The sequence below is a fragment of the Manduca sexta genome, chromosome 1, assembly GCF_014839805.1.
Source record: "Manduca sexta isolate Smith_Timp_Sample1 chromosome 1, JHU_Msex_v1.0, whole genome shotgun sequence".
Classification (NCBI taxonomy): Eukaryota; Metazoa; Arthropoda; class Insecta; order Lepidoptera; family Sphingidae; genus Manduca; species Manduca sexta.
This window is the reverse complement of record NC_051115.1, coordinates 1-125,108: the sequence shown is the minus strand read 5'-3', so window position 1 is coordinate 125,108 and position 125,108 is coordinate 1. Positions and strand designations below refer to the sequence as shown.

Genomic DNA, 125,108 nt, shown 5'->3' with positions numbered 1-125,108 from the left:
ATTATACATAACTAGTATGCTCGCGGAACGATATTAAACGCGAGTATGCTTGTGTGAAACAGTTTTTCCGGGATTAAAAGCCTATGTCCTTCCCAAAGTGTCAAACTATCTCCGGACCAAATTTCATCGAAATTCGTTCAGTATCTCAACCATGAAGCGTAACAGACGGGTAGTTACTTTTGCATTTCATTTCTGCCTAACCGAATTTCGGCATCGACAATCTCAACGGAGATCAGCCACGCAGGAGACATTATAGTGCACGGACAATCTCAACGGAGATCATGCAGATTTGTAGTGCACCAGTTTGTGCAATACACAAGCACTCTCTGTTCCTTCTCATAGTCCGGTGAGACATGACCGTAGAGAGATCAGCAGGAGATATTATAGTGCACGAGTGTGCAATACACAAGCACTCTCTATTCCTTCTCATAGTCCGGTGAGACGGCAATCTTTCAAATACAAAAAACAATCTAAACATATAGACGGACAGCTTTTGGGCACTTTGTTTTATAATATTAGTAGATAAATACATAGATAGATAAAGGAATCCAAGACAGCTCATTCGCGTAGATCGGACCACCAGCAGCTAAAGAGTTGCATAATTGTAAAATGTAGGTAGATATTGTAACTTTGCGGATGACCAACACTTCACCCCCGTGACCACGGCTGCAGTCTTCGAAACGTCGGGAGAAAATTAAATTAAAACCGCGATAAACTCCGAAAAATAGTTTAACACGTGCGTTGCTTTATTGTAATGTAGGGAACACGTTAGTCATTTCTGATATGTTATCCTTATCTGACTGAAACACCTGCCAGATAGGCAACAATGTCATAGATAAAATGCATTAGAGCTTAGCTTTTACCACTTAATTACCATGATCAGGAACCGTGGCGAGACGCCTTGCTATAACGCTTGTAGAAAACAAAAAAATGTGTCAGACAGAGATATATATTTTGGTAGGATATATTTTATATTTGCCCGGATAGCGACCGTACACAAGGTGTCAAACCCGCCATAGTGACCGACGTATGTCGCGTTCCGTGATTAGACTGTGTATATCCAATTCCTACAGGCATAATTGTGTCGACTGACGGGTAATCATCTCTCGTCAGTCGATATTCTAATAGGCCCCACTACATTTACCATCAGTTGCTTTGGGGTAACGTAGAGCGTCCCCAAGGGAGGGCAGGGAGGGGCAGCTGCCCCCCCTAGTTTCTAAAAAAGTTGCCAAATGTAAAGCAACGACTCTTTGACTAGACTTGCTTGATCGATCATTCCCGTACGTTTAAACTGGAATGAATTCACCAATTTCATTTCTAATATTCCGTACGCTCAATTACGTACTCCTGTATGTTATTGTTGAAGCGGGAGAGGGGCAGTGGAGAAGGAACATGTGCTCTCGACTTTACCTACAATTCATACTTTTCTCATTCTCCATATCAACTTGAGTCCCCTCCCCCCTGGACCATCGGCTGGCAACGCTTTTGACTACCTTATTTTAAATGACATTAATAAATGTATGTGAACCTAATAATGTTAAAAATAATGAGCAAAATATAATAATAATATTAAGTATATAAAATTCGAAAAACGTGCAACATTACCTTTATATAAGTACTCGTTAACAATGTCAAAACATTTTTTTAAACTATCAAATTTGGCGGCAAAAATAGACAATTTATGTTTAAAAAAAAACATCTATCATCGGCTATAGGAAATATACTGCTAAACACATAAAAAATATTAGTCACATAAGTAAAATTATTTGTTGTTCAAGTGAATAAATAGGTTATAACAGTGACGTTTTGGTTGCCATTTTAGTTCAGATTTTGAACAAATAGTTTCTATGGACGTTCGATAGAATATACGTCAATGTACAAAATAAGTACTTATGTAATATAGTTTCAAAAAATATGTTAATACGCACATTAAAAACGTGCAAATCACGATATGGAAAATGTATGAAGTATTTTACATTGATGTTTTGCTAGTTCACAGTAGATTGAACCGTCGCATGAGCGCAAAATTATTGTACGACAATCTTCCCAATGTTCGCTCTATATAGGTATACTCTTAAAACTCTGTACTAAAGTATCGACTATGTAGCAGTGCCGAATTTATATTTTTTCTGAGTGTAGGCCACTTTATTTCCGCCGCCCCATATAGATAGGTTTATGCATGTATTTATGTACATATTGTATGTATGTAGGTTTCTAAAATACTTTATAATTTTCCATTTGTTTGTATTATGGAAGGCACTAAAGTTACATAAACGAATCATTAATTAAATCGTGTGAGCGTCCTCTGAAATTTGGCGCCTGTAAGAGGCTGCCGCCCATAGGCCACGGCCTATTTACAAATCCAGGACTGCTATGTATGCACTGATTAACCTGACTAGTTTAATATAAATAAATCCTCATATGCACAAAACTTTTTGCGCGACACATCCTGGTGACGTCATACGTTGGTAAACAAATACACACCGGTTTTTATAACAAGTATGCTAATTTTTGCACGATGCGACGTTTTTAGGGTTCCGCGGCAATTTTTGCATTGTAACAATGTACTAGTTACAACTTACAACACATACCTAAGTACATCGTGTTATCATTGACGTACGTAAGAATTTTCTCTAGCAGTTGGCGGGAAAAAAGTGACAGTTTCTTTATTAACCCTAAAAGGAAATGTAGCTAAAGTAAAAGGCATAAGAATTTGTCCAAACACTACCACGGTACTCAAGGTGTTAAAACCCGCCATAGTGGCCCACGTGTGTCGCGTTCCAGGATCGGCCTGGGTATCCGATACCAACACGCCGGCATAATTGTGTCGACTGCCGAGGATAATCGGACATGACCGGAGAGAGATCAGTAGGAGATATTATAGTGCACGAGTGTGCAATACACAAGCACTCTCTGTTCCTTCTCATAGTCCCGTGAGACATGACCGGAGAGAGATCAGCAGGACCAACGGCTTTACGTGCGCGAGGCACGGAAGTATCACCTCTAACTTCTTGACTCAGCTGCGACTTAGAAGCCGTTCAAGTATTACTTAACGCAATTTTTGAAGATTTTTAAAATACCTTTATTACTGTTTTAAAATAAAAAATCCAATGTTACATAACGCTTTGTATGAGACTCCCTCCCGCCCCTGTAACGCATCGTAACGTTTTACAAGAACCCCCTCCCGCCAAAATTGCGTTACGTAATACTTGAACGGCCCCTTAGTCATTTTTAGGTTGGAAAGACCCAGTCACAATAATTGTGACTAATAATAACATAATTATTATGTTGGCCCGACCCAGGATTCTACAGGACCTCAGCGCGGTAGAAATCGTACCGCGTATGCGCCAACTACGCCACAAAGGCAATAAAATTTTTCAACATACCATATGTGGAAATTCGCCCACAGACGCCTCCTCACCGCCGACAATGAGCCCTGTACCCTGGTAGTCACATTTGATACCTCTACGTGTAACTGAGAAAAAGAGTCTTGACAGACAGACGGACAACAAAGTAATCCTAGGATTCATGATTTTTTTTTGCTTTGAATGACGAGACGAGCTTGCCGTTCGCCTGATGGTATGACCGATAAACAGTAGAAACACCAACACCTATACAAAGTATTGTTTGGTATTCCACTGAGCTCACCATCCCCAGTTAAGTTTTATTATGTCCAGTAGTTACACTGGCTACAATGTTCAAACCGGAACACAACAGTGACTACACACTGCGTGACAGAAACTCAGTGCGGTAGTATCTACCCAGGCGGACTCTCACATATGAGAGACCTACCACCAGTAAACGTGTCAATATGGTGCATTCACGATTATAATTTTTTTTACATAATTATATCAACCCTGTATTATATACTGTCCTGTACAGTAGAGAGGAATTAAGCCTTAGTCCAACACGCTGTAGTGCGGATTAGTAACTTGTTTTATGTTGGATATAAGTGTCGTAATGGCACAGGTGTTCAACAAGCACATAATGATAGACATTTTTATCTTTAATCACTGAATTATGAGAATAATATTATCTGCCTACATTGATAGGTGAAGTCAAGCCAACATTTTAGTTTTTTACTATCAAATCCGATAAATTTTCGTTGACCGCTTACGAATGGGTGTACAAATGTGAACCCCCATTTTTTGGTCACGCCAACGACCCCTGTGGGTCCACCTGAACCACTGAAAATCAATGATCTAAACATTTTCAAAAAGTTTTGTAATAGTAGTAAAGAAGAGTATGAATTTAAAATAACTTTACTGTAAATTTTTTAGAACATGGTAATATTCTTGGTGATGTCCACTGATTTATTTATTAAGCATAAGTTTGACAGTAACAAAATTTCAATCATGAATAATCATTAGTCATCATGTATGACTAAACAAATTAGCTATCTCATCTCTCAGAGTAAACGTGTTTATTATTATAACAAAATTTTGCCCAACACTGCTAACCATTACAGCTTTTGCAACAAAGATCATATTTATACCGTGACATAACATAATAGTCTAACCCCCCTATTCATAAACATTATTTATCTAAGGACGGAACATTGCTGTGATAACAAGTCTGTTTATCTTTTTCTCGTGATGGCGAGAAAAAGATAAACAAACAGACTATAAGGGTTATAGAGCATGCTTTAGAAGGTTTTTTTTAACAAAATCAATTAGTAGTCTAATCGCTTGAGGCAACCTCTTACAGCCATCCAACGAAAGGAATAAAAGAAAGGGCAGTCTAGTTTTATATATAATAATGATATCGGCCCTGTATTATATACTGTCCCACTCCTGCACGGGCCTCCTCTACTGAGAGGGATTAGGTCTTAGTCCACCATACTAGTTTCACTGTTAAAGCAAGTGATAACTCACAAAGAATACACACATATTTTTTTATGAAAAGTCAGATGTGTGTTTGGGTTTGGGTTTTTCTGTGGACTTGTCTCATTAGTGCATTCCACGACCAACTAGGCTAGTCGCTTCATTTCAATTCAATTTCAATAATAAAAATATTCCACAAGAATATTTACACATACAGTATATAATATGTGTATTTATATCCACAAATACATGAATTACATTTATATCATTATAAAGATGTGTAACATAGTTAATATCCAATGATTTTTGTCACACTTTTTTTTATTGAGCAAGGTATTTATAGTTTTTAATAAAACTGGTAGTGAGTTAGTGTATCTTAGCTTACATAGCTTAGAAACTTTTACATAAAACATAGCTTAGTTGTTTTTTATGTTTTGGACCCCAAACTCAACACCAATGAAAACCTGCGAATGAGATATTGGAATCTCTCAGCATAGCGACTACAGGAGCCTGGAGGAAAGTTAGGAGATGATATCTGGGGAATAAAGTGTTGAGGAAAGGGAAGGAACGCTGTTAGGATAGAATAAGAGAAGGCCAGGAAATGTTAGCAAGCCCTCATAAGCATCAATATGTATTGACAACCATGAGATATACACACTTAATTGTGTGCTTAGAGCCGTGGCAAATGTCTCTCCGTGCGGGCGTGATTGAGTGTGGAGATGGAATGCTCAGGGGGGAAGATAGCTTAATTGACATAGTTTGCGACACACATAGATTAAAAAATATTTATGCGAGCTTTAGATCTGCAATTGGCATTATACAGCAGGACCAGGGACCTGGTATACCTTATAGCCTGTATATTATACCTTAAACTGGGTCTGAAAAGAGCAACACCAGTTTTTTATATTTACCTCCTTATTTGTTATGTTCTCAAACATATTTTGAAAATTTGATCCCATTACTTTATGCATCTTTGCATTGATTTCCATATATATACGGCACAAATTAATCTTACGATTTTCATTATGATAAACACATCCTTGGAACATTTTAAATATTTTAACCAGAATTTTAACTTAAACTAACTATACTATAATAATGAACAATACTAAAACGTAGTGATTATATTCTCTTTGAACAATACTAATAATAAAAAAGGCGAAACAAAATAAAACAAAAAAATAGAAGCATAAATGTATAACATAAAATATTTAACCAAAATGTATTTTTTGTTAAAAATGCTGGAAATATCAGCTTATATGTTCTGTAAAATTATTAGCAGTTGACATAATTTTTTTAGACACTTATGATAAAAGAAAGATCACACAGCAAAAAATTGCCTTGTAAATACCTCCATAATATTGCGATTAGGTTAGATTATTTAAACTTAAATATTATATTTATTCATTAAATTAGCTAAGAAAAATATGTCTTTCTTTTGTTATTTTTCGTATTATTGAAAAATTTTATTACTTATGCCATCTAGTAGTAACTATTAAAAATATTACAAATTCTAATTTTATTTGAAAAATGTTTTTATAATTTCTGTTAGATGTCGTTATATGCAAATTTCAATTTTGTTTTATTTATTGTTCGTCGTTTTTACGAATAAAATAGAATTATAAATATGGAATAAGCTACAAAGATTTAAAAAATATTTATAATACTGTTATAATATAAATTATCAGTCTTTAAAAATACATATTTTATAATTTTGCTCTCGTGGTAACCAGGTTCCGTGGTGTAGTGGTTATCACATCTGCTTTACACGCAGAAGGCCGCCAGTTCGATCCTGGCCGGAATCACACACTTTTTAATTTTGATTTTTTTAATCAACCGCAATCTATCTATATTTGTATAAAAATAAATCCCTATTTTCCTTGGTCATGTCATCACGCGTGAACGGCTGAACCGATTTCACTATATTTTTGTTGTGTTTGTTATTCTCAGGAGAAGTTTCTTGTGAAAGAAAAAAAATTTGAATTGCGCGGAAAATTATAAAATTTAAGAAAACTTAACGACAATATTAATTTTACATAACTGTCCGCGATTGACAGAATGCGCGCGTGCATACATAATTAAGACGGGACAACGTCTGTCGGGTCAGCTAGTTTATTAATGTTTATTTCAATAACCATAATTAATATTTATTAAAATCGCTAGTTAAGCTAGGTAAATACATGAACAAATGTACGAAAACAATGTTTAATTTACTTACTCACCGACTCCAAAATAGATAACCAGTATATAGGTAATGTTAAATTACTTTTTGATATTTCGTCGTTTATGAAAGCGGTATAATTTTTTATTATAAGCACAGTGCATTAAATAAATAAATAACCTGTAGAAATGTCCAGAACCATAATAATTTTTAAATTGTACCTAACTCATTAGTTCATGGTATTATTGACTAATCCATTCATTGGAGGCTCACTACACTTGCCTAGACCGGTTGCATCAACCTTTTTTAGCTTTTTTCTCAAGAAAGTCATCGCTAGACCTGCAAAACTGGAATGCACTAGAATCTTGGCGCAAAACCTCGTTCTTAAGCAGAATAGGGAACGGAAACCTTTTAAACAATATTTTATTTTTGTTATATAAATTTCTTGCTATGAATGTGCATAATGGCGTAGCGTATTTGAGGTGGTGGGAGCGGCAATTTTGGCGGGAAGGCAAAATGTCTAAATGATAGGTTTAAAATAAAATATTTTGTTTTTAAATTTTGTCTCTAAGAGAGCAGGGTAAAGTGAAGAACGAGTATATGAAGTACGTGGAGATTTTACAATCCGTTGAAATAGCCTGTTTTAGATCTAAAATAGCGCTGTGAATAATTATTAATTTTGCTCCGTCGTTTTTACTTGTAAATGAAAAGAAAAGAAATTTATTTGCAACAAACACGTCAAGTTACATAAACATAAACAAACAAGCGAAACAGACAAAAAAATCTTAATCTATGTTTGTCACAAAAAAGGGCACCAACTCAGCAATATGTTGACAGTGAAGGCAGCGCTGATCTACCGTTGGGCCGTTGCATAGACTAATATATAATACTGGAAAGGCCGTTGGGTCGTTTTTATAAATGTTTAAGTTTTTATTAAATTTTAATTTTATTCATCTAAAGTACTGCTGTTAGTCTAGTCTCATTATATTTACTCTGTGGTTATTGTGTATACCAAGTGGCACTCATATCAGCCCATTGTCAACACGCGACGTTTTTTTAGATCTAAAGATATGTACATGTTCTTGTAAATAAATATAATTTTATTATTTGCTTTCGTCCGTTTGTTTCGTTTGTGCGGCAAACCCATGCTACACGACTGAAATTGCAATTAAATGTGAATTTATACTGGCTATAAAGTTGCCTAGTACAGTGGCGGTCTTTGAGAGTAAAAGAACAGAGAGTGCTTGTGTATTGCGCTCACTTGTGCACTATAATAACTCCTGCGTGGCTGATCTCCGTTTAGATTAACCGCCGTGGCCGCAATTCGATTAGGAAGGAACAACTAATGCAGGCCTTACAGGTTACAAGACGTTTTACTCGATTTGCGAAGAAGATAACCTAAAGTTTTTTTTTGTGTTCTTGCAAGCGCAAGGACGCACTGAGGAACTAGGCGGTAATGTTGTTCGCCACCTCCTAAACTCACCACAAATTAAGTTAATTCCAATAATTAACAATCTAATTCAGTAATCTATTTAAATAAGATAACCCGTAGTTTATTGTTAAGGATATCAATAAATAGGTATATATTATTGACTCAATCAACAGATAAACATACTTATAATATAAACATAATTTATTTTTCCGCATACTCGTTGCAAAAACTGGTATAATGTAGCTAGTGACGCGAGTTTTCAAAAATATATCGATGTTGGGATTAATTCGTTGCATTGTTATTGAATATTTTTGAAATATCGATAATACAGAAACTAGTGTTAAAATTAATAATATTGTTATTTATATGCAAACATCGATATATAGGTACTACGTACTAGATTTGGCGTTCCGAACATTCACTGTGTTCAACTGAATTGAAGTGTCATCCATTCAAACTGATTTTAATATGGTGTCAATATGATGCTTGTGGTTGTGTACGAAGTGGCGCTCATGATGTAAAAACACGAGTCCAAATGTAAACCTGGATGTGAATAAAAATATTAGTGAAATAAATAAAATAATTTGTTGTTCAAGTGATTTAATAAGATATAACAGTGACGTTTTGGTTGCCATTTTAGTTTATATGGACGTTCGTGTCTATAGAATATACGTCAATGTATGCAAAGAGTTCTAAGATTATATGGAGCGGACATCGATTGTCATACAAAACTATTGCGCTTATGCGATGGTTACTCAATCTACTGTGAAATAGCAAAACATCAATGTAAAATACTCCATATTTTTCCATGTCACGATTTGGACGTTTTTAATTGACATATTAGTATGTCTTCTATAAGTATGTTATTTTTGTATATATTTAGGGACGCTGTGATATGTCACATGGACATTTCAAATAAGACAGCGATTTTTCACCAATTGATAACTAACTTTTGGAGCACAAATTTAGTCCTAATGTTCGGTCTATAACTAACTATAGGTACTGTTTTATGTCTTTGTTCATATGACCGATAGTAAGTTAGAATTCTGCTGCTTACGCGAATGTTAGATTTTAAAATGACACTATTTTTCGAATTTTAACGCAATTTTTTATAGTATTATAATTATCTCCCGTTTCGAAGACTGCAACCTTCATGGGATCAACCTTCATCACATGTTTTGTTCGCACGAAAAATCAAAGTTACTATCTACCATTTTACAATGTTAAAGTTTCATCTTTAAGTTGCTGAGTGATCCTGCTGCTACTGATGGAACTTGGAGTGGGGTGAAATAGAATGTCGACTGACGAGAGATGATTACCTCGGCAGTCGGCACAATTGTGCCGGCCTTTTGGAAACGGATATACACAGGCTGATCCCGGAACGCGACAGTCCGTGGGCCACCATGGCAGGTTTTAACACCTTGTGTAAAGTCGCTATCTGGGCGGATACATCCTACCAGTAACTACTATTTTAGCGGTATTTTTAGTCACTAAAGTAGTCAGATAAGTTCAAAACTTCAAATCCCTTTTTGTGAAGAGAAAATATGTTGGTGAAAAATCATTGTATAGCCGTTTTTAAGTTTTTGAATTAGTTCAGTTACACATATGGACCCGTAGGGTACCTGTACGTATTATACTGTAAAAAGTTAACGAAACCGTTAATTTACAATCACAAAAGTAGCCAACAAATTCAAAACTTCAAATCTATTATTTAATTCATGAAAAAAAAAATCTTAGTGAATTAATAAAATTTGACAGCTAATTTTGAGTTTGTGTATTTGTTTACCTATTTAAATGTGTCAGTAGAGTAAATGTACATAATATTATACTGAAAAATCTTACGAAACCAAATTACACTTCTTGATTAATTGACTGCCTCGGTGGCGTAGTTGTACTGCATGCGCGGTACGGCAGCGCTCTGAAGTCCTGGGTTGGAATCCCGGGTCGGGCAAAGTTATATTTGGGTTTTTCTGCTCAGTGTCAGCCCGGAGTCTGAAATTTGTGCCCGATATGGCGATAGGCTCGTATCACATCATGGGACGGAACACACTTGGCGAAAAGTGGGTGCCATGGTTGCGCCTCTGCATACCCCTTCGGGGATAAAATGCGTGATGTTGTGTGTGTGTGTAATTACACTCCATTTGCAATACGTACGAAAATACCTACATATTTTAATGATGGTCATTATATCGGAGTTATCGATAATTATTTTAATCGATTACAAGCACATCACTTTAAGATGATTATCTTTTGATCGCTTTAGTGGCTCCAGCAGCCAAGCAGTACTGAGTTTACCTTTGGCTCAGTCGTGTGATGATTAAATAAAGTGATTTTATTATCCATATTGGTGAGTTATATATTATTTAATATTAATAAAAAAAAATAGTTTTCTTATACAGGATCATTATGACTTCGCGTACTAAATGAAACCACATACTTATCTACTTGGAAATAACATTTTACAATAAATTACTTGAGCCGTAGATGTATAATAAGAAAGTGTAAGTTTCGAACAAAATAAATATCAATAAAAAGTAATTTTTATTTTACGAGCCCTAATGCCACTACTACTACTCTAAGAGAATTCGCCGCAGCAACATTTTTTATTTATTTTTTATTTTATTTTATTTATTTATTTCCACATACAACTATTTTACAGGTAATACCCAATACAATAGCGTAGTACAATAGTTATTATAATATTTTATTATTACTTACTATTACATAAGCGGCCGATGTGAATTCCGTCAAAGAGCATGAAAATACATCAATCTGGTTGGACAAAGCATTGAGCACACGCAGCGCGCACATCATACTTTCAGTCAGAAATACACCCACGCACAAGCCATATTCGCATTAAACTACAAAAATCTGAAAACTAAAACCAGAACTTTTAGAGAAAATATTAGATATTAATGGATGATTTTTGGCACAATGTCAGCAAAGGTGAAGACGAGTATGTGGTTTCATTTAGTAACGCAATGTAAAAATGACCCTATATAATACTTGCTTAGGATTTGACAATATGTATTGTATTATAATATATGTTTGACATAAATGCTTTGAAAAAATCTTATTATTTCTCTTGAAGAAATTATAATTTTGCATACCATATTTTGGTTAAATACGGTTGCTCTGAAGAATCTCAAGTTTGGTCATCACCTTTACTCTTATTTGCAGAATAAATATATCTTAATCTTTATACATACATACATACATAGTATCACAACTTTATCCCATAGGGGTAGGCAGAGACTATGGATTGCCACATTGCACGGTCCTGGCATACTTCGCGCGCTTCCTCAACCTTCATTAATCCTTTCATGCTTTCCCTCCGGTTCCGGGTACTTTTGACCTGGCCTTTACTGACAATGTCAGATATCTGACATTCGAAAGTTCGATGCGGTCGACCCCTACCGGCTCTTCCATACATATTCGCCTTATAAACCCTTAATTAATCTTTATCTTTTATATAAATATTATCGATGCTCATAACAGTATATAACAAACTAACAATTAACAGTAAATAGAAGCCATGATTTGATTCATTTTAAACGAATTTCGACCACGGCGTCCATCTCAACGGAGATCAGACAGGAGATATTATAGTGCACGAGTGTGCAATACACAAGCATTCTGTTCCTTCTCATAGTCCGGTGAGACGACATGACCGGAGAGAGATCAGCAGGAGATATTATAGTGCACGAGTGTGTGCAGTACACAAGCACTCTGTTCCTTCTCATAGTCCGGTGAGACGACATGACCGGAGAGAGATCAGCAGGAGATATTATAGTGCACGAGTGTGTGCAATACACAAGCACTCTCTGTTCCTTCTCATCGTCCGGTGAGACGACATGACCGGAGAGAGATCAGCAGGAGATATTATAGTGCACGAGTGTGTGCAGTACACAAGCACTCTGTTCCTTCTCATAGTCCGGTGAGACGACATGACCGGAGAGAGATCAGCAGGAGATATTATAGTGCACGAGTGTGTGCAGTACACAAGCACTCTGATCCTTCTCATAGTCCGGTGAGACGACATGACCGGAGAGAGATCAGCAGGAGATATTATAGTGCACGAGTGTGTGCAGTACACAAGCACTCTGTTCCTTCTCATAGTCCGGTGAGACGACATGACCGGAGAGAGATCAGCAGGAGATATTATAGTGCACGAGTGTGTGCAGTACACAAGCACTCTGTTCCTTCTCATAGTCCGGTGAGACGACATGACCGGAGAGAGATCAGCAGGAGATATTATAGTGCACGAGTGTGTGCAATACACAAGCACTCTGTTCCTTCCTCACAGTCCGGGTGAGACGACATGACCGGAGAGAGATCAGCAGCAGATATTATAGTGCACGAGTGTGTGCAATACACAAGCACTCTGTTCCTTCCTCACAGTCCGGTGAGACGACATGACCGGAGAGAGATCAGCAGAAGATATTATAGTGCACGAGTGTGTGCAGTACACAAGCACTCTGTTCCTTCTCATAGTCCGGTGAGACGACATGACCGGAGAGAGATCAGCAGGAGATATTATAGTGCACGAGTGTGTGCAGTACACAAGCACTCTGTTCCTTCTCATAGTCCGGTGAGACGACATGACCGGAGAGAGATCAGCAGGAGATATTATAGTGCACGAGTGTGTGCAATACACAAGCACTCTGTTCCTTCTCATAGTCCGGTGAGACGACATGACCGGAGAGAGATCAGCAGGAGATATTATAGTGCACGAGTGTGTGCAATACACAAGCACTCTGTTCCTTCTCATAGTCCGGTGAGACGACATGACCGGAGAGAGATCAGCAGGAGATATTATAGTGCACGAGTGTGTGCAGTACACAAGCACTCTGTTCCTTCCTCACAGTCCGGTGAGACGACATGACCGGAGAGAGATCAGCAGGAGATATTATAGTGCACGAGTGTGTGCAGTACACAAGCACTCTGTTCCTTCTCATAGTCCGGTGAGACGACATGACCGGAGAGAGATCAGCAGGAGATATTATAGTGCACGAGTGTGTGCAGTACACAAGCACTCTGTTCCTTCCTCACAGTCCGGGTGAGACGACATGACCGGAGAGAGATCAGCAGGAGATATTATAGTGCACGAGTGTGTGCAGTACACAAGCACTCTGTTCCTTCTCATAGTCCGGTGAGACGACATGACCGGAGAGAGATCAGCAGGAGATATTATAGTGCACGAGTGTGTGCAATACACAAGCACTCTCTGTTCCTTCTCATAGTCCGGTGAGACGACATGACCGGAGAGAGATCAGCAGGAGATATTATAGTGCACGAGTGTGTGCAGTACACAAGCACTCTGTTCCTTCTCATAGTCCGGTGAGACGACATGACCGGAGAGAGATCAGCAGGAGATATTATAGTGCACGAGTGTGCAATACACAAGCACTCTGTTCCTTCACTCACAGTCCGGTGAGACGACATGACCGGAGAGAGATCAGCAGGAGATATTATAGTGCACGAGTGTGTGCAATACACAAGCACTCTGTTCCTTCTCATAGTCCGGTGAGACGACATGACCGGAGAGAGATCAGCAGGAGATATTATAGTGCACGAGTGTGTGCAGTACACAAGCACTCTGTTCCTTCTCATAGTCCGGTGAGACGACATGACCGGAGAGAGATCAGCAGGAGATATTATAGTGCACGAGTGTGTGCAGTACACAAGCACTCTGTTCCTTCTCATAGTCCGGTGAGACGACATGACCGGAGAGAGATCAGCAGGAGATATTATAGTGCACGAGTGTGTGCAGTACACAAGCACTCTGTTCCTTCTCATAGTCCGGTGAGACGACATGACCGGAGAGAGATCAGCAGGAGATATTATAGTGCACGAGTGTGTGCAGTACACAAGCACTCTGTTCCTTCTCATAGTCCGGTAAGACGACATGACCGGAGAGAGATCAGCAGGAGATATTATAGTGCACGAGTGTGTGCAGTACACAAGCACTCTGTTCCTTCTCATAGTCCAGTGAGACGACATGACCGGAGAGAGATCAGCAGGAGATATTATAGTGCACGAGTGTGTGCATATCTTGGTAAAACATTTCATTATTTTCAAGGATCATCAAACTGTACGGCTCCTCGCAGCTATCTCAGTGTAGTAAGATACTCCGTGGCCAATCCGTTTCCGCCGTAGGCCACTGCTGGTTTTGGTTGGTATACCGGTGGTAAACAGGGGTTAGGGACTCGGTCCATTGCAGGGGCGGCTGTGGATGTAAACTTAGACATTTCCATCAGAGGAAGCTCGCAGTCCTCCCTAATGCGCCGAAGAGGGCCACCGTGGAGTTTTAGTTGGTATGCCGTGCGTTGTATATAGGTTAGGGACTTGGCCCGGCGGTCGCCTGAAGGCGGCTCAACGCCGGGTCGTAAGGCACGGTGACCCCAACATAACCGCTCAGTCGCCCCCCACGAAGGCTGAGCGGTAGTCATAAGACACTTTCTCCGCGAAAACAAAAAACAAAAAAAAAGGGGGTCATCAAACTGGGAAGTTCCTCGCAGCTATCTTAGTGTAACAAGATGCTTCGTGGCCAATCCGTTTCACCCGTAGGCTACCGCTGGTTTTGGTTGGTACACCAGTGGTACACAGTGGTTAGGAACTCGGTCCAATGCTCGCTCGGATGTTATACTCCCGAGTCGACATTGGGCTGTAAGACCGGTGAAACCAACATAACCATGATTCCCAAGTGTTGGTAGCCATGGGCGCCGTCAAGATATCTTTTAGAGATATCTGCATATACTCACTATAAGTAGGTACAACATAATATGATTTCTTATGTTTACGCGAATGTTAGACATTGAAATTAAACTAATTTTCCGGATTCTATCGCGGTTTTTTGGATTTTATTTTTCAGGTGTCAACACCTCAGGCCCCCCGTGACCATGAAGGCTGCAAAGTCTTCGAAATGTCGAGAGAAAAATAAAATCCAAAAAACCGCGATAGAATCCGGAAAATTAGTTTAATTTCAACAACATAATATTATTAAATATCCTTTTTCTTTTCAAATTGAAATCGCGCGTGTATCTATATGCTAAATCATAATAAAACCTCTGTAGTCGATAGTTCCATTTATCAGTCAGGTATTTTTATTGTGATTTGTGCCGTGGGAGGGTGCACGTGCACCCCCCTTGCACCCCCCTCCCGGCCACCGTGGAAAATGGTCACCAAACTATACCGTGCCTGCATCCTGAAATAAGCTGTAATGTTAAATTATTTAGTGCCATTTGAAAGCGGTTTAATATTTATTAAAATGTTCTTGCTTGCTCGCTTGACCTGTTACCTTGGACCGGTAAGCGGGGTCCGTCCCGAACTGCAAGAACACAACGCCACGGACGAGTGAACACACATATATCGTACAAAACGAGTTACATATATTTTTGGGACTAATTTCAAAATCCGGTTTGGCCAGTGCGTTTTTATAAACAAAAGCATGCCAAGCGTATCTACAAATTATATGTTGCATTAAACTAGCTCACACCCTCAGAGCTCAAAATTGACAATTATTGTATATACAAAATTTACCTGATTTGTCGTAAAATGAACGTTAACAGACTTACTTGATCTTCATCGTCACTTTGTGTTTCCTCAGCGGAATAATAATCCTGCGGCGTAGGGGATTCCGAAGAATACGGTGAGGGGGTCGGGGGTATAAGAGTTCCAATGCTCGCGACTGCCTCAGTGGCGCAATTGTTGAACACGGTACGTGTACGACTACCTCGTTGAGGTCCTGGGTTCGATTCCCAGGTCGGGCAAAAATAATTGTAATTTTCCATCTTAAAAATTACTCAGCCGGAGTTCAGAGTCAGGAAGTTGGTAGTACCCCCGTGCCTCGTGCACGTAAAGCCGTTTGTCCTGATCTCTCCGGTCATGTCGTCTCACCGGACTGTGAGAAGGAACAGAGAGTGCTTGTGTATTGCACACTCGTGCACTATAATATCTCCTGCGTGGCTGATCTCCGTTGAGATTGGCCGCCGTGGCCGAAATTTGGTTAGGAAGGAATCAATGCTCGCTAGTAAATACTTTTTTAATTTATTTATTAACCAATTTTGATATTTTTTTTACTTGAAAGAATATACTTGAGTAGTTTGGTTTTCTAAAATTACTTGGATTAGTATTTTATGTAAGTAAATGAAATGCAAAGCTTTCTTGTGAGTTTTTTAGTTATATTTTGCGTTGAGTCTGGTTTAATCTACTTCTTATATACATATTCATAGTATCACATCTTTCCCCTTATTCTGTGGTAGGCAGACAAATTCGTACCATGTGCGCAATACAAGTAAGCCATCAAGGCTATTTCTTACTAACACAAAAAAGAAAAAAATAAAATACATAAAAAATATATATTATATTGCCTAAAAAGTTTTTTGTATTATTTACCAACAACAACGCGAGTTGAACAAACCGCTTGCCTGATAGAAAGCGTCACTTCTACCCTTTAACTGTAGCAACATCATCCAAACTTTGAATTAAGTATAACGCTAAGAGACTTTCCCGCCCTCACACCCACCACTACAACTCCTGTAAGGATCCGCAGTGGCATTGTATGACGCCGAGCGGTGAAGCTCGCCGAGTCTCAGGGAACACTTGTCATTATCCCGCAACGAAATTAATCAAACAGAAAGAGAGGAATTGGAAATATTAATCGTCCACTTCCATAGCAAAGCGGGAGACAAAATAATGAACTAAGGAGGCGCTTAATCTCAAAGGATACGGACGTTTACAACTAGATAAGCTAGTTATAAAGCAATACAGATAAAATACAACGCTCAGTCCGACACGTGGCGTGTCAAAATTGGCGCTAACAGCATACTTACGAAAATCGCTACCTTAGTGCTAAGCCAGTGCACCGGAACATCCGTGTCCAGTTACTTTTTTAAAATACTATCTTATGAAAATTAATATAACTTATTACCTACAAAAAAATCTTAATCGGGAACCTTTCCGTGCCTAATCCCGGGCCCTTGCATCTGCCAGCCCCGGATCTAGGGGGGGGCAAGCCAGGGCCCGTGCCCCGGGCGGCGAAGTTAGAGGGCGGCAAATTCAAACTTGACACACGAATACACATCTCAGCATTAACGCAACCTTGACTACTGAGACTTCCATTACATTACACACATAAATTATTCCCCCCGAGGCGCGAAATGATGATGATGATGATGACAAAAGTAAAAATATATGTGGTCGGGGGCGGTATTATGCAGATTTTGCCCCGCCTCTAAAAAATTTAAGATCCGGGGCTGGCATCTGCTAAGCGTCTTACACATATCTAGGGCCATTGCTTACCAAGCTACGACACTTAACATATTGACCGTGCAACAGGTAAAACACGACATGTATTTCGCCGCACTGCTAACGTTTATATTAACACGCGACGTGTATTTGCGCATTTGAGTAGATTTTTTCGTCGGTTTACTGCAAGACATTAACTGGCAATACAAAAGTATGAATTAAGCCACGTTTAGTTTTAGTTATATTGTTTTCCTTATATCATCTTTGATATAATCATCACCTTATAATATTAATAATAATATCAGCCCTGTATTATATGCTTGCCCACTGCTGAGCACGGGCCTCCTCTACTACAGAGAGGGATTAGGCCTTAGTCCACCACGCTGGCCTAGTGCGGATTGGTAGACTTCACTCACCTTCGAAATTCCTATAGAGAACTTCTCAGATGTGCAGATTTCCTCACGATGTTTTCCTTCACCGTTAAAGCGAACGATAAATTCACAAAGAATACACACATGATTTTAGAAAAGTCAGAGGTGTGTGCCCTTGGGATTTGAACCTGCGGACATTCGTCTTGGCAGTCCGTTCCACACCCAACTAGGCTATCGCCGCTGTCAACCATCACCATAGATACAATTTTTATTCTTAAAATCAAGTATGTTAAATATTATATTATGTTCAGTTTATAAACTGTACTTTATGATTTTTTTGCAATTAGTGAGTTCTTGCAGTAAACCGATGATATGTATCTTGTAATGCTGTATTGGCGTTTTTTTTTGGGGGAACTGCCGTGTTTATCATCGAGGGTACCCTGCTATTGGTGTACAAGCGATCCCCCGGCTTAGCAACCATGGCAGCCCCATGATGAGTTGGTGGGCCCTACCGCAATCACTGGAGGCGCGACAGCCTGCAGCTAGACGGTCTTAGGACCCGGGAGGCAGAAGAGAGGGAATAGAGGGAAGGAAGAGAAGAGAAAGTAGGAGTTTCTAGAATGGTCGGACGGGAAGGGAAGGGAATTTTTCACGAATCCTTAGATAGACCTCACTGTGAATTTAGCAACCATGAGATATACACACGAGCTGTGTGCCTAGGGACGCGGCAAATGTTTCCCCATGCATGGGCGTGCATTTTGTGTGGAGACCAAGCGCACAAGAATTGCCTGGGTAGGGGGGGGTTCTGCATTGGCGTTGCGCGTATAAAGACACAACACGTGTGGGCAGCGAAATTAATGTTTGCAATATATTATGACTAACAACCACTAACCTTGAGGTCAAATGTATTAAAACCTTTTAATAATTTATATACGTTATTTTGAAAAGCATTAATCATCTTGTCGGTCGTACCTACATCCTTATACAGGGTCATTTGACATTGCGTTTCTAAATGAAACCACATACTCGTCTTCACCTTTGCTGACATTGTGCCAAAAATAATACATTAATAACGAATATTTTCACCAAAAATCCTGGTTTTAGTTGCTGCTGCGAAGAATTGTCTTAGGTAGTAGTAGTGGCATTAGGGCGCATAAAATTTAAGTCACTTTTTATTGATAAGTATTTATTTTGTTTAAAACTTACACTTTTTTATTTTACATTTACAGCTCAAGTAACTTATTGTAAATTGTTATTTCCAAGTAGATAAGTATGTGGTTTCATTTAGTAACGTGATGTCAAAATGACCCTGTATATATTATAAAATAAACTCCCCGCCGTTTTCGGGTAACGGGTTTTCGTTTAACTCAGTTTAGTTGTTTCTGAGTTTAATTCTAACAAACAAACAATTTTAGAAACTTTTGCATTTTTGTAAAAATTTACCGCCATTAAAGCCTGTCGCTCTAGACTCCAGCCTACTCAGCATTCTGGTAAAGAGCTACAGAGTAGAGTATTTGACTTATTTTTGTTTGTAACTTTTATAAAATATGCGCGTTGTATAAATTCTAAAACAGAAGAAATATTTAAATCTGGTAAAACATCCACAAGTTATAAGCCATTGAAATTAGGTAGTAGGGGTGAGTGTCAAAAAACAGAAAAGTAAAATACTTGTATGTGACGTCAGCGGGCATGACGATGCGTGCGAAAGAAAGAGATGGAGCGATATCTTCACTTCACTCATTTTTGATTGCCTCATTCAATTGCCTCATTTCTTATCGAATTTTAATGCTGTTTTCACTGGATTTGTTTTTTGTACTAATTGCTGTTACATATTTAAAATGCAACAAAAAAACATAGTCAGATACCCCTTTTAAGTAACGTTTTAAATAAGAAGTTCGTAAGTTTGGAAAATTGTCTCATTTATGCTAACTCTTATTTCTGCATTTAAATTAAACTATTTTACGAATTTTATTGCGGTTTTAATATTTTATTTTTCTCCCGACGTTTCGAAGACTTTGCAGCCTTCATAGTTACGGGAGGGACTGGGGGCAAAGTCTTCATCAGTCTGAAGGACTAAGGTGTTGTTCATCCGTAAAGTCAAAGCTACAATATCTACCTACATTTTTCAAATATACAACTTTTTAAATTTTAGCTGTTGACGGTCCGATCTACGCAGAATGAGCTCACAGTGTCTTGAGGTCTGGCAGCCGGTCTTTTGGGATCCGATTTAATTAAATGTAGAACAGGTTCCTAGGCTTTTGCAAGCTTCCAACCATCTTCCCTATTGAAATTTGGGTATTTTTTAATTTCAATAGCCTCGCGAATCATCCTAGGCAGGAATCGGTGTTCTTTGGCAAGGATTTGTGGCTTGTCTAATCGCAAATAATGATTGGAGCCTCCTTCAGAATGTTCAGCGACTGCAGACTTCGTAGAGCGTCGTCGTTTCGAAGACTTCGCAGACCATGAAGGCTGCAAAGTCTTCGAAACGTCGGGAGAAAATAATAATATAAAAAACCGCGATAAAATCCGTTAAATAGTTTTTAGTTTTATTTCAATGTCTAACATTCGCGTAAACATAAGAAATCATCATATTTCTGTTTTGGAAATTCCTCTCATTTATGTGTTGGTATTTGTTACAGATCAAGTTATAATAATGATGTACAAATGCGTCATATTATTTTTCCTGTACGTGTTGATTTTACCGGCAAGATGTCAAACTAAAGGTATGTAGAGTGTGAGGGGAAAACCATATAGTAAATGGCATAACTAGAGTTCTAAGATTATATACAGCGGACATTAGGAAGTTTGTCATACAGAAATGATGCGCTTATGTGATGGTTCTATCATGCGATGCTTCCAACGGGTCGACGTGGAAATCCTTGGGGGAGGCCTATGTTCAGCAGTGGACTTCCTGTGGCTGAGATGATGATGATGGTTCTATCTAATGTGAAATAGCAATCAATGTAAAATACTTCATATTGTCTCCATATCATTTGCACGTATTTAATGCGAATATTAGCATATTCTCTGTAAATATTATTTGTTTAATATCTAAGGACGCTGACATCTTGTCACACGGACATTTCAAAAGGTGCTCCCACATTGCCGTTAGAAAATGTTTAGTACTTAGTAAACATTTGTTGGCAAACATTTAATCACAAATGTTAAAAAATGTTTTCATGTTACAAAATGTTTAGTAGCATTATATTTTTCTCTAGCTTTTAGCGTTTGGCGCATCCAATAAGAGCGCTTTTTCTTCTTTTTTAAACAAAAAATGAAAGCTATTCCAATGAGCAAATCCTCTTCCATTTTCGTGTAGACGCTCTCAGAACGCAAACAAACTGCGAGCCAATACCAGATTTAAACGTTATAAAATGTGAGGAAACATTATGTAGGAGCACTTATGACCCGCCCTGTGGATTGGGGGCGTTTGGAGAATTTCACCACGGTATCCCCTGCCTGTCGTAAAAGGCGACTAATAGGGGCCACGATGGGGGTCGTCGGCGGGCAGCAGGGGGTTGTCCGCCCTAGTGCATTTTTGTGCGTCTTTGCACAATTTTCGGCTGACCCCCGGGATGGACGGCAGTGTGCAGTTGGCCTCATGCTGCCGTAGACGCCGAGGGCGTCCTTCGGTGCGTGGGGGCTCCTGAGCCCCTCCCCCCACAGGAGACGGGCCGCACTAGGCGGCACCGCGCTGGGGCGGCTGTGGAAGCAAACTTAGACATTTCCGTCAGAGGAAGCTCGCAGTCGTCCCTAATGCGCCGAAGAGGGCCACCGCGGAGTTTTAGTTGGTATGCCGTGCGTTGTATATAGGTTAGGGACTCGGCCCGGCGGTCGCCTGAAGGTCGACATCAAATCCAGGCGGCGCAATGCCGGGTCGTAAGGCACGGTGACCCCAACATAACCGCTCAGTCGCCCCCCACGAAGGCTGAGCGGTAGTCATAAGATACTTTCTCCGCGAAAACAAAAAAAAAAAAAAAAAGGAGCACTTATGACATGTAACAGTTCGTAACAAAATGTAACAATTGACAACATTTGTGAGTAAATGTTTTTATGTTAGAAAATGTTTACAAACATTTTCTAACGGCAATGTGGGAGCACCAAAATAAGACAGCGACTTATTTCCAATTGGTAATAACTTTCGGAGCAAAAATTTGGCCCTGATGTTCGGTCTATAACTATATAGTTTAATGTTGGTATAAACTGATTAATTCATAATTTGATATTTTATTTCCTCTAATATAAAGGACTTGTGTGTTTTCCTTATGCCAAAGTATAAATAACTCAAGCATTTATAAAAACTTGTATTTGGTAGATTAGTGTTTAATTTTTCATGTGTGCATTCAATGACGTTTTACAAATAGACGCGTCATAGACTAACAAAATTGCACATAAAAACAGCGCAGTATTTACTATACGATACGGCTCGAGTGAGCCCGAATGTGCCCGAGCGTCGACCGCCCCGTCGCCATGACAGTCGAATAAAATGCATTTATTGGTTAATAGTGTGTACTTAATTCCAACGTATGAAATAAAACGTTTTTTTTATTCCCAGTTGGAGTATAATTTGTACATCATCTAAAAACACAGGAAGGCATTTTATTTATAAAAATACAAAAAGTTAGTAAGCCGCGACAGTGGTTGGAGGTTGACTAAGTGAATGTCGGGCAATTGCCGTGCTTTAGACTTGACAGTATTGAGCTCGGACAACGTATCTATGTAATAAAAACATCTTAGATTATACCTAGACTTTTTAATTTTTTTTTAGCTGTTGACGGTCGATATACGCAGAATGAGCTCAGTGTCTTGAAGTCTGCCAGTTTTGTCATAATTGTAAAATGTAGGTAGATATTGTAACTGACTTTTCGGACGACCAACACCTCAGTCCCCATGACCATGAAGGCTGCAGTCTTCGAAAAGTCGAGAAAAAATTATAATATAAATAAGCGCGGTAAAGTAAAATAGTTTTACTTCAGTGATATTTTGTTAGCAGCAATAAACAAATGGCGCGTCATTTCTATATGGTCTAAGGTAATTTGCTTGTTATTGTTGGACATTGAACTAATTATTGTTGTAAAACTACTGACACTTTATTGATTTATAATTCAGATTTAATTACGTGTAAGTAGAAAAAAAATGTAGCGATAGATAAAAATATGTGTGTACCAATTCTTTGAGAATTATCGCTTGCTTTAACGGTGAAGGAAAACATCGTGAGGAAACCTGCATACCTGAGGGTGTGTGAAGTCTACCAATCCGCACAGCGTAGTGGACTATGGCCTAATCCCTCTCAGTAGTAGAGGAGGCCCGTGCCCAACAGTGAGACGGTATATAATACAGAACTGATATTATTATTACTATCTATTATTACGTGTAGGTTACCAATGCGCAGTGGTTTTACTGGTAGGTCTCATATGTGAGAGTCCGCCTGGGTAGGTACCACCGCAATGTCTATTACTGCCAAGCAGTGTGTAGTCACTGTTGTAGGTTTGAAGGACATTGTAGCCAATGTAACTACTGGACATAAGACTTAACATCTCATGTCTCAGGATGGCGAGCGCAGTGGAATACCAAACAATACTTTGTAATTCAAGGTGTTGGTGTTTCTACTGTTTATAGGCGGTCGTATCGCTTACCATCATGCGAACAGCAAGCTCGTCTCGTCATTCAAAGCAACACATCTGTTTTACGCACACTACAACAGATTTTATAAACGTGTGCATAAATATTTTATATTTTGGCAGAAAGAGAAGTTCGTACGAGTCGTGTGGTTTATACACCGTGATTTTATAGTCGTTTAGGAACCGAAAATTTTAAATTCTGTATCAATAGAGTTGAAAATAAATACCAATGTAATAAAATAGCAATTTTTACGAACATGAAATTGAATGTTTACGAATAATAAGTGAGAACTCGTTGTAATGCAACTAAATCTCACGTACTACGAACACTACGATCGATTATTCATCACTACATAGTATTAAACAAAGTAGCTTTCTCTGTCCCTATGTGTGTTTAAATCTTTAAAACTACGCAACGGATTTTGATGCGGTTTTTTTTAATAGAGTGATTCAAGAGGAAGGTTTATATGTATAATAACATCCATTAAATAGTGGAGAAATACTGTTATTTTATTATGTTATACCCGTGCGAAGCCAGAGCGGGCCGCTATGTTTTTATATACAACGTTCACAGTTTTTCTGTAGTGTATTTAGTATCAGCATTGCACCCGTGCGAAGCCGGGGCGGGTCGTTAGTAATGAATAATTTGTCACGACGTTACTATCAAACTCGAACAAGTGAAAAATATTATCACATTTAAATTATCAACAGTACAATGAATTCCCTATTTTTTGACCCCACAAATTCTTCTAAGTAACCACATTTTGATTCCAAACTGACTTAATCACGGAATATACCGACGGTCCCTACGTATAGTATTGAATCTGCAAAATACAGATTCAATACTTTGCGTAGGGAATGTCGATATTTTAACGGTCCTTATGAAAATGAACTGCATTTATTTAAGACAATAAGGATGGTTATTAACACTAAATAAGCGATATTTATTCCACAGTCCCTAAATAAAGTATTGCATGTGCAAAATGCAATTTTGCACATTCGATACTTTACGTAGGCACCGTCGACTTATTGTATAAGCAAATTATTTATCGTTTTGTTTCTTTTAGCGGGTGATCAGTGTGTGGATGATTACACCAAATCGGTTGGAAAATGCAGCCTTATAGAAAACTGTCCTTCAGCGAAGAAAGCATCTGTGTAAGACAAGTTTAGTACAAAAAAACAGTTTGCAATCTCGTGGAACTCAAATCTTCCTAATACTGCCGTGCTAAGCTCAAAAGCGGTATCTCAAAAAAGATCAAAATCTTGATTTTTATATCGTCAATACCCATCCAATGAACTTACCTAAATAACGGTATCTTGTTTAGAACTTGTTAAAAAAACCTTAAAAGAGTTTCTCTATCTCAGTTTTACATACAAAACTTCGATTATCTCGAAATAAGGTTTCCCTGACAACGCTTATGCGCTTAGCACGGCAGTATAGCCAACTTTAATTAACGATTAATAAAAATACATTTTTTTTCGTAAAGTATCGAAAAATCGCAAAAATACCTTTGTTATTGTTTTATAATAATAAATCCAATGTTACATGACGCTTTGTACGAGACCTCCCTCCCGCGCCTGTAACGCATCGTAACGTTTTACAACACCCCCCTCCCCTCCAAATTAAGTTACGTAATACTTGAAAAAGCGGCGGTAGCCTAGTTGGTTGTGGAACGGACTGCCGAGACGAATGTCCGCAGGTTCAAATCCCAAGGGCACACACCTCTGACTCTAAAAAAATCATGTGTGTATTCTTTGTGAATTTATCGTTCGCTTTAACGGTGAAGGAAAACATCGTGAGGAAACCTGCACATCTGAGAAGTTCTCTATAGGAATTTCGAAGGTGTGTGAAGTCTACCAATCCGCACTAGGCCATATTATTACAGGGCTGATATTATTATATTATTTATTATAATACTTGAACGGCCCCTAAGTCGTTGTGCAAGCCAACGTTAAAAGAAAAAAAATATATATTTAAACAAATATTTGTTGCAGGGGTAATGGTATTACGCCTACTTTCTGCGCGTACAGTGCCTTCAGCCCTACACTAGTCTGCTGTCTTGATGAAGGGTCCATACTGCAGACAGCGCCTACGACTCAGGAGTAAGTCTATAGCAATGGTTCCTAACTATTTGATGCTATACTTCTTTTAGCACATTAGGGAAAAACGATGAAACCCCCTTATTCATAAACGTTATTTATCTAAGCTCTATCTTTGCTGTGATAACAAGTCTGTTTCTCGGTGCTGACGGCATGGCAGCCTTCGCAGTTCGTAGACATAGGGCCGTTGTGATTGGCTGATATTGAGATTCAACTTGTATCTGGTTGGCTGTCAGATAAACAAAGCTGAGAAACAAACTTGTTATCACAGCAATGCTCCGTCCTTAGATAAATAACGTTTATGAATAAGGGGTTAATTTTTAAGATGCGCGCGCAGCGTCACGAGTAACTGACACCATGAAATTAGATAGTCATTAGTTAAATTATTACATAATTATTTAATATGTAATAAGTGCACATGTAATTAATAATAGATATAAATAATGATTATTAAAGTCCGATTTTTTTTTATGATATTGAAATAAAATGTATTTAACTAGATAATGCGTTATAATAAAACTTTCTTTCAATGTATTAAATACCTTTTTTCTACTATTAGTGACGTTTTCTCTACAAACAGGATAAAGCGAAGGATAAAATTTTTACAAAGATATTTATAGTTCTCATGATAATTAGATTCTACATTAATTACGAAAAGGAAGCCAGCAGGAATCTAATTTGGAAGTTTAGTCAAAATCAAAGAACAAAATGATTGAAATAATCTTTTCTAACTTTTCTAGGAAACCCCCGGTATGGAGCGATGGAGATAAATCAAAACGAGTCAGCGAAAGAAGTAAGGTATTCTTGTAATAGATATAGGAAGAATTATGTTTAAAGCGTGGCCTGTGCAACAGATTATATAACTGACTTCCGTCTCTTCATAATTGAAAATATATAATTTAGATTATTATTTTATTTATTTAAATATTTGTTAAAACATAAACATTAAAATTAAACTACTTTTTGGATTCTATCACGGTTTTTTAAACTTTAGTTTTCTGGTGAGTCCCCCTCGTGACCATGAAGGCTGCAAACTCTTCGAAACGTCGGGAGAAAACTAAAATATTAAAAACCGTGATAGAATCCGAAAAGTAATTTTATTTTAATGTCTACATTCGCGTAAATATAAGAAATCATTATACAAAACATACAGAGCTTATTCTTCTAATTATAATGCAATCATAAACTCGGTGAGTTTTTCGTTGCATCATATTATCATCGTTAGTAGTTGTATATTTAGGTTTTAACATTTAGTTGTTTAAAAATCAACACTGAGAACTTAAATAATATTTAGTACTTGTAACAAAAAACTTAACTTATTTATAAAAAGACAACAATTTTAATCAAATTAGCTAACAAATAAGCAAAAGAACAAGAACTTAAAAATATAGCTCGCGAAATGCAAAGATTGTGAACGTCCGTCCGATCCTAAGTAAAATACAAACAAAAGTGTATCGCCGACGCAGTGGTCCGCTGGCCAGCCGGTTTAGTTTCGCGCCATTTATCTTTTTTTTTCGCACGACTGACCACGTCACCTTGCTCATTGTAGAGTTGGGTAGGACATGACATGAAAAAGAGTTTGTAAGAGCAGCCTCTTTCTAACATTGAGCCGGTACAATGTCCTACTTCAAATGAGGCAAGGCGTACTGACGCTCGGCGCTTCAATGGGCGCTATATTGTAGAAAAACGTCCTATTGTAATTTGTAACATGCGGTTCTCTACCTCTCTGTCCTCGTCCTATAGTTTACCAGAGACAGAATGAGGAACGCGACTGCCGCGACATGCAATTTGAAGTAGTTACAATATATAATTTTGTGCCACTCTTACATTTTGATGCCATGTACGGGACAAATGTATGGCCTCTTTTATGTCCTACTCAACATTAGCTCATTGTACATTTTTAGGATTGTTGTGTACAGGGTAGATTACAATAATTTACATATGATATTGTGGATCAACTACTGAGCCTGCCGTCGCACTGCGTAACGTAAAAATGTTTACAGTCAGGCGGTAGATATGAATTACAAGTTGAAATACAAGTGTTGATTTTAATAATTAGTATTATAGGTTGATTGTTTAAAAGCGGTATAAAACGCTTAATCAATATCTATACTATTATATTACCGTGCTAAGCGCAAAAGCGGTATGTCAGGGAAACCTTATTTCGAGATAATTGAAATTTTGTATTTATATAGTTTTGTATGTAAAACTGATATAGAGAAACTCTTTTAAGGTATTTTTAACAAGTTCTAAACAAGATACCGTTATTTAGGTAAGTTTATTGGATTGGTATTTCTTGACGATATAAAAATCAAAAATTTGTTTTTTTTTATTTGAGATACCGCTTTCGAGCTTAGGACGGCAGTATATAATGCTGAAGAGTTTGTTTGTTTAAACGCGCTAATCTAACGATCTACTGGTTCGAATTGAAAAATTCTTCCAACATTAGATAGCCCATTTATAGAGGAAAGCTATGTATTATCACGCTATGACCAACAGGAGCGGAGAATCAATGAAATATGTTGCAAAAACGGAGATAATTTATTCCTTTCGAGAATTTGCGTTGCGTGCGTTGCGTAAACGGTTAAAGTTAAGCAAAAAATATGTATAACGGTCTAAAAATATATTATAAAACAAAGTCCCCCGCATCTACCTGCCTGTCTGAACGTGATAAGCTCAAAAACTACCCAACGGATTTCAATGAAGTTTGGTATGGAGATACTTTGAAACTCTGGAAAGAACATAGGCTATTCTATTCCGGGAAAATATATAGCGGGTCTTTTGTCCCCAAAAACTTATTCACGCGGACGAAGTCGCGAGCATAATTTTATAATATAATTTGAATGACTATGCTGTAATAGCGAAGGACTACCTTTGCTGGACTAATATGTTATAATAATGATTATTATACTAATCCTTTGTTGGACATTTATTTTTAATTATCACTACATAGTATAAAACAAAGTCGCTTTGTCTGTCCCTATGTCCCTTTGTATGCTTAAATCTTTAAAACTACGCAACGGATTTTGATGCGTTTTTTTTTTTAATAGATAGAGTGATTCAAGAGGGAGATTTATATGTATACATCTATTAATTAAGAATATAGTAATTTTCTTTGTTTTAATTTTGTTTGTAAAGTAGTACCTATTGAGTCTATTTAAAATTGTGTCAGGAATAAATTAATCTTCCTTTTTGTTGAGGTTTATGTGAGGCACTGGAATTAAATTATGCGGATAATTTATAAATCAATATAATGCATTGTCAGTTTTTGGAAATTAACAAAAAATATATGCCAGAAAAACATTTCAACAAGAAAGAAACAAGAGAAAGTGTAGTTTTTATTATTACAGTTAGAGTTGCCAGTAATTAATTTATTTATTTCTGTTTCCTAATAAAGGCTATTTGAGGAAGTGTCATTTTTTTTATAATTAAATTTAAAGTTGCCAGTAATTATTTTTATTTATTACACTTTCCTAATAAAGGCTGTTTTCTTTCAGAATGCGACGAATACAGTAGGGACGTTATTCACAGGACACATTACGTTGCTTTGCAAGCTTCCGATTCTGGCGTGGTTACAGCGCCCAAGTGTGACTACCAGGGTACAGGACTCATTGTTGGCGGCGAGGAAGCGTCTGTGGGCGAATTCCCACATATGGTAGGTTGGAGCCTGTTGAAATTAAAGTTATTTTTATTGCTTTAAATGACGAGACGAGCTTGCCGTTCGCCTGAATGTAAGCGATACGATTGATAAACAGTAAAAACACCAATCAACACTTTGAAATATTATTGTTTGGTATTCCACTGCGCTCGCCATCCTGAGACATGAGATATTAAGTCTTATATCCAGTAGTTACAGTGACCACAATGTCCTTCAAACCGGAACACAGCGGTGCCTACACACTGCTTGACAGAAATAGACATTGCAGTGGTACCTACCCAGGCGGACTCTCACATGAGAGACCTACCACCAGTTAAACCATAACATACGTGTTTGCTATTTATTCCGCCTAAAACACTCTTTTATTAGGGTTCTGTACCTCGAAAGGAAAAAACGGAGCCCTTATAGGATCACTTTTTTATTATTGGTTCACAAACCAGACAATACAATTTTACTTAATTCTAATTACATTTTCTTTACTTATCTATATAAATGTATGTCCTAAAATAGTGAACGCGGCGTACATAAAACTTAACTTTTATAAATTATCTTATAAATGTGGGCTCAAAATCTTTTAAACTACACATAAAATAAAAGAGAGAAAGAAAAAAAAAAAAGAAGAACATAACAAAAAAGGTGTGATACAATTACCTTTAAGCTAAATTTACAAAAACAATTATAAATTAATTAAGAACATCATATTTTGGGTTAGATTAAGGGTACAAGTTTACGTAATTCGACTGCTAACAGCATTTCTAATTTTAACTTTAGCTGATGATAAGGAGGAGGAGAAAATGTCAAATTGCTGCCTAATGCCATTGTAGCCCGAAACCATGCGATATAATGCGGAATGTTGCCCCAGATTGGTTTTAAAATGTGGTGTCGCCAAGGTTTTGCGATTACAAAGACGACTACCTTGGCGGGGGACCACAATTTGAATCTTCTCCAACAAATTTTCACATTCAATATAGCCGTTCATTAACTTATAAAGAAACAAAATATCCGCAATTTTCCTCCTATGAGACAAAGAATTTAGTTTGTAATATTCTAGTCTAGATTCATATTCATTCACTTTGTAGTCCGTCCATCCGTCAAGACCCTTTTTCTCAGCAACGCGTGGACTTATTAAGCTGAAATATCAAATACTCAGATCTGCTGTCCCTTGGTTTCATGTCTACTGGCCTAGCTATCTTCGACCTTGCATAACTGCTGTGTTCAATAATCGATCCAACAGCTTTTTTCGATCTATTTCCAAAATTGACCAATCAGAACACAGTATTTTTGACACGCTTACGAATGAGTTATTGTGATTGGTGCATTCTCGGAATCGGATCGAATATTGAGATTGGCATAGTTTATTCAATACGACTGTAACTTGGGTTTTTTTAACACATTTGCCATCGGTATGATTGGAATGTTAGCAAAAATAACCTTATTATGTAATAAATAATAAGGTTATATTCCCGTGACACGCGTAATGTCATGTAGCTGTCATGTTAGCCGGCTAACATATCAAGCATTAATTATAGTGCCACAAACTTATCTGGCCCGGTGGCCGAAAGAGGAACTAACGGCGTCATTTTGAAAAATCAATCTGCCTGCCATTCGCTGATATAACAGCGACTTTCTCACCGGGCCAGATAAGTTTTTAGGACTACTTAGTCTGGCCATAAATACTGTTACACTTAATTATAAAAAAATATTACATTTGAATTTCGAATCTGTCATTTTTATACGATTGTTCATTGTGTTTTCTCATTTTGGCGCCAATACATTGTAAAATATTTTGCGATATTAAAATGGTGTGGGGTGATAAAGAGAACCGAATCGCTGTGATAGCATTACACAAAGTAGGTATGGAGCCAAATGCAATTTTTAAAACTCTCCATACACTTGGTATTAGTAAAATGTTTGTGTACCGGGCTATTAATAGGTACAATGAGACCTCCTCTGTTTGTGACAGAAAAGATCTGGCCGTCCACGTAGTGTTCGTACGAAAAAGGTGGTCAAAGCAGTAAGGGAAAGAATTCGAAGAAATCCTGTCCGAAAGCAAAAGATTTTATCTCGGGAAATGAAGATAGCACCTAGAACCATGTCGCGTATTTTAAAAGATGACTTAGGACTTGCAGCCTATAAGAGACGCACTGGCCATTTCTTAACTGATAATTTAAAGAAGAATAGGGTGGTAAAATCGAAACAACTACTGAAGCGGTACGCAAAGGGAGGTCACAGAAAAATTTTGTTTACGGATGAGAAAATTTTTACAATTGAGCAACATTTTAACAAACAAAATGACCGTATTTATGCTCAAAGCTCTAAGGAAGCTTCCCAATTAGTCGACAGAGTGCAACGTGGACATTATCCGACTTCAGTGATGGTTTGGTGGGGTGTTAGCTATGAAGGAGTGACTGAGCCATATTTTTGTGAAAAGGTATCAAAACATCGGCACAAGTGTATCAAGATACCATTCTTGAGAAGGTAGTTAAGCCCCTTAACATCACCATGTTCAATAACCAAGTATGGTCCTTCCAGCAAGACTCGGCGCCGGGTCATAAAGCTCGGTCCACGCAGTCTTGGTTGGAATCGAACGTTTCGGACTTCATCAGAGCTGAAGACTGGCCGTCGTCTAGTCCCGATCTTAATCCGCTGGATTATGATTTGTGGTCAGTTTTAGAGAGTACAGCTTGCTCTAAACGCCATGATAATTTGAGTCCCTAAAACAATCTATACGATTGGCAGTGAAGAATTTTCCCATGGAAAGAGTGCGTGCTTCTATTGATAACTGGCCTCATCGTTTAAAGGACTGTATTGCAGCCAATGGAGACCACTTCGAATAAGCTTTTTATATTTTTAATTGTTTTATATTTATGTATTAAACTGACACACTGTAAAAGTAATAAATGTTATTTGCAGTTAACAATTTTCTTTTTTCTTTATTACAATATTTATGGCAAGACTAGGTATAGTTAATCTTTATTTAAGGAGCTTGTTCGTTATTTCACGAATATGTCGCTCCGTACGTTCGCTTTCACCCGTGCCTACTATCTTTTGATGAAATCAAAATATTTTTGAATTAACCTAGCCTCTTCCGATACAACCGACAGAAAACTATTTATACTAAAACTATTTTCCTGAAATTATTACGTATTCACAATAAATTATAATTTATCGCATTCACCACATGTTATAACATAAGATGTTTTGTCTATTCTTATTATATTTTATGCTTTTTTGTCTGTTTTAAGTTTGTATACTTAAAACAGACTCTATAAAATATTATATCTTAGATACCTTATCTTTAGATATCTAAATAATATTAATAACAAATATAATTCTTTTTGCCGCTGTACCAATATATAAATTTGCATCCTGTGGTCTCCGATAACTGAAGAGGCACGTCGCATTGCTAATTGTAAAAATGCTACATTGTTTTTATTATATGCCGTGCATCCTTCGTTGGAGCTCCTTAAATAAATATACTCTTAACGATGAAAATCTCCAGGCGGCGATAGGCTGGAGGAACGAAACCGGCTACGCCTTCCAGTGCGGAGGCTCCCTCATCAGCCCCAAGTTCATCCTAACAGCAGGACACTGCATCAAGTTTGGTGGCGCCGATCCAGCGATCGCCAGACTTGGAGACCATAATTTAGACCCCACTGTGAACGACAGAGCTGATCATGTTGATGTAAGTATGGAGCTAAGGAGTTGTTTGGTGAAGAGCCAGGCCCGTAGCTAGGGGAGCCATTATGGGACAATGCCTTAAATTACTAATGCCATACCTTAATCACCTAAATAATACATAACTACTAACTATAATATATGGAGCAGCGGATTTTTATTTCACAATTTGGAAGTTGGTTCCATAGTAAGAGTTATTCGTATCGATGGGTGGAATAACCTTTCGAGATTTAAGGGTATTTTGTTACAATCTGCATATTACCCTAACAATTACGTAAGTATTAACCTGACTCATTCATGATCACAATTAAAGAAAGCCAAAAATCGATTGACCAGCTCAGATCTAGTAACATTTTTACTCAACCCTAGCTGTAATCACAGATGCCCTACCTTAAATTCAAGTCTAGCTACGGTCCTGTAAAGAATTCTTGAGTGGAGACCACGGCTCGGCACATGTAGTGTAGTACGCTCTCCAGCTAGGTGGAGTGACTACCTGCGAAAGGTGGCTGGCAAGAACTGAATGCGACCGGCCTAAGACAGAGTAAAATGGTCCATATTGAAGGAGGCCTATGTTCAGCAGTGAACATAGATATAAGCTGAAGATGATGATGATGATGATGACGATGATGACAATGATGATGATCATGATGATTATGATGATGAAGTATGGAGTTGGAGTAAGTCCGGATAAAATAAAATGCTATATTCATCACGTAGGCGAACATAGTTACATAAGTCAAAGTACATGAGAATATTTATTACTTAAATGAAGTTGCTTATAAGGTGTTCTTTTGCATCCCCGCCATATTTACTGAGGTTGGTATACTCCACTTATAGAACACGAATCAATGAAAAAATAAGTACCGAATATTACACTTAACAATATTTATTGGTTAAAAATAAAACCACATGTGTAACGGCAATCATCCATACCCACCCTGTGTGGCATCGACGATTTTTGCGCCATACAACACGCACACACTATTGCAAACAGCATTTGCCGTCCGTGTGTGTGAGCTATTCGCGTTGCTATGGGGTCCTATTCTTACATGTACGGCTCAATTCTCAATCAAATATTCGGGTTCCAGTTTGAGGTAGGAAATTCTATTATTAGATGAATATGTGTACCCATTACAATACTCTTCAAACATGGCGGGGATGCAAAACAAAACCTTGTATAATTAAAGAAATTTCATATTGGTCATAAAATAATTGAACGGCTAAGGTAAAGGAAGCTAGCTCGGGCACGCAGGGAAGAAGATATGAAAGTCACTTCTGCCGTATGTGAATTGCACACACTTTTAATCCGAAACTTGCAGGTACCTATCAGCAAGGTGATCAAACATCCAGATTACAATTCCCCGTTGGTCTACAACGATATAGCATTAATGGAGCTGGCTAATGCCGTGACGTTGAGAACTGCTATCAGACCAGCTTGTCTCTGGACGAAAGGAGGGTTTGGGACGCACACATCAGCTCTGGCCACAGGGTGGGGAGTCACTGATGATCGTAAGTATCTTTTTTTTTGCGAACTGCCGCGTTTTACCACGGGGTTACCCTGGCAACAGTGTACAAGCGATCCCCCGGCTTAGCGACCACGGCAGTCCCTTTGAGGAGTTGGTGGGCCCTACTGCTATCGCTGAGAGTGCTAGAGGACGGTACGCTGGCGACCTGCAGCTATTCGGTCACGGGGCCCGGGAGGAAGAAGGGAGGGGATACAGGGAAGGAAGAGAAGAGGAAGGAGGAGCTTTGCTAGGATAGTTGGAAGGGAGAGGGAGGGGAGATGCTCGCGAACCCTTCTAGGCCGCAATGTGTATTTGGCAACCAAGAGGTATACATTACACTATGTGCCTAGAGTCGCGGGCTAATGTTCCCCCGTACATGGGCGTGCATTTGGTGTGAAGACCAAGCGCACAATAATTGCCTGGCGGGGGGAGGGGGGGGGGGCCATTGTAAGTATTAGGTATGGATTATTAGCCTCATTTAGACGATGCAATTATTGCCAGTAATAATGAAGAAACAGAGAGTGCTGTGTATTGTACATATTGTGCACTATAATATCTCCTGCGTGGCTGATCTCCGTTGAGATTGACGCCGTGGCCAAAATTCAGCTAGGAGGGTTTCATTTTTTTTTGTAGTTTATTGAATGACGAGACGAGTTTGCCGTTCGCCTGATGGTAAGTGATATCATTACATAGTATAAAACAAAGTCGCTTTCTCTGTCCCTATGTCCCTTTGTATGCTTAAATCTTTAAAACTACGCAACGGATTTTGATGCGGTTTTTTTAATAGATAGAGTGATTCAAGAGGAAGGTTTATATGTATAATAACATCCATTTAATAGTGGAGAAATACTGTTATTTTGTTATGTTATACCCGTGCGAAGCCAGAGCGGGCCGCTATGTTTTTATATACAACGTTCACAGTTTTTCTGTAGTGTATTTAGTATCAGCATTGCACCCGTGCGAAGCCGGGGCGGGTCGCTAGTGACTGATAAACAGTAGAAAAACCCAAAACTTTGAATTACAAGTATTGTTTGCTATTCCACTGCGCTCACCATCCTGAGACATGAGATGTTAAGTCTCATTATGTAGTTACACTGGCTACAATATCCTTCAAACCGGAATACAACAGTGACTACACACTGCTGGCGGCAGAAATAGACATTGTGGTGGTATCTACCCAGGCGGAAACTCACATATAAGAGACGTACCAGTTCATTCATTAATTTTTTATTATTTTATCCTGAGAGATTTTGTACTCGTATGAAAATTTTAATATCATTTATTGTGAATGATGAACTGCTCTAAACAACAAAAAAAAAAGTATTCTCTGCAACATTTATTGTAGTTTATACCTTAAACTGATTTCGGGAAAAAGCAACACCAGAGTTTCTTGCCCGGTCTTTGGAGAACTGCTCAAACGGTAGACTTAATATTGCGCAATTTAAATAATGTTTAACAATCTGGTAGAGGTAATATTGACGGAATCTAATAATGTACAATTTACAGGTTCATTAATGATTTAATTTTTATAGGATCCCAAGAGACTTCGAAGGTACTTCGTAAAGTATCTCTCTCATTACTACAGAATGATCATTGCAACCCTCTGATGAAGAATTACCAGACGAAAAGGAAATGGCCAGGGTTTATATCGAGCCAGATGTGTGCTGGAGAGCTCAGAGGAGGGAAAGACACATGCCAGGTATTTTTTCCTCCCTTTTTTTATTACTTTGAATGACGAGAGCTTGCCGTTCGCCTGATGGCAAGCGATACGACCGATACAGTAGAAACACCAACACCTTGAATTACAAAGTATTGTATCGAGCAATAAAGCTTAATTTCAGTCAGTCGTGCACCATGCGAGGACTCTGTAAGCGCGAAGATTTTCTAAGATCATTCCTGACCCCTCCTTTTCTCCATGTAACTGCGCCTATTACTGTGTAGTATTTCCGGATAAAACAAGCCGACATAATAGGGTAGTTGACAACTTTTTTAAAATACATATAGAAAAACTGATTTTTATTCAAAACTAGCTTCCGCTCGCGGCTTCGCCCGCGTGGATTTCGGACTTCAAAAATGGAGCCGGTCGCGAACGTTCGAGAATGTTCGTTTTACGAAGCTACTTGCTAGGTGATTCGCTAGCCTCTAGGTGCCAAGCAAGCCGCCTGCCTGTGCGTTCGCGACCTTATATATATACAAAAATAATCCTTATAGCATGATTCAGTATTCACGCATGATGGCTTATTATTAGCGTATTTCATGTATAACTTTGGTGTTTCTATACCGATTTCTATGATTCTTTTTATGGAATATTTAGTAATGTTAACTTTATTAATTAGGGATGACTAAGAGTGTTATAAACGTAAGAGTAGACAAATATAATGAGAAAGCTTCGAACTGCTAAGCTATCGGGAGTTACACGTGTTATTGTGAGTCAACCATAAAAGATAGACACATGCTGTCGTGGGATATTTTTTACATAATTTTAAGGAGAACATTTTCGTCATACATGATTTCTGTGTAGCTTTAACCATTAAGCTTGCACACGCGACGGAAGCTTAAAAAATGGAGTAACTTCTCCCGTTTTCCCAACATTTCCCTTCACTGCTCTGCTCCTATTAATTGTAGCGTGATGAAAGGTATACTATAACCAGCACAGGAGTATGACAAATAATTGTACCAAGTTTCGTTAAAATCCGTCGAGTAGTTTTTGTTTCTATAACGGTTATACAAACAGACAGACAGACAGACAAAAATTTTACTAATTGCATTTTTGGCATCAGTATCGATCCCTAATCACCCCCTGATAGTTATTATTTTGGAAATATATTTCATGTACAGAATTGACCTCTCTACAGATTTATTATAAGTATAGATAGATAGATGTATCGGAAAAAGAATTTTTCAAGTCCACGCAATGATAAATAACTTATAAAGCTTTGAAATTTGGTGGAAGGGAAACTGTCAAATTACAGTACTATTGAAACGTGACGTCACCCAGTGCCACTGGCCATAACGTTGCGCGAGTGAGAAAAGGACAGCGCGTTATCCCCACCACTATTGCTCTCAACAATATTTCAAATATGCATAACTGCTTTATTCTTCAACAAATTTTAATGCTGATTTCTCAGAAGAATTTCTTTTTCATATTATTTTCTGTTACATCTAAAATGTTGCGACGATAGCCTAGTTGGGTGTGGAACGGACTGCCAAGACGGATGTCCGCAGGTTCAAATCCCAAGGGCACACACCTCTGACTTTTCTAAAATCATGTGTGTATTGTTTACTAAGGAAAACATCGTGAGGAAACCTGCACATCTGAGAAGTTCTCTATAGGAATTTCGAAGGTGTGTGAAGTCTATCAATCCGCACTAGGCTAGCGTGGTGGACTAAGCCCTAATCCCTCTCAGTAGTAGAGGAGGCCCGTGCTCAGCAGTGGGCAAGTATATAATACAGGGCTGATATTATTATTTATTATTATTATACATCTAAAATAATAAACTAAATCAAACATAGGAAACTACTCTATTGTATCGATAGGCGAGGGGATAAACGTCTCTCCGACCCCAGCGCACCTGATGGTCAGTGGAGTGCGGTCCAATAGAATGTCGACTGACGAGAGATGATTACTTCAGTCGACACAATTATGTTGGAACCGGATATACACAGGCTGATCCACAAGCCACCATGGCGGGTTTTAACACCTTGTGTACCTATCTAGATGCTTCTTACCATCTGGTGTAAAGTTCAAATTGCCTTCCCATTTGTTGAAGTCATAATATGATATATTATGCGTTCACCAACTTTGTGAACCTAGTTTTATTCTCTCTCTATATTCCCAAGTCTGTACTCGGTTTTGACTAGTTCAATCTATGGTTATAACAATAATAATAATATCAGCCCGGTATTATATATTGTCACTGCTGTACGAGCCTCCTCTACTACTGAGAGGGATTAGGCCTTAGTCCACCACGCTGTAGTGCGGATTGGAAGACTTCACACACCCTCAAAATTCCTATAGAGAACTTCTCAGGTCTGCAGGTTTCCTCACGATGTTTTCCTTCACCGTTGAAGCAAGCGATAATTCAGAAAGAATACACACATAATTTTCGAAAAGTCAGAGGTGTGTTTAGAGTTTGAACCTGCCGTCATTCCTCTGGGCAGTCCGTTCCACAACTAACTAGGCTTTCGCCTTTTGTATGGTTGTCCCTCTCTAATTGTCTTTGACATACTAACTGCTTTGTAATGCTGTTAACACTAATGTAATGATTAATCCGAGTAAATCAAAATACAAAACATTTAAAATCTCGTTTAATTATAACACCAGTAAAAAAATGACTGCCTCGGTGGCGTAGATGTACTGCTTGCGGTACATCGCTTTGAAGTCCTGGGTTCGAATCCCGGGTCGGGCAGTGATATTTGGGTTTTTCTACTCAGTATCAGCCCGGAGTCTGGAATTTGTACCCGATATGATAGGCTATATCACATCATGGGACGGAACACACATGGCGAAAAGTGGGTGCCCTGGTTGCGCCTCTGCATACCTCTTCGGGGATAAATGCGTGATGTTGTGTATTATTAAAATCCTTTCCAGGGTGACTCCGGCGCCCCACTCCAAGTGGTATCATCGGATAATCAATGCATCTTCCACGTGGTGGGAGTGGTGTCATTCGGGAGATACTGCGCGGTGAAAGGGCATCCAGGAGTTTACACCAGGGTCTCCAGCTACTTGGACTGGATTGAGAAGACTGTATGGCCGGGAGAATAAATATTTTTTGAATATATTGCTTTTTTATTTTTATAGTTGTAAGTTCACCGCCTTCAAATGCCACTAGAACAAAAAAAAATGTATAACTTGCACACACTTAGAAACACAATTGTAGGTAACCATTGACGTGTATTCTATAGACACGAACGTCCATATAAACTATTTGTGCAAAATCTGAACTAAAATGGCAACCAAAACGTCACTGTGATAATCTATTTATTCACTTAACCAACAAATAATTTTACTTATCTATATCTATACTTATAATAAATCTGTAGAGAGGTCAATTCTGTACATGAAATATATTTCCAAAATAATAACTATCAGGGGGTGATTAGGGATCGATACTGATGCCAAAAATGCAATTAGTAAAATTTTTGTCTGTCTGTCTGTCTGTCTGTCTGTATAACCGTTATAGAAACAAAACTACTCGACGGATTTTTAACGAAACTTGGTACAATTATTTGTCATACTCCTGTGCTGGTTATAGTATACTTTTCATCACGCTACAATTAATAGGAGCAGAGCAGTGAAGGGAAATGTTGGGAAAACGGGAGAAGTTACTCCATTTTTTAAGCTTCCGTCGCGTGTGCAACCTTAATGGTTAAAGCTACACAGAAATCATGTATGACGGAAATGTTCTCCTTAAAATTATGTAAAAATATCCCACGACAGCATATGTCTATCTTTTATGGTTGACTCACAATAACACGTGTAACTCTCGATAGCTTAGCAGTTCGAAGCTTTCTCATTATATTTGTCTACTCTTACGTTTATAACACTCTCAGTCATCCCTAATTAAAAAGTTAACATTATTAAATATTCCATAAAAAAGAATCATAGAAATCAGTATAGAAACACCAAAGTCATCCATGAAATACGCTAATAATAAGCCATCATGCGTGAATACTGAATCATGCTATTAGGATTATTTTTGTATATATATAAGGTCGCGAACGCACAGGCAGGCGGCTTGCTTGGCACCTAGAGGCTAGCGAATCACCGAGCGAGTAGCTTCGTAAAACAAACATTCTCGAACGTTCGCGACCGGCTCCATTTTTGAAGTCCGAAATCCACGCGGGCGAACCTGCGAGCGGAAGCTAGTTTAACTAATAATTTGTATTCACGCCGAAGTTTACTTAGACCCAAGTTCTTATATCATGAGCGACTCTTCGTACACAACCACAAGCAATATTGACCATACTATTTACTAAAGTCAGTTTGCATGGATTGCTGTTCAATTTAGTTGAACACGGTGACTGTTCGGAACGCCCAATCTAGTACGTAGTACATAATATACTCGATGTAGGTAACTGTGTTTGTAAAATATAAATATAATGTGGGTTTGTGGACGGAAGAATAAAGTCAGTCTTGAGTACGCCGTGGAAATAAGAAATGAGGAGATCCACAGGAGGACCAAAGTAACCGGCATAGCTTTTAGAGTTGTTAAACTCAAATGGCAGTGGGCAGGGCGCATAGCTCGTAGAACTGATGGCCATTGGGGCGGAAAAGTTCTGAAGTGGCGACCACGAACCGGGAGACGCAGGCAGGCCCCCCACGAGATAGACTGGCCTGGTGAGGGTCGCCGGAGTCCGATGGATGAGGGCGGCCCAGAAACGGTTCCTATGGCGCTCAATGGGGGGCCAATGTTCAGCACTGGACGATTCCCGGCTGAAATAATGATGCGCACGCCGTGGTGTTTGATTAGCGCGTAACCTTTACAACAATGACCCATAATATTTCTTTTTAAAAAGCTTTCATGCAATAACTACAAAATCTGATCTAAAAAAGCAAACAAAACGTCACTGTTATAACCTATTTATTCACTTGAACAACAAATAATTTAATTATTTCACAAATATTTTTTAATCACATCCAAGTTTGCATTTATACTAGCGTTTTTATATTATGAGCGCACTCCGTACACAGCCACACGTATCAATATTGACCATACTAAAATCAGTTTGAATGGATAACATTTCAATTCAGTTGAACACAGTGAATGTTCGGAACGCCAAATCTAGTACATATATATCGATGCTAAGATATATTTACGTTTTACACTTAAAAAAAATATTGAAATAATAAACAACGAAATCATCAAGCATTGATTTAATGACATTGTTGGGCTGTTTTAATATTCCGGAACAGAGGCATAGTTAATAAAAATAATAGACAGATTTGTACGCATCTTCGAATGATATCAATTACAATAATAAATATTAAGTGTACCCGCGGCTTCGTCCGCGTAGAAATTAGTGTGTTACAAAGTTTTCCCGCGTAAAACTACAAGATTTTTTACAACCACGTGACCTCTTCAACAGAAATCGTTATATTTCAGTCAATTTACATAAACCGTAATGTATGAGGGACCTAAGCCTTCCTCAAGTATTTCACTATCTTTTAGTAAAAACCGTCCAAAAATCCATTAAGTAGATTTTGAGAAAATCGATCACATACAGACAGCTTTTGGGGACTTTGTTTTATAATATACAGATAAGTTAATACTCAAAAGATACTCAACTCAATAAAATCATGTCGCATCATTTCAACCGTCTAAGATTTTTTTTTTGGAGGGCTGCCGTATTTGTCACCGGGGGTATCCTGCTAACAGGGTACAGGTGATCCCCCGGCTTAGCAACCACGACAGTCCCTAGGAACATTTAGTGGGCCCGTTATCACCAAGGGTGCCAGCGGACGGTACGCTGGCGACAGGTACCGGTCACAAGGCCTGGGAGAAAGAAGCGAAGGGATAGAGGGAAGGAAGAGAAGAGGAAGGAGAAGGAGCCCTCTCAGGATAGTTGGAAGGGAGAGGGGAAATGTTCGCGAACCCTTATAGGCTTCAATGTGTATTTAGCAACCATGAGGTATACACTGAACTATGTGGTTAGTGTCGCAGCGTCTGTAAGATTAGGTGGTCCGAAACTCCTCGAATTTTTTTACTAACATGTTTAATAATTTAACTAAAAAGTATTTTGAATGACAGACAGTAATATTTGTGTAGATATGGTATTGAATAATTATGTTTACATAACTTGTTTATATGAATACCGGTTATTAGAGATGGGCTTTATAATCGATTGAAAGCAAATGTTAGAATCGTAAAGTTTACTATCGATGGTAAAGCTTCAAATACAAGGTATTAACTGTTGCAGAATAAAGGAATCTAATAATATTATTACAAAACATATTCTTAGATATATAAATAACAAATAAGTAAGTAAAGTATATTTATTACATAATGATGTTTATTTATCTAAATTATATTTACCAGTAATATATTTAGAACCACGCGGAAATTAAACTTTTGGTAATAGGAACAAAACTTTAAAATAAACTATTTTTCGGAATTTATTCGCGGTTTTTATATTTTAATTTCCTTCCGACGTTTCGAATACTTTTCAGCCTTCGTGGTTACGGGGGCTAACAGTCTTCGAAACGTCGGCAGAAAATTATAAATAATTTAATTTTAATGTCTAACATTCGCGTAAACATAAGAAATCATTACAAACAAAACTGTTTTTATACTTAAGTAATTAAAATTTCCGGAAAATTTTACGATTTTTTTTCCAGGACAACAATAAGGTAAATCCCCGATTGCTACTTACAAATCGATACAAAAGTGACCTCGAATCGATTATTTTCCTCAAGACAGAACCAGTTTGCTTGGCTCATCTGTGCGCAACACACGTACGTTTCGCAAAATACTCAGTAAGTTGTTTAATTTGTTGCGGATATCTGGTATTTAGTTCAAGTGCAGTGTTCTTATTTAAATATCATTGTGATTAATAATGTGTAAGTCGGGTAGCTATATGCCGTCTGCTGAAGTATATTCGTCTTGCAATTACGGATGTTTTAGTTAAAGGGCAGCTTTAAAGGTAAATAGACATCGGTATGTACTACGTACTAGATTTGGCGTTCCGAACATTCACTGTGTTCAACTGAATTGAACTGCAATCCATTCAAACTGACTAGTGTGGTCAATATTGACAGCTCGTGGTTTTACGGAGTGGCGCTCATGATATAAGAACTCAAGTCTAAGTGTAAACCTAGATGTAAATAAAAAATATTAGCCAAATAAGTAAAATTATTTGTAGTTCAAGTGAAAAAATAGGTTATAACAGTGATGTTTTGGTTGCCATTTTAGTTTAGATTTTGGACAAATAGTTTATATGGACGTTCGTAGAATATACGTCAATGTAAGTAGAGGATTTTTTGACATTCTTACCTATACCTCTAAGCCTATACCTTTCTATACCTTTGTCTATGCTGTCGTTCGAATAGAATGCCCGTAATACCAAAAAGACGGATTCGCCTCTATAGACGGTATAGGCATCTCTGACCTTACAATATTTATAAATAACTTAGTGCCTATAAGTAAGTATGTTAACAGAATACAGATGATAGTATCAAGAGGTTACTATAACATTTTATCATACTATATTATACTAAAATATAAATGCGAAAGATTCTGAGAATGTATGTATGTTTGTTCCTCTTTCACGAAAAAACTACTGAACGGATTTGGATGAATCTTTACAGTAATATTGGTTATACATCAGAATAACACATAGACTACAATTTATAATGATTCTGTGTAATTTGGTCGTAACATAACGATACATATCAAGTAAGTCGGAGAAATGTTGCTATTATGACGCTGCCTAAAGCGTTGGAGTTAGACAAAGATGATGTACCGTAGGATTGTTTGTCTTAAACAGTTCTAAATAAAAGTTCGCGACAGCATATAACTACCTTTTATGTGGAAGCCACTATGGCCAAAATAGTGAACTATAAATATAATTAAATCGGATACTTTTTTTAGCGCGACTTTAATCCCGGAAAACTTCACGCGGGCGATGCGAAGCGAACAAAAGCTAGTATAATATAAATGCGAAGTTTGTGTAAATAGGGGAAAGGAAGGCAAAACGAACCACTTAACAAAAAACAGGTATAGAAAAGAAACTATTCATTTTATTAAACTTCTTTTAAGTAAAAGTAATGAACATTATTAGCTCTATATTATGTACGAATCAGGCTTTGATAAAATCACAGGCAACAAAGATATTAGACGATTTCTAATACCTTCAATATGTCCGTTTTACCTTCATGGGTTAGACAAAACGGACCACAAATGAAGGCAAAACGGACTTACATAAAATTAATTAGTCAGAACATATTTCACATAGAAATACTGTCTCATCATCCTCATCCGCGACTCCTGCGCAAGCGCAATGTGTCCACAGATGACATTTAGGACATTTTACCCAATCTCCGCTTGATTCTGAGTATAAATGAGAACAATACAGGCACTTAGCGTTATCGTCGTCAGACGAACTATAATTTTTCTTTGTTTTTGTGCTTTTTATATCAGATTTCTTTCTAGCCTTTCCATTTGTGGATTTTTTTTGTGTATTTTCACTTTCCTTCTTCCTGTTTTTCTTTTTTGCTTTTATTTTTTTTTAAGTTTTTGTGAAACTAAGTACTTTTTCAAATCTATCCAGTTTTTTCTCTGTTGCTTTATCAATATTTTGAGTAGACCTATATTTCTCCAAATTTCTCTTCAAAGCTGTCTTTGGTATCAGGACCAGAATAGCAGCCTTATTGAGGCATATTTCTCCAGCAATTACTTTCTCAATTGAATTTTTCATGCTGGACTTATTCCAAGAATTCCGATTGGATTTTCTTTTGTAATTATTTACGATCTAAAATCGAAGCAAAAGTGATTATTATGATATTAAAAACATTATCTTCCCCTAATTTCATTGGAATTACACTAAAATTCTCGTTAGATACTCTATTGAAGGTAAAACGGCACCCCGGTCCATTTTGCCTGGGTCCGTTTTGCCTTTTCGCTATAAACAACAAAAATCTAAAATTTGGAGATTATTAGTTGAGATAAAGTCTGCATACTTGGTTATTAGTTTAATCATATATCATTTCACACACAGTTATCATCAGAACCCATTATTACAAACCAAACAAAAGTGTAGGCTAAATGAAAAATGAAAATTTTAGATCAAAATCTAAAAAAAATAACTTACCTTGCTAAATCAGTGCTCGTGCGGTCGGTAGAATTAAATACACTGACAGAGAGCGGGAACCTAGCGGCCAACATTTTGATTTGACAAAGTCATAGATGCGGTTACTAGTTTAAAAATTATTAAGGTGGACCGTTTTGTCAACAGGGTCCGTTTTACCTTCCTTTCCCCTATTTATGTTTGTTAGAAGTAAAAAGAAACAGAGCTCTACGGATTTTTATGGAATTTGGCACACGCATAGAACATGTCCTGGATTAATAGATATACCGTCCCACTGTTGGACACGGGCCTCCTCTACTACTGAGAAGGATTAGCCCTTAGTCCACCACGCTGGCCTAGTGCGGGTTGGTAGACCTCACACACCCTCGAAAATTACTATAGAGGATTTCTCAGGTTTCCTCACGATGTTTTTCTTCACCGTTAAAGCACGTGATAATTAACAAAGAATACACACATAAATTTTGGTATAGTTAGAGGTGTGTGCCCTTGGGATTTGAACCTGCGGACATTCGTCTCGGCAGTCCGTTCCACAACCAACAAGGCTATCGATAATAATAGATAGGATAATTATAATTTAAATATATGGCGCTGGTGTCTTATAGGTGTTAAAAATCGCTAGGGTTTCGTGTTTTTTGTTTCACCCAATGACGTTTTACAAAGAGACGCGTCATACACTAACAAAATTGCATATAAAAACAGCGCAGTATTTACTATAGCCACATACTTGCACAGCCCTAGCAGCTCGCATTGATACGCGCCGAGTGAGCCCGAGTATGCCCGAATGAGCCCGAGCGTCGACCGCCCGGTCGCCATGACGGTCGAATAAAATGCATTTATTAGTTAAAAAATAAATAAAATAGTGTATACTTATTACTAACGTATGAAATGAAACGATTTTTTTCATTCACAGTTGGAATATAATTTCTACATCGTCTAAAATCACAAGAAGGCATTGTATTTATAAAATACAAAAGTTAGTAAGCCCAATTCCGCGACAGTGGTTGGAGGTTGACTAAGAGAATGTCGGGCAATTACCTTGCTTTCGTCTTGCCAGTATTGAGCTCGGACAACGTATCTATGTAATAAAAACATCTTAGGTTTCACCCTCGTGATTTTTTTTCCCGCTCAAAATCCCTAAAACATAATGCGACACCAGCGCTATTTAAAACAGATTAAAAACTTAAAAAACCAAAACCTTTGAAAAGTTTTAATTAGGCTAAAAAAACATAAACAAGTGCTGATTTTAAATATGTATGAAACTTGTGTCACAAGAACATGTCGCTTAAGTCATTAGCTTTTCAACCATCGATATAATTTTAACAACCACTATTAGGTACAATCTAATAAGGAATATTACTGTAGTTTATATTTTCAAAAAGACCTAAAATTGTCAACGGAGATCAGCAGGAGATATTATAGTGCACGAGTGTTCAATACACAAGCACTCTGTTTCTTCTCATAGTCCGGTGAGACGACATGACCGGAGAGAGATCAGCAGGAGATATTATAGTGCACGAGTGTTCAATACCCAAGCACTCTGTTTCTTCTCATAGTCCGGTGAGACGACATGACCGGAGAGAGATCAGCAGGAGATATTATAGTGCACGAGTGTTCAATACCCAAGCACTCTGTTTCTTCTCATAGTCCGGTGAGACGACATGACCGGAGAGAGATCAGCAGGAGATATTATAGTGCACGAGTGTTCAATACCCAAGCACTCTGTTTCTTCTCATAGTCCGGTGAGACGACATGACCGGAGAGAGATCAGCAGGAGATATTATAGTGCACGAGTGTTCAATACCCAAGCACTCTGTTTCTTCTCATAGTCCGGTGAGACGACATGACCGGAGAGAGATCAGCAGGAGATATTATAGTGCACGTGTGTGCAATACACAAGCACTCTGTTACTTCTCATAGTCCGGTGAGACGACATGACCGGAGAGAGATCAGCAACGGCTTTACGTGCCGAGGCACGGGGATATCACACCGACAACATACTGACTCCGAGCTGCGAAAGTAATTTTTAAAACTCAGTCACATTTATTTTGGGCCCGACCCAGAATTTGAATTAAAACCCTCAGCGCGGTAATTGTAATCGTACTACGTATTACAATAATACCGAGACTTCCCCCCTCCCCTCCCGAGACAATTCTTGTGCGCTCTCCATACAGAATGCACGCCCGCACGGAGCGACGCGACATTATGTCGCGGCTCTAGGCACACAGTTATGTGTATACCTCATCAGGTACAAAATTCACATTGAGGTCTGTAAGGGACCGCTAACATTCCCCTCCGCCCTTCTTAAGATGGTTCCTTATTCTTCCCCACACTTCTTTCCCAACTATCCCTTCCCACTTTCCTTCAAGGCCCTGCAGTTGCTTAGTCTGAGGGAACCAGTATACCGTCCACTGGTTTGCTTGTTGACTGCAGGGTCTACAAAACAAAAAAAGCTACTAAAAAAGGCACTAAAAAGAAACACCGAGACAGTCAAATATCCATAATTATACAAGGTCCTTGATCTTGTCAAGTTTCATAAAAAAAAAGTTAAAATTTATTCTCAAAACGACCTTCAAAGCCCACAAAACATTTGCAAAAAAATATTTTGCCTTGTTTCATTTAATTTGTGTACAAACAGGTTACGATTAACATTCTATAGCGTACCAAAAGCAGTATGTAGGTTATAATATATTTTATGTCCAGTAGTGCTATGTGTTACCCGCGGCTTCGTTCGTTTTTTTCCGTATTATAAAGCGGCGATAGCCTAGTTGGGTGTGGAACAGACTGCCAACACGAATGTCCGCAGGTTGAAATCCCAATTGCACACACCTCTGACTTTTCTAAAATCATGTGTGTATTCTTTGTGAATTTATCGTTCGTTTTAACGGTGAAGGATCATCGTTTGAAGGTGTGTGAAGTCTACCAATCCGCACTAGGCCAGCGTGGTGGACTAAGGCCTAATCCCTCTCAGTAGTAGAGGAGGCCCGTGCCCAGCAGTGGGCAAGTATATAATACAGGGCTGATATTATTGTATTATTATTATTATAAAGTACGTTCCTTACTCAAATCATAATCTATACTAACATATAGCCAAGCTCAGCTCAAAAGCGGTATCTTAAAAAAAAAACTTAATTTTTATGTCGACAGATAGCGAAATACCCATCCATTGAACTTACTTAAATAACGGTATCTTGTTTAGAACTTGTTAAAAAAATTAAAAGGGTTTCTCTATCTTAGTTTTACATACAAAACTATAAAACTATATTTACAAAACTCCGATTATCTCGAAATAAGGTTTCCCTGATATACCGCTTTTGCGCTTGGCCACCAGAATACTATTGGACTTGTACAAAATGTGATTCTGTTGTTTGTAATTGTATTTGTAGTGTATTTATATTGATGGGTGTAATGAATAATTGTTGATGTTGATTTAACAAAATGTACCACCACCATACCATTCATGTCTATGAAATTATTATTTGTAAATTTAGTTATCATTGTTGTTATTAATTTACTTGTGATTGTAATAGTATGCAATCTTTATAAAATCCTCGCCTGTATAGAATAACTACGTTAAGTAGCCCAAAAGCTGTCTGTATGTGATCGATTTTCTCAAAATCTACTGAACGTATTTTTGTACAGTTTTTACTAAAACATAGTGCAATTCTTGACGAAGGTTTAGGTTAATAATACATTACGGTTTTATGTAAATTGACTGAAATATAACGACTACTGTGGAGGAGGTTACGTGGTTATAAAAAAAAATATTGGTTGGGATTTAAGTGGGAATAACTTTGTGATACTAATTTCCACGCGGGCGAAGTCGCTGGCACAGCTATTATTATACAAAGCTGAAGACTTTGTTTCTTTGATCGCGCTAACCTCAGCAACTGCTAAACCTATTTTTTAATTTTTTTTCACTAGTAAGAAGTTAAATTACATCTAAATTGTTACTTTTTATCCTAGGAAAATATTTATCCCAGAAAACCTGTACCACGCGGGCGGAGCCTCATACAAAAGCTAGTTTTAAATAAGAAGAAAATGAATTTAAAGTTTGTTCAAAGCCTCATTTACACTACATTTTCATTTTCTTTTTTACTCGTACGTGAGATTCGTCGTCGTCTAAACGTCTTATAAATTCTAAAACAGAAGAAATCATTGAAATCTGATGAAAAACACACAAGTTATAAGGCATTTGGTAGTTCAAGTGTGTCAAAAAACAGAAAAGAGACGAAATACTTGTATGTGACGTCAGTGGGAATTACGATACGTGCGAAAGAAAGAGATGGAGCGATATCCCCACTGCACGTAGGAATATTTGAAATTGATATTACTGCCTCATTTCTTATCGAATTTTAATACTGTTTTCACAGGATTTATTTTTTATACTAATTACTGGTACATATTAAAAAATAAATAAAATCAAACATAGTAAAATATCCTATTATTGCCCGCATTAACAGGCGAGACTCGCCTCAAGTTGCCGAAGAAATTCGCACCGTCTAACTGAGGCTTTACTCATGAGGTCACCGCCTGAGTATAATAGGGGACCGGCCTATGCTTGATTTTGTACATTTTTCTATATGTAATGGTTAATAATACGAAAAAGAAGCATTCCGGCGAAAATTGCATGAAAATTGGTTAAAAAATGAGCGAGTAATTCATATTTCAAATATTGTAAAGTGCCGAAGTGGGCGCGTTGTGAGTATATCGCTCCATCTCTTTCGTTTGCACGCGTCGTAATTCCCGATGACGTCATATGTGGGTATTTCGTCTCTTTTCTGTTTCTTGTTAACTACCCCCTCTACCGAAATTGAAAGACTTAACTTGTTGATTTTTTACCGGATTTTAATAATTCCTTCTGCGTTATAATTTATATAACGTAAATATTTGATAATGGTAAAGAACAAAAATGAGTCCGGTACCCTATTGTCCATTTTGAAGTTATATCCCCGAAACCATGGTGCCATGAAAAAATAAAAAAATACTAAATTACGTACCTTTTTTGACAATCATCTTGCTGATTTATGAATGTTACATGAGGATAATAAAAAATATATTAAAATACATAAGTACCTTTTTTGACTTGCCGTTCGCCTGATGGTAAGCGATATGACCGTCCATAAACAGTAGAAACACCAACACCTTGAATTACAAAGTGTTTGGTATTCAGCGCTCGCCATCCTGAGACATGAGATGTTAAATCTCATTATGTCCAGTAGTTACAATTTTTTATAATGTAGATATTGTGTCATTAGTTTCACAATAAAACGTCACGTCGATTTCATATACTCCTTTATATTTAAGTCGGTTAAAAAAAACTTACACGCTGAATTGAGAACATCCTCTTTTTTTCTTAAACTCGGTTAACTAAGATGCTATAAAAACAGAACTTGAAGGCAAATCACCTTCGCTCTTCTGGGAATTTACAGATAGCGAGTTAAGTACAAGGAAAATTGGAAATAACAAGTTACTCACTTTGTTGACTGACTCGATCGTAGTATTACCATACTACTGCAGTGCTATGGTCTTGAGTTCAAAATAAAGTCTAATCCCCTTATTCATAAACGTTATTTATCTAAGGACGGAGCATTGCTGTGATAACAAGTCTGTTTCTCAGTGCTGATGGCATGGCAGCCTTCGCAGTGCGTAGACATAGGGCCGTTGTGATTGACTAATATTGAGATACTACTTGAATCTAGTTGGCTGTCAGCTATACAAAGCTGAGAAACAGACTTGTTATCACAGCAATGCTCCGTCCTTAGATAAATAACGTCTATGAATAAGGGGGTAAGAATATAAAAATTATTAGACTGTATTCAAGCGGCGATGTTCCACCTCTGCCTACCCCTTAAAAAGGGTAAGGTGTGATGCTGTGTGATATGAATATGTAAGAAGTAGACTCAACCTAACTCTACGCAAAACTAAAAACGTCACAAGTAACCTAAATTCTCAATTTCTTTTACTAAGACGACGTTAGTTATTCTAGTTATTTGAGTTTTAACACCAAACTACTGAAGCGATTTGGAAAAAAAGAACTCTGTTGGACCAATTTGAAGGTATATTCTTTCAAATAAAAAAAGGATTTTCCAAATCAGTTCATAAATTAGCGAATTCTGAAGTAACAAAAACAATACACGTCCAATTGATAACCGTCTTTTTTTGAAGTTAGTAAAAAATACAACGAAATATGAACAGTTTTACTTTAAAAAAATCGCAATGCTATGCTTAGTTAAGGCGATACCTCAAGGTCCATTTTAAAATTTAATATGACGAAATTTTAAAGGCAGAAATATCCATGATTATTAATTATTTTTACGTTTTTCTTTCAACTGCGAAAACTAATCACTAACTAGACGTGAATTTAAATTCTTTACTTGCCAATACTTGTTTAGTTACCCAGATTAAAGGTGAAACAAAATGTATGAAAATGGACCTTGAGGTATCGCCTTAAAACACAAATTTACTCGATCAGCTGTAAGTCAAAACCCGCCATCTTGCCATTTAATAAGGTTCAAACTAGGAACCGGTGATGTTTTTGACAGCTATTTAAGCAATTCTTAACCACCTCTTAACGCTAAAACAAGTTTATAAGTAAATTGGTAATGGGTGACAAAGCAATTGATTAAAACATAAGATGAAGAATTTATAAGTAAGACTGTAAGGAAACCTCATTTACGGTTTAACCCTTATATCAATAAAGGTTAATTATTGAATATTAATGATGAATCCAAGCCCAAGTAAACCTTTAAAAGGATACCTTTTCGACCCCTGCTGGGACCTCTAAAAATGTATTTAAAATTTCTTTTGTTTCAGGTACAAAAATAAAATTATTATGTTGAAAAATTACTACGTTCTAGTCTTCTTATTTGTATTCATATTGGATGCAGAGAGCCAAAGAAATGGTGAGATATTTGTTTATTTGTAGTCACTTAAAATAATACTATTTCGCAGATTTTGTCGCGGTTTTTAACTAGCTGTGCTCGCGGTTTCACCCACGTAGAAATCAGTGTTTCAAAGTTTTCCCGCGTAAATCCCAACCAATAATATGTATAGTTAGGTTTTCTGTTGATATTTCAAAGAATGCAGCCTTCGTCACGGGGTTTTACAATAAATTTTACAAATGTCATTAAATGTAGGTAGATATTGTAACTTTCACTTTGCTGCTTGCTCGAAGGCTGCAGTCTACGAAACGTCGGAAGAAAATAATAATATAAAAACCGTGATATAATCCGCAAAATAGTTTAATTTCAATGTCTAATATTCGCGTAAACATAAGAAATCATTATGAACCGATTTTTAAAATAAAAAGAGTTATCATTGACGACAAAATACTTTCGAAATGATATCACCTTCAGCCAATAGGCCACTTTCTTTCCGCCACCCCACGTAGGCAGGTTTATATGTATGTATGTAGGTGTCTAAAATACTTAATGATTTTCCATATTTTAGTATTATGGAAGGCACTAAGCTTAAATAAACAAATTATTAATTTAATCAAGGGAGCGTACTCTGAAATCTACTGCCCCAATGAGGCTGCCGCCCATAGACCGCGGCCTATACGGCCTATTTACAAATCCAGGACTACAGAAAATAGAGGCGAGAGTTCTGTTGCAGTGGCGAAGGGTTACATTTTCGAAAGGGAACCCGGTACAACATAATATGGGTACTAACTCAGATGTTTTTATTACATAGATACGTTGTCCGAGCTCAATATAGGCAAGACGAAAGCAAGGTAATGCCCGACAGTGTTGCCAGAAGGTTACATTTCTTACATTTTTCGTTACTTTTGACCCTCTTGCGTAACATGTAAGTAATTTTTATATTTAAGGCAATTTTCGTAACTTTTGAGAACAACGATATTTGTAATACAAAATTTTTATTGTAAACAGTTTACGAACGCATTTCTATTGAACGATTCAACGCATCCAAATTGAACGCACCTAAAACTGGCGGGTCTAAAAAGTATTTCACTCCATATCACACTTAGAGATGGCTCGCCATGACAAAATGAAACGTAGCTTGCATATATTAAAACTTCATTTTGCTTGAGTGTGCGCGCGCACATTTCCTACTTCGCGAGTCCCCGCGGTTTCGGAGCTACAGAAATGCTTGCTCAAAAACAAGTAAATTAAAAAAAATAAAACAATAATGTAACTTTTGCAGCAAAAATGTAACATTTCAGGAAAAGAAACGTAACTTACGACTCAAGGGCCCTGGCAACACTGTTGCCCGACATTCACTTAGTCAAGCTCCAACCACTGTTGCGGCTAGTCGGCTTACTAACTTTCGTATTTTTATAAATAAAATGCCTTCCTGTGTTTTTAGACGATGAACAAATTATACTCCAACTGTAAATGTAAAAACGTTTCATTTCATATGTTAGTAATAAGTATACACTATGTAACTTATTTTTTAACTAATAAATGCATTTTATTCGACTGTCATGGCGACGGGGCGATCGACGCTCGGGCCCACTCGGGCACATTCGGGCTCACTCGGGCCGTATCAATGCGAGCTGCTAGGGCTGTATAAGTATGTAACTAATACTATACTGCGTTGTTTTTATGTGCAATTTTGTTAGTCTATGACGCATCTATTTGTAAAACGTCATTGGGTACTAATATGCATAAATGCGGTTGCGAATTGTTCTAAATTAGATTTTACATAAATTACGAAAGGGAAGATGGCAGGAATCGGATTATATTGACTCGTCGTCACTGTTGTATTGATGTAAATAAGCAATATATTATGTTTATTGCAAAAGATAACCTCATAGAACTTATAGGTTCAATGAAATGAAACAGTAACCATCGCACATTTTATTAAAACCTATACTTAGATATGGTTTATTGCTTCTTTTTAGGGTTCCATAATTCAAAATGAACCCTTATAAGATCACTTTGTTGCCCATCTATCAAAAACTTTTCTAAGGAACGCATAGAGCTACCTAATCTAGATACTAATCTATAAGGTCAGGTGGGGCAAGTGCGCCGACGGGGTAAGTGCACCTGCCCTAAAAAAATCGAGAACTATTGATGTTATACAATTACCGCAATCGTACATCTATGCTACTAACTGAAATACAGTTCCACTAAAAACATAAATGGCTATGTTCATTTTAATACGATTTATTCGCCATTTTATTTTAAGTGTCATTTAGACCTGTAAACCGAGATGACCCCGTGAAAGATAACATCAAATATTTCAAGATATATAACATATTTCTGTAAACCAGTAAGGTGAATACATAGTTTAAACCTTTTATTTTAACTTCCTGCCTGAATTTTATTTATATATACTCAAATAAATGATTTTTAGCAATGCGAAAAAATTTAAATAAAATTGTCCCGTTGGGCAAGTGCGCCACAGTTAATAGTCGTATGGCGCACTTGCCCCTGATCCATATATAACCAACCTTTTTTGAGAATAAGTTTTACTAATATGAATTATTATTATTAAAATGTTATACTTAACAGCAGAATGTTTTGTACTCAAGGTATTTCGTTTTGAGCCGACTTAAATAAAAGGGCGTATTAGTTAATTCGTTTTTACAAAAGAAAAACTGAAATATCTTGGTCTAGAGCAACTTTACGTGAATAGGTTGCTGTTCGATCAGGCACGTTATCTGGATATAATGCAGCTAAAAACATATCAAAATGTCATAAAGGCCAAATTCTAAGTAATTGAGTTATAACGCATTCAAAATTGTTAATTCCTAAATTTTTAATGTTTTTTTAGTTTTAGAAATAAAATGGATTTTATATTAGGGCTAACATTTTTTTATTCCCACATAATATCCGCACACAATCCTCTAACATAGCAAAAAAATATATATCAATAAAAATTCTGAAATGTTTTCAAGCCCTGATTTACATATATATGGCGCACTTACCCCGAATTTGATTTGACAGCCATAGTTTGTTATAGTATTGATTGATTAAAATTATCCAAGAGCAATGCGTGTAAAACTTATTTCTCTATGGACTAAAGTGAGTGTTTTCTTTATAATGTTTCATATTGGCGTTTTTACACAGGCGCACTTACCCCATTTCCGGAGGCAAGTGCGCCTACTACCATTTTTTACTTTGAGCAAAATATTATTAATTTATGGTCCGATTTCCTTGAATGGCTATAGGTTGTTATCACAAAATACCAAATATTCTTAAATTAATAAAATTATATTCTTAAGTCAGCACAAAAAGAAATTATTTTGCATTGAATCCAGCTATGAAAATTTTATGGCGCACTTCCCCCGACTGACCTTATAAATAATAATAAATCACCGAAATGTTTGTACGCGCATAACTTCCAAATGACTGCACCATATTGGATAATTTACGCCTGATGGTAAGCGATACGACCGCCCATAAACAGTAGAAACACAACACATTGAATTACAAAGTATTGTCCGGTATTCCACTGCGCCCGCCATCCCGAGACATGAGATGTTAAGTCTTATTATGTCCAGTAGTTACACTGGCTACAATGTTCAAACCGGAACACAACAGTGACTACACACTGCTTGACAGAAATAGACATTACAGTAGTACCTACCCAGACGGACTCTCACATATGAGAGACCTACAAGCAGGGTTAAGGAACACCGGTTAATCTTTTACCTGTATTAATTAATTTAGAAACTCACTCCTTCCAAACCTGAAGATGTAAGTATCCAATCACATTCCACCATACTTATTCCGTCTCATTTCGTTTTCAGTTGGTGATCCGTGCGCCGATCGATTTACGAACACAGCTGGAGTATGCAGGCCTGTCAACGAATGCCAGTCGGCCAGGATAGCTGCAGAGTAAGTCGATGATTTCTTAGAATATCAGTTTGTAATCTATGAATTAAAAAAAGGAGCTTAGACGTCCTTCCTGTCCCCTGTCTTGTTGCGTCATGTAAACTAATATATACAAAAATAAAACAATAAAGTGAAATAAAACGTTTCATTTGTAGACCAGCCATTAGCCGCATGAACGTTGCAAATATAATAATATATGGAACTGTCGGTGGCATAGTTGTAATTATACATGGTACAAGTACGACTACCGCGCTGAGGTTATGGGTTCGAATCCTGGATCGGGCCAAAATAATAGTGACTGGGTTTTTAAATCTAAAAATTACTCAGGCGCAGCTCGGAGTCAGGAAGTTGGCGGTGTGATACCCCCGTGCCTCGGCAAGTAAAGCCGTTGGTCCTGCGCCTGATCTCTCTCCGGTAATCTCGGCTTGCCGTCTCACCGAACGATGAGAAGGAACAGAGAGTGCTTGTGATGTATTGCACACACTTGTGCACTATAATATCTCCTGCTGATCTCTCTCCGGTCATGTCGTCTCACCGGACTATGAGAAGGAACAGAGAGTGCTTGTGTATTGCACACACTCGTGCACTATAATATCTCCTGCTGATCTCTCCCCGGTCATGTCTCACCGGACTATGAGAAGGAACAGAGAGTGCTTGTGTATTGCACACACTCGTGCACTATAATATCTCTGTGTGGCTGATCTCCGTTGAGATTGGCCGCCGTGTTCGAAATTCGGCTAGGAGGAGGCTATATAGGCAGCAATAATCAGGTTCTGTAATTGATTCAACTTTATATATCTATAATATAAAAATGAATCGCTAAATGTGTTGGTAAGCGCATAACTCAAGAACGCCTGGACCAATTTGGCCAATTCTTTTTTTTTAATATTCGTCAAAACTCAAGGATGGTTTTTATGGCGAGAAAATATCTAATAATTGCCGGAAAAACCCTAAAAACAGTCCTTTTCTTTATCCCATACAAACGTTTTCTAACTAATACATAGAGTCAATTTGAGCTTTATTGCTATAATATAAAGTTCACTGTTGTCTAAGCAATGTAGGTGTGTTCCTAACAAAGCAATGTGCGTTGGAGCACAGAATATAATAATGTAATGTCGCGTTCTGAAACTCAACAAAAGTGATATCGCATTGTGACTAATAAAATAGATAAGAACAAAAAACTGACATATTACAAATGTTTTTGACAGGACGAAGTCTGTCGGGTCCGCTAGTTTATTATAAATTTAATAAATATTGTACGCCGTATACATTCTAAAACAGAGGAAATCATTGAAATCTGTTGAAAAATATACAAGTTATAAGCCATTGAAATTAGGTAGTAGGGGTGAGTGTCAAAAACAGAAAAGAGACAAAATACTTGCGTGTGACGTCATCGGGGATTACGATGCCTTTGAAAGAAAGATATGCAGCGACATCCTCACTCCACACCCACTCCTGCACGTAGCAATATTTAAAATTTGAATTTGCCTCATTTCTTGTCGAATTTTAATGCTGTTTTCTCAGAGGGATTATTTTTTGTACTAACTGCTGTTGCATATTAAAAATGCATAAAATCAAAGATAAAAGATAAAGATAAAGATATATTTATTTGCAAACATGGGTGAAACAGATGATCATACATTAAATTATTTAGAGCAACCATATTTAACCAGTAGTTGGTATGCAAAATTAAATTGTTGAATTTAAATACTATGTCACAATTATTACATAAAAAAAGAATAGAAAAATTAAAAACAAAAAATAGTATAAAATGTCAAGTAACAGTGTGCTAATGGGTCAATATTTAAATTAAGATTTTAAAAGAAAATTATTATATTATCTCATTTTAGGTAATTATATAATATTATTTATGCTCCAGTAAGAACTCTGTTAAATTATAATACACCTATACATAGTCAAATACCCACCGAAATTTTATAGGTATTAATAATAATTTAACAGTAATAGATACCGTATTTACGTGTTTATCCTACTTCAACTTTCAAAGTTTTCTCTGACTCGAGCTTTTTTGCTCGGGTTTATTGACCACCCGCCCTGATACCTTCAGGGAAGAGGTGATTCAGTCTCCCTGTTGTTCCCCGTGTACGTAAAACGTGTCTCCTAACACTCTGCCTAATATAACGGACGTATGGATTGCTGCTTGTTTTTGGAGGATGTTGATATCTATGCCGGAATTTAATGTGTTAATATATCTGGATAAACTTTTGTCACCATACCAGTTGAACCTATTACTATAGGGATGACTTGTGTTTCCGTGTTCCATAAACGCCTAATCTCAGTTTTGAGTAGGTGGTATTTATTAAGTTTTTCTATTTCCTTTGCTCCTATATTATAATCTGAAGGTACCGTGACATCTATGAGGTAGGTGAAATTGTTAACTTTATCTACATATATTAAATCTGGTCTATTATGTATTACAGTGACATCGGTCTGAATTGGAATTTCCCACATTATTTTAACTGTTTCATTTTCTACTACTTTCGGTTGTGTTAAGTTTTCTTTCCACCATAATTTGTTAACCTCTATATTATGTTTTCGAGCAAGACACCAATAGATGTATTGTACAAGATTATTGTGCCTATATATGTAATAATTCCCTGCTAGTTTTTCACACCCAGAGATGATATGCTGCGTTGTTTCGTCTTTAGTAGCACATAGACGACATTTACCATCTATTGGTAACTTGAGGATGTCACGTTGGTGTTGCCGCGTCGTAACTGCCTGATCTTGTATGGCAAATATAGAGGATTCTATTGAGGGAGCTACTTGTTGCTTTTTTATCCATTTGAATGATTGGTCTTTATCTATATTAGCTTGGTCAAGTACTTCCTTGGGAAACTGTCCGTGTAGTGGTTTGTTACGCCATTGCCGATTTTGCTTTTAATGATAGCTTCTTTGATTTCCTTATCTGTATGTTTATTATGATCTAGCTGTAATTCTGTCTCTATTATCTTTGCTTCTTTTATTATTGAATATTTTTCTTTATTTACATCATGTTGTACTATTACTTTTATCAAATGATCCTGCTCTTCTCTTAGGTATTGCTTATATTTGACAATTTGTGCTTTGTACATATTTTCTATATTTATTAACCCTCTTCCCGCTTGTGTTATTGGTAAGTATAATCTTTCTATATCTGCTTTCTGATGATGTGCCTTGCTAATTGAGAGTAACTTTCTTGTTTTTATGTCAATTTTTTAAATCGCTGTTTTTGTAATTTATGACACCGAATGAGTAAAGCAGAACCGGCATAGCGTAAATATTTATGGCTTTTACAATATTTCGTGATTTAAGATGAGTGTTAAGTATTTTTTTGACTCTTTTGAAGTATTCTTTATTAGTTTGTTCCCTAATTATATTATGATCTATCTTGCCTGATTCGTGAACCCCTAAATACTTATATGTATTATTTACTGCTAGTTGATTGAAAGTCTCTCCGCTTAAAAGTACGTGACCTTCTCCGACTGTACTGCTAATGCGACCTGAGATAATATGAATAATATTACACTTGTCCAATCCAAAACTCATTCCTATATCGTTTGTAAACACTTCTACACTATCAAGTAAAGTTTTTAAATTGTGTCTATTGTTGGCATAAACCTTTAAATCATCCATATACAATAAGTGGTTAATCCGGAAACTTTCTTTAAGCTTATACTTATCCTACTAATATTATAAATGCGAAAGTTTGTGAGGATAGATGTATGTATCTTCCTCTTTCACGAAAAAACTACTGAACAGATTTAGATGAAACTTTACAGTAATATTGGTTATACATCGGAATAACACATAGGCAACAATTTAAAATTATTTTGTGTAATTTGGTCATAATATAACGATACATACCGAAATAGTAAAAAAAAAAATTATCCCGGAAAACTATTTCACGCGGGCGAAGCCGCGAGTAATAGCTAGTTTATAATAAAGTTCCCGATTAGAAATTAACACCTTGTATTATATAAGAAATTCTTTTTATGTGAATAAAACAACCAACTCATAATTTGGGCTTCGTGACTCAAGTCTTCGGTAGTATAGTGGTCAGTATCCCCGCCTGTCACGCGGGAGACCGGGGTTCGATTCCCCGCCGGAGAGAATACTTTTTGTAACTTGCTTTTTCTTTTATGATCACTACTATTTAATTTTTATTTATTATAAACAAGAACACGTAACGAATTATTTAAAAAAAAACTTGGTCAGACAAACAGATGTGGTGATGGACTTTGTTTTATGATATATTTTTAGTACTTTTTAAAAGAAACAATTCCGTCATATAGTATTGTTGCGTAACTTTAACTGTTTACTCAGCGAAAGCAAGGAAAGCTCTAAAAAGTAACAAATTTTCTGCGCTTTTGTTACATTTTTTATTGGTGCCCCGCTCCTATTGGTCATAGCGTGATGTTATATAGCCTAAAGCCTTCCTCGATAAATAAGCTATCCAACACTAAAGAAATTTTTCAATTCGAACCAGTAGTTCCTGAGATTAGCGCGTTCAAACAAAAAAACACTTCAGTTTTATATCGATCTATATCATATCATCTATCTATGTGTCCTCTCTTGGCTTGCCGGCGAGCCCGACAGCCACATGACATTACGCGTGACATTACGCGTGTCAGGGAAAAACAACCTTATTTTGTAGTATATAAGGTTATATTCCCGTGACACACGTAAATGTCAATGTCACATTGAGAGGACCCACGAGTATAAAAACGAATCGCTGAATGTGTTGCTAAGCGGAAAACTCGAGAGCAGCTGAACCGTTTTCGCTAATTCTTTTTTTATAATATTCTTTGAAGTACTAGGATGGTTCTTACGGAGAGAAAATTTTTAAAAAATACCTGAAAAAGTCGAAAAACAACACTTCTATATTCCCATACAAAAGATTCTTAAAAGTCAATTTGGATTTTAATACTATACCATAACGTTTAAGTGTTAGTGGAGGGGTTCCGGGAAGGCAAAACAATTGAGTGACGTTAGTATCGTATAAGTAAATATTAATGTCAATATGTGTCGTGAGGAAACCTGCACATCTGAGAAGTTCTCTATAGGAATTTCGAACGTGTGTGAAGTCTACCAATCCGCACTACAGCGTGGTGGACTAAGGCCTAATCCCTCTCAATAGTAGAGGAGGCCCGTGCTCAGCAGTGGGCAAGTATATAATACAGGGCTGATATTATTATTAATGTCAATATGTCGACTGTTAGGCGGTACACGACTTTCCGATAATTATGTAATTTTTTCTATTAATTTCAGGCAAAACGGAATCCAGCCTACATTTTGTGTATACAATAGCTTCGGCACAACTCTAGTATGTTGTTTAGACGGCAGCTCCATACTGCAGCGAGGCTCGCCAAATATAGAGTGAGTATCACACATCCTCGACAAATACCCAATACAGCTGCAGATCTGGATAAGGGCTTTTAGAGCTGTAGCCCAGGGCCCTCAGTCATTAAAGACAGTATAATAATAAATATAATATCAGCCCTGTATTATACAGCGTCATTTTCACATTACTAAATGAAACCTCATACTTATCTTCTTGGAAATAACACTTTACAATATGTTACTTGAGCCGTAGATGTAGAATAAAAAAGTGTAAGTTTCGAACAATATAAATATTAATAAAAAGTAAGTTTAATTGTACGCGCCTTAATGCCACTACTACTATTCTAAGTGAATTCGTCGCAGCGACATCATACTTACAGTCAGAAATACACTCACACACGCCTTATTCGCATTAAACTACGAAATGATCACGAAATCAGAAAACTAAAACCAGGATTTTTGGTGAAATTATTAGTTATTAATGTATGATTTTTGGCACAATGTCAGCAAAGGTGAAGACGAGTATGTGGTTTCATTTAGTAACGCAATGTCAAAATGATCCTATATACTGTCCCACTGCTGGGCACGGGCCACCACTACTAAGCTTAAAGTGTCTGCAACATACTTTTTGACCACAATACACGTAACATACAAAATAGCTTTCGAGGTTTTTTAAAACATTTCATTTGCATACGTTTTTAGAGAAAATGGCAACCTAGCATTATTTCGTTTTTTTTTTCAGCGACCGTCCGATCTGGGGCAGCAGTAGCAGCTCGAAAAGAGTCAGCGAAAGAAGTAAGCTCTATTGATTTTAATTTAGATATAAATAACTCTTTGGCCTCGTAGCAGCTTATATAGAGAAGTAATTTTGTTTTTTTATTCTTCTCAACAAACCTTTTCAATTACCCATATCAAGGGCCTACACAAAAAATACACTCAGTTATGCCGTCCGCCATTTTGGATTTAGAATGACATCCCTACCTTTTTAATTTCGCGGAGAAAGTACCTTTACGACTACCGTCCAGCCGTTGTGGGAGGCGACTGAGCGATTATGTTGAGGTAACCGTGCCTTGCGGCCCGAGATTGAGCCGCCCGGATTTCATGTGGACCTTCAGACGACCGCCCGGCCTAATCCCTAACCATATATCCAAGTAATCTACGCACGGCACCAACTATACGTCGTGTGTATGTATATAACTATGTCGTGTTCACATCTAGAAGGTTACAAATATTTGTTATCTATATATATAAAAATCAATTGCTGTTCGTTAGTCTCGCTAAAACTCGAGAACGGCTGAACCGATTTGGCTAATTTTGGTTTTGAATTATTTGTGGAAGTCCAGGGATGGATTAAACGGTGACGAACATAAATAATAAATAACGGAAAATACTAAAAACGACAATATAAGTTTTCAATACAAAATGTTCCTACCAGTCAAACATTTCATGTCTTTTCTCTGTTTAGAAATAAAGAACTGTAACATATATATAGATGTATTCAGAAATAAGTCTGTTTCATAGTTGTAATATGAGGTCCGATTTCTTTGGTTTATTTTGTTCAAATACAAAACATTTCAGAAATAAATAAAGTGTAAAAGTGTCAGTGGGTTCTTAAAATAGAAAATAAATAAATAAATTTCAAGACTATTATTAAAATCTATCATCAATTTGTCAGTGCGTGAGAACTTTATTTATTGTTATTGTCGCAAAATGCCACGGAGAAGATGACTTAGATAGTCGAAGTTAATCAAATGTACGACGAGCTACTTCACGTGCAAACCGTACTCTCGACTAGCGAGAGACAGATAATGATAACATACGTATTGTATGGCAAAATTGTGTTTCACAATAAATAATAATAATAAATGTATGTAGGTGATACGAAGTTCACCGGGTCATCTAGTAACTATATAAAAATAAGACTGTATGTTAGGAATTTCCAATTGTTTGTAAACAGTTTTGTGAACCTAACAATTAAAAAAAATAAAACTAAACACCGCGGTGACCCTGTTCAGCGCACTAGGGACGGCTATGGGCTTCCTCTGACGGAAGTGAGTCGTCGTCCTCACCCGTCCCTTCGCGGTGCACGGCCCTTCTCCTATGGGGTGAAGGCTCCTCCACCGCGCAACCGAAGGACGCTGTCAGCGTCAACGGCAACATGAGGCCTACCTTCCAATGACATTACCTAACCAAGCATTCTCATCACAACTAAATGTACCTTAGGCAGCAAGGCACGGCGTTTCCATTTCAATTCCTCACTAGGCTATCATACACTCCTTTAACTATAAAGGCTATAAAGGTAGTTTCAAGTATGCGGCTTCTAAGATCTGGAACAACCTTCCTCCACCTCTTCGCAAAAGGATGTCTCTGCATACTCTGAAAGAACATCCTCGGAGGGAATTTTTAAACATTCAAAAATTACCTTGCCCAATGTAGTGACTTAACAGGTTATATGATTCTTTATTAATTGAAAAAAACTGTTTCAATGTCTTGTAAATACGTGTCCTGTATGTGATTATCTATTGTACCCATAATTATTAATGTTGCACTATTCCCAATATATGTATTATCTCTTTGTATGCTGTAGCTGACCGTACACTCAAATGATTTGTTGTGCTATAATAACAGTGGGGTTCAGCTGAAAATCTGTGCTGTTTTGCAGCGTATACTGAGCTGGTATTCCTTCCACCACACATCATGCAAGCAATCAGTTGTGTGCCTGGTATTGTTAACTGTGTGTGTGTGTTTTTTTTTTCTTTTATACTTTTTTGTTGTATTTATGTGTGTGTAGAGAAATAAATGGTTTAAATGGTTTAACTATTTTCTTCCACCAGAATGCGAAGAATACAGCCGTGGAGTTGTCGAAAGGGTAGACTATATCCCTTTACTACCAGACCCTGAGCCCTTCACAATCACGGCCGCCAAGTGCGACTACACTGGCGTGGAGCTGATTGTGGGGGGTGAGAACGCTGTGCAGGGAGAGTTTCCGCATATGGTAAGTACGGGGGGGGATGGAAGAAACTATCCCGCTTTCTCACCAGTCACTGCAACTACTGTAAGCCAAGATCGAGGGTACGCATTTATGACACTGAGCGGTGAAGGTCGCCGAGTCTTTGGTAGTCTCAACTCGCAACGAAATTAGTCACATAGAAAGATAGGAAGGAGTTGGTTTTTTCCACTTCCCTCCATAGCAAGAGGGCGACAAAATTATGAACTACAAAAAGTATTTTAAACTTAATCAAAGAAAAGAAAAGACAGATGTAACGCGTCACGGATAAAATTGAAAGGGTCCTATCGTTTAAGCTGTTTGATTCTATTCTAATATGGTATGGCTAAAATTTTGATAAGCACGAATATTCCATCTAGTCTCCACAAGGTCCATGTATACAACTCCTGATGTTTTTTTTGTTTCTTTACTAATGTTTTACAGACAATTTTATATCACAAAATAATTTATAAATTGTTTTGTTTCTCATTGAATGTGGGGCGGGGGGATTCTCAGGTATGCAGGTTCCCTCTCGATGTTTTCCTTTGCCAAAGCAAGCGATAATTCACAAATACACATGTAACTTTAGAACAGTCAGGGATGTGTGCCCTTCAAAACCTGCGGACATTCGTCTTGGCAGCCCGTTCCACACCCAACTGGGCTATCGCCGCTATAATCACAAAACGTTACATAAAAAAAAAGAAAAAAATTTTTTTTTCTAATGCTGCAATTCATCATAAAAAAAATAAAAAAAAACCTTTAAGGATAATTTTTTTCTCAGGCTGCAATAGGCTGGACTAACTTCGAAGGCGGTTACTCCTTTCCTTGCGGGGGGAGTCTGATCAGCCCTCGGTTCGTGCTCACAGCAGGCCACTGCATCAAGTACGATAATGCCAAAGACCCTGACCCCGTGGTTGTGAGGCTCGGAGACCAGAACATAGACCCCAGTGTGGATGATGGGGCAGATCCTATTGATGTGAGTATCTACCTTATTTTTTTTTATAAATAGGGCAAAGAGAACTATTTTGTTTTTTAATTTTAAAGAATATGTATTGACATGTTTAACTTTTTCTTTTATATTATTGCTGGTATCGTTTATTTATCGGTGATTTTGACAATGTCGAGTAATAATAGCAGATAGAAAACAAAATTAGGCTATAAATAAATAGGGCAAAAAGAACTATTTTGTTTTTTATTTTAAAGAATATGTATTGACATGTTTAACTATTTGATTTATATTATTGCTGGTATCGTTTATTTAGCGGTGATTTTGACAATGTCGAGTAATACAGATACAAAACAAAATGAGACTATAAAATCAGATCGCCATTTCTGTTTACATTTTATATATTAGATTTCTGGTCGATACTTTTAATAACATAAAAATATCTAAATATCAAAATCTGAACAAATATGGAAAACAAACATCAGTCGTAACTTCTCAGATATTAATCTTTATTATTTTTTGTTGTCAAATACAACGGTTTTGAATTTGACTAAGAATGTAGAGTTTTATATAAAGTTCACGATTTTTCCAAATAAAAAAAATACTTTTTTTTATTTAAGGGTGGATAAGACCTGCCACCATTCAGCCAGATTTTTTGAAGTAGAAGATGTAAACTATGTTTTACATTGCCTCAAATACCTTCTCCAAAATGCGTACCGATTCTTACACCATTATCTCCTTTCAGGTACCAATCAGAAAGATTCTAAAACATCCAGAGTACAGACCTCCGAAGGTGTACAACGATATCGCTCTAATGGAGTTGGCGACGAATGTGGAGTTTAAGGCTTCGATAAGACCGGCTTGTTTGTGGACCAGGAGCGATTTCGGCAGCAATACCAAAGCCCTCGCTACTGGCTGGGGAGTTACTGATACGCGTGAGTAATATTTGTTAGTGAAACCCATCCATATATACAAGAGAGTCGCCAGCCGAAGGCCTAGGGGGGAGGGGGGGTTCTAGGTCCACCAGAACCGCGCATGGCACGTATTTGCCCGCAATAGAGTAAATAGCATTAAGTATGAAATATTCAAATAATTATTAAGCGACATCTAGTAGAGAGTGCTGGAACTTCCGTATTACGTGAGACATCCTGAGCTTACCGCTCGGTGTCATAATGTCGATCCTTACAGAGGCCCTATTCTTCATGCCATAAATTCGACAGCAAGAGCGTCGCCAGCCGATGGCACAGGGGTGGTATGTTGATATGGAGAATAAGAATAGTATGAATTGTAGGTAAAGTCGAGAGCACATGTTCCTCTCCCACTCCTCTTCCGCTAACAATAACAGAGCAGAGCGTAGTCGAGCGTACGGAATATTAGGAATGGAATTGGTGAATTCATTCGACTTTCAACATACAGGAATGATCGATCAAGTTATATACTTGGGACTTTGGTTGCTTTACATTTTTTAGAAACTCTAGGGTGACAGCTGCCCCTCTCTGCCCCCCCCCCCTTGGTGACTCCATTGCTCTCACATAATCAATGTAGGAACAGTAAGTACTTATTATCTTTTTCTTTCTTCAGGTACGCAACAGACATCCAAAGAGCTCCAAAAAGTGTCACTCTCTCTGCTAGAGAACAGCCGATGTGATAGATTCTTAGAAATATTCAAGAACAGAAAGTGGAATGGATTTGTTCCGAGTCAAATGTGCGCGGGAGAGCTCAGGGGCGGCAAAGACACTTGTCAGGTAAATCAAATAATAACTAAAAGAAACCACAATTTTCCTGTAAATAATACTACAATAAGTTTATCAAACCATGGAATAAAATTGTGTAAGTTTCGAACAAAATATGAAAAAGTCATTTAAATTGTACGCGCCCTAATGCCACTACTACTACTCTAAGAGAATTAGTTGTAGCGACATCATACTTTCAGTCAGTAATACACTCACATACCACGTCATTTATAAAAAAGATAAAAAATTTCATTGAAAACATTCGTTGTTCTTGGATGATTTTTGGCACGATGCTAGCAAAGGTATCTTTACTTTGTATGTGGTTTCATTTATTAACGCAATGTCAAAATGACGCTGTATAACGCGAGGCCCCGGGCGGTTGACCAATCCGTTCTCCCCACTCCTAAGACAACCACAAGCCGTAAACATATCCAAATCGCCTAATCATTTCTTATTAGGGGCCGTTCAAGTATTACGTAACGCAATTTGGAGGGGGGTCTTGTAAAACGTTACGATGCGTTACAAGCGCGGGAGGGGGGTCTCGTACAAAGCGTCATGTAACATTGTTTTTTTTAAAACTATAACAAAGGTATTTTTGCGACTTTCCGGTATTTTGCGTAAAATCATTGTGAATATTAGAAAAATTGGAACTTTAGAGTTAACTAACTTTTGGAGAGGGGGCGGGGGCGTGGAATGTGGTAAAACCTCTTGTTCTAATATAATTTAAAAATTAAAAACATAAATGTCTTATGTCAACTCATATAAAACAAGTGCTCAATGATAAAAAACATTCTCTGAATTTATCCGTATTTTTCATTTCACATATAAGTATAGTATTTCATTATTTTTACTACAAGGAAAATGTTACGGCGGGTTACATGAAGGAGTGAGGGGATCAAAAATATAAAAAAAAATACGTTATGTAATACCTGAACGGCCCCTTATAAAAACTTTTTGTATTCCAGGGTGATTCCGGATCCCCGCTCCAAGTAGCGTCAAGAGAGAACCAGTGCATCTTCTACATCATAGGCGTGACGTCATTCGGCAGGAATTGCGCTGAGCCAGGACATCCTGCAGTGTACACCAGGGTGTCGAGCTACCTTGATTGGATAGAGAAGACTGTGTGGCCTGGCGAATAAAGTATTTTGAAAAATGTTGTTTTTTTTTATTCTTTCCTAGCTGAATTTTGGCGGCAATCTCAACGGAGATCAGCAACGCAAAAGATATTATAGTGCACAAGTGTGTGCAATACACACAGCTCCTTCATTCTCATAGTCCGGTGATTCGGCAATGCAAAATGATCAGACCTAGGGGCCGCTACGGGCATATGGTTATGATCCAAAAAGTCATTAAGCATATTTCGCTCGGGGCCTCTGAATAGCCAAGGCCGGCCCTGAAGGTAAAGTGCCTCTACAGCACCTATTTTTTTTTTTTGGTTTCGCGGATAAAGTGCCTTATTACTACCGCCCAGCCTTCGTGGGGGGGCGACTGAGCGGTTATGCTGGGGTAACCGTGCCTTACGGCCCGGCGTTGAGCCGCCCGGATTTGATGGTGACCTTCGGGCGACCGCCGGGCCGAGTCCCTAACCCTATATACAGCTTAAGCTATGCACGGCCTACCAGCTAAAACTCCGCGGTGGCCCTCTTCGGCACATTAGGGACGACTGCGGGCTTCCTCAGACGTTGAAGTGTCTAGTCTGCGACCGCAGCCGCCCCTGGCCTTTACAGCACCTGAGGTATCTAGAGGGCGACTGGATGGGCCGTGCAAGCCCCAGACGACCATATTTTTTTGAGAATCTGAGATGTTGAGTATTATTATGTCCAGTAGTTACACTGGCTACAATTTGAATTCAATTATGAAATTTACTAGTACACAACAATATTTTTAAGGTTTAATGTTCAAAAGCAATACTTATAGGATCACTTTACTGACCGTCTGTTTGTCAAGACTCAAGACCCTTTTTCTAAGGAACACGTGAGGTATAAAGTTGAAACTTATATCAAATCCTCGAGTCTACGGTCTTCTTTGCCTATGAAAAATCTTGTAAATCAACGCAATCAAAAATTATAATTAATCAGCAGTTTTTATTGAACGATCCCAATCTCAATCTTCAATCCGATTCTGAGAACGGACCAATCAATATAACTCATTTGTAATGTCAAAAAATACTGCGTTGTGATTGGTCCGTTTTTGAAATAAATCGAAAAAAGCCATCGGCCCGTTTATTGAAAATGGCGGTATATCGCATATTTTTGCATATCTTCACCAAAAACAATATCAATGGCGAAGGGTCCATATCATCCGATTCCTACTGCTTTCCTTTATGTACAATCTAATTATCATTAGAACGATTTCACCTTTCTCCACTGGACAATATAAAAACAAATAAACTTTCACATTTATTCTTCGTTCTCAAAATATTTTATTCTTAAAAATAATTATCACAAATAATCAACATATAAAATACATATAGTTTATATCCAACCAACTCTTTTTCTTGATGGCTACTTATAGCAGGCCAACGATCATTACTTACATATAATCATAATTTCTAAATGTCACTTATAGTCAGACACAAACCCCCTTATTCATAAACGTTATTTATCTAAGGACGGAGCTGTGATAACAAGTCTGTTTCTGTGCTGACGGCATGGCAGCCTTCGAAGTACACGTAGACATACTTAGGGCCCGGCCATTATGATTGGCTAATATTGAGATACAAATTTGATCTAGTTGGCTGTCAGATAAACAAAGCTGAGGAACAGACTTGTTATCACAGCAATACTCCGTCTTTAGATAACTAACGTTTATGAATACGGGCATATCAGTCTTACTTATAAAAATTTCAAGCTATGCTTAGTTAAATCATTTACTCGATCAGCTGTAACTCAAAACCCGCCATTTTGCCTCTTAAGTTTAAACTAGGAACCGGTGATGTTTTTGACAGCTATTTAAGAAATTCTTAACCACCGCACGCTAAAACAAGTTTATAAGTAAGACTGTATATCTAACTCTTAGATTACAAACAATTAAAATGCTTACTTTTGGTGTTTATGCATAAATTAAGTTAGATAAGAATACCTTATCCGTGAAGTTTGGCTATCTATCGATGAATTTGGTTACTATTAAAATATTTTTCGGATTTTATCGCGGCTTTAATATATAATCCAAAAAATAGTTTAATTTTAATGTCTAACTTTCGTGTAAACATAAGAAATCAATATGTTTACCGCCAGTGGGTATGGTCTTTGCAAAAAATGAACATAGTGCTATTAATCATTGTTATAATAATCTATGCAGTATGTGATTTAAATAGCTTTATATAATACCGAACAAGTTACATTAACTATGTGAATTCAAACCATCCTAAAAACAGCTTTAACAGTCATTAAGGTAATAGTTGGTTATTGCCTCTTTTACTTATCACACTCTTAAGGATGCCTTCGTTAAATACAATCTTCCCCAAATATTTGGAAAATGTCCCGGAGTGTTTTGTTGACTCCATTCTACTTGAGAATTCTGCGTCTGCGTTTTGTGTATTTTCTGTGTCTTGCCCATATTCTTCATCCATAGTACTTAATTAAATTGTATAAATCCAACTCTGATCGACAATGGCAATAGCCACTTGCCAGTTACTAGGTACTAAAGTTTTTTTAGCATTATTTTAATAAAATAATGACCTATTTCAAAATTGTTAATTTGTGGCAGTCGGAAAACTAATTTTTGTTCGCTAACTTTTTTTTTAAGTTGCTATAAAATTAAGCTTATTAAAGATAGGTAAAAAATTCAACCTATAGCATGAATAAAAAGGGAAAAATAAAAGGCCGCACACTGAAATCAGTTTTCCGACGACTGCCAAAAAATAACAATTTTGAAATATGTCATTGTTTTGTTAAGAGTGTGCTATATGGCTATCAAAGCTGTACTTTGAAGAAAGCCCATAATCTCAAAAGGACGAAATATATATGATTATACAATAATATTTTCAAACAACAAAATCTTGATACACATGCTTATAAAACCTAAATTTAGTATGTTGGTATACATATGCTAATATATGAGGACATATACCTAATAACGTAATATAAATCAATTTATTTAATGGAGGAGTCGATCCAAGTGGAGGCATCCATATACCTCTTCTATTTGCATCTCTGAGATGATGACTTAACGCAGATACCAGAAGAATTGCACTGAGAGTATATAAGCTTTGTTTTTTTATAACATAGCCGTATAGAGTGAGGATTAAGACTACGATCAGCCAAAATGTTGTGGCATGGAATATGCCCCGTTGTTTTGCATTGGTTATATCCTGTAACAAAAAATATACATTGAAATTAAACTAATTTTCCGGATTCCATTGCGGTTTTTTGGAATTTTTTTTCTCCTGACGTTTCGAAGACTTTACAGCCTTCATGGTCACGGGGGGGACTGAGGTGTTGTTCATCCGTAAACTAAAAGTTACAATACAATATTATACATATAAATGTTACTGATATTATTAATGGAAGTTTGTGATAATGTTTCCTTATAATTTTTTTTATTGTTTGTCTCACTGCCCCTTATGGTAAAAGTGGGGTCCAATAGAATGTCGACTGAGGAGAGATTACCCCACAGCAGTCAACATCCTTGTCAAAACCCTTATCCGAAGCCATTATAGTTATATTTTATTTAATTTATAATTTAGGACAAGAATATAATATTTAGGATACGATGGAGCTGGCATGATGAAATGTCACCAAAAGCCTCTAAAATAAAAAAAGAAATAAAAAAAAAAAACAAAGAACAAAATTGTTCATTACAAGCTCACCTTCCACTGCAAAGACCAAGCGGCGATGACATGATCAATATCGATCAACGAAGACACAACAGTGCAGAATATAATGTAAGTAATATACGAGTGAAAATTCAAACTATTGTCATAATTAAAGAACACCACAGACGATAAGCCGCCCAATATTCCATGAACAAAAGTGTCAGAAAACGCGCGAAACACTTGAGAATTCGAGTATTTAGAGTTAAATACGACATAATCTCCGAATATTGCTGTAGTTATTAACAGTGAAGTGAGAAAGGCGGCACTGGTCTTCATTTTATTGAACTTTTCCGGAACTAAGTAGTGAGGTAAAAACACATTATTTTAATGTTTAATTGTTATGTTTGGTGATAGTGACGGAGTTATGGCTGCGGCATGGTGTATTGTTTTTATTTATTGATATTGTTTATAAATATATACTTGTTGATTTTCCTTGTTTTATGACAGCACATTTGAAGTTTGCTTGTGGGTTGCGTTTTGAAACTTTAGTGACATCACCAACAAGATTTAATTATTATCGAATTACAGTAATATTCCGTCAATATTGTTTTGTTTACACAACTATGAGGTTACTATAGATAATTAAATCAATGAAATAATGTCAAAAGATAAGTATTAACTTAATTTATTTTTATAAACAAAACTATTGTAATATAGTTTCAGAACACAAATATAACAGAGCATTCAGACACACCAACCATCAGACCAACCTTCCCAACTGCTCATCTCAAACCTGTCAAAATTAATTGACTTTTAAATTAAATTTTATTGCAATGCTTGGCTCTGTGTAAGAAAGGCTAAGCTGATATAATATCTATCTACTTACTTCAATTATAAATGGTTGAGCTAAACCCCTATTGTTCGTACATTATCTTTATGTTCCCTTAGATATAAAACAGTTGACAGGTTCGTTCATAATGCGTTTGTGTAGACATAGCTTTCAAAAAGGCGCTAATAATTTAAAACTTTTAAGTTTGACTTTTGAGTATTCGTTCATATGTTGAATAGCTCAATAATACCATGCTTCTACCAAACAAATCGTCAGTTTACTGCAAAAATTCACTAACGGCAAAAAAATCATCAAGTACAGTTTATAACGCTCTGATAAGATATAATGTTTAACATACTCACTTGATTTTAAGAATAAAAATTGTATCTAAGGTGATAATTATATTTAAGATGATATAGGGAAAATAATATAACTAAAACTAAAAGTGGCTTAATTCATACTTTTGTATTTGTTTTAATGAGTTCTTGCAGTAAACCGACGAAATATCAAATTAGCAGTCCGCTCAAATTTGCCCTTGGGCCCTTGGTTACTCAGCGAGTCCACTGCTTTTGAGAACGAGTCGTCGCTTCGGTCAGAGTCTAGGGAGCCTTGGAGGTCTCCATACTCTGCAGCGCCTGGCCCAACGGTAGTGGCGCCCTTGCTCAACAGTTATAAGTAAATAAAAATATCTTAAAATAATACGACGCTATAATTTAATACGTGATAATCAATATACATAAAAATGAATCTCTATTTCCCTTGGTCATCGCATCACGCGTGAGGGTGGAACAATTTCGTTAATTCCTTTTTTGTTGTATTAATTATTGTCAGGAGAAGGTTCTTATGAAAGAAAAAATTAAGGAAGTTGAGCGGAACATTAGAAAATTTAAGAAAAATTACTTAACGAAAATATTAATTTTATATAACTGTCAATTGTTTGAAATAACTGTCAGCGATTGACAGAATGCGCGCTGCAAATTCATAGTTAAGACGGGACAACGTCTGTCGAGTTAGCTAGTACATGATAATACTATTAAATATTACAATTTAATCTTTAAAAACGTAAATGTATCAAAATAATTTGCCTCCCACAAGCTAGACCCATACGTACAGCCAATATGTATCTACAAAATCTGATCACTCCAGCGAAAAAAATATTAATAATACACGAAATACAAATACTTAAATATGTGATAAAACCACACCTTAAGATAAGATGTAACGATGCATATAAACAACAATTGATAACATACGGATTTTATTTTTTTGTTGTATAGGCGTTAGTCAACCCTGCGAATAATATCAGCCCTGTATTATATACTGTCCCACTGTTGGGCACGGGCCTCCTCTACTACTGAGAGGGATTAGGCCTTAGTCCACCATGCTGGCTGATAAGTAGACTTCACACAGCCTCGAAAATTCCTACTAGAGAATCTCTCAGGTATGCAGGTTTCCTCGCGGTGTTTTCCTTTACCGTTAAAGCAAGCTACAATTCACAAAGAATACACACATATTTTTTTGAGAAAAGTCAGAGGTGTTTGCCCTTGGGATTTGAACCTACGGACATTCGTCTCGGCAGTCCGTTCCACACCCAACTAGGCCATCAACCCTGCGAACGGGATATTAGAATCCCTTGGCTCAGCGACTGTAGAAGCCTGTAGGAGAGATGGGAGGTAATTTCGGGGAAAGGATAGAAACCTTTTAGGATAGGCGGAGGGGAGAAAACGAAATGTTCGCGAGCTCTCATAGGCCTCAATGTGTACAACCATGAGGTATACACACTGAACTGTGTGCCTAGAGCGACAAATGTGCCCCCGTTGGCGTGCATTCGCAGTGGAGACAGAGCGCACAAGAATAGGGTACCGGACTCATTTTTGTTCTTTACTATTATCAAATATTTACATAATATAAATTATAACACAGAAGGAATTATTAAAATCCGGTAAAAAATCAACAAGTTATAAGTCTTTGAATTTCGGTGGAAGGGGTAATTAACAAGAAACAGAAAAGAGACGAAATATCCCCATGTGACGTCATCGGGAATTACGACGCGTGCGAAAAATAGAGATGAAGCGATATTCCCACATCGCGCCCACTTCTGCACATTACAACATTTTAAATATGAATTACTCGCTCATTTTTTAACCAATTGTGATGCAGTTTTCGCAAGAGTGCTTCTTTTTCGTATTATTAACCATTACATATAGAATAATGTACAAAATCAAGCATAGGCCGGTCCCCTATTGCCTCAGGGGTGTGACACATAACAACAATAAATAAAGTTGGTCTATGGTCTCTTAATAGACGGCAACACTGTTGCTTCTTCCTGTTACGTTCCTGCCATGTCGCGCTCAAAATAAAAGCGTTCCTGTACTATGCGGTTTCATTAAGTCTCCAACAATAAAATAGGATGTACCGATGCTGTTTATATTGGAACCAACTGAATGATAGAATAAGCTTGGTAAGCGGCTCGACGGCGCACGAAAAAAATCAATTTCATATGCTTAGAAGTGAACAATGAATATCTCCAACTCCTCCCTATCTTACTATTTGATTAATTTCTTTGCGGGATAATGACAAGTGATCCCTGAGATTCGGCGAGCTTCACCGCTCTGTGTCAAGCGTGCCACTGTTGATCCTTACAGGAGTTGTAGTGGGTGTGAGGGCGGGAAAATCTCTATAATGTGCTTAGTATTAACGCGACACGACTCCGTGTTTGTGATTGGTCGAAAAACTAACACGTGACTGATTCATTGGTCTCTCGACCAATCATGACTCTCATTCCGAGTTGCGTTTTTTGAGACATTCTAAGGGACAGAATTTTGAATTACGAAGCCATAAGATTTTACGTTGATAATGTCCTGTAATTACTTATTATATTGATATATATGGACGTACCTAGAGGGTCAGGGAAGAGTAGCTTGCTCCCTTGGATTCAACACAAGTTAATATTACTACATGGAAGAACTTGTGTAATTTCTTTTTCTGCTATTGCTTTAAATGACGAGACGAGCTTGCCGTTCGCCTGATGGTAAGCGATTCGACCGCCCATAAACAAAAGAAACACAAACACCTTGAATTACAGAGTATGTTTCGTATTCCACTGCGCTCGCCATCCTGAGACATGAGATGTTAAGTCTTATTATGTGCAGTAGTTACACTGGCTACAATGTCCTTCAAACCGGAAAACAACAGTGATTACACACTGCTGCTATGTGTGGAATTATTGGGACTATGCCCTCATTACCCTAGGGCAGCTATACTCTAAGTGTGTTCCGCGGAACCCTGGGGTTCCGTGATACCTCTGTCGGGGTTCCGCAAGAATTTAGAAAAAAAAATCAAAACACCTCTCTCTGGTCATTTATTTATTTATTTGTATTTGTAGAAACATGTGTTACAATAGCTGGTACAATATCTCATAAGTTTGGTATCAACAATTTTATACTTGTACAACCCGTTCGCTCTAAGTTTGCCGGTCTGTGGAATGCGCGTACCCTCCCCCACGTGACAACAAAACTTATAATGTGTCATAGTTTTACCCAAATATGTACGTACACAATTTTTATTGTTACAATTAAATAAAAAATATTTTTTTATTATGTTGACGCCGAAGCTGATATGAAACTCCAACTTTCTTCCATCAAACCTGATATCAACCAATTGATGAAAAATAAAAAACAGTTTCATACCTCCCACTAGTTAAATTTTTTCTTTTTTAATGTTTTTTATTATTGTCCTTGCCAAGTGGTGAAGTAAATAATAATTAGTAACTGTTACATTGTACTTTTATTATGTTGATTAATAAAAAATACACTTATAAAAACAATTGTTTTATTGTAGGGTTCCATCAAGTATTTTGCTTCCCAAAAGGGTTCCGCCATTTAAAAAGTTTGAGAACCACTGCCCTAGGGTAATGATCCCGTCAAACGAAATTCTATCTAATTACTATACCACTTATCGTGAGGTGTAATGAAGTTTTAACTAGCCTTTTAAAAAAGCGCCTAATATTAGAGTCATATTCTACAGAAAACAATCAGGCGTGCGGCTTGTCTGTCTCGAAATAAAAAAATCTATTGCCAAACACTCTGATAATTTATTAAACCTTGACGTGGGTCGGCCATGAAGGCCAAAGAAATCAATACTACACGGTCCACTAGATTCGAGCTAGTACAAACATTTAACGACAGATGGCGCTATATCAAGGTTGAAACACGTCATTAATAAAAACATCTTGTCCATACATGCGACAAAATTAATTTTAATTTTGTCTACAGCTCGTGTTTTATAAAAAAAATTCGAGGTATTTTTACGCTGTGGTAATATTTTTCTACAACTGAGTGTAAATAAGTGCATTAGTGAATGTGTATCGTTGGCCACTTTATCGTTATCAGTGCATTATCAAATTTAATGTGAATTGTGATAAGGTGATAAGGATTTGTTACATCACCGTATTCTTACAATTTCAAGTCGAATTTTGTATTGGAGAGGTTAGTTAAAAGTAACCTCATTTTTCGCGGAAAGTGCGTGTTAAACCTCTGTGTGTGAAAATGAGGGAAATTGTCCATGTCCAAGCTGGGCAGTGTGGAAACCAGATCGGCACTAAGGTATGTCCGTAGAAATTAACTAGGGTATCCATTTTTTATAACCAGTTTGAATTAGTACGTTTTTTAGTTAAAACAAAATACTTAACAATATATTCCAATATATTATTATATTTTGAATTTAGAATTCTAAAACCCAACCCAAGTACCTACGTGCAGGCCGAATAATTGCTTACTTTTTTTTCGCTCCAATAAGTAATGTGCAAAGGAATCATGATCCGTACAGCCTGTAGAGTTATAATATTTTTACAATGTGAAAGTAGTTATCACAGTAGCTAATTAAAAATAATTATAATATGTTGCATCAAAGAAGTTGCATCATATTAAATTATGTGTTCACTCTAAAATCTTCAGAAACAGATTTATAAAATTTCCCTTTCCACATATTAAAATAACTTCCAAGCCACTTTTATATACAGATATAAACAGAATGGAAACAGATCAATAGTTTCCGCATTCATTAACCGCGGTCTGCTCATTAAAAGGTATAAAATGACATTCGTAGAGTCAAGTTTCAGATACGCACATACATTCCAAAAGAATAAACTAGTTTATATATAGTATCACGACTTTTATTCCCGAAGGGGTAGGCAGCTTATACTGCCCCAAAATGTGAGGAAGGATCATATAAAAAAAATCATGTCAGTATTTCTCAACCCGGAAAAGATCCGAGAACGAAAATCTTGCGGCATATTTTTTTTATCTACTTAGTCTGGCCATAAATACTGTTACACTTAATTATAAAAAAATATTACATTTGAATTTCGAATCTGTCATTTTTATACGATTGTTCATTGTGTTTTCTCATTTTGGCGCCAATACATTGTAAAATATTTTGCGATATTAAAATGGTGTGGGGTGATAAAGAGAACCGAATCGCTGTGATAGCATTACACAAAGTAGGTATGGAGCCAAATGCAATTTTTAAAACTCTCCATACACTTGGTATTAGTAAAATGTTTGTGTACCGGGCTATTAATAGGTACAATGAGACCTCCTCTGTTTGTGACAGAAAAGATCTGGCCGTCCACGTAGTGTTCGTACGAAAAAGGTGGTCAAAGCAGTAAGGGAAAGAATTCGAAGAAATCCTGTCCGAAAGCAAAAGATTTTATCTCGGGAAATGAAGATAGCACCTAGAACCATGTCGCGTATTTTAAAAGATGACTTAGGACTTGCAGCCTATAAGAGACGCACTGGCCATTTCTTAACTGATAATTTAAAGAAGAATAGGGTGGTAAAATCGAAACAACTACTGAAGCGGTACGCAAAGGGAGGTCACAGAAAAATTTTGTTTACGGATGAGAAAATTTTTACAATTGAGCAACATTTTAACAAACAAAATGACCGTATTTATGCTCAAAGCTCTAAGGAAGCTTCCCAATTAGTCGACAGAGTGCAACGTGGACATTATCCGACTTCAGTGATGGTTTGGTGGGGTGTTAGCTATGAAGGAGTGACTGAGCCATATTTTTGTGAAAAGGTATCAAAACATCGGCACAAGTGTATCAAGATACCATTCTTGAGAAGGTAGTTAAGCCCCTTAACATCACCATGTTCAATAACCAAGTATGGTCCTTCCAGCAAGACTCGGCGCCGGGTCATAAAGCTCGGTCCACGCAGTCTTGGTTGGAATCGAACGTTTCGGACTTCATCAGAGCTGAAGACTGGCCGTCGTCTAGTCCCGATCTTAATCCGCTGGATTATGATTTGTGGTCAGTTTTAGAGAGTACAGCTTGCTCTAAACGCCATGATAATTTGGAGTCCCTAAAACAATCTATACGATTGGCAGTGAAGAATTTTCCCATGGAAAGAGTGCGTGCTTCTATTGATAACTGGCCTCATCGTTTAAAGGACTGTATTGCAGCCAATGGAGACCACTTCGAATAAGCTTTTTATATTTTTAATTGTTTTATATTTATGTATTAAACTGACACACTGTAAAAGTAATAAATGTTATTTGCAGTTAACAATTTTCTTTTTTCTTTATTACAATATTTATGGCAAGACTAGGTATATTTACATTTTATTTATTTTATTGAATGTTACAAATATGTATAATTATCTACCTTTGCCGCTATTATCGAAACAGATAAAAAATCTAAATGGTCGCACGATTCGCGTCTTTACGGAATGTAATTAATTAGATTTTAATTACCAATCAATGTTAATTATAAATAGCTTACATTATGAAATCGTACTGTCAGTGATTTTAATTGGCCTTTTTATTTAATGTGGATGTATTTACAATTTATACTAATGGTATAAACATGACGCTTTTTATTTCTAAAGAGACAGGCAGGCAACTGGTGGTAGGTCTCTCATATGTGAGTCCGTCTGGGATATACCACCGCAATGTCTATTTCTAACAAGGAGTGTGTAGTACTGTTGTGTTCCAGTTTGAAGGACATTGTAGCCAGTGTAACTACTGGACATAATGTTTAACATATCATGTCTCACTATGACGAGCGTAGTGGAATACCAAACAATACTTTATAATTCAAGGTGATGGTGTTTCTACTGTTTATCGGTCGTATCGCGCTATAATGTTACTTATTTGACTAATATTTGTTATTCACATCCAGGTTTACACTTTTCTTATATTAAGATCGCCACTCCGTTCATAACGACACGCTGTCAATGTTAAAATCCTACTAGTCAGGTGTACGGATTGCAGTACAATTGAGTCGAACACAACGAGTGTACGGAACGCCAGATCTAGTACGTAGTACATAAATATCGATGGTCTAGACCCTACTCTACTTAGTATCAGGTGCAGTGGGCCTAACTTGAAATTGGCATAATGTACAATTGCCATAAAAAAAACAAAAAAAAAAAAAGGTGCAGTGGGCATATACATAGCTAGGCGGGAACAAGTGTAGACGACCCCAATATCTTTGCCTATTCTAGAAAAAAAAATCGAGCTTACAGGGACCTTGTCTGTTGCTGTTCGTTAAAATCGGTCTTTTTTTTCTTTCCATCCTCCCCTCCTCCATGGAGAAAATTTCTAGGTGCGAATTGGCATTACTGTTACTGGGCAGTATGGTTATGTTTCCGTGGCGACAAAAAAAAAATATTCGAAATAGACGCCATTGTAAAGTAATGACCTAATTAGTGGGTAATTAGTTATGGTCGACTTTCAAAGTATTTTATCTGCTGATAAAGATAAACACGATCTCGGGTGCGGCCATAATCGCTATAAATAAATAAATAAACCATTAATTCTACTACTTATAATTTTCTTAAAAAAACTTCTTTTATGTTATTCCCTTCATGTAGGTCGCCTCCTCGGCGTAGGCCTCCCCTCCTTATTAACTATATGTTAAAAAGTTGGCAGTGTGATACCCTCGTGCCTCGGCACGTAAAGCCGTTCGTCTAATCTCTCCGGTCATGTCGTCTCACCGGACTATGCGAAGGAACAGAGTGCTTGTGTATTGCACCCACGTGCACTATAATATCTCCTGCTGATCTCTCTCCGGTCATGTCGTCTCACCGGACTATGAGAAGGAACAGAGTGCTTGTGTATTGCACACTCGTGCACTATAATATCTCCTGATGATTTCTCTCCGGTCATGTCGTCTCACCGGACTATGAGAAGGAACAGAGTGCTTGTGTATTGCACACTCGTGCACTATAATATCTCCTGCTGATCTCTCTCCGGTCATATCGTCTCACCGGACTATGAGAAGGAACAGAGTGCCTGTGTATTGTACACACTCGTGCACTATAATATCTCCTTTGTGATCTCTGTTGATTGGCCACAGTGGCTGATAATTGTTTAAGAACGATCATGTTAAATTTTACACTGACTCATTCTATGATTATCATTGTTATTTATTTAAATAAAAAATTACAATGAATGTACACCAAAACGTTTATGTGATAACTAGTTGACCCGACAGACGTTGTCCCGTCTTAACTATGAATTTGCAGCGCGCATTCTGTCAATCGCTGACAGTTATTTCAAACAATTGACAGTTATATAAAATTAATATTTTCGTTAAGTTTTCTTAAATTTTCTAAATTTACGCGCAATTTTTTTAATTTTTCTTTTAAAAACCTTCTCCTGACAATAACAAACACAACAAAAAATAAAAATAGTGAAATCAGTCCAGCCGTTCACGCGTGATTGCGTGACCAAGGGAAATAGGGATTCATTTTTATATACAAAGTGTCCCAAAAAGTAGTGTTAAGCGGAGATCCAGAGATAAAGTAGGTACCCCTTGGGGTATCCGAATCACCCCCAATGTATGTTCCGCGATTTTTTATAGTTTTCGAATTATGAATATTTTTCAGAATGTTTGAGAATTTTCGATTTGAACTATTAAATGTATTCTTCTTAAAAAAAGTAGAAGACTTATTCGAGGTTTTGTTATTGCAACTAAATTAACATTAATTGTCCTTTTTTGCTATCAACAACAGAAGTTTTTTATGATAAAGCATTTTCAAAAACCTGCGCCATTTGTAAGACAAACAATTAATGATATTACGTAGTATAATGCGTTGGTGCTCATGCACCTCCTTAAAACTAATTTTGGCGGCATCCATGAGTAGCATTTAGGAGTAATGTAGCTTTCTATTAGTGAAAGGTCAGTTCGCAAATTTCCCTCCATTTTGAATACAGGGACGCCTATTGAAAAAAGATCAATAAAGATTAAAATTGAGGCGACTAGTTCCAAACCTGGCAATCTAACTTTTTAAATAATATTGGTAAATAAAAAAAAACATCCTATTTTCTTTGTATTATCCTTGTCATTAAACTAGTTTATATAGCATCTTAAATAAGTAATACATCTAGTAAACCCTATTTTAGCATAATTTATTCTGCAAGTCACAAAATCAGTTTTAATTTTACAGATTGCCTACCTTCATACCAAATTTTACGGAGTGCTGTTTTTGGAACTAGTCAACTCAATTATAAGATTTCCCTCCATTTATATTGCAGAAACGCAAATTAAAAAAAAAATAAAATAATAAAACGTATTAAACCTCTTCGTTACAGTTTTGGGAGATCATTTCCGATGAGCATGGTATAGACACAGACGGAATTTTCAAAGGAGAGAGCGACTTGCAGTTTGAGAGGCTCAATGTCTACTACAATGAAGCAAGCAGTGGTAAGAATAGTCAATAAAGAATAGAGCGAATGCGGTTACAAAATATCCCGCTGTCAACCGCCATTACTTCCACTAGGCTCGATATTAAATCAATCTCATCTTTGAGTAATTCAAGTAGACATTTACAGTCTTACTTATAAAAATTCTCAAAGCTATGATTAGTTAAACACAAATTTACCCGATCAGCTGTAAGTCAAAACCCGCCATCTTGCCATTTAATAAGGTTCAAACTAGGAACCGGTGATGTTTTTGACAGCTATTTAAGCAATTCTTAACCACCTCTTAACGCTAAAACAAGTTTATAAGTAAGACTGTTAATGTATTGAACTATTTAATAAACCAAACTTAAACTTTCATTTAAGAGCATGCTCTCAGCTGAGTCGGCGCTGTTATATAAATAAAACACAGTTATCAAAATCCATATTCTCATAAAATGTCATTTTAGGTAATATTAATATGGATTCAAGGGCGTCACCAAAGGGGGCAGGGAGAGGCAACTCCCCCTCTCAGAGATTGTAAAAAACGTGCCAAATGTAAACCAACTAAAGTCCTAAGTCTTTGACTTGACTTGCTTGATCGATCACTCCTGTACGTCGAAACTTGAATGAATTCACCAATTCTATTCCTAATATTCCGTACGCTCAATTACGCTCTGCTCTATGCTAGTTAAAGCGGGAGGGTGGGGGACATGTGCTCTCGACTTTACTTACAATGTATACTTATCTCATTCTTTATATCAACTTGACCCCCCGTGCCCTCGACTGGCGACGCCATTGCTGTCAAATTTACGTATGGCATAAAGAATAGGGCCTCTGTTAGAATCGACATTATGACACCGAGCGGTAAACTCAGAACGCCACACGTAACACGGAAGTTCCAGCACTCCCTACTAGATGTCGCTTAATAATTATTTGAACATTTCATACTTGATACTATTTACTCTGTTGCAGGCAAGTACGTGCCCCGCGCGGTTCTGGTGGACCTCGAACCTGGTACCATGGATTCCGTGAGGTCCGGCCGGTACGGGCAACTGTTCCGCCCTGACAACTTCGTATTTGGACAGAGCGGTGCTGGTAAGTATGTTATAGTTATAAGGAGCCGTTTGAGTATTACGAAACGCAATTTGGAGGGAGGGATCTTGTAAAACGTTACGATGCGTTACAGGGGCGGGAGGGGTTCTCGTACAAAGCGTTATGTAACATTGTAGATTTAATTTTAAAACAATAACGAAGGTATTTTGGCGACTTTCCGGTATTTTGCGTTAAATAATTGTGAATATTACAAAAAATTGTCACTTTAGAGTTACATAACTTTTGGAGAGAGGGTGGGGGGGTCAAAAATCATCAATAATTGCGGTACGTAATACTTGAACGGCTCCTAAGACTCGATGACGTCAATGGCCTTGAGAATTCATGGTGTTGTATTATAACGCTCACTAGATGGCAGCAGGCGTAGCTACAAACAAAAAAGATCTATTATAAAATTAAACTATTTTTCGGATTTTATCGCGGTATTAATATTTTAGTTTTCTCCCGACGTTTCGAAGACTGCAGCCTTCGTGGTCACGGAGGGGACCACAATAAAATCGAAAAAATAGTTTAATTTTAATGTCTAACATTCGCGTGAATATAAAAAAATATTACATGTATAGTTGTTTTTTTTTCGCAATTTCTAAAAATAGTGCTCATTTTAGGTTCATTTTTTTTCTAAGGATTTGTTTCCTTCTTTCCATTATTTCCTTTCTACTCATTTAAGGTATTTTTTTTAAATATTAATTATTTTCCTCTTTTCATTACTTTCTCAGGTAACAATTGGGCCAAGGGACACTACACCGAAGGTGCTGAACTCGTGGACTCCGTGCTGGACGTCATCAGAAAGGAGGCTGAAACCTGCGACTGTCTCCAAGGTACACATACTTTGATTTTACAGTCGTTTGGGAAATTGTGGTTAGAACAATTTGTAGGATCAAAAATGAATTGTACTGTTGATAATTAATAAAAAAAATTAAACCGCCTTCAAAAACTACTCAAAGCCAAAAAATAATTTCACATAACAGGTATGTACTGATTACCAATTTTGGAATCGGTGTCTTTAAAATTGCTAAGTTAAGCTAGATAAATACATTAACAAATGATCTCCATAATGAGACAGTTCTGAAGTAACAAACATAAAAAAAATCACGCCGATATGATAACCTCCTCCTTTTTTGAACTCGGTTAAAAATAGTTTTTGTAAATATTACGTGTGTATTCTTTATGAATTATCGCTTGCTTTAACGGTGAAGGAAAACATCGTGAGGAAACCTGCGCATCTGGGAAGTTCTCTATAGGACTTTTGAGGGTGTGTGAAGTCTGCCCGCACTACAGCGTGGTGGACTATGGTCTAATCCCTCTCAGTAGTAGAGGAGTCCCAGCAATGAGACAGTATATAATACAGGGCTAATATTATTTTGTTCACCCCGTGTCCAGGGTTCCAGCTAGCCCACTCTCTGGGCGGCGGCACCGGGTCGGGACTCGGGACGCTCCTCCTTAGCAAGATCCGGGAGGAATACCCTGACAGGATCATGAATACCTTCAGCGTAGTACCCTCGCCTAAGGTAAGTCGATTTTTCTCTAGAGGCGGGTGGTCCGTGCGACGTGGTATATAGTATACTAGCGGCCCGCTCTGGCTTCGCACGGGTATAACATAACAAAATAACAGTATTTCTCCACTATTTAATGGATGTTATTATACATATAAACCTTCCTCTTGAATCACTATCTATTAAAAAAACCGCATCAAAATCCGTTGCGTAGTTTTAAAGATTTAAGCATACAAAGGGACATAGGGACAGAGAAAGCGACTTTGTTTTATATTATGTAGTGATGACACCACAGGTGTGACCCTTCCTTTATCGTCCTTTTCAAAATTATACTCTATCTATACTATTATATAAAGCTGAAGAGTTTGTTTGTTTGAAAGCTTTCGAACTGAAAAATATTTTTAGTGTTTTGGATAGCCTTTTGTTTGTGGATTGCTATAGGATATACCATCATGCTATGACCAATAGGAGCGGAGCAGTAATGAAAAATGTTGCAAAAACGGGGGAAAATTATTACTTTTGAGAGGTTCCGTAGCGTGCGCTGCGTAAACGGTTAAAGTTATGCAACAATGACGTATGACGAGATTGTTCCTCCTTAAAAGTTATACAAAAATATATTATAAAACATAGTCCCCCGCTGCATCTGTCTGCCTGAACGTGTTAAACTCAAAAACTACCAAACATATTAAGACGAAATTTGGTATGGAGACAGTTTGAGACCCTGGGAAGAACATAGGCTCCCGGGAAAATATATAGCGTGACTTTTATAACGGAAAACTTTAGCCCGAAATACTTTATACGCGGGCGGAGCCGCGGGCAAAAGCTTGTTTATTATATGGACGTTTGAAATGCTAATAAACTTAAGCGACATTTTAGTTTCATCATTTTTAAAATCAGCACTTTTTCTTATGATTTTTTAACGAATTTTTTTTCGAAAAAATGTCGCTTAGGTCATTTAGTATTTTAACCGACGATATGTTTATTTTTTGCTCTACGGTGCCCAATACTCTAAAATAATCTCTGCTCAATTCCGCGAAATGCTAATAAACTTAAGCGACATTTATTTAGTTTCATCATTTTTAAAATAAGCACATTTTTCTATGATTTTTTTAACCGAAGAAAATTTTTCTAAAAAATGTTAGTATTTTAACCGACGATATGTTTATTTTTTTACTCTACGGTACTCAATACTCTACGATAACCTCTGCTCGATTCCGTAGGTGAGTGAGGTAGTCCTCGAGCCGTACAACGCGACCCTGTCGGTCCACCAGCTAGTCGAGAACACAGACATGTCGTTCTGCATCGACAACGAGGCGCTGTACAACATCTGCTTCAGGACCTTGCGCCTCAGCAGCCCGAGTTATGGCGACCTCAACCATCTTATATCCGTGAGTATATATCAGGTTTACTGGTGGTACGTCTCTCATGTGAGAGTCCGTCTGGGTAGGTACCACTGTAATGTCTATTTCTGTCAAGCAGTGTGTAGTCACTGTTGTGTTGTGTGTGTGACGATTACCACAAATTGTCAATTTTGGAGAGTCATTATTTTATTAAGAGTGCGATGTATTATAACTTCGAATAGATAGCTTCTAAGAATATGGTTACTGCGCCGTTTTGATAGATAGCCTTAATACTAAAAGGGTTATTTTTCAAATGATTATACTGACATTCGATTACTATCGAAATTTTGTTTATATCTGTGTTTCTTATTAGCTGAAGGGGGGACGAGGTTCCGCTATTTGATACATAATTCCACTAAAAGGTGGAATACATCTTAATTATCCAAGTTCTCAATTCTAGTTGACCATGTCCGGGGTGACCACGTGCCTACGTTTCCCGGGGCAGTTGAACGCTGATCTGAGGAAGCTGGCGGTCAACATGGTGCCGTTCCCTCGACTTCACTTCTTCATGCCAGGTGAGACTCCTTTACAACAAAATATAGTTCGCCAGAGTTCTCATATCATATAGAGGGGACATTGGGATGTTATGCTAAAATGTCGGGCTCATGCGATGGTTCAAATTATTATGAAATAGTACAGTATCTATTTAATGTCTTCTAATAATAGTATCAGCCCTGTATTATATACTTGCCCACTGCTGAGCACGGGCCTCGTCTACTACTGAGAGGGATTAGGCCTTAGTCCACCACGCTGTAGTGCAAGTAGACTTCACACACCTTCGAAATTCCTATAGAGAACTTCTCAGATGTGCAGGTTTCCTCACGATGTTTTCCTTCACCGTTAAAGCGAACGATAAATTCACAAAGAATACATACATGGTTTTTTATAGAAAAGTCAGAGGTGTGTGCCCTTGGTATTGAACCTGCGGACATTCGTCTCGGTAGACCGTTCCACACCCAACTAAACTATCGTCGCTTTTTTTAGTATAAACACAGATTAATGTTCCTTGATACTTGGCGAGCTTCAGCGCTCTATGTCATATTCGTGCCCTCGATCCTGGCTTAGGAGTTTGTAGTGATGATGATGGGAGAGTCTCTATTTATTTCGATTATTCATAAATAATCCCAACTAGTATAGGTAAATCAAATTCTTAGGTTAGTATTCCATACATAAGGAAATTGTTTGCATGTTTATTCTAAGTAAATGCATTTACTTAGTTTGTGACGTCATCGCCAGATACCCGCGAGCGTGCGAGTGGGATAGTAACATGTCACTACGCGCTCTTTGAACCAACCGTAGCTTCGTATTACAACTAATTTACATGTTGTTTAAACAGTCGTACACTTCCTCAGACAATTTGCAATACCTATGTTAATCATTTAACATTAGATTCCGAATATCTAACAACAAAATCTACTGAATTCGTCCTAGCCGAATTTCGGCCACAGCTGCCAATATCAACAGAGTTCAGTGTGTTACGCCGGAGATATTATAGTGCACAAATGAGTGCAATACACAAGCACTCTGTTCCTTCTCATAGTCCGGTGAGACGACATGACCGGAGAGAGATCAGCAGGAGATATTATAGTGCACGAGTGTGTGCAATACACAAGCACTCTCTGTTCCTTCTCATAGTCCGGTGAGACGACATGACCGGAGAGAGATCAGCAGGAGATATTATAGTGCACGAGTGTGTGCAATACACAAGCACTCTCTGTTCCTTCTCATAGTCCGGTGAGACGACATGACCGGAGAGAGATCAGCAGGAGATATTATAGTGCACGAGTGTGTGCAATACACAAGCACTCTCTGTTCCTTCTCATAGTCCGGTGAGACGACATGACCGGAGAGAGATCAGCAGGAGATATTATAGTGCACGAGTGTGTGCAATACACAAGCACTCTCTGTTCCTTCTCATAGTCCGGTGAGACGACATGACCGGAGAGAGATCAGCAGGAGATATTATAGTGCACAAATGAGTGCAATACACAAGCACTCTGTTCCTTCTCATAGTCCGGTGAGACGACATGACCGGAGAGATCAGGACCAACGGCTTTACATGCTTTCTGAGGCACGAGAGTATCACACCGCCAACTTCCTGCGAGGTGCGATTGAGTATTTTTTTAAGATGGAAAACACAGTTATTATTTTTGGTCCGACCCGCGATCCCAACGCGACCTCAGCGCAATAGTCGTACTCATATCCCGTACGCATTACAACTACGCCAGCGAGCAATATGATACGGTATCTATCTTTGCAGGATTTGCTCCTCTAACCGCCAGGAACTCAGTTAATTACCGACCACAAACTGTTCCCGAGTTGATGAGCCAAGTAAGTATATTACAATTATATACTATAAGTATATATACAAACTTTAAATTCTACTAATAAAAAGTATACAGGACAAAGGAATTTAAGATTATACAGCCGAGAACTATTATTATTTTTATGCGTTTTTTATACTTCTGTATGTATGACTGTAATTACGTTACATGAAGGCTGCAGTCTTTGAAACGTAGAGAAAATAATAATATAAAAATTCACTATAAAATCCAAAAAATAGTTTAATTTCAATTAATAATTATTTAAAACAATAAAAAGGTAAATCACAATCAGTTTCCATCGCCTAAACAATAGATGTCGCTATTCGCAGATGTTCAACGCGGGTAACATGATGACAGCGGCGGACCCGCGGCACGGACGCTACCTCACCGTCGCCACCATGTTCCGCGGTCGCATGTCGATGCGAGAGGTGGATGATCAGGTCTTGGCTGTGCAGAATAAGAACTCCAGGTACGATTTTTAATCTATCTATATACAGGTGTCCCAGAAAATAGTATCAAGTGGAGGTCCAGAGATAGAGCATCGAAAATTCTATATAACTGGAAAAATCGCGGAACATACATGGAGTGATTCGGATACTCTAAGGGATGCTCTATCTCTGGACTTCCGCTTGTCACTATTTTCTGGGACACCCTGTATAGAGTTATTTTGATATTACATTAATAAATAAAATCATATAGATACTAGTCTTTAAATCTGCTAATATGGTGTGAAAATTCGTCCATGAATACCAAATATTTTAGCAAAAATCGATGAACGGACTTCGATGCAATTTGCCTTACAGGTAAACCATGTACTGAATTAGCATAAAGGTTGTTTATTATTCCTAAAAAAAAAAAAAAGACATCGTAAACAAGCCACTTAAAAGAGTTAGTTAGGAGCAAATGCTGTTAAAAATACGAAAACTGAGTTCTTTCAACTTAGTTCGGAGGTGCCGCTATTTCTACAGCTACTTCGTGGAAAATTTCCAAACTATACCCATAGATGTCGCTAACTTCAACCTACTACCTTAAGTATATCCAAATTGTATCGATAGATGTCGCTATCTTCAACCTACTACGTTATGTATATCCAAATTGTACCAATAGATGTCACTATCTTCAACCTACTACGTTATGTATATCCAAATTGTACCAATAGATGTCACTATCTTCAACCTACTACGTTATGTATATCTAAATTGTACCAATAGATGGCGCTACATTCCACCTACTACGTTATGTATATCCAAATTGTACCAATAGATGGCGCTACATTCCACCTACTACGTTATGTATATCTAAATTGTACCAATAGATGGCGCTACATTCCACCTACTACGTTATGTATATCCAAATTGTACCAATAGATGTCACTATCTTCAACCTACTACGTTATGTATATCTAAATTGTACCAATAGATGGCGCTACATTCCACCTACTACGTTATGTATATCCAAATTGTACCAATAGACGTCGCTATCTTCCACCTACTACGTCAAGTTTATCCAAATTGTACCAATAGACGTCGCTATCTTCCACCTACTACGTCAAGTTTATCCAAATTGTACCAATAGATGTCGCTTTTTAGCTACTTCGTGGAATGGATCCCGAACAACCTGAAGGTGGCCGTGTGCGACGTGCCCCCGCGCGGCTTCAAGATGTCCGCCACGTTCATCGGCAACACCACGGCAATACAGGAGATCTTCAAACGTATCTCTGAACAGTTCACAGCCATGTTCAGACGAAGGGTAAGTAGACATAACGATGGCTCCTGAGTAACTATTGTATTTGAAAAAATGATATTTACACTTTTAAAGCGTTTCTTTATCTATGTACTGTAATATGCACCTTTCAGCGTTTTCTATATACTCAGTTCCAACCCACTTAAAAAAGTTAATATATGTTTTTTTAATGGGTTTGGTAATACAGGACATGATAACAAAACGTTAAAAAGTGAAAATCACTATTTTTTAATAACAATAATTTACTTAGGAGCTATCGATATATCAGTATTATTGAAACTTACGCGAAACAAATTAGTCGAAAGCAACGCGGTTTTACTCACATATTTAGTCGATATGTGCTCAAGAGGCCTCCGCGACGCGACGTCCTCTCAACACTCAACCTTGAAGATGACCTACTTCAATTTCAAACTGGTCGGCCATTCCGCCTATACGTGAGGAAAACCGTGTGGCTTTCAACTAATAGAAACAAATTGTAAGTTGAATTGATGAAATAATTTATTTGATCTTGTAAAGTGTTATACATTATCTAGATTCCGTCAATATGAACTACCAGTTCAGCAGTTCTCACTAGAGAAGATCGGACAAGAAACTCAGATGTTACTCTTTTAAAAACCAGAAAACAAACTAATTCTTTATTACATGGGAATACACATGACAAAATTGGATGTGTTACTTGCATCACTGCTTACCCCTAATGGGAAATGTGATGGTGCATATTACCATGTCCACCTGATGTCCACCCGATACCTGATGGCCGATGAGGCAAGAAGGTTCTGGAGTGGAAGCCACGAACTGGCAAGCGCAGCGTCGGACGATCACGAGGACAGGGTGACCTCCTAAAAGTCGTAGGAGATCGCTGGATGCGGGTTTCCAATATGTCGATCTGGAAATCTTTGCAAGGGGCCCATATATAGAGGATATAGGGTTATCTAGATCTTCTAATCTAGATCATCTTCTATGTCGATTTGGAAATCTTTGGGGGAGGCCCAAGTTCAGTAATGGATATCCTGCGGCTGATGATGATGATTTACTGTTTGTTATATGCTGATCTAGATCTTCCTGGCACTAATATAATGACCATCCACACAGGCTGATCTGCAAAACCGATGTTTCTAGGCATTCCGGTCTGTCGACCACATATTATAGACTCTTCTAAGAATAATATAAAACGCAGGACTCGCTTCAGCGACGAGTTTGTACTCTTGTCTGTGAGGAAGGCCCGTAATCAGCAGTGGACATTCTGCTGATGACGTGCAGTTGCTAATTTGCATACGATATTGTCTTGCAGGCGTTCCTCCACTGGTACACAGGGGAGGGCATGGACGAGATGGAATTCACCGAGGCGGCTAGCAACATGACCGACCTCATCTCTGAGTACCAGCAGTACCAGGTGAGCATTAAGCAGCACTGTTTTCATTGATTCCCAAAGCGGCCAAACTCAACAGAGATCGCGCAGGAGATATTATAGTGCACAAGTGCAATACACAAGCACTCACTGTTCTTTCTCATAGTCTGGTGAGGCAATCCATCAAGTCGCCAGCGCTGTATACACAAGAAGCATTTATAAGTTTCTAGTGTATTATATTATGTATGTAATATACATTTTCACCCCTGAGTCCAAAGTTCGATTCCCCGACGCAAGAGTGTCACCAAGGGGGGCAGGGAGGTGCAGCTGCCCCTAAAGATTCTAAAAATGTAAAACAATCAAAGTCATTGTTGTTTTGCTTGATCGGTCATTGCCGTAAGTCGAAACTAGAATGAATTCACAAATGCCATTCCTAATATTCCGTACGCTCCATTCCCTCCTCCCTTCCTAGGTCATCGGCTGGCGACGCCCTGACTACTTTTGGTCCCAAAATATTTCTAGGTATGTACACTACTGCCTACCCATTGGTAATATACTTTCTGTCCAGGAGGCCAATGTGGACGATGACGACGCAGTCTTCGATGAGGAGGAGGAGCTGGCGCACGAGGATTCCATACCGGCTTGACTAGAATAGGTTTAGATATAAGATAAGCTTCTAGTGCCTCGGTAATATTCTTATAGGAATTTGTTAACACCCTACCCAGAGCGAACAGCCTTGAGCATTCGTTGCATATATTTTCGGCGCATAAACTACGGCGGGAATATGTAGATGTACGAATAAATAAAAAATAAATTTTAGTTTTTTTTTTTAAATTACAAACTATCAAAAAAAATATTTAAATTCTCTATTAATAGTGTCGGTTGCAAATAAAAATTATGTGTATTTTAGATAAAAAATAAAAATTTTAATTGCATTTTTATTGTTAAATTAATGACACAATATGCATATTTTAAATAATTTGAAACTACCAAATTTAAAATAACATATCAAGGGTTGAAACGCTAAATGACTTAAGCGACATTTTTATTCGAAATAGGTTAAAAAATATAGAAAAAGTGCTGATTTTAAAAATGTATGAAACTTAGTATCGCATAGGTCTTATATTATGAGCGTCATGCTCACAGCCACACACTGTCAATGTCCAAATCATAGTAAAGTCAGGTGTGCGGATTGCAGTACAGTTAAGTCGAACGCAATGAGTGTAAAGAACGCCAGATCTAGTACATATATATCGATATGTGTAATTTAAAAGGAACCCTAACACAATATTATTAAATATACAGAATATAGCTGATGGTTACGCTAAGAGAGTTTTTAAAAGTCTATTATTCTCCCACATAAATGCATTTCTATAAACTGAACTACATAATTTCTAGCATTTGTAATAAGAATATTTACCGAGTTATAAGTTCTTTATGTATATTGTGATAATTTTTATCTTGACTATTCAGAATATATTAAATACCTTTTTGTTCGGTCATAGCAACCCCACTACACCTGATAGTCTAGCCAAGGAGACGTGTCACAGAAATATAGAGGCAAATTCAAAAAAATCTACGATTTGTAAACCCCTGAAGATTCAAAAGATGTTAACTTACAATTATATTTTTATTAATAATATAAAAAAAAAATATCAGCCCTGTATTATATACTGTCCCATTGTTGGGCCTCCTCTACTACTGAGGGATTAGGCCTTAGTCCACCACGCTGTAATGCGGGTGGACTTCACACACCTTCGAAATTCCTATAGAGAACTTCTCAGATGTGCAGGTTTCCTCGCGATGTTTTCCTTCACCGTTAAAGCGAACGATAATTCACAAAGAATACACACATATTTTTTTTTGGAAAAGTCAGAGGTGTGTGCCCTTCGGATTTGAACCTGCGGACATTCGTCTCGCAGTTCGTTCCACAACCAACTAGGCTATCGCCGCTTTATTAAAAATATATTTTTTATTTTAATGATTTTATATAAAAACATTAGTCACTTAACATTTACCCGCGGTTAAAAGTTATATTTTTTTGAATTTGTCGCTATACTTACAGTGCCACGATTCGTTAGACTAGTAAGTGGAATGGGGTCCTATGTCGACTGACGAGAGATGATAACCCCTCAGTCGACACAATTATGTTGGATATATACTGATCCCGGAACGCGAAACATCGCGATACCTTGCATAATAAATGTATAAATGTAAAAAAATATGTACGTATTGTCAATTTTGTCTATTGTGTTGTGTTTTTGTTTCGGGCACGGCAGTGTCCCAATTGGTGGCAAATGGTATTCAAATACTGACTGACGAGATTATCGCCAGTCGGCACAATTATGCCGGCCTGAATGTGACAGTCGTAATGCTTAATGAGAGTTGTAAGGCTAATATTAACTGGAATTGACTTAATTCACATTATTCAAAATTAAATTCTGCATATTTTGAATCCAGATTAAATAAAATAGTAGATTAACGGCCATTTTGAAAAAGCGATCCCAATTTTAATTTCGATCCGATTCCGAATATAAACCAATCAAAATACGTCATTTGTAAGATGTCATGAAAGCATTGCCCTGATTGGCCAATTTTCACAATGGATTAAAAATGGCGTTTGGGATTATATAGTAACCGTTGGAATGCTAATTGACGTAAGCGACATTTTGTTTTTCGAAAAAAAATTACTAAGTATGTTAAATTAAAAATAGAAAATGTGCTGACTTGAAATATGTATGAAACTTATTATCGCAAAAAACTCGTCGATATTGAAAACGGCGGTTAGTATTTGACTTTCAACTTTCATTAAGGTTATGTCGAAGGGAAAAAACAGGGTTTTAAAATTATATGTTAAGTACATATTCATTTACACTTTATTACAAGGCTGTATACTTTTTTAATATAAATGCGCTGTCAATCTAAATAGTGCCTAATTATAATTTCAATAAGGTAAAAATTACAACACAGTATGCCATAGGTTAAGTTATATTTTGTTATTTTGCGTAGTATTAGCTCGGGACGCATTTCACATATTTATTTTTTTATTAAATACATTGATTTATAAAATGTGTTTTATTTTTAATTAGTGTAAGATTATATAGAGCGGACATTGGGACGATTATTATACAAAAATTTTGCATTTATGCGCTGGTTCAATCTACTGTGAAATGGCAAAACATCAATGTAAAATACTTCATAGTTTTTTCCTGTCATGATTTGCATGTTTTTAATGCGAATATTAGCATAAGTATTCTCTGTAAATATTTTTGTATTAATATCAAAGGACGTTTACATCTTGTCACACGGACATTTCAAACAAGACTACCAATTGGTGATAACTTTTGGAGCAAAAATTTGGCCCTGATGTCACTAACTATATAGTTGTCTTTGTTATCACAGCATTGCTCCTTACAGCTAAGTAAGGTTTGTGAATACCAACCTAAGTGGAACAGAGAACATCAACGCTTGAAAAGGAATAATATCTAAGCGATAAATATACCGAAAATGAATTATATAAATATATTGAATCGCCATTTTTTCTGCGTCATTTGATCTAGGTTTTGTAGGTGTAGGACAATTTTAATAATATTAGACTATATCTTAATAAAATAAAAAGTTTAATTATGAATATTCATGATAAAATCAAAACTTTATAGCTCTCTACTCAAAAATTTACTGATTGTCGCTTAGATATGATTGCCATTCAAGCATCGATATAAAATGATTAATAATAATAATAATATCAGGCCTGTAATATATACTGTCTCACGGTTGGGCACGGGCTTCCTCTACTACTGAGAGGGAATAGGCCTTAGTCCACCACGTTGGCCTAGTGCGGACTGGTAGACTTCACACACCCTCAAAAATTCCTATAGAGAATTTCTCAGGTATGCAGGTTTCCTCACGATGTTTTCCTTCACCGTTAAAGCGAACGATAATTCACAAAGAATACACATATAATTTTTTTAGAAAAGTCAGAGGTGTGTGCCCTTGGGATTTGAACCTGCGGGCATTCGTCTCGGCAGTCCGTTCCACAACCAACTAGGCTATCGCCGCTCAGCACTACTTAATTAGCTGTTGTACACTTCAAATTACTGGTTGTTATATTAGTAACGCTTTTTCTTTAGAAATTGATTTTGCAATAATAATGCTAGCAGGTTTTAAAATGACTATAAAATATGCACTATGTAAGTATTTTTTATAAATTGAATACTTAAATTACTATTTATTTATATACTAGCTTTTTCTCGTGGCTATGCCCGCGTGCAAGTTTTCAGTGATAAAAGTCCCGATATATATTATCCAGGGATAAAAAGCCTATATTCATAAGCTATCTCCATACCAAGTTTCATAAACATCCGTTCAGTAATTTTGAGAAAATCGATAACATACAGACAGGTAGAAAAGGGGACGTTGTTTTACAATATGCATAGATATTATTGTTAATATTTCAAAAGCTGTTCGTCTAGTAACACCAAATATATCCACTAATATTTATTACAGATATGCTTTCATTTTTTTTCCTCATCGGCCATGCTAGAAGACGGTATGGTCAAGGAATCCCTGATGCTTTGTTACCAGGAAGAACCAAACCATTAAAAAACGAAGAGGCTAAAATAAAAAATAAATTATTCTCTATGGTAGGACAATCGAAGAACACCATAGATAAAAAAATGGAAGACATAGACACAGTGCACGAACTTTTTAAAAATAATACGTTATACAAAATAGGTTATATCGTCAGTTATTTAAATAAAACCCATGATGGATTGAAAGGGATATTTAGATATATGGACAAGAAAAGAAATGCCTTGAATGTGTTGAGGATTTTGAGTACTTACGAGAAGGTAAATATGCATCACGCATTCTCCCTTTATAGGGGTAAGCAGAGGTGGAACACGCGGCTACATATCGCCAAAGTTATATCAAATATTATGAGCATTATGAGTCTATTGCCATTTATTTTCATATATCGCACTCTTAATAAAATAATGACCTATTTCAAAATTGTTAATTTGTGGCAGTCGTCGGAAAATTTATTTTTGTTAGCTACCGTTTTTGAAAGTTGCTATAAAATTGAGCTTATTAAAGATAGATAAATAATGAAACCTATAGCATGAAAAAAAAGGGAAAAAACTAAAAGGTCGCAAACAGAAATTGGTTGTTCGACGATTCCCATAAATTGGCAATTTTGGAATGGGTCATTAATTTTGCGAATTATTTAACTAGGCGTTGCTCGCGGCATTGTCCGCCTGAATAGCCTTACCCGCTACAAAAAAGTATATCCAGTTCCAACTGGCCGGCATAGTTGTGTCGACTGCCAGGGGTCATTATCTCTTACCAGTCGACATTCTATTGGACCCACTCCACTTTTCATCAGATGCTGTGGGGTCACTTTGATGTGCATAAATAAAATCTAAAATAATCTATTCACATGCCAAATTATATTTAATTCATTAAGCAATTACCGCGTTTATTTCACACATCCAAACAATCGCATTTATATTAGTAAGAAATAATCAGTCTGACTAATAAAAAACAATCCCATTAATATTAGTAAGCGATAATAAGTCTTACTTATAAAATTTTCGTCAAGCTATGCTTAGTTAAAACACAAAACTCGATCAGCTGTAAGTCAAAACCCGCCATCTTGCCTCTTCAGTTTAAACTAGGAACCGGTGATGTTTTGACAGCTATTTAAGCAATTCTTAACCACCTTTTAACGCTAAAACAAGTTTATAAGTAAGACTGAATATTGTTACATCAGACAGCATAATCTCAAATTCCTTTGCCGATTCCAGATGATAAAAGCTAATGAGTTTCTTTCGGAGATGTTGAAGATACTAAACCACATGGTAATGAGACAGAAGACTTTAAACCACGCGAAAAACGACTCTAAAATGGATACACATGAGCCGAGATTCGGTTGGTCGTATTACGACGAAGAAACTTCGGCTAAATAAATTGTTACTATACAAACCTTCTCAGTAAAGACCCGTACCTAATAGTAGAACACTTGTCGTGTTTTTATGCGCGCAACACGCGCTAGAACTTTAGAAGTTATAAAACTAGCACGCGCCGTGTTGAAATTAGAGCTACAGCATTGCGACAAAACACGCAATTATTATAGTTGATGCATACACGTACGTGTTCGTTGCGCCCATTTTGAGACGGCAGGTGTAATGCCGCGCTGATAAATTCATTATTTCAAATTATCTATTCACATTATAAAACAAAGTCTATTTTTCTGTCTGTATGTTATCGATTTTCCCAAAATCACATTTTCATGAAATTTGGTATGGAGATAGTTTAAGACCCTGGAAAATATATAGCGGGACTATTATCCCGGCAATCTCCTTCACGCGGACGAAGCCGCAAGCAAAAGCTAATTTAAAATAAAACTCAACAATTCATTGTATTTTATATTATGTGTTTATATACAGATGTGTTAAATAAATAATTTACAAATATTCGATACAAAAGCCATCAATATCTTTTGGGCACGCCACAAGCGTTGTACGTAAACCATAATAGCAATTTTATATAATATACAGTCGATTCCAACCACACGTTAACTGCGCGTTACGGGTAACAATACACCAATAAGCCATTTGTAAGCTAACCCAGTAGAATCGCTTGCTCATTCCTTAAAACGTTAACTCTGCCTCGCGAACCAGTCGTGTTTTTTTGAGCGCAACGTGCTTTTATTGCTTTGAACGACGAGACGAGCTTGCCGTTCGCCTGATGGTAACCGATACGACCGACAAACAGTAGAAGCACCAACACCTTGAATTACAAAGTATTGTTTTCACTACGCTCGCCATCCTGAGACATGAGATTTTCATTATTATGTCCAGTAGTTACACTGGCTACAATATTTCAAACCGGAACACAACAGTGACTACACACTGCGTGACAGAAATAGACATTGCAGTGGTACCTACCCAGGCGGACTCTCACATATGAGAGACCTACCACAAGTAAAATCAAAATCGTGTGATGAAATCGGCCGAACCAAAACATGCTTTAAATTAATTGAACTGGTCTTGCTTCTCATTATAATTATTAGCGATATCTTGGTAGTTAATTCCCTTTTGTATTAAATAAAGACTATAGACTTACCCCCTTATTCATAAACGTTATTTATCTAAGGACGGAGTATTGTGATAAAAAGTCTGTTTCTCAGCTTTGTTTATCTGACAGCCAACTAGATTTAAGTTGTATCTCAATATTAGCCAATCACAACGGCCCTATGTCTACGCACTGCGAAGGCTCATGCCTTCAGCACTGCAACAGACTTGTTATCACAGCTTTACTCCGTCCTTAGATAAATAACGTCTATGAATAAGGGGGTCAGACAATGCACAAAGGAAGTGGCTTTTACAATCTCCTTTCTGCCAAAGTATAACAAATGCTCACGTTTATAGAAACTGTCTTAGTGTGCAAAACAAATGCTTATCACTGATTCAAACATACATAGTATCACGCCTCTATCAAATAGGGGCCATACAAGTATTACGTAACGCAATTTGGAGGGGAGAGGAGTTCTTGTAAAACGTTACGATGCGTTACAGGAGCGTGAGAGGTCGTACAACGCGTTATGTAACATTGTTTTTTTTATTTTAAAACAATAACAAAGTAATTTAGCGATTTTCCGATATTTTGCATGAAATAATTGTGAATATTACCAAAAAAATTACACTAGAGTTACATAACTTTTGGAGGGGGCGGGGGAGTACAGGAAAACGTTACGGCGCGTTACATGGGGGGGGGGGGGGTAAAAAATCTTAAAAAATTGCGTTACGTAATACTTGAACGGCGCCGTACCTATATGTTGTGTTAGGTTCGTTTTCGGAAAATGTCTTTTCCGCCACTGGTAACCAATATATAGCTGTTATGTAAAATTATTTTTGGTTTTAGTGGTTTTTTTAACCGACTTCAAAAAAGAAGGTTTTTAATTCGACTGCTTTTTTTTTGTTACCTCGAGACTTGACTGAGTGAACCGATTTCGATGATTCTTTTTTTATTGGAAAGCTGGTGCTTCCCGTGTGGTCACATATAAATTTCATCGTTATTGGACTATTAACTTCGGAGATACATTAGAAAACTCTGAATAATGTCAACGTATGCTGATTTTTACTAACACAAAAAAAGCTAAAAAATACCTTTTTTTTAATTATACCGCCTTCAAAAACCACTAAAAACCAAAAAAAAAACTTTTTTTTAAGTTTAACGATGAAGACATCTCGCATACAGCCAAACGCCAAGCCGCAATAGTGTGGACCCGCTAAATCTTCAACGTATAAAACATAGGCTTGTCGTCTATCAGCATATCGCCCATTTTGGGGTCCAGGGGAGGCCATATCGGCTGTGCTGACTCCATCTCGCTCGTCGGCACCTGTTGCGGTATCATACCCTGAAAAATTGAGAGCACGTTAGAGCACTACATAATTTTTTTTATTATAAATGACGAGACGAGCTATCCTTTCGCCTGATGGTAAGCGATACGACCGATAAACAGTAGAAACAACACCTTGAATTACAAAGTATTTGGTATACCATTGCGCTCGCCATGCTAAGACATATATTGTCTTATTGTATCCAGTAGTTACACTGGCTACAATGTCCTTCAAATCGGAACATAACAGTGATTACACGCTGCTTGGACAGAAATAGACATTGCGGTGGTACCTACCCAGGCGGACTCTCTCATATGAGACCTACCATCAGTAATGTGCACGTTCGTATATAGCAAAGTTTGGAGCGCTCGCCCCCTACCAGCTCTTCCTAGAAATATAGACTACTAGCTTTTGCTCGTGACTTTGCACGCGTGTTGTTTTCCGGGATAAAAGTCCCGCTAAAAAAAGTATCTTATTTAATTATATTTATTGTTCACTATTTTGGTCATAGTGGCTTCTGCATAAAAGGTAGATGTATGCTGTCACAGACTTTTATTGAGAACTATTTAAGACGAACAATGGTACGGTACATCATATTTGTCTAACTCCAACGGTTTAGGCAGCGTACTTCAAGATAGCATTTATTTTTCCAACTTGATATGTATCTTATACTAGCTTTTGCCCGCGGCTCCGCCCGCGTTATAAAGTTTTTCAGGCTAAAGTTTTCCGTTATAAAAGTAGTAGTTTCCCGGGAGCCTATGTTCTTCCCAGGGTCTCAAACTGTCTCCATACCAAATTTCATCTTAATACGTTGGGTAGTTTTTGAGTTTAACACGTTCAGACAGACAGATGCAGCGGGGGATTTTGTTTTATAATATATTTTTTAGAACGTTTAAAGTAGAACAATCCCGTCATACATCATTGTTGCATAACTTTAACCGTTTACGCAGCGCACGCAACGGAAGCTCTCAAAACTTATAATTTTCCCCGTCTTTGCAACATGTTTCATTACTGCTCCGCTCCTATTGGTCATAGCGTGATGATATATAGCCTATAGCACTCCACGAACAAAGGGCTATCCAACACAAAAAGATTTTTTCAGTTCAAACCGGTAGTTCCTGAGATTAGCCATTACTGCTCCGCTCCTATTGGTCATAGCGTGATGATATATGACTTTGAGCACTCCACAAACAAAGGAATATTCAACTCAAAAAGAATTTTTCAGTTTGGTCCTGTAGTTCCTGAGATTAGCCATTACTGCTCCGCTCCTATTGGGTATAGCGTGATGATATATAGCCTATAGCACTCCACGAACAAAGGGCTATCCAACGCAAAAAGATTTTTTCGGTTTGGACTAGTAGTTCCTGAGATTAGCGCGTTCAAACAAACAAACAAACAAACTCTTCAGCTTTATATAATAGTACTAGCTTTTGCTCGCGGCTCCGCCCGCGTTATAAAGTTTTTCAGGCTAAAGTTTTCCGTTATAAAAATAGTAGTTTCCCGGGAGCCTATGTTCTTCCCAGGGTCTCAAACTGTCTCCATACCAAATTTCATCTTAATACGTTAGGTAGTTTTTGAGTTTAACACGTTAAGGCAGACAGATGCAGCGGGGGACTTTGTTATATTATTTAGAACTTTTAAGTGAAACAATCCCGTCATACATCATTGTTGCATAACTTTAACCGTTTACGCAGCGCAGGCAACGGAAGCTCTCAAAACTCATAATTTTCCCCGTTTTTGCAACATGTTTCATTACTGCTCCGCTCCTATTGGTTATAGCATGATGATATATAGCCTATAGCACTCCAGGAACAAAGGGCTATCCAACACAAAAATATTTTTCAGTTCAAACCGGTAGTTCCTGAGATTAGCCATTACTGCCCCGCTCCTATTGGTCATAGCGTGATGATATATAGCTTATAGCGGTCCACAAATAAAAGGGCTATCCAACACAAAACAATTTTTCAGTTGAAACCGGTAGTTCCTGAGATTAGCCATTACTGCTCCGCTCCTATTGGTCATAGCGTGATGATATATAACTTTGAGCACTCCACAAAGGACTATTCAACACAAAAATATTTTTCAGTTCGAATCGGTAGTTCCTGAGATTAGCCATTACTGCTCCGCTCCTATTGAATATAGCGTGATGATATATAGCCTATAGCTCTCCACGAACAAAGAGCTATCCAACGCAAAAAGAATTTTTTGAGTTTGGACCGGTAGTTCCTGAGATTAGCGCGTTCAAACAAACAAACAAACTCTTCAGCTTTATATAATAGTATAGATATAGAAGTATAGATTATAACCAAGTTACACAAAATCATTATAAATTGTAGCCCATGTGTTATTCTGATGTATAACCAATATTACTGTAAAGTGTCATCCAAATCCGTTCAGTAGTTTTTTCGTGAAAGAGGAACAAACATACATCATCACAAACATACATCATCACAAACTTTCGCATTTATAACATTAGTAGGACTTGTTTTTTATTTTTTAGACTTTAATGTTAGAGTGTTAGGGACACGTTTTTCGTACACGGGGAACAACAGGGAGACTGAATTACCTCCTCCCTGAAGGTATCAGGGCGGGTAGTCAATAAACCCGAGCAAAAAAGCTCGAGTCAGAGAAAACTGAAAGTTGAAGTAGAATAGGGAACCGACCTATGTTTGATTTTGTTCATTATTCTATATGTAATGGTTAATAATACGAAAAAGAAGCACTCCTGCGAAAACTGCAGTAAAATTGGTTAAAAAATGGACGAGTAATTCATATTTCAAATATTGTAACGTGCAGAAGTGGGCGCGTTATAGGGATATCGCTTCATCTCTTTCTTTCGCACGCGTCGTAATTCCCGATGACGTTAAATGTGGGTATTTCGTCTCTTTTCTCTTTCTTGTTATTTACCCCTTCCGCCGAAATTCAAATACTTGTAACTTGTTGATTTTTTATCGGATTTTAATAATTCCTTGCGTGTTATAATTTATATAACGTAAATATTTGATAATAGTAAAGAACAAAAATGAGTCTATACCCTATTACCTGTCGACTGTCGCTTCTTCGCTTCCCCCGACTGCGCTTGGGCCAGGGTTTCTTGAGATGCACGTACGTGATGTGAGCGCGCTTCTCGCTCGCGTGCTTGAACCCTTTGCCACACATCTCGCACTTGAACGGCTTGAGGCCCGTGTGGATCTGAAACGGTCCTTCGAGCTGGATACATCGATATATGTACTACGTACTAGGTTTGGCGTTGCAAACACTCACTGTGTTCATCTAAATTGAACTGCAATCCATTCATATTGACTTTAGTATGGTCAATATTGACTGCTTTTTAAAGCGCTTTAGCGCTGCATGTTTTAAAGTTCGGTTAGACGACGTTTGATGTTTTAGCGCTGCAGCGAACTTTAGTTCTAATTCCAGATTTTGAACAAATAGTTCAATGGCTGGATATATGTTTTTATAACTGAATTTGTTTAAAAAAATGTTCAAATACAATCAATGATTAATGGCGGGGTCAGAGTTGTATAATCCTGAAAATTTACCACAAATATAATAATAAATAAATTCCTTACCACAGGCATTGTCAAGATATGCAATGTTTAATTTTTTTTAATAAATTATGATCATGCAACTACCATGGACCACTAATAATAATATTGAGAGGGTAGTAGAAGTCCTCATAGTTCTGTACATGCACCTTGCCTTATCATAAGTGCAACTATGTTCGCCTACGTGATGAATAAAGCATTTTTACATATTACAATCATGAGAACGGTGCTGCAAACCGAACCTAATACAAAACACACTCACGCTCTTAATCATAAGAACGGTGCTGCAAACCGAATCTAATACAAAACATACTCACGTTCTTAATCATAAGAACGGTGCTGCAAACCGAACCTAATACAAAACATACTCACGCTCTTAATCATAAGAACGGTGCTGCGAACCGAACATAGTACAAAACATACATTTTTAATCATAAGAACGGTGCTGCAAACCAAACCTAATACAAAACATACTCACGCTCTTAATCATAAGAACGGTGCTGCAAACCGAACCTAATACAAAACATACTCACGCTCTTAATCATAAGAACGGTGCTGAAAACCGAACCTAATACAAAACATACTCACGCTCTTAATCATAAGAACGGTGCTGCAAACCGAACCTAATACAAAACATACTCACGCTCTTAATCATAAGAACGGTGCTGAAAACCGAACCTAATACAAAACATACTCACGCTCTTAATCATAAGAACGGTGCTGCAAACCGAACCTAATACAAAACATACTCACGTTCTTAATCATAAGAACGGTGCTGCAAACCGAACCTAATACAAAACATACTCACGCTCTTAATCATAAGAACGGTGCTGAAAACCGAACCTAATACAAAACATACTCACGCTCTTAATCATAAGAACGGTGCTGCAAACCGAACCTAATACAAAACATACTCACGCTCTTAATCATAAGAACGGTGCTGAAAACCGAACCTAATACAAAACATACTCACGCTCTTAATCATAAGAACGGTGCTGAAAACCGAACCTAATACAAAACATACTCACGCTCTTAATCATAAGAACGGTGCTGCAAACCGAACCTAATACAAAACATACTCACGCTCTTAATCATAAGAACGGTGCTGAAAACCGAACCTAATACAAAACATACTCACGCTCTTAATCATAAGAACGGTGCTGCGAACCGAACCTAGTACAAAACACACTCACAAACATGTGCCGTTGCCTGTTACTGTGCGTGGAGAAGTTCTTCCCGCAGAGAGTGCACGCGTACGACACCTTCATTTGACTGTGGACCCGTTTGTGGGCGACCAGCCGTTGTTTCATCCTGAAGGACTTGTCGCAGGAGTCGCATTTGAACGGTTTCTCGCCTGTGTGAACCCAGCGGTGGTCCTTGAGGAGGGCGTAGCTCTGAAACGATGGATTTAGATTGTTATTGTTGTAAGTAATTGGTGTATATGTTCTGACTTATTTATAAAATTAAGTAAAAAGATGTGTTATTGACACGAGTATTTATTTCAGAGTAAGTAACACGAGTGTTTATTTCAGAGTGTAAAATACTTAACTAGGCAAACAACGACATTCAAATATTTACAAAAATAGAACACTTAAAAAATATTGGTCACAACAAAGGTTACATTCTACAGTTATGAATTTTCGTATGGAATAAGGTACTTTCCTACGTTTAATTTAGTGATTAATTTTCGAAATAGGGTAGTTTTCTATGTTTAATAATAATAATAATAATATCAGCCCTGTATTATATTGTCCCGATGCACGGGCCTCCTCTACTACTGAGAGGAATTAGGCCTTAGTCCACCACGCTGACCTAGTGCGGGTTGGTAGACTTCACACGCCCTCGAAATTCCTACAGAGAACTTCTCAGGTGTGCAGGTTTCTTCACGATGTTTTCCTTCACCGTTAAAGCGAACGATAAATTCACGAAGAATACACACATATCTTTAGAAAATTTAGAGGTGTATTAGGCTATGAACCTGCGGACATTCGTCTCAGCAGTCCGTTCCACAACCAACTAGGCTATCACCACTTTTGTTAGACATAGAAAAAAACTATTTTTCGAATTTTGTCGCAATTTTTTATCTTAAAAAACAGCTATAACAACCCGTTGTTGGTGCAATAATATTTATATTATGTGTTTATTTTTTTTTAATTTTTGTTCCAACAATAAACTTCTTTCTTTCTTTATATAAAATAAAAAAAACATTTTTTTCAACGGCAAGAGGCTTGAACAAACCTGAAACATCCTCCCGCACACCTCGCACATGCAAGGCGACTTCATCGAGGGGTACATGGTTCGATTCTTGTCCGGGTGCATCCGCCTGAAGTGACCGTGGTATGCTCTCGAGTCTTCTAATTGCACACCACACTGTAACACGGATATCAAATTATTTATATCGGAAAATGCTACATACTTCTACTGGTGGTAGGTCTCTCGTATGTGAGAGTCCGCCTGGGTAGATACCACCGCAATGTCTATTTCTACCAAGCAGTGTGTAGTCACTGTTGTGTTCAGGTTTGAACATTGTAGCCAGTGTAACTACTGGACATAATAAGACTTAACATATGTCTCAGGATGGCGAGCGCAGTGGAATAACAAACTATACTTCATACTTTGTTTGTTTCCACTGTTTGTGGATCGTATCGCTTACCATCTGACGAATGGCAAGCTCGTCTCGTCATTCAAAGAAATAAAAAAAAATGCTGTTAGACATTCTATAGGACCCCACATTTACCATCAAGTGCAAGGATGCAATCAAAATATTTATTGTTAGGTAAACACTCCACCGACCTGCTCGCAAGGTATCGGCCCCTCTGCCTTCCGCATCTGGCTCGGATACACTCTCCTCTTCTCTTCTGGCTCTCTGTTCTTCTCCCGCGCTCTCTTCTCGCGCTCCATCGTCTCTTTCGATTTCCTGCCCACTTTCGGCTTGTTTGCTTCTCGACCTTCAAAAAAATTGGATTTCAAACATTATAATATAAAAAATAAAAACCTACTAATATTATGAATGCGAAAGTTTGTGAAGTTGTATGTATGTTTGTTCCTCTTTCACGAATAAACTACTGAACGGATTTGGATGAAACTTTACAGTAATATTTAGTTATACATCAGAATAACACACAGGCTAGAATTTATAATGATTTTGTGTAATTTGGTCATAATGTAACTATATATATCAAGTAAGTCAGAAAAATAATGCTATCTTGGCATACGCTGCCTAAACCGTTGGAGTTAGACAAAGATGATATACCAAAGAATTGTTTGGCTTAAATAGCTACTTTCTATATCGGGACTTTTATCCCGGAAAACTACCTTCACACAGGCGAAGACGCGAGCAAAACCTAGTTAATAATTTACGAAAAATCGTCTCTCACCTGCACTATGCCTCGCTGACACATTTAGATGCCTTCTGTGAGCCTCTGCAGTCATAAATCGAACATTACACAGCTCGCAAAACGGACCGTCCTCCGGCACCTAAAATGACACGCGACGTGTCAATATTATAGCAAAGTTAAAGGTAGTAAAATAATTTTTTTTATTGCTATGAATGACGAGACGAGCTTGCCGTTCGCCTGATGGTAAGCGATACGATCTATATAGTAGAAACACCAACACCTTGAATTACAAAGTGTTTGGTATTCCACTGCGCTCGTCTGAGACATGAGATGTTAATTATTATTTCCAGTAGTTACACTGGCTACAATGTTCAAATCAGAACACGACAGTGACTACACACTGCTGGACAGAAATAGACATTGCAGTGGTATCTACCCAGGCGGACTCTCACATATGAGAGACCTACCAGAGTGAGTTATAAAAAGTTAAGCACTGATTAAAACTTTAAGAGCAGGTTAATCGAGTAACTAAGCATAGATTTACGAATTTTTTAAAAGTAACACTGTATGTTGAAGGTCAACGAGCGCTATCTAAATGTATAAAAAAAAATCACATCGAATTGATAACCTCCTGCTTTTTTTGAAGTCGGTTAAAATTGAATCCCTATTTCCCTTGGTCACGCCATCACGCGTGAACGGCTGGACCGATTTCAATATTTTTTTTATTGTGTTTGTTATTGTCAGGAGAAGGTTCTTATGAATGAAAAAAATCAAAAAATTGCGCGTAAAATTAAAAAAATTAAGAAAACTTAACGAAAATATTAATTGTGTATAACTGTCAATTGTTTAAAATAACTGTCAGCGATTGACAGAATGCGCGCTGAAGTTAATAGTTAAGACGGGACAACGTCTGTCGGGTCAACTAGTACTTAATAATTAATATTTTTTTACTTACCTTATCACCCTCTAGACTGTGTTTCAACTTCTTGTGCAGTTCTATACCTTTAATACTAACGAACGAGTACCCACACAACTCACACACGAAATCGGAAGGATGTTTTATTCTTATATGGCCCATGTACGTTGTGAATTTACTGCGAAATGAAAATAACATATATCGTTTAGTAAGTTTTCTTGTGAAACTAGGGGTTCTGTGCGTAGAAATGACGTGTATGACATATTTTATTGGGTAGCGAGTGTGTAATGAGTACGGGCGAGTATTTAACGACTTTATAATGAGTGTGTGGTGAATGTGTTACGAGTATGGATTGAGTGTGTGCGAGTATGTAGGAGTATTTAACGACTTAATAATGAGTTTGTGGCGAATATTTAACGAGTATGAAGTAAGAGTGGACGAGTGTGTAGCGAGTATTGACGAGTTTATAATGAGTGTGTGGCGAATACGTATCGAGTAAGAAGTGAGTGTGGGCGAGTGTTTAGCGTGTATTTAACGACTTTATAATAAGTGTGTGGCGAGTATGTAGTGAGTGTGTAGCAAGTATGTATTGGGTGTGTAGCGAGTATGTATTGAGTGTATATCGAGTGTGTACTGAGTGTAGGCGAGTATGCAACCCGCGCCATACTCACACGAACTCGTCCATGCAGTGCGGGCACTGGTACTTGGTGCCCTTGTGCCAGCGCTCGTGCAGCCGCGCGGTCTGCCGGTGCGTCGTCACGTACACGCACTGGTTGCAGCTGAACCGCTGCGTGTGGTGCGCGGTGATGTGTTTGCGTAACGCGTGCGGGTGTTTGAAGTGCGTTTTGCATATGCCGCATTCGTGTTCGCCGCATTGCTGTAATTAAAACCGCGTATATGGAGAACGCGTATATGGAGACCGCGTTTATGAAATATTCGTGTGAGGTTGCGGGTTATTAAATGTCAGATGTACGAATTTATAATTACGTATCCGTTAGGCAACGTCTCGGATAGCTTAAAAACAAATAGCTAGGTTATAAAATGAAATTAGGGAATCGTGAGACCAGTGGTATCGGAAACCGCATATATAAAAACCGCGTATAATATAATAGTGTATATTAAAGCCGCGTATATCGAAACCGCGTACATCGTAATCGCGTATAATGAAACTTTGCCTACTCACGTTCGTATGCCTCATTATATGCGTGTTATAAGCATCCTCGTCTAGAAATCCTTTATAACACTCGGAGCATTTGAACACAGCGTTCTTGTAGTTTGCACTCTCGCGCCGCTTATCTATCTCGGCCACCTGCTCCTCGTGTGTGAGGTCCGTGATCGTGAAGAGCGTCTCGTTAAGGTCATCGTTCAGGAAAGGTTTGCGACGGCGATCGATCTTTGGCTCGGTTGGATCGGATTTTATCTGAAAATGTTTTTAGATTATTCACGTATATTCTACTAGCGGCCCGCTCTGGCTTCGCACGGGTATAACATAACAAAATAACAGTATTTCTCCACTATTTAATGGATGTTATTTTACATATAAACCTTCCTCTTGAATCACTCTATCTATTAAAAAAAACCGCATCAAAATCCGTTGCGTAGTTTTAAAGATTTAAGCATACATAGGGACAGAGAAAGCGACTTTGTTTTATACTATGTAGTGATGATAGACACGAACGTATATCTAAACTACTAGGCTTTGCTCGCGGCTTCGATCGAGTGAAGGAGTTTTCCGGGATATTCTCTTTTCCGTTTTATTTGATATGTATCGTTATATTATGACCAAATTACACAAAATCGTTATAAATTCTGGCCTGTTTTATTCTGATGTATAACCAATATTACTGTAAAGTTCCATCCAAATCCGTTAAGTTTTTTCGTGAAAGAGGAACAAACATCACAAACCTTCGCATTTATAATATTAATAGGATTTGTTCAAAATCTGAACTAAAATGGCAACCAAAACGTCACTGTTATAACCTATTTATTCACTTGAACAACAAATAATTTTACTTATTTAACTAATATTTTTTATTCAAATCTAGGTTTACACTTAGACTCGAGTTCTTATATCATGAGCGTCACTCCGTACACAACCACAAGCTGTCAATATTAACACCATACAGTCAGGTGTACGGATTGCAGTACAATAGAGTCTAACGCCAGATCTAGTATGTAGTACATATATATCGCAGTTTAAAATTGTTGAGATAAGCTGGAAAAAATGCAGTTATTTTCCATAACTTGGGCGTGGCTTAGTCCATGGGCTTATGTTGCCATCAAGCAGACCGCTCGCTCGTTTGCCTACTGAGCCAATAAAAAAGCACATACGTAATCATTTACTCAGGGATAAACAAAGTTATACAGGGACATTTTGACATTGCATTACTAAATGAAACCACATACTTATGTACTTAGAAATAACACTTTACAATAAGTTACTTGAGCTGGAGGTGTAAAATAAAAAAGTGTAAGTTTCAAACAAAATAAATATTAATAAAAAGTAATTTCAATTTTAGGCGTTCTAATGGCAGGAATAGTGCTCTAAGAGAATTTAACTGAGCGGCAACATTATACTTTCATTCAGAAATACACTCACGCAAAATGATCAAAAAATCAGAAAAGTAAAACCAGTATTTTTGGTGAAAATATTTTTTCTAGCTTTTGCCCGCGGCTCCGCTCGCGTTATAAAGTTTTTCAGGCTAAAGTTTACCGTTATAAAAGTAGTAGTTTCCCGGGAGCCTATGTTCTTCACAGGGTCTCAAACTGTCTCCATACCAAATTTCCTCTTAATACGTTGGGTAGTTTTTGAGTTTAACACGTTCAGGCAGACAGATGCAGCGGGGGACATTGTTTTATAATATTTTTTTAGAACTTTTTAAGAGGAACAATCCCGTCATACATCATTGTTGCATAACTTTAACCGTTGACGCAGCGCACGCAATGGAAGCTCTCATAACTAATAAATTGTCCCCGTTTTTGCAACATTTTTCATTACTGCTCCGCTCCTATTGGTCATAACGTGATGATATATAGCCTCTATCACTCCACAAACGAAGGGCTATTCAACACAAAAAGAATTTTTCAGTTCGAATCGGTAGTTCCTGAGATTAGCCATTACTGCTCCGCTCCTATTAGTCATAGCGTGATGATATAACTTAGAGCACTCCACAAACAAAAGGCTATTCAACACAAAAATATTTTTTCAGTTCGAATCGGTAGTTCCTGAGATTAGCCATTACTGCTCCGCTCTTATTGGGTATAGCGTGATGATATATAGCCTGTAGCACTCCACGAACAAAGGGCTATCCAACGCAAAAAGAATTTTTCAGTTTGGACCGGTAGTTCCTGAGATTAGCGCGTTCAAACAAACAAACAAACAAACAAACTCTTCAGCTTTATATAATAGTATAGAAGTACAGATTAATGTATGATTTTTGGCACAATGTCAGCAAAGGTAAAGACGAGTATGTGGTTTCATTTAGTAACGCAATGTCAAAATTACCCTGTATTTCCCCATCTAAGTTTGGACCCTACGTTCATTAAAATCTTTGCATGATCCAGATGGCATATTATAATAAAAAAAATACCGATAATAACACAAAAACAGAAATTTATAAAAATAAAATCCAAAAAGTGTTCTCTCCGGCGGGGAATCGAACCCCGGTCTCCCGCGTGACAGGCGGGGATACTGACCACTATACTACCGAAGACTTGATATGAATAGATGAAATTATAGATCTAGTGACAATATTATAACAAAGTTACACAATAATTCGTTTTCAAACATGTTTGACCATCTCACCAGACTATGAAAAGGAACAGAGAGTGCTGTGGATTGCACACACTCGTGCACTATAATATGTGTTGCGTGGCTGATCTCCGTTGAGATTGGTCGCTGTGGCCGAATTTAGCTAACATTCCTTCATTCTGGTTGGATATGTATTGTCAACTATTACTGAATCAATTTATTAGTTTTGACGTGATACGCGAACGGAAATTTTACCGGAAATTTGACACAAAATTTCAAAAATAGTTTTACGTTGTTTCCTATTACTTAGGTCTTTCAGGTATTCTCTTTGCATAAATATTTCATGTACAGACGCGGGACATATACAATTTTACTGTTATATATAGATAATTCACCTGTTTCTTTCTAATTTTAACGACTCTCTTCTTCTCCACTTTACTCTTCTTCCTCGTCTTCTCCAACGGCAAACTGTCGTCTGAAGAATAATTATCCGTCGCGTCCTCGTCGATTTTCAAACCATTCTCATTTTCCATCAAATCCGCATTCGTTATGTTCTCCGCATTCGTTATTTCCTCCGCATTCGTTATCTCCTCCGCATGCGTTATATCATTCACGTCCTCATTGAGGTATATTTCGTTGTCGATCTCGTCTTTGATCTCGTCGACTGGTTCTATTTTGGTGTCATCATGGTTTATATGATAATGATAATGGTTTGAAGGATATAATTCCCATAGCAACGTGGATGTTAACTTATTATCTTCCCTGTTAATTTTCTTTATATTTTGAAGTGTTAACTGAAAAGTAATAACATCACGCCTTTTACCTTTTTGGATTATATAATCTATAAATATATAAATTTGCATGCTGTGGTCTCCTATTATTGAAGAGGCACGTCATTGTTAATTGTACAAATGCTACATTGTATTTATTATATGCCATGTATCCTTCGTTGGAGGTCCTTGAATAAATAAATAGATGTACATATAGAAATTACCTTAATTTTGTTAGGTTTTATAAAGTATTGTGGCCTATAGCAATTTTCTAGACATAATGACTCCGGGCTGATACAGAAAAACCTAACTTAGACGACTTGGGGATCAAATCCTAGACCGCAGTTGTACAATACAACTACGCCACTGAGTCATGAGGAATTTGGATTTTTATTTAATCTAAAACTTTCACTTTTATAATTTTATTCTTAGATATCTCAATGATATGTGACCGATATGGCGATAGACAAGCTCTATTAGATCATAGACGAAAATTGCACTGGCCAAACCTCTGCCTACCACTTCGGGTTGAAAAGCCAGGAAAATGGAAAACTTACGTTGGGGGCGCCACTTCAGCTTCTTTGTTTTAAACATAACATTATCAGTACAAGAGATTAGTTCCATATTTTACCACAACATGACCAGGTTATTTATATCCCTGGACGAGCTATTTATCTCACCTTATTATGTTTTTTAATAATCTCCAGCATGAGTGTGTTGGCGCGCACGCATTTCATCCTGAACCGGTTATAGCGGACGAGCTGTGCGGCACATTCATAGCACAGCGTCTGGGGTAACTTCTCGTCTTGACACACCTGGTGACAAAGTTGACATTCTGACGTGTTGTGACATGTTGTGACATTTTGTGACAAGTCTACAAGGCATAATTTGGATGATAAATATATTATTTATTTATACTATAACTGTGCGCGAGTAAATGCGTGTCTTCCATGAACACTTATTGGATTCAAAATCAATGAGAAACTTTAGACTTAATAACATAATTTACTAATAATTGCTATACATCATAGTTATACAATGTTTGATCTCTCTTCCTCTGACGTTACATGTTATTTAGTATTTAGTCAGTAAAAATCATTCTGTACTTAGTGGTTAGGCTTTATTCTCCCTGCCCCGACAAAGCACTCAAATAATTTATTCTCATTTTATAATATGAGTACTTTTATAATAATAGTTACTAGTGGTAGGTCTCTCATATGTGAGAGTCCGCCTGGGTAGGTACCACCGCAATGTCTATTACTGTCAAGCAGTGTGTAGTCACTGTTGTGTTCCTGTCTGAGGGACATTGTAGTCAGTGTAACTACTGGACATAAGACTTAACATCTCATGTCTCAGGATTTCGAGCGCAGTGGAATACCAAACAATAATTTGTGATTCGAGGTGTTGGTGTTTCTAGTTTTTATCGATCGTATCGCTTACCATCAGGCGAACGGCAAGCTCGTCTCGTCATACAAAGCAATACAAAAATAGAGATGAAAAATCGACTTACCACAACACCTGTAACATTTTCATACGCTTTTTTCAGATTGTATTTGCTTATTTTGAATAATTTACAGTCCCTCACTAAACATCCTCGACAAACCTAAAAATAAAAACATTAAAATGTATTCAGGAACTTCTAGAAATTTCAACAAAATTGTCCATAAACAAGTAACTCAATAGTAAGGTAATACACAAGCACTCTCTATTCCTTCTCACAGTCCGGTGAGTCGACATGACCGGAGAGAGATCGGGACCAACGGCTTTACGTGCCAAGGCACGGGAGTATCACTACCTACTACCTGACTCCGAGCTACGACTGAATAATTTTTAAAAGGGAAAAATTCAGTCACAATTAATTTTGGTAAGTCCCGAGATTCGAACCCAGGACCTCAGCGCACTAGTCGTATTCGTACCGCATACGCATAGGAACTACGCCACCGAGGCAGCCTCTAGACACATACCACCACACGAATAGGGTCGCTGTATAGGACTGGTAATTTCCCTTTTTCTGTTTATCTATGTTATCGAACTATTCATAATCTACTGAACGGATTTTCATGAAATTCGGTATGGAGATAGTTGGAGACCCTGGGATGGTTATAGGCTACTTTCTATCACGGGAAAACATATAGCGGGAGTTTTATCCCGGAAAACTTCTTCACAAGTGCGAGTCCGCGATAGCTAGTTTTGGATAAAAAGAAACTCAAAAATATAGTCAATATAGCCTTTACTTACTTCTAAATTAGCAGCCTCTTCAAAATCACAAGTGGATGATTCCTGAAAAATAAAATATTACATTAAAGATTAATATATAATTTGTTACTTATATTATTTAATAGATAGCCTAGTTGGTTGTGGAACGGACTGCCGAAACGAATGTCCGCAGGTTCGAAGGCGAAGGGCACACAACTCTGATTTTTCTAAAATTATATGTGTATTATTTGTGAATTATCACTTGCTTTAATGGCAAATATAAACATCATGATGAAACTTGTATACCCGAGAATCTCTCTACAGGAATTTTGAGTGTGTGAAGTCTGCCCGCACTACAGCATGGTGGACTAAGGCCTAATCCCTCTTAGTAGTAGAAGAGGCCCCTGCAGCAATGGGACAGTATACAAATGTATTATTTATTATTATTGAAGCCATGTTAGTTGCATTATGATACAACTGCAGTGCTGGGGTCCGAGGTTCAATCCCTAGGTCAGCCAAAGAGTTATTAATTTTTTTTACTATATATCAGCCTGGAATCTAAAATCTGTGTTTGATACGATAGGCTCGTCACCTACCATATCATGGGACAGAATACTGAAAACTGTGAACAGTGGTGTTGGTCACATGTTTATTAATGCAGTACATGTGTAATTTTACTCCCTTTTCATAGATATTATTTATCTCAGGATAGAGTATTGCTGTGCTAACAAGTATGTTTCTCAGCTTTGTATATCTGCCAGATTGCTGTTTATTCAGCTGTGTTTATCTGACAGCCAACTAGATTCAGGTTGTATCTCAATATTAGCCAATCACAACGGCCCTATGTCTATACACTGCGAAGGCTGCCATGCCATCAGCACTGAGAAACAGACTTGTTATCACAGCAATACACCATCCTTAGATAAATAACGTCTGTGAATCAGGGAGTTACTCTTTACTTATTTATTTGTAACTGTTTACCCCTTGAATAAAATTAAATAAAATAAATAAATACATCTGGCAGAAAGTGAATACACTATTTGCGCTGCCTCCCCCTTCTAATATAAAAGGCGTGTACAAACCTGCGTTATAAAAGGTACAGCGCCCACCCTGACCTTCCTCAACCCGCTCTTCGTCTCATACAAATCCTCGCACAGAAAATGGTCAGAGCACACTGCACTTCGCTCTTTTGGCTCCCAATCCATCCTATTGAGAGCTCGGAGCCATGCCGTGCGTAAGGTACTCTCATTTGGGAACCTGTAAAAAAATTATATAGGATAAGTTATAATATTATTAAAACTTACGCGAAACGTATTAAATAAGTCTAAAACACGGTTTTACAATACAGGACTATATTTTATTATTATTTAACCATAATCTAGATTTCATTGTCAGTTATAACATAATGAATTAAAAGGGGAAGGTTTCATATTATACAATTTTGCAGCTATAATAGACCTTAATAGCATCGAAAATGGTGACCAAGGTAAACCTTACTTAAAAATGGTTAAAAACAACATTTTTATACATCATAAATAAACTTACACGTGAAATGTAATCCCTTGTGACTTGGAGATGTGTCGGGAATCATTTTTACATCCCAAGACGCAGCAACGCATTTTTAATTTAATTATTTTCACGTCCGTACCATTGCATTATGTTCATCTGAATAATGCCTTAAATTTTTTGCACATAAAATGCTTTTAATGGTATTTATTTATTGAAATAGTTATTTATAAAACATTGTTTTAGATATTTTCATTTATTATGAAATTAATTCGATAATACGTTTATTTCATAAATTCTATATAATTTCTTAAACTGTCAATTTACTAGCCGAACAACCATTATGCGTTTATTTCATGGTGAAGCTCAATTATATTGTCTACTCGTTTTCTCTTACTGCTACATAGGTAAAACTGAAAAAGATATCTCAAAACTAATGTCAAGTCGAAAAACATTGAAACTGGTCGGATAGCACAGTGATCTATGTAAACATGAATATATAAACATAATATGTTCCTCTCCAACTAGGCGAAATAATAGATTGTTAGAAAGAGACAACTAAACCAAGCTTCTCGGCTAGAGATGATACCAATAGCATTGAATAAACCGTAATATTTTAATTTACCGGTTTAGATGGATTATAAAAATAGATCGATACTCATTTCAATATTTGTCTACCTAATGACATAATGGATAGTAACCCTAAAAAAAATCTGAAAAGAGAGCGCGTATTTAAATCCAAGACGTATTCATTCATTTAAAAATCTTTTAACCGTAACCAATCGTAGTATATTATCAAAATATTAAGCCATTATCATTCAAACTATTAAAATACAAGACGTATGTAGTACAGGTAGTGGACATTATTTTAGTAACGTTCCATGACCTGGCAATTTTCCATGCTCAATTCCGTTTGCTCGGTGGAGAGTTTTAATTCGGAAGGCCTAAGTATCATTTGCTACAGTGAGTAAATATTTTTTTGCATAAATTTAAAAAAGTTCTCTCCGACGGGGAATCGAACCCCGTCTCCCGCGTGACAGGACCACTATACTACCGAAGACTTAATTAATTTGTCTAAATTGAATACGGTACTTGTTTTATTTTTTATTTAACAATTCCTAAAAATAATTTAGATTTAATTTATAGTTAATCGTATGTACATATAATATGTTTAAATATTTCCTAATCAATATTTATCCTTATTGATGCTTGATATTTATTTCACTCTTGCTTGCGTACATAAAAAATCAGAGCGAAAACAAACATGGCGCATCCAGCGGTTGTTTGACATTTTATACACATCGGAATGGCAAAATAATTATTTTGTTGAATGAATTAAAGGACTTTTATAAAAAAAAATGAACTTTAAGTTATTATGGAGTGACTTTCAATAGACACATAAAGTTTATTCAGACGTTATTACAACAATCACAATGACTCAAATATCAATATTATAGATCTGAATTTTCGTGCATCTGTGTTACATTTCATAATTTTTATTTATAAAAATGCGGTGCAGTGTACAAAATTGCAGTAACGATACGAAAAAAACAACTAAAAGCCATGGAATTACCTTCCACATGTAAGTATTTGATTTTTCTTAATATTTTTATTTTTCACGCTACATAGTGGCGGGAGTTACAAAGAAATAAAAAATATTTTCAATGATTTCCAATCTTGTAATATATACAGCACGTTCTTATTAAATATTGTTGGTATGTTTAAGCATTTTCCGTGGATATTTAAGTTTTTATTAATTCTGTAATGTTCATCAATCCATTGTTTTTACTGCCAATATATTCTCATAAGGTCTATGACCAACAAATATTTCTAATACAATAAAAATCTATATACAATTCTCACACCCATAACACCCTCACAAATTAATTTAGAGGAAAACAAAATTCAGAAATTTTATCTTTGATCATTCTATAGTTTTAAGGTATATAATATTGTCACTGTTACATTAGTCAATAGTATTTTCTTTTTTGTATCGGACCCCACATTGAACACTGTGAGAAACCTGCGAATGTGATACTGGAATCCCTTGGCTTAGTGACTGCAGGGGCCTGGAGGAAAGTTGGGAGGGGATAGTTAAGGAAGGAAGTGCGGGGGAAGAAGAAGGAATCTTTTAGGATGGGAGGAGGGGAGAAGGCCAGAAAATATTTGCTATTCCTCATAGGCCTTAATGTGTATTGGCAATCATGAGGTATACACACTGAACTGTGTGCCTAGAGCCAATTTATGTATTCTTTGTGAATCATCGTTTGCTTTAACGGTGAAGGAAAACATTGTAAGAAAATCTGCATACATGAGTAATTTTTCTATATGAATTCAGAGGGTGTGTGAAGTCTACCAATCTGCACCAACTCAGCATGGTGGACTAAGGCCTAAACCCTCTCAGAAGAGGTGACCAGTGACTAGCAGTGGGACAGTATGTAATACAGGGCTGATATTAAAACAAATATCAGATATCGTCCAGATTTGGTGGCCACTTCATTATTCTAAGTTCTATGTTGAGAGGCTCCGTTTCCGCACTTAGCCCATAGTAGGTTGGGCCTGATGCATGGAATGCCCGCTATGGGCCTAGCCAGCCCAACTCCTTCCAGAAGCGCAGGATCTTCCTGGTCTGTATTGTTCTTATAACCAGCTATTACTGTATAATCACATCTTGATAATGCCTTCCAGGTTCCCCAAGGACCCGAACCTTCGTGCTGCGTGGGTGGAGGCACTCGGCATGACTGACTGGGAGCCAAAAGACAGGAGCACTATATGCTCGGAACACTTCAGGAAGGATGATTTCTATGTGACTAAAGGCGGTCTACGGAAAATCAAAGATGGCGCTGTTCCTGTGGTCACTTATGTGAGTGGATTTTTAATGTCATAGGGCCGACGTGGAATGCAGCGCTCAGATTTTTTTTACTGTTAAACTATTATTGACGTTGCGTATATTGAAATAATATTCAAAATCAATTAACACAACAAAGTAATTTGATTTATTGTTGTGTGTGTTTGTACATGCTAATCTCAGGAACTACTAAACTGTTTTTTTTTAACTAATAAGAAGCTACATTACTCAAGAGTGCTGTAGACTATTTTTGGTCCCAGGGAAGTATTTATCCTGGGAATATTTTAACTGGAGCCACATATTAGCAGTATTTTATAAATAACAAATACATACTATAATATTAGGAAATGGAACAGCAAGTTTTGGCTTCATGTTGCCTTCTGGCAGTGTTGCTTTCCTGGACAAGTTGGCTTATTTATACTGTAGGCAACTATGTCTACAGAAGGTTCTTTTCCTTTAAAATTTACTTAGTTCGTGCTGATCAATTACACATTACTATCCAATTTTATGTAGACTGGAGAGTGTGTTGTGTTTTTTGATACGAGATCCTGTGGTCCTGTAGACAATTTTGTCTACAGAATAAATGGAAAAAATTGAATAAGTAAATAAAATTTAATAATCAAATGATGGACATTAATAAATAAAAATCAAAAATAAAATCCAAAAAGTGTTCTCTCCGGCGGGGAATCGAACCCCGGTCTCCCGCGTGACAGGCGGGGATACTGACCACTATACTACCGAAGACTTGTAGTACATGGCCGAAATTATGGGTCGAGTGCTACGCATATAATTTAACCTTTTTACTATTTTTTTTACACTCGTCATGTTATATTATTAAACTATAATATTTTTTTCAGGATTCCTCAGAAGACCTCGATGCTCCTGCAGCTTTAAGGGTGAGATTTCAAAACTATATTTTATATTTATATTTTCTATTATTTTCGTAACGTTATTGCCGACGCCGGATAAAGACGGCAATATTCCCGGACATTTGGGAAACATATAGATTACTCCCTGGACACATCTGAAAAAATATTTTTTTGCAACGCGCGGGGGCACAGGTGTGTTCTTTCGAGCGTCGACTATCTTATTTAGCGCAAAAGAATACAATCTTCATAAATCCGTTATGAAGATAGGCTTACCCATAAAAGGTGGTGGTATATATTTTATTTATATTGTATATAGTATATATTTTATATAAGGTGTTAAAACCCGCCATAGTAGCCACGTAAGCGTTCCGAGATCAGCCTGTGTATATCCAACAGGGCGGCATAATTATGTCGACTGTCGAGGGGTAATCACCTCTCGTCAGTCGACACTATTGGACACCACTCCACTTACCATCAGATGCAGTGAGGTCACTTTGCCCAGCTTGCACAAAAAATCTTTCAATATAATGTGACGAGTACAAGTATTTTCTATGTCTTTGCCCTGTCGAATGCAATACTAATAATATCAGCCCTGTTTTATATTCTGTCCCACTGTTGGATACTTCACTACTACTGAGCGGGATTAGGCCTTAGTCCACCACGCTGTAGTGCGGGCAGGCTTCACACACCCTCAAAATACTTATAGAGAACTCTTCAGGTATGCAGGTTTCTTCACGATGTGTTCCTTCACCGTTAAAACAAGCGATAATTCACAAATTCACACATACATTTAGAAAATTCAAAGGTGTATTGAGTTTTGAATCTGCAGACATTCGTCTCGGCAGTCCGTTCCACTCCCAACTGGGCTAAAATAGTAATAACTAAACGATTTTATGAAAACGTTTGTAATTTTCAGGTGTGCAGAATCTGTTTAGCAATGGAAGGTCAGATGTATCACATACGAGATCACAAACTTGACGAGATTTATGAAAATGTCACTGGCATTTATGTAAGTATGGCGACAAAGGTATTTTGTTTTTTATTTTGAAAAAAATCTAGACTGGGAGATCTCTTTATGTTTGATATGGCATTAGGTTCAGCCAGCGTTTCCATGTTTGAATAGTGAATAACATATAACATTAATAATAAATTTATTTGTATTAAAACAGACAAATGTTACAAAATTCAGTTGGTGTACAAATGTTACAGAGTAGTTCATTACATTTGTCACAATAAGAAAATGTTCTGCTGATACCTATGCTAGATGAACCTGTGTTATAGGTATCATTGAACAGTTATAATAGTGTTGCAAGTATGGGAATACCGTGTTCAGCTCCATACTAAATGAAAGAAATCTTACTGTAACCTATATATATATATTTTTTATTATCCTATAATACATCTCTTACCATCAGGTGCAGCGGAGTAACTCTATTGTACATATATAAAAAACTGTATATGTTGTATTATTTGTTATGGTGTGTGGGAGGAAGCAGGAGTTATACTTTATTATAAGGATTAACTTGGATGCAATGCAAACTCCATGTTGACCAGCGAGGAAGAGAAACTTTATTTTTTCACACCACAGACTACATATACATATATTTGACAGTTGACATTAGAACTTCATACAGATTATGTTACATGCAGGGATGTAGCTAGCGGGGGGGGGCATTGGACAATGCCCTACCTTAATAATCAACTAAATTTTACATAAGTTCTCAATCAAAATATATGGAGCAGCTGGTTTTTTATTTCCCAGTTGGTCCCATATTAAGAGTTGTTCGTATTGATGGGTGGAATAACCTTCTTTCGAGATTTAAGAGAATTTTGTTACAATTTGTATATTACCTTAACAATTGACAACATTTCATTTTTTCAACATACCCAAATGTTTATATTTTATGAAACTAGATCTAAAATTATGAGACCCATATTTTTTCTTTTTTCGAAATTCAGATATTTTCATTCATGATTTTCACTTTGAATTTTGTTTTATTCTAAAACGACGTAAGCACCAAATGACGTCAAATATACGGCTCAAAACGCAATGACCTTTGCTTTGCAGTAAAAAGAAGTGAAGTGACAGTTTTTGTTTCTCTCTCTCTCTCTTTGAAAGTAACAGTTGTGACGTATCTATTGTAATATTGACATTTGACGTTGACGAATGACGGTGTCTTAGTTTTTTAAAATAAATAGTAAGGTGGACCGAGGAACTATTTCATTCAACCGTATGTGTGACGTCATCAAGCATTTTTCGGTTTTTAACTTTTTTCTTCGAAATTAACTATTAAAAAAATATTAAAAATTCATATTTGAACTCAGAGTGGAAAAATTAAGAAACGGTATTTCTGTTTTAGGCATGTTTACATTTTGAAATGTTGTCAATTACGTAAGTATTAATCTGACTAATGAAAACCAAAAATCGATTGACCAGATAAGATCTAGTAACATTTTTACCTCCGCCCAAGTTGTAACTACAGCTGCCCTACCTTAAATTCAAGTCTAGTTACGACCCTGGTTACATGTGTATGATTATTCTCTTCAACAGTTAAGCGAAGATGACAAACTACCTCAGAAGTTATGCTGGGAGTGTGCCCACAGACTGCTAAGCACCAACGGGTTTAGGAACAAAGCTCTCAGAAGCCAGGCTTTGCTGATGAACCTTCTTCAACCGGAGAGATATGTGAGTGAAGTGGTTATTTATTTTATTTAAAGATCGCCAACATGAAATTCAATAAAATCAATAATGAGTGTATCATTTAATTGGCCTTCAGGTATATAATATTTGTTGAAACTATATCTGTGTCAGCTGTTAGTTTTCTAGTAAAAATAAAAAATTATAATAATCTTAATTTAATGTTGTCACAATTGGCGACCACGGCATGCACACGAAGAAAAATTGACGTTACAGAGAGTTGAAAATTATAATTATATATATAGTTTTTTTCCTTATATTAGTCTTATATGTCTTTTAACATTATTTTTATCTATTCAACATGTTTTCATAATTTTTCTGTAGGCGTCATAAATAAAAAATAATAATAGTAGTTTTTTTTACAGTAATGTGTTTCTGTAGACAATTAAATTTGTATTACCGTCATAGGTCTTATTTTTGTGTTTTTTCATGTATTCAACGTTTTTTTAATCTGTCTTAGCCAAAAAAATTATAAAAAAAAAATTACGATAAAAAAATCTGTAGACAATTTTTTTTCAACATTATCAATGTCCACAGATAACAATAAGGGACGTGAAGTCGATAAACCGACTACACAATCAAATAAAATCAACTTTAATAACAAAAATTTTCGAACCGAACGACAGCGATTTATACATAAAAGATAATGAAATAGTCATACCCATAAAACCGGAACACGATTCTGACGATGCGATGGATTTCGACATCGGTGATCATAACGGTGATGAATTACCTGATGATGATATACCCATAGCTGAAGTGGAAGTGAAAGACGAGACGAACGAGATATACTTCAATGAATTCAACGAAGATGACGATAAGAAATTGAGTGAAGTGTTCGTTAAGCCGAAGAAGGTTAGGAAGAAGAAGTTGAAAGTGGAGAAGAAACCTAAGCCGGTGAAGAAGTGTGAGGATGACAGTCCTTCTAGCACTATGGATAGGTGAGTTTGATTATATACTAGGATAAAGATAAAGATTTATTTATTCTGCAAATATGGGTAAATAACGTAGACCAAACATGAGATTCTTCAGAGCAACCATATTTAACCAAAAGATGGTATGCAAAATTACATTTTCTTCAGGAGTATAATATAAGAATTTTTTAAAGCATTTATGTCACAAGCATGCACTATAAAAAAATATCATTGTCAAATCCTAAGTAAGTATTATATAAGAAAATAGGAAAAAAAAATCAATTAAAACATATGTCAGCTACAGTTCATCAAAAGATTATATAAAAAAGTATAAATGTCACTTTGGGCTGCTACATAGTTATTATTTATTCCGTTCCATTAAAAATTAAGTATTAAATAATTTTCTACATACTGATAACTGATAATTTAATACTGATTTACGGATTTTATCGCGGTTTTTATTAATTTTCTCCCGACGTTTCGAAGACTTTGCAGCCTTCGTGGTCACGGGGAAGCCTAAGGTGTCGGACATCCAAAAAGTTACAGTTTACTTACATTTTATAATTATACATTTCAATTTTTTAGGTATTGATGGTCCGATCTACGTACAATGAGTTTAGTGTCTTGAAGTCTGGCAGTCAGTATTAAATAAATAACGTGGCTAAATATTGTAACTTGACTTTTCGGATGACCAACACCAGTGTTTGAGACGTAGAGAGAATTTAAATATATATAACTTAAAGGTGACTGACTGACATAGTGATCTATCAACGCGCAGCCCAAACCACTGGACGGATCGGGCTGAAATTTGGCATGCGGGTAGATGTTATGACGTAGGCATCCGCTAAGAAAGGATTTTGATTAATTCTACCCCCAGGGGATAAAATAGGGGATGAAAGTTCGTATGAAAATTTGTCAATTTTAAACGTATCGAGCGAGACTTTGCATGCATAAAGCTACTATGACGTAGGCATCCCCTAAGAAAGAATTTGATAAATTTCACCCCTAAGGGGATAAAATAGGGGATGAAAGTTTGTATAAATCTTCTACGATTTTCGACTGATTGAACTGAAATTAAAGATTGGAGCTACTATGATGAAGACGTTCGCTTAAATAAGATTTTGATAAATTCAACCCCCATGGGGATAAAATTAGTTTGAACCTATCAGTACCGGGAAAATATGTAGCAAGACTTTTATCATACAGTGGACGTTTATCCCGGAAAACTTCTTCTCGCGGGCGAAGCCGCGTTCTAATACAAAAAACCGCGATAAAATCCGAAAACGTGTTATATTTCGAGGTTGAGAATCCGAAAAATAGTTACGTATGTCTAAAATTCGCGTAAACATAAATCAAAGCGATGGTATGCCATATTTGCGACATTGTCCGCAGGTACAAAACAACGGACGTGAAGCGTCGCAAAACGCAAGACCGTCTCGACGAGT

At 37.2% G+C, this 125,108-nt stretch overlaps 7 protein-coding genes, 1 long non-coding RNA gene and 4 other non-coding genes across 12 annotated transcripts; 7 read left to right on the top strand and 5 right to left on the bottom strand.

The window, feature by feature from the left end:
• Window positions 1–6,555: 6,555 nt before the first annotated feature.
• On the top strand, window positions 6,556–6,628 carry Trnav-uac. Its single transcript has one exon. It is a non-coding gene; the product is annotated as a tRNA-Val (tRNA).
• A 4,037-nt stretch (window positions 6,629–10,665) lies between these two features.
• LOC115452464 (serine protease snake) lies at window positions 10,666–39,377 on the top strand. The gene is made up of 10 exons (XM_037447430.1): window positions 10,666–10,763; window positions 20,676–20,759; window positions 24,725–24,812; window positions 25,653–25,760; window positions 26,498–26,550; window positions 29,255–29,412; window positions 32,918–33,100; window positions 34,413–34,602; window positions 36,131–36,297; window positions 39,190–39,377. The coding sequence occupies exons 2-10, from the start codon at window positions 20,690–20,692 to the stop codon at window positions 39,361–39,363; spliced, it is 1,191 nt and encodes a 396-aa protein (XP_037303327.1). The 5' UTR covers window positions 10,666–10,763; window positions 20,676–20,689; the 3' UTR covers window positions 39,364–39,377.
• A 3,642-nt stretch (window positions 39,378–43,019) lies between these two features.
• On the top strand, window positions 43,020–68,369 carry LOC115452581 (serine protease snake). The gene is made up of 10 exons (XM_037447425.1): window positions 43,020–43,074; window positions 52,218–52,306; window positions 56,122–56,209; window positions 61,478–61,585; window positions 62,292–62,344; window positions 64,384–64,544; window positions 65,317–65,511; window positions 66,227–66,416; window positions 67,063–67,226; window positions 68,180–68,369. Exons 2-10 carry the CDS (start codon window positions 52,237–52,239, stop codon window positions 68,351–68,353), a joined length of 1,203 nt encoding a protein of 400 aa, XP_037303322.1. The 5' UTR covers window positions 43,020–43,074; window positions 52,218–52,236; the 3' UTR covers window positions 68,354–68,369.
• LOC119193761 lies at window positions 44,320–45,485 on the bottom strand. Its single transcript, XR_005114036.1, has 2 exons — window positions 45,408–45,485; window positions 44,320–45,068 (listed from the first exon to the last, which is right to left on the bottom strand). It is a non-coding gene; the product is annotated as an uncharacterized LOC119193761 (long non-coding RNA).
• Trnad-guc lies at window positions 60,248–60,319 on the top strand. The gene has a single exon. It is a non-coding gene; the product is annotated as a tRNA-Asp (tRNA).
• A 2,140-nt stretch (window positions 68,370–70,509) lies between the features above and the next one.
• On the bottom strand, window positions 70,510–72,512 carry LOC115451331 (transmembrane protein 267). The gene is made up of 2 exons (XM_030179618.2): window positions 72,025–72,512; window positions 70,510–71,526 (listed from the first exon to the last, which is right to left on the bottom strand). The coding sequence occupies exons 1-2, from the start codon at window positions 72,304–72,306 to the stop codon at window positions 71,200–71,202; spliced, it is 609 nt and encodes a 202-aa protein (XP_030035478.2). The 5' UTR covers window positions 72,307–72,512; the 3' UTR covers window positions 70,510–71,199.
• A 4,524-nt stretch (window positions 72,513–77,036) lies between these two features.
• LOC115452580 (tubulin beta chain) lies at window positions 77,037–92,736 on the top strand. Its single transcript, XM_030181153.2, has 12 exons — window positions 77,037–77,403; window positions 82,400–82,511; window positions 83,462–83,584; window positions 84,316–84,417; window positions 84,980–85,107; window positions 86,313–86,480; window positions 86,893–87,007; window positions 88,753–88,823; window positions 89,146–89,285; window positions 90,406–90,565; window positions 91,851–91,952; window positions 92,476–92,736. The coding sequence occupies exons 1-12, from the start codon at window positions 77,347–77,349 to the stop codon at window positions 92,551–92,553; spliced, it is 1,356 nt and encodes a 451-aa protein (XP_030037013.1). The 5' UTR covers window positions 77,037–77,346; the 3' UTR covers window positions 92,554–92,736.
• Window positions 92,737–96,035: 3,299 nt separating this feature from the next.
• On the top strand, window positions 96,036–97,885 carry LOC115452579. Its single transcript, XM_030181152.2, has 3 exons — window positions 96,036–96,097; window positions 96,414–96,757; window positions 97,712–97,885. The coding sequence occupies exons 1-3, from the start codon at window positions 96,058–96,060 to the stop codon at window positions 97,871–97,873; spliced, it is 546 nt and encodes a 181-aa protein (XP_030037012.1). The 5' UTR covers window positions 96,036–96,057; the 3' UTR covers window positions 97,874–97,885.
• Window positions 97,886–98,319: 434 nt separating this feature from the next.
• LOC115452578 (zinc finger protein 879) lies at window positions 98,320–116,682 on the bottom strand. The gene is made up of 15 exons (XM_030181151.2): window positions 116,374–116,682; window positions 115,911–116,085; window positions 114,871–114,912; window positions 114,143–114,235; window positions 113,313–113,447; window positions 112,258–112,656; window positions 109,295–109,531; window positions 108,783–108,988; window positions 108,151–108,289; window positions 107,235–107,334; window positions 106,651–106,805; window positions 106,096–106,227; window positions 105,051–105,251; window positions 103,352–103,501; window positions 98,320–100,326 (listed from the first exon to the last, which is right to left on the bottom strand). Exons 1-15 carry the CDS (start codon window positions 116,445–116,447, stop codon window positions 100,198–100,200), a joined length of 2,367 nt encoding a protein of 788 aa, XP_030037011.1. The 5' UTR covers window positions 116,448–116,682; the 3' UTR covers window positions 98,320–100,197.
• Trnad-guc lies at window positions 111,753–111,824 on the bottom strand. The gene has a single exon. It is a non-coding gene; the product is annotated as a tRNA-Asp (tRNA).
• Window positions 116,683–117,581: 899 nt separating the features above from the next.
• LOC115452582 lies at window positions 117,582–123,694 on the top strand. The gene is made up of 6 exons (XM_037437981.1): window positions 117,582–117,916; window positions 119,023–119,197; window positions 120,040–120,078; window positions 120,968–121,060; window positions 122,603–122,737; window positions 123,287–123,694. The coding sequence occupies exons 1-6, from the start codon at window positions 117,843–117,845 to the stop codon at window positions 123,692–123,694; spliced, it is 924 nt and encodes a 307-aa protein (XP_037293878.1). The 5' UTR covers window positions 117,582–117,842.
• Window positions 119,855–119,926, bottom strand: Trnad-guc. Its single transcript has one exon. It is a non-coding gene; the product is annotated as a tRNA-Asp (tRNA).
• Window positions 123,695–125,108: the final 1,414 nt, after the last annotated feature.

Coding starts and splice junctions, on each gene's coding strand:
- LOC115452464 (XM_037447430.1), top strand. CDS start 20,690: ATGATGTACAAATGCGTCATATTATTTTTCCTGTACGTGTTGATTTTA. Junction 20,760..24,724: donor GGCAAGATGTCAAACTAAAG/GTATGTAGAGTG, acceptor TGTTTCTTTTAG/CGGGTGATCAGTGTGTGGAT. Junction 34,603..36,130: donor GTGGGGAGTCACTGATGATC/GTAAGTATCTTT, acceptor TAATTTTTATAG/GATCCCAAGAGACTTCGAAG.
- LOC115452581 (XM_037447425.1), top strand. CDS start 52,237: ATGTTGAAAAATTACTACGTTCTAGTCTTCTTATTTGTATTCATATTG. Junction 52,307..56,121: donor TGCAGAGAGCCAAAGAAATG/GTGAGATATTTG, acceptor TTTCGTTTTCAG/TTGGTGATCCGTGCGCCGAT. Junction 56,210..61,477: donor TCGGCCAGGATAGCTGCAGA/GTAAGTCGATGA, acceptor TATTAATTTCAG/GCAAAACGGAATCCAGCCTA.
- LOC115451331 (XM_030179618.2), bottom strand. CDS start 72,306: ATGAAGACCAGTGCCGCCTTTCTCACTTCACTGTTAATAACTACAGCA. Junction 71,527..72,024: donor CTTGGTCTTTGCAGTGGAAG/GTGAGCTTGTAA, acceptor TTTTTGTTACAG/GATATAACCAATGCAAAACA.
- LOC115452580 (XM_030181153.2), top strand. CDS start 77,347: ATGAGGGAAATTGTCCATGTCCAAGCTGGGCAGTGTGGAAACCAGATC. Junction 84,418..84,979: donor AACCTGCGACTGTCTCCAAG/GTACACATACTT, acceptor CCCCGTGTCCAG/GGTTCCAGCTAGCCCACTCT. Junction 86,481..86,892: donor ACCTCAACCATCTTATATCC/GTGAGTATATAT, acceptor TCTCAATTCTAG/TTGACCATGTCCGGGGTGAC.
- LOC115452579 (XM_030181152.2), top strand. CDS start 96,058: ATGCTAGCAGGTTTTAAAATGACTATAAAATATGCACTAT. Junction 96,098..96,413: donor GACTATAAAATATGCACTAT/GTAAGTATTTTT, acceptor TATTTATTACAG/ATATGCTTTCATTTTTTTTC. Junction 96,758..97,711: donor TTTTGAGTACTTACGAGAAG/GTAAATATGCAT, acceptor TGCCGATTCCAG/ATGATAAAAGCTAATGAGTT.
- LOC115452578 (XM_030181151.2), bottom strand. CDS start 116,447: ATGCGTTGCTGCGTCTTGGGATGTAAAAATGATTCCCGACACATCTCC. Junction 105,252..106,095: donor TGTGCGGGAGGATGTTTCAG/GTTTGTTCAAGC, acceptor CCATCGTTTCAG/AGCTACGCCCTCCTCAAGGA. Junction 100,327..103,351: donor GAAGAAGCGACAGTCGACAG/GTAATAGGGTAT, acceptor TCAATTTTTCAG/GGTATGATACCGCAACAGGT.
- LOC115452582 (XM_037437981.1), top strand. CDS start 117,843: ATGCGGTGCAGTGTACAAAATTGCAGTAACGATACGAAAAAAACAACT. Junction 119,198..120,039: donor CTGTTCCTGTGGTCACTTAT/GTGAGTGGATTT, acceptor TATTTTTTTCAG/GATTCCTCAGAAGACCTCGA. Junction 121,061..122,602: donor AAAATGTCACTGGCATTTAT/GTAAGTATGGCG, acceptor TCTCTTCAACAG/TTAAGCGAAGATGACAAACT.